We start from the raw sequence: 131,851 nt of genomic DNA, 5'->3' as shown, positions 1-131,851 counted from the left end.
AATTCGAAACCCACAGGTACACATCCCTTTTGACAAGACAGAAGTTGAGTGAGGTGTCATTCCTTGGTTATTCGAAAAAGAAACGACTTTACCATTAATGAGATTTGTGACACCGTTTTTACTTATTTATTTATTATTTTTAATTTTATGATAAGGAACCTGCCTAGGAATCCACCTTATGCCCCCCCCCCCCCTACATTAAAGGACATCCAATGGGCAAGCTACTGGTATGATCCCAAGGGGAAATCGATCTTGGGCAAGATGGGGTTCCACCATCTTTCCAAGACTGCCCTAACCACATAGGCAACCTGGGGTGGGTTCTAAACTTTTTTTTTATGACGAGAAACCCTTGCCGAAGCTAGAAAAACTCTGGGTGGGGCCGCAAGACCACCCTGCCCTACTTGGCTCACCTCGGGCGTGCTCGAGACTTGTGACACCCGCAAACAAAGTCTTGACCAAATAATTACGCATAGTAACTAAATACATGCAAGCATGAATCTTTGCGATATATATGGCACTTGAATGAATTTGTATGGGAGTAGAGCGAAGGTGCTTGAACATTAGGTGCCTGCGATACATGCTTGATGGGTTTTTCAGGTGTTTTTCATTTTACTTTTAAATTCTGACCATATAGATGCGATCTATATACTTGATTTTATAGGGATCAGCTCTTGATGTGTTCCATTCCAACAAGGGCAGGTTTTTATAGGATTAAAAAATTCAATGGTCCAATATCTTTGTAAAATTTTGAGGCTCCAAATATCATTTTTTTCATCAAAAACGGATGATCCAGGTGTGGATTCCTCATAAATCGACCACGCCCAACACATTTATGGGGTCAAAAAAACTCATCAAGCACGTATCACAAAAACCTAATGTTCAAACACCTGCGCTCTACTCCTTGTATGGTATGCTAATTATCATAAATAAATTATCTTATACATTTGTTTTTCCAAATAACTTGCGTGTAGCATGAGCATGTGCAATGCTCATGACTACACACGCCTGCACATGATATGCTTGTATGCTTTTTCTTTTTGAAAAATAGTGAAATTGATGAGCTTGTATATTACTGATAAGTCTTGATATAAACTGACTTTTTTGCATTGGATGTATATAAAGCAAGGCTTGATGATGATGAAGAGGATAGAGTGCAATGTGCTGACACTGTATGTTATTAATTAATGTTCAAGATATAAATTGGCATTTGTAATACAATTCATAGAAAGCACATGCATGCCGCATGAGCATGCAGAAAAATTCATGCATGCATGCACCAAAACTTAATACCCAACCGGCGAACCCAAAGCATTTAAATTCATGGCACAGTTGGATAGGGTATGCATTTTCTAAGGACAGAATCAGCCAGATGCTTTCCAGAAATTTGGTTGGTACTGTATACCCGATCCAGAGTCGATCACATCCAAGTCCAAATCTAACAATTTGGGGCTGTCAATGGGTCGTAACTGACCCAATTGACCTGGATCGGATCTGACAGGATTGTTTGGGTGTAGTGATTATAGGCAGGACTAGCTAATCACGTTAACCTGTACGATTCGAATGCTATATTGACTTTGGTTTAAAAATTCTCATGTCAGACGGGTCCAACCTAAGTTCCAATTACGATCCGCTATTTTTCAATGTAGAAATAATAAAAATTAAGATTTTTAACTGGGTATAGTTTGTCCCTATATCACAGGGACACGTCACTTTGGGTGTGTGTCCCAACTGGTGGCAAGCAGACACGCTGACATGGACACCAACACATATGATCATTATTTCAATAATTTTTAAAAATGATTTTAATACTTTTAGTTTTTTAATAAAATATGTATTTTTAGTACTAAAATATCAAAATTAGTTTTTTATTGATTAGCAAATTAAAAAACACACTATCCTCGTGTCTTATTTTCTAAAAAAGTTTGAACCTACAAGTCGAACTTGTGTCATGTCACTACAAAAAATTCGAGTTTTTACTGACACAACAACTCCAGCATCAATGTAAAGCACTTTTTGCTGGCACAAAAATTGGCAGCGTCAAAGAAAAAAGTTTTATTGGCGCAAAATTTGCGGAGTAAGTAAAAAGTACTTTTGTTGGTGCAATCTAACTCTTCTAGACGGTCATGTTTTCACCTTTTTGTTTATGATGTATATATCTCTTTGGCACTCTCTAGTACCTGTATATATAACCTTTTGGCTAAATAACCTTGTGTATTGGGCCCCTCTTTCTTCCTCTTTATGCACTTTACTTACAAGTTGCTATTAAGAAGTTTTATACATATCCTTGCCTCCTTGGTCTCTTTGTGCTTGTACATGCACTTACTCTTGCATCCTCTCCTTTGCGTGTGTTGTGAGTTTGCCTGTGCACTTAAAAAGCCTGCGTTTGATGTTTGTAACTACCCGAAGCAATGTCATGGGGGCCTTCGCTTCTAAGGCCATGACAAGTTCATACCAGAGCCTTGTCAACGTTAGGATTGACAATGATGCCGAAGAAACATATCATGACTCTTTGACGTAGTATGGTTCCTTCTAAAGAAGAGTTTATGATTGATGATCATGTGCCAACTATTGCTCGTGATGTCACCGAGCTGATGGGGACAGTGACCAACATTGAAAAGTTGGTTAATGAAACTTATGTTGCTTTTTAATAATTTTAACTTAGAGGCACAAAGACCTAGATGCGTTAGCTCAGCCTACCTATTAGGATGGTTCAATATCATGGCTGTAGAAATAGATATTGTCCGACAAAAGAATGATCAGTTAGAGCGACAATTGAGGACTGTCCCAACTAGTGGAGCTACGATACATGTGGATAGGCCGCGTATCAAGCTACCTGATTCTGTAAAATATAGGAGGAATCAAAACCTAAGAGACCTCAATAACTTTATTTACTAGATGAAGCAGTAACTTGATGCTGCTTGGGTGGAGGAAGACGCAGATAGGCTGCGCACCACAATAATGTACTTTGCAGATAAAGCGACTCTTTGGTGGAGATGTCGTTTAGGTAATGTTAGGCATGAGTTTATCGTGGTAGACTCATGAGAGGACCTTAAGAAAGCACGATGCGACTTCTTTTTGCCCAAAAATGAAGAAAGATTGGTCCATAATAGGTTGATGACATTAAAATAGATAAAGTTAGTTTATGACTATGTTAAGGCATTCACCTCAATGATGTTGGACATCGAGGACATGAGCGATGCATATTAGTTGTTCTACTTCAGCCATGAATTGCAAGGATGGGAAGCTACGAAACTCATTCAACATGATCCTTCAACTCTCGTTACGACGCTTGCTGTTGTAGAGAAGCTTGCCGAACTCGATAGACACAACTCGACATTTCAAGGTAGACAACATGAAAATGATCGTAACAATAATAATCGAAGGAATGCCAATGAACAAAATGCTGGTTGTGGGAACCAACAGAATTAGGGCGAACAAGATGACCATAATAATAATAACAACAATAAGAACATGAATAACTTTTAGAGGGTCAACAATTATTGTCGTGATTATTGTGTCTATCATGACGATCACTAGGCTGATACATGTCTTAACAAGAATTGTGGTCAAGGGAATGGAGATAACCGTGCACCCTGAGCTACGAATATCATTCAGGGTGAGAAAGTTCACCAACCTGCATAGGCATCAATTGTTGGGGCAATGTAGATAATGAATACAATGAGGGTGACAACAATCGTGGAACCACCTGTATGCAAAGAATTGATGTACTTAAAATTTCTGCTCAACAAATGACTCATCAAGGCATTGATAGACATGTGATACACATAACTTCATCTCTCATGAAGAAGCAAAATGTTTGGGATTACAGTGGAAAAAGAATGAGAGCAGCATGAAAGCGGTTAACTCCGAAGCAAGGGCCATATACAATGTTGTCCATAATGCGTTAGTGCAAATCCAAAATTGGTCAGAAAGGATCGTACTTTCAGTTGCACCAATGGATGATTTCAAAGTTATCTTTGGAATAAAATTTTTGAGAAGTAACAAGGCAGTGCCAATGCCTCACCTTAACACTGTCATTTGAGGGTGAGAATCAACCTTGCATGGTTATTGTGCTACTTGCAGAGAAGCCTCACGAGCGCTTGGTGTCCGCACTCCAACTAAAGAGAGGCATGAAAAGTGATGATGCGACTTTTCTCATCATGATCTGAGCAACAGATGAAGCAGGAGAAGCCACTAATGTTCCAGGAGCCCTATGATCGTATTGAAAGAGTTTGTCAATGTTATGCTTGCCGAACTGCTGAAGAAGCTACCTCTGAGGCATGAGGTAAATCATCTAATTAAGTTAGTATCGGGTGCACAACTACCTGCCATGGCCTCATATCGTATGACAATTCCTGAATTGCAACAACTACGTAACCAATTAGATGACATGATCGAAGCAGGGATCATCCAACTATCCAAAGCTCCATTTAGAGCACCCATGCTATTTCAGGCAAAGCATGATGGTTCAAAGCATTTATACGTTGACTACAAGGCATTAAATAAATTGACAGTGAAGAAGTATCCACTGCTTTTGATTGCAGACTTATTTGATTAACTTAAAAAGGCCAAGGTCTTCTTTAAGTTGGACCTCAGATTAGGTCATTGGCAAGTAAGAGTTGCTGAAAGAGACAAAAAGAAGACCACTTGTGTAACACGTTATGGGGCATTCCAATTTCTTGTCATGTCATTTGGCTTGACGAACGCGCCTGTAACCTTCTCAACCATGATGAATAAGATTTTCTATTCGTACCTTGATAAGTTTGTCATCATTTATTTGGATGACATAATGGTGTACAACAACTCTATGGAGCAATATATTCAATACCTTCAGATTATGTTTCAAACTCTTAAGGATTACGAGTTATACGTTAAGCAAGAAAAATACCTATTTGGTCAGGGAGAAGTTCACTTCCTTGGCCATATTATGGGAGGAGACAGATTTAAAATGGGCCACAAGAAGGTTGATGTAACACCCTAAATATTTAACTTGAAAATTTTGGAATAATTTTTTTTTCTAAACAACAGCGGAAAAACTTTATTAAATCCTTAGTCAAATTATTTGGGCGGGTTACAAGTAATAGCATAGATTCAAGGCATTTAAGAAAAATAAATGCTTGCATTGAAATACTATAAGTTATCATTTACAACTTGAAGATTTATTACAAGTAAGAAATCCTTAGGACAACCGAAGAAGATATGGTCACATGGCACTATTCGCAGCGACGACCGCAATTGCTCATCATACTGATTTCCTGAAAATATTAATTCAGAAGGAGTCAGACTACCACGTCTGAGTAAGAAGCATAATATTCATATGAATGTGCACTGTGTCATGTGTACAAATATATGTATAACATGTTTAGATAGAACTAATAACCATTTAACAATTGATAAATGTACAGGTCACTAAAGTCAAGTATTTCATGATATATTCCATCAACATCAAAGCACGATCCATAAACCATATTTATATAAGTAATAACAACTTTGGAACTTATGTGGATGTACACCTGACTTAATTAAAACATTCCACGTAAAGTTCGCATAAAACATAGACCAATGTGCAACACATCATTTTTAAGTTATCGCCTCTTTCTTGAAAACGAAAACTGATCTGAGGCATGCACCATAGGAATCACAACTTACTCAATAATTGCAACATCAAGCCATATGCAACTACTTGAAGATTTTTCTTAATGCACTAACTTTATGTTTCATCTTGTTAATTACCCTGTAGGTACGCACATTCATTCGACATCGTAGCGGACCGAGACTACACAGGGGTTTATTATTTTATAACCCATATGACTAGCCGTATAGATATCCAAAGGGGACGGTTCATGACCGAGAGAGTACTCCCCAAAGGCTAGAACTAGAATTAGGATGCACCCTGTACTTTTGTAGAAGACTTGGATCTACCACCTAGGATGAATTGGTAGTCCTGCCCCCTAACTCTGAGGACTGGGGACCGAGTGAGACGCTTAGCTCTCACGTAAACAAGAATGTCCATGAAGCTTGTACCACCTACCCTCTCCAAGGTAGACTATAGGTCCAGTAACATACACCGTCTTTCAGGTGTACCAAGAGCCCTGAGAAACCAGTAACATATACCATTGTCAGGTATACCTAGTATCCCGGGGAACCGGTAACATATACTGTCTTTCATGTATACCCAGTATCCCACATTTAGGTTATATGTGCATATTTTTCATTTTTGTTTGTTTGGGTTCAGTAACATACACCGTCTTTCAGATGTACCCATAATCCCGATAAAAACTGGTAACATATACCGTCTTTCAGGTATACCCAGGATCTAGATTTTTCATTTATGTGAACATACCTTAATTTAGCTTTTATCTTTGTTACTAGGGTATATGTATCGTACCCCACTGGTTATGCTGCAACATGGCATATCCCAACTTTAACCATTTGTAAGTGCTCGTATGGCACTATCAGCTTTCTGCGAAGCTGCAAGCTCGATTTTAAGTTTTCACATAATCATGGCATGAAGATGTCCCTTTAAAATTTTGTAAAACAAACATAGATCACCTCACACAAAACATGTCATAACACTTACGTACAAAATCATAAATCAATTCATATGCAAATTGATTAGCATCATGAATGCCCATACGACACCACAAGAGTTGTGCATGCTTAGTTTCAACCTTGGACCATCATCCCTTATATATTTATTTTTATAACAAAATCACATATTTAACCATAGGTGAATCCTGTATTTAACCTGGGTTCCAACATTCCTATGTCAACCACACCCCAAAACAATGTGCATCAAGCTTACGTCATTAACCTCCCATTCATTTGGCTCATTTACCAATATGTAACATTTTCTTTATAAACAGATAATAAAGCAATTCATCATACTATTTAATCATGAACACTATGGTGACTTTGCCATGACTAATGTAGGTGGACCATGAAGGGTTTTCGACCAAGCAGTGTTATGTATACTATAGTGAATTGCCAGTGCAATACATGTGTATGGACAAGGCGAATTTCCTTTTTTTTTTTACGTTCATTTATGAATCTCATGAATTACAAGGCATACACCAAGACATTGTGGCGGTTTTAAGTGCTAAATTATAACCATTGCCATGAGTATTTTCTCATAGATGAGTCTTGATGCCTAACCCACAATTTAATTTATGGCTATGTATTAGCCACAAGGCGGCGCTCACTTGCCATTCCACTGCAGGGAGATATGCCTTGTCGGACCCAGAGTGTTCGGTACATACCCATTATGGTCTGCATCCCAGATGCTGTGGAGTGGTATACTTGGGGTGGTCCTAACATTTTTGCCTTTTTACACAGGGTAGCAGCTCTCAGAACTCTGCCATAAGACCAAGCAACGACCTCCTTTAGGTCTCATAAAGTGTTCCAACTTAAATGGGCTTTTGGTCTCAGACAATCTAGTTAATCACTTGGATAAAACATTCAAGTGTTTGGTAGTTACCACTGGTTGGATTACACTAACTTTTCTCGTTTTGCCAAAGAGATCATATTTTACTGGTATAATCATTTTGACTCTAGAGGCCAAAAATTTCAGCTGACTTCATACTTCAAACTTTCTAAACATATGATCTATATACCTGTCAATTGATCATATAAGATATACATAAAATATCTTATTGACACTAAACCATTAGTAAAGTTAATATCTATTAGATAAGAAGAGTTGTAGACAACATATTCCTAATGTCATGTTAGTAAACATGTGATCATTGGTAAAATGAAGCATTGTACCGTTGGTGTTGATGCAGTGTTAATAAATATGGGGAAAAACCTAGAGTTGCCTAGCTTGATTTCTCTCCGGCATGCCGTATGAAACGTAGAAACAAGAAAATTAGAGAAATAAAACACTCTATTCCCAAAGGATAATAGGGTCCATGTGAAATGAACCGAAACCTATAAAAAAATAATGACATTTTTAATTATGTGATAGTTCACAAGATGGACTCAGTTCAAAGATAAAGAAAGAGAACAAGAGCTCCCCAACCAATAAGTCCATCTACAAATCAATTAGTCATCTGGCAAAACAAGAATATATCAAATACAACCTGTTAGACTATAGTATCGTAGCATTATTAATATGTTTTCTCATTTTGACAGCAAACTTTTGGTGAAACCTATTATCAACAATAAGCACAAGTAGAAGAATGCCTAACATAAAATGTGAGCAGAATTAAGAAGATTTTCATTGATAATATTACCAAAACACTTAAAATTTCCACTTTGGCTGGGAATAAAAGAAGTCTTTAATATGAGGCAAGACTAAATGCTCCATAATGGCTAGCAAAGAAAATAAAATTCGAACATAAAGAAGATAGTTGTCAATATGAACCACGGAACTTTATTGAACTCTAAATCCTTTCAGAAAACATGAGACCTAAGTGCATCCTTGAGCATTGCATATGCATGCAAAAGATGATATTGCAAAGTACAAACAATAAAACATTTATGACAAGAGCAACATGAAGATCACATTCCAGAAGGCCCAAAGTAGGATGTCGATCTCAGATTGACAACCCTAGTCTTTCTACATGATTAATTTCTCATTGTGAAAGAGAGGAAAAACTAAACCTGAACAATTTTGATATTATCTAGCATCATGTTACACATGATTTCTTTCATAGATCTGTACAATACGGGAACATAATCTGTAAAATTTACCAGAAACGAAGATCTGAGCTGCCTCTTTCAGTGAGCCCAAACCTGTAATATCTTTAGCTCGTTGAAGTCGAGAAACATTATGTTAATTAGAGAGGAAGAGGATCATATATGTTTTAGTAACGCTCCTATTCATGGAATCATTTATTTAGCTTAAAAAGCTTATTTTCAAAACCCTGCTATATATGATACAATTCAGAATGAGTGGATAGCAATGAGGATGTCAACTGTTGGGGTACGAGTTGGATATGACTGAATTTGAATCCATTTCGTCAGGGTTGGCAGAGCCAGGAGCATCTGAATCTGATTAAAAAGTGGACTCAGACTCAGTATGGGGTTTTAAATTGAACATGTGCCCAGTCCGAACAAATCCAAATCTGATTATGTAAAAGTATATACAGTTATCTGTTTTAAGCAAGTCTCATCCAGATTTGATATAATACTTTTTCCATCCGAACCCAATCAGGTCAGATTCAGTAAAGTTGACATCTGAACCGAATACGACCCATTTAAACCCTAGATGGAAATCATTTAGTGATCAGATATCACGCCCTATGTAACAGGAAAAACCATCTGATAGGTAAGCTGTAAGCAAATATATATATATATATATATATATATATATATATATATATATATATATATATATATACTGTAAAGAGGTTATCTCTTTGACCTGCATATACATGCAGAAAAGCTAATAAGATCCTCATGAAAATGCAAGTTTTATCAATACATTTTCAGAAGTATGCTAAATTAGTTTCTCATAGCTACTTACATATAAAATAATAATATAGGACTGATTTATTAGATATGCAATTTTGCTATATTGACTATATGCAGATGTAACAAAATAATCCATTATATACTTTAGTTCAACAAAATAATGAAAACACCATTATATGTAATGGAAATAGAAGCAAGAAGGGTTTTAGGTATTGATAGATATTTGAGTAATCGAACACCTATAGGTACTCCATGGCTCTGTGCACATCCGTGGAGAAAATATGCCCTTACCTCGTGAGAGCATGAACCTGACGGTAAGATCTTCTCCCTGGTGGACGTCCAATCCTTCCGCACTAATACCTCACCGAAAGCAATGGTGGAAAGCTCGACCCAAGTGTCTCATACGGATGGCTTGAGAGGGTAGGCAAGAGAGAGGAAAAATGGTGGAAGCAAACAGGTAGGTCTCATGGCTGGGCTGAGAGAGGGTGGGCGTGAGAGAGAGAAGGGGCAAATTTCAAGGGTTCCACTTTGTAAAAACCCCTCCCAAGACTTCCATTTTTTTTTTCTTTGTTTTCATTACAGCCTGCCCAAAACGGCAAACCATCTTCCCTTCTTGATGCCGCCTCTTCACCTTCCTCATTAAGAGATTTTCCAAACGTTCTTTCCCTCTCCCAAGTTCAATATTAATTAATTTTTTATTATTATTATTATATTTGGTTGGGGCTTTCCCCTTTGGAAAAAACACCCAGTCCACTCTGTGTGCCACCCCATTCCACATTTAAAACCGTCTTAAATGGGAATGGGTAACGTACTCTCTAAATTCAAATTCCAAAAATATAAAAATATATTTTATTTTTATAAAAATAACCCTCTTTGTTGGCGCACAGGGGGAGTCAAACTCAAGTCTCCACCATAAGGGGAAACGTTTCCCACCAGTGCACCATGATGTGTTTCGTTGCAATACCTTGCAACATTAATGTATTTAATCTCGTTGTGGCTGAACGATATTACCAACCAAAAATGTTTTCTATATAAAAAGCGTTATGTTACCTAGGGGATTTGAACGTATGACCTCCACTTTATAAGTCCATGCACCAACTCCTCTTTAGTTACTCTTTCTTGAAACTTAATTTCTCTTATCCACTTATGACGCTCAGTCTAAATCATAAACGTTTTTCTTAGGTTTTTATCGCGGACAGGGGTCTCGAACCTAAGACGTCCCTTCATGTCTTGCCTCTTGACTCATTAACCTTTAAGTATGGTTGTTTTTTTTTCATGGTCCTTTCATTCGATTACGACATCGTTCTCCTGGGAGTTCCAAATTCGTACTTACTGTATTTTTGGAACTAATTGCGATTTAACCATTTTTGGATCTTGATTGCAATTTGACCAAATTTGAATCTATTAAGATTCAATTGGATTCTAATTGGGTTTTGGATCTATCCAGGATCTGAATCCATACGTTGTATCCAAATCCAAATATTGGGTCCATTTGATCTAGTTTGGATTTCAAGATCCATTTGGATCGACTCTATATCATTTTATCGTATTTATTTCAAAGGATTTTATCCTTTACTTAGTTTGATAATTATAGAAATTTTACGGGTTTTACAGTTGAAGCTATTCAAGTATGGGAACCGCCTGCTAAGGTTCCTGAATTACTTTCTTTCTTGGCACTTGCCAATTACTATCAACGATTTATCAAAGGGTACTCTCAGATCGTCGCCCCACTCACTGATCAGCTAAAGAAAGGCAGACTATGACTATGGTCTGATGCATATCAAAAAGCTTTTGAGAAGTTAAAGGGTGCCCTGACAGAAGAACTTGTGTTAAGGTTGTTAGATTTCCAACAACAATTTGAAGTACATATTGACGTGTTTGACTTCGTGATTAGAGGGGTGTTGCTCTAGGAAGGACATCCCATTGCATTTGAGAGCCGCAAGCTGAATGACACTAAGTGCTGATACACTGTGCATGAGCATGAAATGTTAGTAGTTGTGCATTGTCTCTGCACATGAAAACACTCACTACAAGAAATCTGTGGATTAGCGATGACTTAAATTCGTCACTAATCCGGTGCCAATCCGGCGCTACACAGTTTAGCGACAGATTCGCATCGGCTTAGCGATGAATAGCTCCCATCACAAAATTATAGTCGCTAATTCATGACAGAAACTATCTGTCGCCAGTTCCTTCGCTAATTTGCGACGAAATAGCGAATGCCAAGATTCGTCGCAAGGCCGTCGTTACTATACAAAGATTTTAGTTTTGTGACGGATTAATATCCGTCACTAATGTCGTCGGTACTGTAGCGATGAACTCAGCGATGAATTAAGATCCATCGAAAAGACATTGACCAATTCACATTTGTGATGAATTAAAATCCGTCCCTAATCCGTCGCTAATCCATCACAAAAAAGGAAAACAAATAAAAAAATTTATTTAAAACATAAAAATCAAGAAAAAATTTCTCGTGATACAATTTATATTTTCTGTGAATAAAAAGCAAAGTACACATAAAAAATACATATAAAAGGAAACTAAAACAATTTATCAATCCACTATAATTTTTTCAAGTTCTAATTATTTACAACTGAATATTTATATTTTTGAAACAATAAGAAGGTACAATAAATTCAACACATTAATCTAATCATTGCCAAGATTCTGTGCATCCTCTTCTTCATTGTCTCGATCTGCCCCTTCAGCTATACTACGCTGATTATCGCCAGCAACCTACACGAGAAAAGAAAGGTTAATATTGATAAACAAAATATACTAAAATAAATTATATGCAATGCACCTAAGTTAAGGCAATAAAAGTAACATGAAATCTAACGACATGCAATACATCATATGAAACTTTCATACCTGAGAGGCACCTGCAGACGAACTTCTCTTGTTCTGAAAAAAATTGCTCAACTCATTATAGACAACGTCGAAAATTGCTTTATGTAAGTAGTCACGCATTGTGTCCTTAACGAGCTGGCGTACACCATCCCAAGAATTAAGCGGGTCAGTCGGATGCTTGAAGCTGATGTGGACGGGAGAAGTCTGAGAGTCGTGACTAGAGGAGGCAACGACTGGTGAGATGTTCATATTACTCCCAAACCCGAAGACACGACGCTTTTTGGGTTCACCTGTTACAGTCACCCATGCTACATGATCAAAAGGTGAATGCTGAGTGGAGTCATCGCCATATTGTTCTATCATCTGTTGCTCATATGACTCCTATAAAGTAATGATTACAGTATGACTTAATAATTAAGAATTATAATGTTTATGATAACTTGTACATTATAATGTTTAATACTACAATAAATACATACCGTTGTCATTCTCGCCTTCTCTAATATGAACTCTTCCGTGGTCTTACGTTTATGTGTTTCAACAAATACATCCTTGTATGGCACAATGCTTCCTTTTTCTGCTTCCTGCGAAGTTAAATGATAAAAGAATTATTTAACAGGTTTGCAACAATACTTATAAAATTGACAATATATAGATTGATGAGTTACCATTTTTTTCAAGTGGCTCCCAAAAGTCTTAGATCCACCTGTGTGTAGATGGGCATCAGGCATTTTTGCTCACTTTTGTGCAGTCTTCGCTGAGCAGTTTCGAAATTCATGCCCCGCCCACTTGTTGCACATTGCATCCTAAACATCTGACCTGATAGTAGGAGGTCCATGGCCCTTCCACTGCAGTAGATCATCTATCCCGCCAGATGCTTTTTTTGCTGCAGTTTTCATATTGTGCAGCATGTTTGCAAATCGATTGACAGTCACCTTCTGCCACACCTTCCTCACATCCTGCTCCTCCATCGTAGTCACGAAGCGATTTGAAGCCTACAAATAGTTTCAGAAAGTTATTAGAGATGATTATAACAAAAAATTAAATATAAAACACATTAACTATAAGAAAGGATTGTGTACCATGAACGAGGCCCACAATCTGTCCAACACCTTCTTCAGATACTCTTTCCATTGAGCGATCGGTCTTGGTAGATATTAAACTAGTGAATTCTTAATCTCTTGTATTACTTCTTGTGGCTCGAACTTCGCATTGCATATGAATTGGTACCTATTAACTATCAATATACAATATTTATAAGATATGTATAGGACAAGTGAAAATGAAATACTTACAGTCGATTATCGATATACACTATTTGAATGAGTCTTCTTGTGTTAGACTGAGAAGACCATGCATCCAGCGTTGTCTCGTGACTTGTATGAATAGCTGGTGTTGGCGAAACATCATCTATAAAAAAAAGAGTTAGAAATTCACACAATGTGCATTTAAACTAATCAAGTATACAATTAGTTAAATGATATACCTATCGAAGCAGCCCGTGAAGATGAAAGTTGAGACTGGTTACCACTGGGTGCTCGACCACTATAACCTCCATGAACCATATTCTAACAAATAAAAAACGTCATGCAATACATTTCAAAACATTCAAATAATTCAAATCATTCAAATCAAATATTACAATACATTCAAATCATTCAAACACGTTACAATTCATTCAAATCATTCAAACACGTTACAATATATTCAAATCATAACTCTATATGTATCGAAGATATATTCTAACAAATAAAAAATGTCATGCTATACATTCAAACATTGAACACCTTCAATTTATTTAAATCATTGCAATACATTTTAAAACATTCAAATAATTCAAATCAGTCACATCAAATATTACAATACATTCAAATCATTCAAACACGTTATAATATATTCAAATCATAACTCTATACGTATCAAAGATACATTCTAACAAATAAAAAATGTCATGTTATACATTCAAACATCGTAATTCCTTTAATTCATTCAAATCATTGCAATACGGTCCAAAACATTCAAATAATTTAAATCATTCACATCAAATATTACAACATCATTCAAACATGTTACAATACATTCAAATCATAACTCTATACGTATTGAAGATACATTCTAACAAATAAAAAATGTCATACCATATATTCAAACATTACAATTCCTTCAATTCATTCAAATTATTGCAATACAGTTTAAAACATTCAAATAATTCACATCAAATATTATAATACATTCAAATCATTCAAACACGTTATAATACATTCAAATCATAACTCTATACGTATCAAAGATACATTCTAACAAATAAAAAATGTCATGTTATATATTCAAACATTGCAATGCCTTCAATTCATTCAAATCATTGCAATACATTTTAAAACATTAAAATAATTCAAATCATTCACATCAAATATTACAATACATTCAAATCATAACTCTATACGTATCGAAGATACATTCTAACAAATAAAAAATGTCATGCTATACATTCAAACATTACAATACCTTCAATTCATTCAAATCATTGCAATATGGTTCAAAACATTCAAACCATTCACATCAAATATTGCAATACATTCTAATCATTCAAACATGTTATAATATATTCAAATCATAACTCTATACGTATCAAAGATACATTCTAACAAATAAAAAATGTCATGTTATACATTTAAACATTACAATACCTTCAAATCATTGTAATACATTTAAAAACATTCAAATAATTCAAATCATTCACATCAAATAGAGGTTTGTATTACAAGATTTATTTTACTAGCTCAAGAATTCTTCCTCATCACTTGTTTGACTTTTATATTCTTCTTTTTCCTCCTCGTCTTCTTCTTCTTTTTCCTCATTGTCCACCCATCCTCTTGGTATATCATTTGGATCACATTCTTTCATGAATATTTCATCGACCAATGGAGATATGAAATGCATACCATGCGTGAAATCGTGACCATAAAAGAAGTCATACATATCATCTGATTAATAGTAATCACTCTCTTCAGTTAACTTGTCTTCCTGTAACTGATCATACTCAGAGTATAGTTTGGACTTCACCTTGCAAACTACCCACCATTCATTTCTATCTAATTTCTTTGTACTCGGATATGAACTATAGTAAACTTTTGAGCTTGCGAGGCTAATATGAATGGTTCATATGTTTCAAACCTTGATTTATGATTCACCTCCACAATGCCTGAGGCTTTGTCGACTCTTGTTACAGTGGGATCAAACCAATGACACTTGAATAAAATTACTCTATTATTTATGCCTAAGTAGGTCAACTCCATTATTTCTTCTATAACACCATAGTAATCATGTTCATTTTCACTGTAGCTGCTACCCTTGACACACATGCCACTATTCATCATTGATTTGTTTACACCGTAGTCTTTTATATGAAATCAATAACCATTTACGATGTACCCGTTGTAACATTGCACAACTTTGGTCAGACCATTTTATAAATCACATATTCTTTGATCTTTAATATCACCATGGCGGACCTACAAATATAAACAATGATTGTGATCACAACCAATTAAGTAACTTATTGTTGTTTACACAGAGATAATTTATGTCATTGTCCTTACCAACCCTTTCATCCATGCCACAAACTTAGTTTCATGTTTTTTTTATACTTCTGCATCAGTGAGATATGACAATTCTCTTCGCAACTCCAGATCAAATCGTTTGTACTTATGAAATACTTATATTACCAAACCATGTATGCACGCCATGAAAAGATATAGATTTGTGTTGCGTCTATATATACTTACTCGATGTATGGGTTAATCGCTGAACAATTAAAAATGATATAGATTTGTGTTGCATCTTGCTCTCGATCTTCCAAGAGGCTTGACCGGCAACTGCCAAAGGCATGCCCAAGTGGTTGAAATATCGACAGTTTGTCAGTTACAGTAAAATGTTCTCCATCATCGTTACGAGGTGAACATGTGTAGCGTGTTGGAATGTGAGGTTCAAAGTACATAGATGAGAAATTTGAAATCTCTTCTAAAGTGTACGCCTCACAAATAGAGCCCTCTACTCTTGCTTTATTCTCAACTTTTTTTTTGAGGTCAAACATGCATCTGTCAAAAATTTACATCTCGGATTACAATAAATTTCTCAATAGTAATGAAGAGAAAAATATAAGAAAACATATACCTTTCAAATGGGTACATCCACAGATACTGCACAAGACCACCAACCTTTAGTTCATATGACAAATGTATGATCAAATGTTCCATAACATCGAAAAATGTTAGCGAAAATATCTTCTCTAGCTGACAAATAGTAGCGACGACAGAATCCTCAAGATTCTTTACCTCAGAAACAACGACTTTCGATGCACACAATGTTCTAAAAAGTCTATTCAAATCAGAAAATACCCCCCATATAGGCTTGTCTAACATATCATGGAATGCTAGGGGTATCAACCGTTGCATAAAGACATGACAATCATGGCTCTTCAACCCATATAATTGTCCCTCGTTTATCCTCACAGCCCGAGCAATGTTAAAGACATATCCATATGGAAATCTCAACTGTCTCAACCATTGACATACCTGCTTTATTTGATCTGGTTCAAACACGCACCTTGCATTTGATTTCAGTATTTTGCCATTATACTCTTTGAGTTCCAATTCTGGTCTTTTACATATTACTTTTAAATCTATATGAGCCTTCAGATTATCCTTCGTTTTTCCTTTAACATTCATTACTGTATTGAACACATTATCGAACACATTTTTCTCCACATGCATTATATCCAAATTATGTCGTATCAATAAGGTCGGCCAATATGGTAGTTCCCAAAATATATATTTCTTTGTCCAATTGTGATCCTTCCCAAATCCAAGGAAAGGCGTCGGGCTACGAGCATCTGTCAATCCATGTGGAAAGTATCACAATCTTCTTAAAATCTCTATGCCAGACAATCTTGTGGGCGAACCTTTCATTTCATTTATGCCTGCTTAAAACACATTTCTTTGTCTATGGAACGGATGATCGCTTGGTAGAAATCGACAGTGACACTCAAACCAGCACGACTTCCTTCCATGCGTCAATCTAAATGATTTTGTATCCTCTATGCAGTACGAATATGCCAACCTCCCATGTGTGCTCCAACTAGATAACATACCATATGCAGGGAAGTCACTAATTGTCCACAGAACAATAACCTTCTTATTGAAATTTTGTTTTTTATGGGCATCGTACATGAGAACACCGTCATCCCATAGTACTTTCAGTTCATCAATCAATGACCTTAAATATACATCAAGATGTTGGTTCAGAGAGGTCGAACCAGGGATCAATAGAGACAATAAAAGATTTTGATGCTTCATACACAAGCTTGAAGAAAGGTTGTATGGAGTTACAAATACTGGCCAACACGAGTATGAAGTTGATCTACCTCTAAATGGATTAAATCCATATGTACATAAATCGAGCCCAACATTTTTCACTTCCATTGCAAAGGTTTGATGAATATGATCAAAGTGCTTCCAAGCTTCTGCGTCAACAAAATGAGTGTTCTTGTCTTCATCATGTCAAACTTTATTTGCATGACATCTCATGTGTTTAGCTGTCCTTGAAGACATATACAATCATTACAATCTAGGGGTGATAGGGAAGTAGCAGAGCGACTTGTATGACACTTCTTTTAACCTTGTGCTACAATTGCCTTTTGTCTTTGGCTTGAACCGAGGATGCTCACGTGATGGGCATGATCTGCTATTTTCCTGATCTTTGAAATACAACATGCAATGATTTAGACAAACATAAATCACAAACAGTCAAAAAATGATTGACTAAAGTTAAACTTGGACTTCAAATTCAGTAGTTGAAGAATTGCAGACAAGATAGTGTGACTCTCACAACCATTTCAAAGTGGCTCATCAGCATCTCTAAGTAAATCATAAAATCTGCTAGCTGCATTGTTTGGTGCTTCTTCCTCTACCCCAGTTGTTACATCACTAGGACCCATAGCAGAACTCAGTTTTGGTTCTGCGACATCAAATATCAAATCTATATATGGATTATCGTGCATCATATCTACCCGTGCCTTAAAATTGTTCTTAAATTCTTCACCATGAAACATCCAATTATGTTAATCACTCACAAAACCCTTCCTATATAGGTGATGTCTAACGTCATGAGGTTCTACAAATCGATTGTTCTTACATATCTTGCATGAACACCTAATCCGACCTGTGTGATCCACTGTACTGACACTTGCCGTTGCAAATTCAATAAAATTTTTGATACCATCCATATATTCAAGTGATACCTCATTGTCAACTATCCTTCGGTACATCCATTCACGGTTTGCAGTTATTTTGTCGTATGATGGTAAGACTATTATCCTAACCAGTTAAAAGAGAATCATTAGAATGTTATGATGAAGAAAATATCAAATTTTCATTAGAATGTATGAAAATATGAATTGATATATATCACACACACACACACACATATATATATATATATATATATATATATATATATTATGTCAAACAATCACAAGAACTATTATGCATGCATTGATAACTTAATACCTTTCATGTGCAAACTATTCATAACACAATATATTCATTTGAAACATATTTTCATGATACAATTTCACATGGAAGTCATAAACAAATTGAAAGTAACTTTATGCAATTATGGATACAATCACATCAAACATTGCAATACATTCAAATCATTCATATCAAAACAATGTCAAACATGTACCTGCAACAAACACACTCCAATATCCTGCTAACTACTACCATGCCTAGCATGAAATCCGTACTCCAAAAATAAGAACATTTCTATTTTCATACATTAAAATCATGCTCAGCATGATCTCTAAACTCCATCAAAGCAGTCCTAGATATCCACAACTAAGTGAGTGTATAAATTAAATAACATGTAATGCGCTTGCATCACTTACTCACCACGAGTATTTACCCAATTTCCAGTTTTCAAAGTTCTCGAGCAGTTTTCTCCTACCTTGTGAGGTTGCGATGCGCTCAAGTGTCTACGAGTGTAAATGATACGAGGCTCGGGCTGTGGAGTCAAAAGGCGGATGCTGCATAAAACTGCAAAAGTGTGAAGAGTTAGAAGGTTGTAGCCATACCAAAGAACAGAAAGTGACACAGGTACAACCACTGTCTGCCGACCTCCTGACAACGACAAAGAGAGAGGAGGCAGGGGACCACCGGCCTGGATTTGCTAGGAGGGAGGGTGCCGAGCACACCACCCCTCCCCCCCACACTCTGCGCTTTTTCCCCTATCGACCTGGTGCAGCAACTGAAGTGGGTCGAGCCCTTCGACAACCAGAGAGAGAGAGGGAGACGGAAGATGCGTCAGGGGGCCACCGACCTCCTGCCGACCTCTCGGCAACCACAGAGAGGGAGAGAGGGGAGGGCACGATAGGGGTTGTCGGCCCTCCGACAACCAGAAAGAGGGTGAGGGGGGCTTCGACAACCATAGAGAGAGGGGGGGGGGGGGGGGTGAGGTGCGACAGGGGGTCACTGGCCTCCTGACAACCACAGAGAGAGGGAAGGGCACGACAGGGGTTGTTGGCCCTCCAGCAACCCAAAAGAGAGAGGGGGGTCGGGCCCTCCAGCAACCACATAGAGAGAGGGGGGAGGGAGGTGCGGCAGGGGGCCATCGGCCTCGTGCCGGCCTACCAACAACCACAAAGAGAGAGAGGGGAGGTCATGACAGGGGTTGTCGGCCCTCCGACAACTCAAAAGAGAGAGTGGGGGCAGGCCCTCCAGCAACCACACAGAGAGAGAGGGGGGTGGGAGGTGCGACAGGGGGCCACCGGCCTCCTGCCGGCCTACCGGCAACCACAAAGAGAGAGGGGAGGGCACGATAGGGGTTGCCGACCCTCCGACAACCCAAGAGAGGGAAAGGGGGCAAGCCCTCCGGCAACCATAGAGAGAGAGGGCGGATGGACGAGAGGTCGACAACGGTGGGTGAGCAGACAATGAGAACTTGATGGGCGACGACGGTGGTCGGGTGGACGACGGGAGCTCGACGGTCGGCAAACGAGCGATAGAAGAAAAAGAAAGGGAAAAGGGGCACACATTAGGGATTTACGAGAATTTAGCAACGGATTAGCGATGGCCATATTTTGTCGCATACTCTATCACAACTGTGCGATAGAGTAGCGATTGCAAATTTCTGTTGCTGAGCCGTCGCTCATTTGTGACAGAATTTGAGATAGCATTTGGCCGTCGCTAATCCGTCGCTACCTCGCAACGGAATCACGATGATATATTTTTCGTCGCTAATTCTACAAATAATTCAAATGTTAGCGACAAATATTTTTTGCTCGCTAATCCGTCACAGGGGGGCGACATAAAAAATATGTCGCAAATATTCGTTGCTAATTAGAGTTTTTCTTGTAGTGACTATCTTTTAAGGTTGCAATTCATTATGCACACTAACAACATTGCAATGAGCTACTTTCAAACTCAGAAAAAGCTGAGTCTAAGATAAGCCCGCTGGCAAGATTTTTTGATGAAATTTGATATGGTTCTTGAGTATAAGCCTGACAAAATCAATGTTGTTGCTAACGCCTTGAATCATAAGGCAAAAATTGCAGCTCTGCTTACTTGTGATGGTAATAATAGCCAACCAATGAGTGATCTTCTCGAGCATGTTCGAGAAGTTTTGAGAAATGATCCAGCAGCCCAATAGCTTATCGCGCTGGTAAAAAAAGAAAAGATGCAAAAATTTTGGTTAGAGGATGATTTGCTTTGTTCCACGAGAGATCGTCTATACATTCCATGACAGGAGACTCTATGAAGGTGCTTTATGCATAATTGCCATGATATAATCGTGACACATCACTCAGGGCAGTAGAGGACTTTAGCATTATTGGAACATGCATTCTATTGACCACAGATACGTGATAATGTGGACACTTATGTGCGGACTTGCTTGATTTACTAGCAAGACAAGCCCATAAACATGGAGGATTATTGGTGCCTCTAACAGTGCCAAACCATCCATGGGAGTGCATCACCATGGACTTTATTATGAGCTTGTCAAAAGCTCAAGGTTGCAGTTCAATCTACGTGGTTATGGATAAATTTTTGAAGTATGATATCATTGTGCTTGCCCTTACCACTTGCTCAACTGTTGATATCACAAAATTGTTTATGCGGAGTGTGATTAAGTATTGGAGAATTCTCGGGCGCATCGTCAACAATTGTGATGCCTGCTTCACTGACAAATTTTGGTAAGAAGTATTTTGCTTGATGGAACCAAACTTGCATTTCAATACAAGTTTTCACCCCCAAACCGATGGGCAAACGGAGAGGTTCAACAACATGCTTGAGGAATATCTATGATATTTTGTTAGTGCTAATTAAAGAGATTGACTTGATTTACTTGATGCTGCTCAATTCTACTACAATTTTCAAAAGAGTGAGTCATTCAACCATAGTCCATTTGAAGTTACAATAGGACAACAACCGTAGACTCTGCACTCTATTGCTGCGCAGGGACGTAACAAAGGACCTTATGTATACCAGTTCATTAGAAACTGATAGGATCAGACAAAGTTGGAAAAGGCATATCTGAACAAGGCGACCAAGCATATAAAGAAATGGGCAAACAAGAAGCGTCGACCAATAGAATTTCATATTAGAGATAAGGTGTTAGCAAAGCTTTCGGGGCCACCACCGAGGTCTCATTCGCAAGTATGACAACCCCTTCACCATCACTAAGCGCGTTGAAAACTTGACATACAGGTTGGACTTGCCATCAAATTTTCAAGTATATCCGGTCTTCCATGTGTGCAACCTGAAGCCGTTGCATGAAGATGAAGGAGACTCTTAATGGAGCATACCTCAACATACTCCCATTATGCAACACACGTCATCAACCATTAACATTTTATGTAGAGAACTAAAAGTCATCCTCAACTACTCCAATAACTACCTCGGTGAAGTCAAGAAATACCTGGTGTAGTGGAAAGGTCTATCAGAATGTGAAGCCACCTGAGATAAAGCTACCCACATGTTTTAGCATCGTCAACTTATAGAGGACTACCATAAATAATTGGTGTCAAGGACGACGTCAACTTAAGCGGGGGAGAGTGTTCCAGACCACCATGTTTTTAACTTTTTGTTTATGATGTATATACTTTTTTGGCACTCTCCAGTGCTTGTATATGATCTTTTGGCTTAAGAATCTCGTGTATCGGGCCTCTCTCTCTCTCTCTCTTTATGTACTTTGCTTACAAGTTGCTATTAAGAAGTCTTTATACATGCTTGCCTCCTTGCTCGCTTTGTGCTTGTGCATGTGTATACTCTTGGTTTCGCTCCTTCACGTGTGTTGTGAGTTTGCCTCCTTCTTTCGGTATTTGTGACTACCCAAAGATACACTCATTGACCTTCACTTCTAAGCCCGTGACACTGACACTATTTTTTTTGTGTCGCAAAAACCGACTGCACCAATAAAAATAAGGGATAGGTGGCACAGTTGATTCCTGTACCAACAAAAAAAAATAAGAAGGGAGCGAAAATAGGTTTCCTCCCTCCCTTTTTTTGTGAGGGTTTTCCTATGCTAGGTCTCACTCTCTCCCCCTTATCTCTTCTAGGGTTTTAGAATCTCTCTCTTTGTCAGCATTGAGGGTGGTGAAACCCTCTCATTCTCAACGTCGAGGACACCATCTTTTTTTTGTTGTTGAAGGCATTGTCATTGTTTTCTATTGTGGAGGTGGAGACGATCAACGTGCCAGAAGCTCTCTCGTTGTCCCCGTGGAGCCTATTGATGCGGAATTCCTTTCGCTCCACCCTTCTTTTGAGGATGCCATAAGCCCCCTTGCTGCCCCTGTCTCCACGCCCAGCTGCTGTGGAGGTATTTCTTGTTCTTTTTTTTTTGGGCTTATTGTTTTACGTTTTGTTTTTATTTTTTTGAAAGAATTTATTTTTAATTTCATAATGGACTTTGCTACCCAATAAGGAAAATGTAATAAAATAAATGTAAGGCACTTCATTGCAAGTATCTTGCTTGCGTACCACTAGCAAGGGCTTCAACCTTACTCCAGCGCGAGAGGTTATGGACTTATGGCAGCAAAAAATAATGGAGTCAAATAAAATGAAATGCACCTTTGTCCTTTTGTTAGACTAGAACCAAGGAGTTTAATATGATATAGTTCTTGGCAGGGATTGTATAAACCTAGCTCTGAATTGTGTGCATGATGGAATTTGATATTCTGCATTTGGAATTTATTTCAGGTGGTAGTTCCATGTTCAATGTTGTTTGACATGTTTTAAGACAGTTTTGAAAGCAAAGTTACATGAAAAATTGCTGACGTGCTTCTAATTGCCAATTCTATCTTAAAGTTGATTCTTTTATTACTATGCAGGTATTTTATATTGCTGATTGTTGCATGCCTCACATTTGTTTTCGTTGGTGGTATCCGATTCTACAAGTATGGTATCTACTATATTTACCCCAAACTGACATTCATCAAACAAAAATAAGTACAAATCTTATATTCATCTTTTGCTTCTCCAATAGTGTCATAAGTTGCATGCGTGGTAATTGAAATAATGGTAGCAGTCTTTGGTGGTTCTTAGTATCCACAGTGTAATCCCTCATATTTTATAGAAAATGCATAGCATACATTTTGCATAGGTCTAATTTACCTGACTCTCATCTTTAAGTATAGCCTCATGTTCATCTTGATATTTCAGCAGACTATCTACCACCCCACCAAGCTTTCGAAAGATTGAAGGTAGGAATTTATGTTTTGGTATAACAATGAGATTTTCCTATAGCGAAAAGATGCATGTCTTTCATGTTCTGCTGCATCTTAGACAATACCTTAACATGCAGAAAATGTTTGATTATGGTCAGCAGTTAGGCCTCTTTGTGAAAATGGAGTGGGTATTGGTTGGTGAGAAACATAAATTGTCTTCCATGTTTGGAGACTGTCAAATCCATGAAGCCTACTTTTCTGTTCGTATAGTTTAGTGAATGATTACATGATATTTTTTTATCTAAGTTTTGAAGATTAAGGTTATAAGTATTTCAGGGTGGCTTGATCATAAAAAACTATCTTATCTGGTAAGTATTGTACTTGAAATAGCAATGTGAAGCATATGAATTCTCTTGTTTCAGAAGATGGATGTCCATATGAAATTTGCTTGTCTTCCTTGGCACCACCTAAGAATAAAACATTCTTTTCCTGGTATGTAGGAACAAAATGACTAGTGTGGAGGCTAATTTTCTCTTTTTCTTGACTTCTTTAATTGGGAAAAGAGGAAAATATAAATGAGTATATTCTTAACATACCTGCAGAACAAGCTCTGCACTGTGTTAAACCAACAGTTATATATGTAATATATATATATATATATATATATATATATATAAAATTTCTGCATATCAATATATTATATTTCTGTATGTTAAGTTTTTTTTTAACTTTTATATTGAATGTTCTTTCTATAATTGCAAGCTAGTGATCGAAAGAAGGAAACAACTAGTCACCATAAATGATATAAGTTGGATTTAAAATTATAGGTATTTATGCCAACAAATAAGATTCTATTGTTTTGTAATAAAAAAATATAATACATGTTCATTCATGCAAATAATTTAGACTATGTTTTGCATTTGATAGGAGTGGTGCTGACTATTTGAATGAAGTTATTAGCTTTGCTCAATGAACAATGCAGTTAATGAAGAAAAGCTAAGGTGTTTGTGTGTGAGATGCAACAATTGCTTATTGCAAATAGTTGGAACTGTTGTTGATCACATGGTATGCTTCAGTTTTATTCAAAGCTACACACGATGGCATTTTCATGGTTAATCAATGATCCCACTTGCAAGAGAGCATATTGACACATGCAAAGATAACATGGATGCTATGGATGAATTGATACATGATGTATTTGAAATACATGATACTCATGGTGATGGAATAGATGAGCCTATTGAAAGTTAGAGCTCAAAAGCTAATGCATACTTCAAATTGCAGAGTGATGTTGAACAAGAACTATATCCCTAATGTGCTAGATTTACAAAGTTGTCATTCATTGTTCGTCTATTTCATATAAAACATATGAATAGTTGGAGTAATAAATTGTTTGATATGTTGCTCGACTTATTGAAAGAAGCATTCTCTGAAGGTGTACAATTGTCAAAATTATATCATGATACGAAGACAACAATTGAAAATTTATGTCTCAGTTATAAAAAAATTGATGTATGTCATCATAATTGCATGTTATTTAAAAAAGAGGTATGTGATGTTTATAAGGCATCAAGATGGAATGAAGTTAAAAGTCAATCAAATTGTATGCCATCTTCCTCTTATGAGAAACTAACAAAAAAAATTATGCAAAACTTTGCATCATTTTTTCCTTGATACCAAGATTGAAGAGGTTGTTTATGTCAACTGTTGCTAAAATGAGATGACACCATGAAGGTCACACCAAAGATGGTGTTCTGAGACATCCTGCAGATTCATTAGCTTGGAAATCTTTTAATACATTGCATCCATCTTTTGCGACAGATTGCCTCAATGTAAGACTCGGGTTAGCCAGTGATGCTGGAGCTATGTGGCTTAATGGATTTGAAACTTTTTGGATGAATGTATTTTGTACACATGAAACTTATTTTTTTTATGAATATATTTTGGACATATAGAGGATAAGCTTAATAGTTTGTAAAATTTTTACTTGCTAGAAGCTTGTATTTTGTAACTTTTTCAGAGTTAGCATATTTTGATGAATGTATTTTGAACATATAGAGGATAAACTTCATAGTTTTCAAGCATTGGTAAGTGCAGTATTATTCCTATAATATATTGTGCAAGGGGATGAATTGAAAAAAATTGGATTACTGAACTGGTTCACGGATAATCAGATAGATCTCATGACAGGTGTGGTAAGTCAGTAAATGTTTTACATGCTATATTTTTTTAAATCCAAAACATAAATGTTCAATTTTAGATGATGTCATTTGCTTCATGAAGGTTGGTGTGGTATTGTTGGAGGTGCTGCCAAAAGAGAGAGACAGGAGAAGGTGCTGGAATTTCTGAGTCGGGTTCTTTGCTAATCAGGTTGTTGAGGAATTAGTGAAAGAAACAGCTACTGACAGTCAGCATCTGAGACACCTGATAGGCATTTGTGAAGGTAATTTTATCCTGATGTTATCTTCTTCTTTTTTCCTTCCTCCACCGAAACTTGTGTTGGGCATGACTTTTGTTTGCACCTCAACAACAGTATACGTGATTTGCAGTCTTGTCTGTATACCCTGAAATGAGTCCTATTTTATAAACGGGTCTGCACTCAATATAAGTCTATTAGATCAGCCAAGTTAACCAACAGCTTGGTCATGTCCTGGTGACTTGAACAAGTCTACATGATAATGGTCCAACCGAGTGATAATGGCGTATTTTTTTTTTTTGGAGCGTCTGCGTTGGTGAATTCCTGTATCTCTAAATCGTGCAGATAAATTTTGGCCTTGGTTGATTGTTTTTTCTTGTAATAATGTTGCCAATTTACTTTAAATCTTAAAAATTTTCAGCTCAAAGGCACGTGGGTGAAAATGCTCTAAATAAGGCAAGCTCTAGATCTCATCAAATAATCAGGCTGGTCGGTTGCCATCAGTTGTGTGTTAAGATTAAAATGTCTTTGCTTATCTCCAGACTCAGTGAACTTTCTTTCAAGTGGTCTGCAGACTATTGAGAGTAGCCTCCGTGCAAACTCAGGCTGTGTGAAATCTTTTTTTGCAAATCTTGTAAGATCATCACCTTAATTTGTAAATTTTATGTATATGACAACTATGACACCCTGTAACTAACCTGTGTGTACAGAATTTTGTGGACCTAGTATGCAGTGAAGGAGCTTCACAGACACATGCTGATGGTATAAGGCTCAAGGAAGGCTCCCACAATAACCGCAACTTGCTAACCCTTACTTCTGTCATCAGAAAGCTCAGGTTACATTTGATTGAACATTACTATTTTTTGCTATTTCTAGCATTTAGACATTCATACAAATGATTATCTGTTTTATAACTCAGTAACTGCCCGGAACTTGTATAGATCCATTGACCTTTGGTTCAAGATTCTCTTGGGCTTGACTTATATTCAAGCTGACTGTTTCAGTCAACTTTTCATTGCATGTACAACTGATTCTCTCATGAACTCATGGACTCCATTGAGCAGTTGAAGTTGGTCCTGGCCATTATGTCTTCCAGGAATAAACTGAGCCAGAGGTAAATAAGGGACACGTCCATCCAGAGACTTGTTTAGCAGAAAAGCTTATCAATGGGCACACGGGTTGCACATCCCATGGCTGTACTGAATAAAACTTACAAGTTGGTGCTGGCCATTATGTTTTCCAGAAACAAATGGAGCCAGTGGTAAATAAGGGACACGTTGAATATCCAGAGATTTATTTAGAAGAAAAATCTTCTCAATAGGCACATGGGTTGCACATCCCATGGTTGTAATGAATAAAACTTACAGAAGATCACATTTGGTTTCTATAATTTCAAGAAAGATTAATTTAATCAAGTTAATAAATTATTCATGTTTTGGCTCTTTCATAGTTGTGTTTACTACAATACAAAGGAACCTAAGGCAAAGTAGGGACAAAGAAAGCGGTATCTATCCCTAGATTCTCTGATGGTTCGACATTGAGTTCTGCTTTTTATGAATGGTTTCTGGTCTGTTAAATTTGTATCATGCAATTCTGTTGCAGGGCTTTGTTATTTCAGACTGGCAGGGCATTGACAAGATCACATACCTAGGCTGAAAGACGATAGAGTGGAAGGTGATGGAGTTGGAACAGATCCATATGCAGCAGAATGCAGACTGAGATGTCTAAGATCACTAAGAATAAAATAGGAAGCCATGGCAATGCATGACTAGTGTATTCATGATATTTGTAAAATTTGTTTTCTTACCTTTCTTCATAATTTATATGAAAAGTACATTTTTGTTCAATGCTTCTTATGTAGTGGAAGCTATGTACATTTTTGTTAATGCTTATGTATTGAATATATGTACATTTTTGTTTAATGTATAGCCATGTACATTTTTTTTAATGCTTATGTATTGGATATATATACATTTTTTTCAAGTATAAAATAATTAGAAAAACTTTAAAATGTTTCACTGGCCCACTTTTTTAGGCCAGTGATAACTTTTTAACTGAACTTTCACTGGCGCAATATTTGCGCCAGTGATAAACTTTCTCTGGTGCAGCTATTGCACCAGTAAAGACTATATTATTACTGGCGCAGATTTTGCACCAGTGATAAACTTTCACTGGCGCAGGTTTTGCACCTGTGATAAACTTTTACAGCCAGTAAAATTCCAATTTCCTGTACTGCTAACAGGAACTTCGCTGGCACAAATATTGCGTGAGTGAAAAATAAATTTGCTGGCGAAGGTAAATTGCATCAGTAAAGCCTTTATGGGAGAGGCTTTTACTGACGTATCTACTGTCGCAGCTATTTCACCAATCTTTAATGGCGTAAACGCTGTTCCAGTAAAACTCCAATTTCTTGTAGTGTGTGTCCACGTATCTTGGTGAGAAAGGTTTATCCCCAGCTATAAATTTTCCTGGGTCTTAGTCCATGTCCAGTAGGACTCAGATATGGACCTGATGCTATCACCTTGAAGTCAGACATGGTTCTGGACCCAACTGGGAGTGGTACAGGTTCGACATTGACTGTCCTATTTTACACCTGGATTGGTTCCAAATATGGGCCCAAGAAGGATGGAGTTGTCTCATTAGCCCATAGAAACATGTAGTACTTAAAATTTACTTGGATTTTTCATACATGTGAATGAGATCCGGACATGTTGATATTGGATTAGGATCTAATATATCTTGGGCCTTGGTAATGTGCATGCGAAGCATTAAATTAATCTCAACTTGAATTCAAGGCCTCCAAAATATAGTTTCAATAACTGGATAATCATGATCCAATTAGAAAATTGGTTCTATTTATTAGATCAGATCCAAATCCGGGCTGAATTGTCCCCTTCTAAACCATGGGTAGGTGGATCCCCTTTTCCTTTCAAAAGTCCATCGTGGCTTTTATTTGACATGATTAACGAATACTAAAGCTAGGTCCCGGTTCCAGTGAGTTCAACATAGTGAGCCTAACCTGATAAGCTTATAAATGGGTCAGACTTGGGTTGGATATTGACAGATCTAAGTGAATCGGATTCAGACTTGGATGAAGAACACTTCTACAAAATCTGAGTCTGATTAGGCTTAATCAGATTGGATTTTTGTCAGATTTAAGTCAGACGTGGATTCAGGTTCAGATTCGGATGTGGAAGCTCTTTAACTGAATCCAAGTCCGTTTAATAATCAGATACATGTTTCATTAATAAATCCGACCAAGTGGTCTCAGATCTGGTCGGATATGCGACTCAAACCTAAACTGTTGACATCCTAATAGGGATGTCAATGAATCAGATTTTATCTGATATCGAACCAAATTCGATTATGTTTAGTTGCTTTTGATAAGCCAAAACCATAGCTGATTATAATAGGAAGCATTTATGGTTTTGATTTTTTTTTACTAAATCCAACAAATTTCCGAATCCATTTACATGTAAAATCCGGACACTATAAGAAAACAGGTCATTGCTGACCATTTTTATGGTGGGCAATATATGATTTATGATAGCCAATAACATAAATGATGATAAATATTATCGTGTTGGCTTTTATGATCGTTTATATTACTATTTTTGATGATATTTATATATCATTAGTTTTATAAAAATAAATTCGACGATTTGATATAGTCTGTATAAAATGACTGGCTCTAGAATATCATCAATAATAGTAATTAAAGGCGACAATAATTATCGTAAGCTATACTAGTTAAATTTGATGATAAAAGATTATCGCCTATATTATTTAAAGCCGATGATAAATATTGTCAACTATATTAGTTAAAGTCGACGATAAATGCCGTCACCTATATTATTTAAAGCCGACGATAAATATTGTCGGTTATATATTACAAGTTGACGATAATTATTGTCATAGAGTTATTGAAAAATCATATATGTTCAAACAGCCGATGATAAATATCATAGGTTATAATAATTAAATTTGATGATAAATATTGCCAACTATATTTAATATCAACGATGATATTTATCATCGGTTCTTTATTAAAGGAGTTGATAATTATCATCATATTTATATTAAAAAGTTATATAAGTCCAAATAGACGATGACAAATATCGCCGGCTAAGTTAGTTCAAACTGACAGATAAATATCATCGCCTATATTATTTTCAGCCAACCATAAATATCGTCGGTTATATATTAAAGTTGACGATAATTATCATCATAGATATATTGAAAAATCATATATGTTCAAATAGCTAATGATAAATATCATCAACTATATTTAATATTAACGATGATATTTATCATGGATTATATATTAAAAATGGCCGATATATATCATCGCCATTTACTTTGAAATAGCTGACGAAAATATCATCGGCAAAAGTCCCTTTTTTTTTTTTAAAATGTATTTTTACAAGCACAGTTTTGCACCAGTAAAAACATTATTTTTTTTACAATCAAAAGGTTTCCATGAGAAACAAAAATTTTAAAATAACCATCAGTAGCAAACTCTCTCTCTCTCTCATCTATATATATATATATATTGCTAGTATTTCAGGAAAAACGCTACAGGTAACTGAAGTTCATCTCAAACATGTGACGGCAACCTAATAACCCTCATATGGATGACTAGTTTTTCTCACCTCCTCCAGTGAAACTCCTGCATCTTCTAAACTCAAAGATGCTGCCTTTAGCTTTTAGGCATATACAAGATTTACAGAGTCAATAAATGTTGAGATTGATGTATTCTTCCATTTCTATTTTATAAAATGTTGTTTCTTTGATGCCTTTCACATCTATGCGAATTATAATGCTTATTTGCTGAACCCCATGAAGTGAACAAGCATGACTGATATATTTCATTGCTTGAATTGTGAATATCTTTTCTCTATTCGGTGTTGATTTGTTTATATAACTTATTTATGAATGCTAAAGTGATCACTGGTTGTGTAAGCATTCAATACTTTATGAGATTGTAGAAAATGAAGGCTTGGATGCTGAGAGCTTAGTTTATTTTTTCAGATTCTGCATTGAGATATGGTTATGCAAAATGATTCATGAATTTGAAGTGCTTTTGAACTAAAATATGATTTTACAAAACGATTCATGATTTTGAAGGCTTTTAAGAGTTGAAAATCCAACATTTGATCTATATAATTTGTTTAATTACCACTATGTGTTTAGAGATGAAACTCTTGAAACTAGGCTATTATCTACAACTATGCAACATGGGTGCTCTTTTAGGGGTGTTGATGTTGATGCTGGTATTGGTTTTAGTTTTTCATGGGTACATGTCAACCTAGTTTTGAATATGACCTGATCCATTACCTATATATCATAATGGTTGTTTTCTATGTTTCAACCCAGGTAGAATATGCCGGTTTTCCACATCTCAAAAAGTAATGTTTTTATGTCAAAAATACACAATCTAAAGGTTGTTCAGGTTGGCTCAACTCATGACCAGACTCACCTCGAGTTGGGTTCAGATTGGCCCAACTCATGACCCGACCCGACCCACCTTGAGTTGGGTTCAGGTTAAGCTGGGTGGATTTAACCTATACCCTACACGTCTTCCAAGGTGAGAGGACTCCTCTTGGAAGTTTCCTTTCGAGCGAACTCTCTTGGATAGGCCTTATCTTTATCCAGGATAGACCTAGATCCATTTGGGGTTGGATCTAGACCCCAAAATCTAGTAATCCATATTTTGTTCTGAACTCTATAATAGAAGGCTCATCCCTATAGCATGATCATATGAAAATTAGATACTCAAGTGCTGATTCTGCAAGATCAAGTCTACTCAAGCCCTGTCCGCACTCTGTCCCCACGCCATTGAAGAACACATGTACCTACGTGGAGGTTGTAAAACCCATAAATTTTTTATATTTTATGAGAGATAAATCCAAATCTTAAAATATTATTTGAAATTAAGATGATATTTAAATTATAATTCAAGCTTTAATTTGAATTTATAATAAATTTCAAATTGAGAATTTATTTTGAATCAATTATTATTTTTAATTGAATTTAATTTGGATTTAACTTGAATTAATTTAAATATAATTTTGGAGTTATTTCAAATTGAATTTGAGTTTTATTAAATTTTGATTTCAATTCAAGAATTTAAATTTAGATCAGATTTGGATTTAATTTAGATTTAGTAAATATGTCTCAAATATTATAATTAGATTTGAGTTTGATTCAAATCTAAATTAAGACTTAATTGAATGTCAATTCAAGTTTAAATTATATAATAATTCAAATCTTTGTCAAAATTGAACATGGAATTTAAATTGAATTTGGATATAATACCAGCGATCCTTCAAGGTATTTTTAATGAATAAAATAATATTAATGATGATTTTTTATGAGAAAGGAGTGTACAAATGCAAGCTATCCTAAGATGAATGATAAGAAATATCTAATGAAAAATTAAAGTTGATTTTAGTGAAACTTGCATTCAAAATTGAATTTATGAAAAAGATAAAATTTAATAAAATATTTGGTAAATCTCATCGAAATAAAGTCGAATATGATTTTAGATGAATTTAGGATAATTTGATATTTATGTAATATAATTTTAATAAATTTGATTTTAGTTTTATGAATTTAAAATCTAAATTATAAAAAATATGTTAATTAATAAATTAAATTTTATGGAATGAAAATTTATATTTAATCAAAGGTAGGGCATCCCCTATGAGGCCCATCCTATGTGGCATTTCACCCTTGGTAAAATTTTGGAAAAGTGGAAAAAATTAAATACCTAATTGGAATTTATGAATTAAGTTATATCTCTAAGTTGCCTAAAATAGACCTTGGCTAAAAAGAAAAGAAATAAAAGAAAAGTGCGATTATTTTTAAATAACAAAATCTAAAATTTTTGTAAGTTTTGTTAAGTAGGAGACTTCCTAGGGTGGGACGTCCCATCCTAGTGGACCCCTCCTTGATGGCTGAAATTTCTCTACCAGGATTGTACTATAATTAAGAGTCAAGATATTTAATTAATTTTTTAAATTAATTAATAGACAAAGTAGTACAGAAAAAATAATAAACAAGAACATCTTAAATAAAAGCTACACAAGAAACCTACCTAAAGGAGAGAAAAAAATAAGGAAAGCTATAAACCCTCCCTCTCACACATATATATGGAGTTTCCATATAAAAAAAAGGTAAGTATGAATTGCTACCTTACCTCACACACATTTTTTTTTTAGAATTCTCATTTAAATAAGGATACTAAAGTATAGGGGAGGTTTTATATTCCTAAAAGTTGAAAATTCAAACCCATTATAAAAACAAGAATCACCCCACACATCCCCTATTCCTCTCTTCTTTCCTTTTCTTATTCTCTATCTCTCTTCTTTGTCCTTATGTTTTAGGAGGAGGCTCCAAAGGAGCTTAAAAAAAACAAAGGTATAACTGATCTTGGCAATGTTGTAAAAAGGGAGGACCAGCTGAAGGACCCTACCAGCCACGTGTCTAGGTTTTTGGTCTCTTTGGCACTTACAAGGTAGGGGGTTCTAACCCGATACCCATAGACTTGACATGTATGCATGCACATACTTCAAATGCATATAGGTTTGAACTCATATATTGATCCTAATCTATGATGGAATCAATATTGGTTTGGATTCATTAAAAAAACTAAACCTCAATCAGTCCTTGGTGGTGCCAGGACTGATCAATGACTATTTTCTTTAAAAAAGAAAGAAAGGGGCTTTATATGATGCGTGAATCCCTGAGTCTGATCTGTTTATGGCTCAAACATGCACTGAACTTTTGAAAGGGGTTAGACTAGTCCCCATTGGGATAGGGTCTAATCAGTTTCAACAAACCTTGTTTATGTATGATGTAAAAAAATACACTCATTTCGATAACAAAAAAAATGAGATTTCTCAAAAACAATTTTGGGGAAATCTAATATACTGGTATAACTTGTCTCTAACATTTGTTTTTGTAATCTTAGACATTGGCCACTAACATGAGAGTGATTTTAACCTAAATTAAGTTTATTATTTATGCTCTTGGTATTAAGCTATCCTTTTACATACTTGTGATTGAGTTTATTGTTTATTATCTTGGTATCATACATATGATTGAGTTTATTGTTTATTCTCTTGTTATTGAGCAGTTCGTTCACATACATGTAGTGCCCTTAAGTTGTTAGCTTGGTGTTATCATTGGAGCCAGATCATTCCCACTAGTACCTTTAAGTTGTTAGCTTGGGTATATCGCTTTTAGAAAAAGACCTCACAGATCTGTGGATACATCTTTTGAAGAGAACTAGGATACTCATTACTTTTGAAAATCTCTCATTACTTATTTGTGCCTGCGTGAACCAATTGTTTGTGATATAATGAATGTCTGATCAAAATCTTGAAAACATCAAATCCAATCCATCTCGGATGGACCACCTCTAAAGAATCCTACCTACAGGATGCTTCCTCATATGATGCAAAACATCATATTCGATGAGGATCCTAAAGAAAAGACTCATACTAACGTTCTTTATGAGCCTATGGATGACAAAAAAAGGCAAAATGCCCAAACATTTCATGAGTCTAGCTCACGTCGGTCCCCTCATCATTCTCGTAATGTCTCTAAGATGGGTTACAATACGGGTAGTTCTAGCACAGATGAGTCTATCAAAAGATGAATCCCTAGGACCTCACATTTCAAAGCTTGATTCGAAGAACAACACCCACACCAGTCTCGTAAAGTCTTCAAGGCGATTATGAGATTGACAATTATAGCATTGGTGAGTCCACCAGAAGACAAATCCCCAGGACCTCGCATTTCAAGGTCTGGTCCAAAAAAATGGATGTGCGAGCACAACCTAGATGGAACATAGAAAAGATGGAGAAGAAAATGAGAGAGATTCAAGAGAGGCTTGAACAAGAATATGAATGAGTTGAAAGAAGAGTCAGAAGAGCCCAAGAATCTAAATATAAAAGGGCATGAGCTAATAAAGAAGCCAAAAGAAGGACCAGATGGACTTCAAAACCACAAGAGGACAAAGAGTACATTTAGTGGGGAAATCCCAAGTGTCGGACTGGAAAAGAAAAGTTCAAAAAGCCAAGCCAACCTATCTAGTATGAACCATATCGTTCAAGTTGGATAGAAAGATCAAATCATTAGAAGATATAGCAGGATTCTTTTAACATGCATCAAGTGGTCAGAATTTGGTTCATGCATAAATTGGCATGCCTTGATCACCACAAAGCCTATATCTGGTCTAGTAAATATTACATATTGTAGAGCACCAATAATACTTTTTTATTAGGTAGGATCTTCCAGTAACCTCCCACTATGTTTGGACAATCTGACATTTGCAGTAGACGAAGGCACAACTGATTTACACTCTATCATTCATGTCCATATTAGCATATCTAGAATATACTTTCTCTGGCACAACATGATTTTTGAGGACCCATAAACTACCTCTATTCCAAGGAAGTAGTGAAGGGGCTCCAAATCTTTAATAGAAAACTCAGAGTCAAAAGCCTAGATAATATACTTAATATTGTCACACGAATTTCCAGTTACAATGATGTTATCAACATATACCAAGACAAACATATGTAAACCACTATGATGATGAATAAACAATGACGGGCCAACCTTTGATTTAGTAAAACACAAATTCTCCAAGTAAACCTGAAGTCGTTCAAACCATGTGTGTGGGGCTTATTTTAACTTGTACAGGGCATGGTTAAGCTTGCATACATACTCAGGATGGTTCTTACTTTCATAACCCGGTTGCTAACATATAAGCTTAATTTTTCAAAACCCCATATACGAAAGCTCGAGAATGAGATACATGGACATAGACCAAAGAAAATACTCTATTGTCAACTTTTTGCTAGAGGGACACAATGACGAGACCCCTCCAAAATTTATAAAGTTTATAAAAAATGGGGACCCAAGGACTCACTTATCTTTATTCATGGGAAATATAGCCAAATATTGAAACAATGATAGAAGGCTAATTAATTAGTTCCCCAGGAGTATGAAAAGAGAGGCATTGCAATAGTTTTGCCACCCTGAACCTCCAAAATATCAAAGAATTTAAGCAATACATCAACCTATTTATGGAGAGGTTCAGATTTAATGTTGAGGCCCTCCCTACCATAAGCCAACTTTATGACTTAAAACAAAAGAAGGATGAAAGCACCCATGAATTCATCAACTGTGGTGGTCCATGGCCAGTAGGATGAAGGAGCCGATCTCAAACTCTCATGCACTAGTATGAACAACTTCTCTCAACCTTTCTTAACCTCTACAAAGCCTCATTAGCATGATTCATGTTGAAACCTATGTCAAACTCATCAAGAAGGCTACCACCTATGTCAAACTCATTAGTATATGATAGATTCCTAAAAAACAACAAAGACAACAACATATACAAGAAGTCAGACCCATCTGAAGGCCAGGTTATCATAGTGCGGGCCACGAGATAGAAGATCAAGAAGAATGGTAGTGAGAGACAGAAAGCAGACAACCAGAAGGACTCCCCAAAAAAGCTGAAAGAGAACGAATATGAGGGCAATCCCAAGTAGATCAGAGACCGAACATTCACCAAATTCGAGCAACATTAGTCACAAATCCTGGATCTACTATTACAGGATGACCTAGTCAAACTACCTGAGGTGTTAGATCCACCACAGATGAATGGTAAAGACCCGTATAAATACTGCAGATACTACAAAGATGTAGGTCACGACACCAAGGACTACTTTATCCTAAATCACATAATCCAAGACTACATAAACAATAGAGAATTGCTCGTAAATGAAAAACAACCAGAGCTGAGTAACAATAACCACATCACAAAAGAAGTGGTTTGGGCTTGTGAAACAAGAGAGAATTGGTTCACGGGGAAAGGTATGGAGCAAGGACCATCATGCAATATAATGGTTTGTGTTCCACAAACCCTCATATGTAGCAACTGTTCTTGCTCAATGCCTCTAGTATCCCAGGTCTGTTATAAAGGAGGGCAAAGGGTCTCAGAAAGAGAAATTTCATGGGAGAACTAGGAAGGCAGTCAGATAAACGCGATTAATATGGGCTCACCAGACAACAATCATATCAAGGTTCCTCTCCCAACGCCTTAGCACCAAAATTTCATTACAAAAGAGGATGTCTTCCCTATACAGTTCATATTGTCCAAACCTGAGAGGCAAACATACATTCCAATTTCTTGGTCAAAAGAAAAAAATTACCCAATCATCTAGCCCAGTTGTGAAGGTGACATCATCTAGTTCAGGCCAAGTGTTAGTCAGAAACCTCTTCCAAAAATCGAAGGTCATAAGAGAACCTCTTCTAGCCTCACCTAGAATAAGAACCCAGGGTCTTGGGTACAATGGGTCTCCAATGAAGAGCTGGCGAAAAGAGCTCACATGTGTCATGAAGGATCATTTGATGCAAATGACCACTATTATAAGCTTAGTGAAAAGACCAGGCATGACAGATAGCACGAAACTGACTCTCCCCTATAAAGATTCATCCTAGGGTAGAAAAACTATAAGGTAGCCTGAACTCCTTTGTCGCTCTTTCAGCAAAAGGAAGACACCGTCCTCAGCACATGGCGACAACAAATCAGTGCAAAATCACAATGATATGGAGGAAAAAGAACATCCTTAATTAGTCATCATCCCACGACCCCAAGTAAGCCATCAAAACCTATATTTTGTAAAATAGTATTTTAAAAAAACAAACCATAAATAAAAAAAATGAAAAAGTTTTGAAAATCCAAAAAAATTGAAAAACCAAAAAACAAAATGAGAAAAGCCAAGAAAATCCAAAAATATTTTCTTCTCTCGGGGTCCAAGCTATCCTCTTTGTTGCAGGAGCATGTTATTCCTGTTGACAAGATTAAGGAAGCCTTTGGTAAGATTCCTTTCTTTATTTTCTTTGGTTATTTTCAAAGATGTCCTTTTATCAAAACATGTAGGGGCATGACAAAGGAGACTGAACATATCTAGAACCCAAGGATAGGGCATCATAAAACTATCCAAAGTCTAAATCTCTTAGGCTAGAAGGAACCTCTAGCAGCCAAGCGTATAAATTCTAAATCGACTAGACCTTGTTCGATGAGACCCAAGTGTTCTTAAAATCCCGGTTTACCTCTTGACACTGGCCCGATCTCGTTTGGCAAGACCACAAAATGGTCTTCACATCATAGTTGTCTTTGAATTGGTCTGACCTCATTTGACAAGACCCAGAACGGTCTTAACAATTTAGTTTACCTTGTCTCCAATAGTTAGAGAGAGAGGATAGAGTTTCATCATGATGCTAGACATATCATTGAAAGATCATTAAAGGTTAGATATCCTCTCCCAAAATAGATCCAATTCTATTCAAAATGATCATTTCCTTAAGGAGGTTCCTACACCAGAGAGTATTAAATAAGATATCCAAGTCTTAAGGAAAGATAAGAAAGTGACACAATGATGCTAATATACTTTAATCTAATGATTCTAGCCCATGAGAATATAAAGATGAATTATAAGGGCATGAGACCATCATCAATGGGTAAGTGTAAAGCCTGTAAAAACCCATTTAGGGAACCAACTCTTTAGAAAAAAAGGTTGGGTAATGAATACCTTTGATGCAAATTTGCGTCATAGGTTGGCCCCTTAAGGAGTCTTTTTCTTTTATCTCGATAAGAAAAAATATTGAAAAGCATGAAAAAAAGAAAAGTTTAAAAAGAGAAAAAATGTCAAAAATAAAAAATAAAGCATAAAAAAGAGCAATGTATTTAGGCTAACACCTACTCCAAGTCCTTGACGAGGTGACAGGCTTCAGTCATGAGGCTACCTTAGGGGTATATGTTAGAATAGAAAAGTGTGTGATAGGAGAAAGCTAATACTTACCTCTAAATTTATGGCAAGGTGACAGGTTCCAGCCGTATGGCCTTTGGAGACAGAGGTTTGATAGCTAGGGGCATTCCTCCTATATTGAAAAACCAATAGACCCTTGGGTGCTAGGCCTTAGGTCAAAGAATGACAAAAGTGAGGAATAAGTCTCTCTCAGCTAATGACAAAGACTCTAAAAAATTTACCTAGGGGCAAGAGGTGTACTTGAATATCTTTTCATCAAACCCTAGTCCTTCAGAGTTTAAGCCTTAGTGGAGACTACTAAACCTAATATGAATGCCTTGAGACTTAATCTTATGACCCTATAATTAGTCGCTTAAAACTAAGGCAGAATTAAAAAAAAACTTTCAATAAAGTGAAGTGTTGCTATCTTAGAACAACCTGAGAGAAGGAAAGTCTAAAGTCTAGGAATCTCAAGTGCAAAAATCAACTTGTTAAGAAGGTTTTAATTTTTGAAGAAAGAGCAAAAATTTATGACCTTATATGATCAATCATTCATGGATACTACAAATGCGTAAGCCTCACTGCATATTATAAAAGTTCATTATATGCATCAAAGAGTCTAGCTATAGAGATCATGAGTCTAAGAAATACACAAAAAGATCTACCCTCTCTTTAGAGCTACCTGACCAAAGTATGCCTGACTCCCCTCACTAGGGCAGGAAGTTTTATGTCTAAATTGATCATCTTAGGAAGGATAGAGAATCTCTATCCTAAGGCCTTACTGAGACAACTCTACCTATTCACGAACCTACAAGAGGTGTAGGACTCTTGGTGTTTGCCTCTATGAGCATTTTCTGAAATTAAAAAAAAATCATAAAAAATCAAAATAGACTTACAAGACATAAAAAGAAGTTACATTCCTCTTATGCTATCCATGCCTGAAGCCCAACATTTTCTCTCTCTACTATAATTAAAGTGGTTCCTGAACTGGTTCGACCTCGTTCGATGACACTCATAACAGTCTTCACATCACAGTTCTTCCCTTTTCTTGACATTGACACTGACCTCACTTGGCAAGACCACCAAATGGTATTGGCAATCCGGTCATCAAAAAATTGACCCGACCTCACTCAATGAGACCACATACGGTCTCAAAAACCCAGTTCACCCCTCGACACTAGCACCAACCTCGCTCGACCAGACCACCAAATGGTCTTGGCAATCCAGTTGTCCTTAGACTAATCTGATTGAGACCCATAATGGTCTCGACAGTCCAACTCCTCTGTAACACTCCAACAATTTGAACGAAAAGTTTTGGAATATTTTTTTTTAAACAACAAAAATACTCAGTTCAAGAGCTGAGCGGGTTACAGGGTAACACAGAGAGTATTCAAAATCATTCAATAACATCAATAAAGATTATGTCTAATGTTATTACAAACCCCATTAATGAAATAACTAATGAATTCTCAGAATTTATACAAGATCATAAAAATGGAAATCTCAGGGCTTCATCTGCAACGACATCTGCAATCACTCCAGACTTAATCGCTACTTGAAAAATAGTAATTCAGAAGGGGTCAGACTACACCCTGTCTGAGTAAGAAACATTATATTCATATGAATGTGCTCAGTGTCATGTGTACAAATATATGTGCAACATTCTTTATAAAGATATTGAAGAGTTAAAAATTCATCTACTACAACTAGCTCATGGTGGAATTAGAAATGAAATTACACTTCTACACATGCTTCACAATTATAAAGTAACAATTGACATATATATAAAGAAAAGCCTTGAAGAAGCTATACATCATGCAAATGACTCATGTGTATAAAGTCTAATCTTGGAACCACAAGCAATAAGTGTACTTAGAAATATTTAAAATGAATTGACTTTATGTTTTTCTTGTTAATTACCCCATGGGTACACACAAATATTGAACATCGTATCAGAACGAGATCATCTGGGGGTTTGTTATGCTTTTCAATTTAATACCCCGATGACTAGCCGTATGGATATCCAAAGGAGATGGTTTACGACCGAGTGAGTACTCCCCAATGGCAAACTAAAAATTTGGATGTACCTTGAAACTTCTGCAAAAGACTTGGATCTACCGCTTAAGACGCATTGGTAGTCCTGACCCCTAACTCTGAGAGATGGGGACCGGGTGAGACACTTAACTCTCACAAAAACACAACTGTCTCACAGAACTTATACCATCTACCCTCTCTAAGGTAGAACATGGGTCTGGTAACATACATCGTCTTTCAGGTGTACCCAGAATCCTGAGAAAACTGGTAACATATACCACCTTTTAGGTATACCCATTGTCCCACAGTTAGGTTATAAGCACATATATTAAGTTTAGTTTTTAATTCTCTGTGCAATCGTTGCACCACCGGGGATTTCCAAAAATCCTGACCCACACTCGAGGTGATCAAGTGTATGCACGTTACTAACCTAGTGCCCAATAGCACCGACAAAATTCTCAAAATTTTGGCTCGCATTCGAGCCAAGTACTTGAACCACTTCACACATTGATTTCTTGATTAGGGTGTATGCATCGTACCCCACCGGTCATGCAGCCACACGACCCATCTCAAGTACCTCACTTCAGGAGTGTTCATGTGACATTATCAGGATTCTTTGGAACAACAAGTTTAATTTTTATTTCACATAATTCATGAACATGAAATCATCAACATAATGTAATTGACACACACATTCTATAACTTGCGCGTAGTTACGCGAATCATAAATTTTTTGCTGTTTGTAATAAGCATATTTTCCATGCAACATATTCCATTTAATCCAATAAAATACCAAAACTAAAGTTCTGGATGCATAGCTCCGGATAGCATCATTGTTCTTAATTATCCAGTTTATTTTCTAAGAATTATAGACCTCTTTTTTTTAACTAGTCTAGTTAGAAGTAAACCATACCATCCTGCAATAGGACACAAACTAGTCCCCAGTTTTGAGGGACATATCTCTTAGAATACTGATCCAAATAAGTTAAATGAATATGTCATTTTCAAATACAGAAAGTGTAGATTGAGATCAAGCCCTTATTTATTTTTTATGGACTTATATTCTAAAAGATATCGACCATTTTCTAAAACATGTTAGAAAGAATATATCACTGCAGTCCTGTAACTGAATAGAGACTGGTCCCCCATTGTGAGGGACATATTTCTCAGAACACAAACCCCAAAAATATAAACAAATATATCAAATTGAAAATCAGAAAATATAGATGATGATGGACTACTTATTTATTTTTTTATGATCTGTATTCTAGAAGATATCAGCCATTTTCCAAAACAGGTCGGAAAGAAAACATCAACACAATCCTATAACTTGACAAAGACTGCCCCCCCTTTTGTGAGGGACATATCTTCCAAAATATGAACAAAAAAAAATCAGATATATCAAATTGAAGATAAAAAAATGTAGATAATGATGGACTACTTATTTATTTTTTTCAAAACTGTATTCTAAAAGATATCGAGCATTTTCCAAAATAGATCAAAAAGAAAACATCAACACAGTCTTGTAACTGGACAGAGACTGGTCCCCTTTTGTGAGGGACATATCTTACAGAATACGAACCCCCAAAAAATAATCAGATATATCAAATTGAAGATCAGAAAACATAGATGATGATGGACTACTTATTTATTGTTTTATGATTTGTATTCTAGAAGATATCGGCCATTTTCTGAAATAGGTTAGAAAGAAAACATCAATGCAGATTCATATTTCTATTCTTATGATTTACATGCATCTTAGCATGATCTGACCATGTGCAGCATAACATATACCAATCTCATCATTTCAATGGAATGATATACATATTGGCACATTCAGAAGGGTACTGCAACATACTTGTGCTACAGGGCACCAAACACATGCATACCGATACAATACCCCTTACCTCAATTTGATGAACTGTGCTCTGACAGGGACTGGTGTTGTTCGTCTCGATGCTCCCTTCACTTTCGGCTGGAGCTTCTCCTAATGTGAGAGATTAATAGAGGTTTTGGAGGGTTTATTGAGAAGAGAGAGAGAGAGAGAGAGAGAGCAAAATCGTGTACCATTTTTTTTGCTAATGAGAGGTCTCTTTTACCTCTTTTTGGTTAGGTGTTTCAAAGAGTTTGAAATCTAGAAACCGTCCATCCTAAATTTATGTTTTTTTTTTCATCTTGAAAACTCAATCGAAAGTACTATGTTGCCCTCCCTTTTTCATGCCATTTGATTCTTTTTAATTCGTTTTCTTCTTTTTGTTTTTGCCCTCTACACTTGTGCACACAAATTTCTCCTAAAATCATGGAGAAGGAGAGGTATTTTAGCTAACACATTTTTTTCTTTTTTCTTTTTTTGGTTCTCTCAAGCCCTGTACGTGGTCATCCCTCAATTCATTGAAAGATGGGAGACAAATTAGCTATCTTAATCCTTAGAGAAAGCATGTGGTAACTTCTCATGTTACCATTTATTTCTGGAGTCAACAAAAAGTATGTGTTTGGGTTTTAACATGTTTTTTGTAAAAAGATATCATAATACAAAGATGTAAAAACCCATGTGCAATGGGGGGTTTTGAACCAAGATCCGTCCCCAAAGAGGTAACAAACCTCTCTATTGCACTATGTTCTTTTTCATTGCAAATGATATCTCTTTTAATTCCTTTATAAGTGTGTAAGTACTAGGCATTTTTGTCAAAAACAAAAACACATTTTTCTCAAAAACATGCACGTGAGCATGGTGAGATTTGAACCTGCATCAACCCCCAAGAGGTAATGAGCCTCTTCACCATGCCACACTCTATTTCGTTGCACATTTTGTCTGGTTTAATTTAGATAAACTCCTGCTCGAGTTCTTCCCTTAACGGGCTTCACATTTCCAATTTTGTTTCTCCCGACTTTTCTTAAACACCTATAAAAATTTGTTATTTGCTTCCCGGATCTTGATTAGGGACTATAAGATATTTGGATCCATCGGAATCCAATTGCAATCTGGTTGAGTTTTAGGTCCCCCTAGAATCTGAATCTAATTGCCAAATCCAAATCTAATAACTGGATCTATGTGATCCAATTCGGATCCAGTTCAATTCATCAGTTCATTCCAAAGACATGATATTATCACATTTCTTTTGTAAAAAAGTTCACCTTTATTTATATAGAATTCTCAAAAATTTTGGATTTTACATCCTCCTTTCGAATGCTGGCACCAACCTCATTCGAAGAGACCAATCATAGTCTTGGCAACCTAGTTTTTTCCCAAAAATACTTGCCCAATTTCATTTAGCGGGACCCAAACGGTCCCAAAATCCAGTTATTTTTTAACTAGCCCAGTCTCATTCAACGAGATCAATCACAGTTTTGGCAACCCAATTTTTCTTCAGAAGCACTGGCCTGACATCGTTTGGTAGGATTCAACATTGTCCTGATAACCCAGTCGTGTTTTAAAATTTTGGCATGTCTATTTCTTTCATATAAATCAAATAACATCGATTAATGATAAAGAGTGACATTTGTAGACACCAAAATGCTATGATGTCCAATTGATAATATCTTTTGGAGACAAGCGTTTGCAGGAACCCAACGAGAATTGGACACCCCTCACACTCAGACGACAAAATGGATCGTCATCTATTACTAGATGGTAGAACAAAATGTTGTATGTTACGGGACGATAGAACAAAATGTCATCCACTGTGGGACAATAAAAAAACTTCATTGTCCACTATACCAAATGCGTGGATAAGCCAAATGACTCATCCCTATCTCTTTTCAATGCCCTGCACGTCTTCTGGGGTGGGAGGACTCCTCTTGGAAGAGCTTCCTTCCAAGTGGACTCTCTTGGATATGCCTTATCCTCATTCAGGATAAATCTAGATCTATTTGGGGTTGGATTCAGACCCAAAAAAATTTAATAATTCATATCCTATTTAAAACTCTATAAATAGGGGCTCATTCCTATAGCCTGATCATCTTAAATTAGATACCTAAGTGCTGACCCTATAAGAATAAGCCTACTCAAGCCTTGCCGACACTTTGTCCATACACTATTGAAGAACACTTGTACCTACGTGGAGCTGCTAAACAAAAAGAGCATAAAATCTAAATGGACCCCGGCCCAAGTACAAAAAAGGTATTTTCTAGATTTCTAGTCTGCTTATTTCAATTTTTTTATAATCTTTTGATTGCGTGGTTATATACATTTTTATCTTTTATTGCATATTTGAATCTGCGGTGGTGCGATTCAAAATATGAAGATAGAAAAACCTATTTTGACTTTTCCTTCGGGCAAATGACAGTCAGAGCTTGCAAACGATGTCCTCACAATTTAAAAAAAAGATTTTGCGAGACCGGGTAAGTTCTATCTTTCCCACATTCAAATATTTTTATCAGCATCAACCCACCTACAGTTGGGTTCAGGTTTGCCCGACCCATGACTAGATCGGACCTACCTCCAGTTGGGTTCAGGTTGGGCTGGGTGGGTTTAACCTATACCTGACCCATTTTAGAAGGATGAGGGTAAGTTGGTCATTTACTACAAAAACAATGCTTTAGAAGGCCTTCTTAACTAATGCGCCAAACACACCATCCATGAGCTCTGATTGGGTCAACACAACCCGCACATTGATTTCCAGCTCATTCAGATGGTCAGGTCGACATTAACAAATGTTAACCCTTGATATATATATATATATATATATATATATATATATATATATATATATATATATATATATATATATATATATATATATATATATATGAGGAAAATATAAAGTGGTTATGTACCATGATAACTTACGATAGTACACACTTTTGTTTGCATGGATCTAGCAACCAAATGGTAGATCCAACAGCACATATGTGTTTAACATGGTATATATATATATATATATATATATATATATATATATATATATAGAGAGAGAGAGAGAGAGAGAGAGAGAGAGAGAGAGATGGGTACTTGCTAAATGAAATGTTAAATGGGTTTTTCTCCTCTTGTGTTTTTTTCGCAGTTTGGACCAATCTACAACTGGATCATGTGTTTTTGATAAAAAAATATGATGTTTGGAGCCTAAAAAATTTACAAATATTTTGAACCGTTGTTTTTTCCAACGTTGTAAAAACCCACCCATGTGTTAGAATCAAACACTTCAAATACATAGATGACATCTGTACGGTAAAACAAAAACAAAAAAGAAAACTGAAAACTCATTTAGCATGTACCCATTACTCTCCCTCTCTCTCTCTCTCTCTCTCTATATATATATATATATATATATATATATATATATATATATATATATATATATATATATATATATATATATATATATTAGATCCCATTTTTCTGCCCCATAACTTTGAATAGTTTTATGGTAGATCCGAACCATTAGATGTGTTTAACATGCTCGATTTAGTGGGAATAGACCCTTGGATCATGTTTTTTTTAAGAAAAAAAGATTTTATGAGCCAGGAAAAACTAGTACCTTCATGGCCATTGGTTTTAGATTACCAATAAAACCTGTATACAGGTCAGATTCAGGTGATCTAAAAGCCGGTTCCCACTAAACAAAACCTATAAATCACATCTATGGTGTTAGATGTGAGAAAAAAACCCAAAACCGACATTTTTTGAGGAGGTAAAACGAGGTGGGAAGAAGGAGCGCATTAATCACTCTCTTTATATATATATATATATCAGGAGTTCATTTTTTCTGTTTTTTTGGTAGGGGTTCAAGAGGTTAGTTCATCCCAATGAAATGAAGCGCAACACTATGTTTTTTCTCTGAGGCCATTATTTGATGCTATTATCTTAGTAGATTTTTGTTATGTTATTGATAGCCCCCTTGTTTAAATGATTTTCTTTTCATATGACTTGAGTCCGAATGCGACGTGATAAGACTGAAGGCTGTAATAGTCCACTCGGGAGACAACATACTCCTACAATGACAATGAAAACGCTATAATAGGATCATAATAACCCACTTGGCAGACCACACACAGGTTTATTTTGGTACAGTCATGGCCATAAATTTGAGTCGCTTTCATAGGGAAGTCCTAAGCTGCCAAATTACATGACCTGAACTTCCCCCTGGTACAGTAAGTATGTTGTCAATCTTTATAATGGAAAAGCAGGTCCAAATATTATATATAGTACTGTTGTAATGTCATTGGTCATCAATTGGTAACATGATAACATCCCTAAAAGCTATTATCGTCGACATAAAAAACGCATGGCAGGCATAGTTGCATTATGATCTGATTGTGTGAAACAAAGTTGATGGAATTCTATATGGTGCCTTACAGGTTGGTGTACATAGTGCATAGAATGTGCAAGAGAATCTTACACATTGTGTGCTCTATAGTATACCAAATTATAAATATGCATTACCTGCATTTGGCGGAAAACTTAAACTACGTTAGGATTTTTTCATGGTCAGATGTACTTTAAGAGATAAGGAATCACAATGAAAATGAACAGCTTATGTTGAACTAAAACTTTATAACAAAATGTTCAAAATTTTCATTAGTTCGATCCAAATCATGATAAACACATTTACATCTCAGTTAAGCAAAAAATGCTTGCAACTATGTTTTAAAGCGATTAGATCATTAAGAGGATAAATTGGTTAGGACTCTCTCTCTCTCTATATATATGTATATCTATATATCTATCTATCTATATATATATATATATATATATATATATATATATATATATTGTCAAACGTGATAAGTTCATGAACCCCAATGTTAGGTCTAGGGAACCCTTTTATTTGAGATTTTCTGCATTTATAAGGGCATCATACAGGATTTTCTGCAAACACTTCTAAAAGTAAATGCAAGCTGGTGCTGGTGGTCTTTTAGATTTTGGAAGGAACAACTGGTTTTCGTATTCACATAACAACTTGCCGTAAACTTTTGTTCACGTATAACTTCACATATGATTATTTGAAATTAGAAAATCGAAAAATAAACAGCCGTACACTGTCTGAACCTGAAAATCCGATGGATTAGTAGGAGAAGATTTTTTTTTAAATAGTAAAAGAAGAGATTCTTTGGCACAAAACGTAAAGAGAGACAGCTACATGGATACCAAACTCCATGATAGGCTTGAATTATTAAAGAGATGCATGATAGGAACGTTGAAGAATGTCTCTTCTTCTTGTTTTTTAGTACAAGGGATTCTATGCTCTCTCCCCCTTCACATGTAGCAACTGAAAAGACCTTATCCTTCATTTCTGCCTGTATTTTTCTGTTTGGGTTTTTCAATTTATACATAAAACAAATTACAAGACAAGACAATTGGCAGTTACGTACAAGCATCAGTTTTGTCTGAGAGAGAGAGAGAGAGAGAGAGAGAGAGAGAGAGAGAGAGAGAGAGAGAGAGAGAGAGAGAGAGAGAGAGAGAGTACACAATACATTTTCTATTCTGGAAAATCAATTGTCAATGGTTATATAGGCCACTTGTTATGCATTTTACCTCCAGTAGTGGCTCTAGTGTTTTGTAACCCTCTGTGAACAACTGCGGGAATATTTAGTTTACATGGTAGTCTTGTGGGGTTATGCCAACCAATAGGTTGTCCCTTATACAGGGTTCCCTTTCGGCTGCAAAGCTATTTGGTGTACTTGGTAGACTTGGTAGACTTGTGAGGTTGTGTCAAGAACTAGGTTGTCCCTTGTACAGAACTTATATAGGTCATATAGGGTAGGAAATATGTGGCAGTTTGTGAATGGCACAGCCTATCTTGAACGGGATACCTGGTGAATGATATGGCCTGCAGGTGTGAGGGGGAGGTCTGCAATCAATTGCACATGCTGTAAGAAGAAATGGACAATAGAAAGACCGAATCTCTCTCTCTCTCTCGCAGCAAAAGGAATCCTACTTTCTAGATTTCAAAGAGACCTCATAAAGTGGGAAACGTCCCTGTAACCAAATGACCCTCCAAGGAGCATTTTCCTAATTTCGTATAGGAAAAAAAACTTTATCATAAGTAATTTAGTGGCTTCCATTTGGGGCAACCATTTTCCATACAATTTTTGCTCTACATGCTAGGACTTCATTAGCATAGGAGAGCTCAAACAACAAAACTCAATGATAAAAAGTAGAAGCCCCATGGGGTTTGGTGAGGGGATCCAGGGAGCGGCTATGTGCCATAGCCAATTACATGACAGCATTTCATGTGGGGTCTGCACTCTGTAACTGTGAGACCCATGCAATGCTGTCATGTGATTTCTATGGCACTTAACTGAAACTTTGATCTCAGCTCAGGGTTTGGTGCAGTGGAAGGGGCCTTGGCCACTAGATGAGTGGTCAGGGTTCCCTTCCCATGAGCATCAGCCCCTTGCAATAATGAGGGCAAGGGATAAGCCCTTGCTCAACCGAAACTTGGTGACTCTGTCGGGCGAGAGGTGAGCCACAGGTTTACATCACCCGGACAGCAACCATAAGTATGGGAGGCTTAGCTTCTTTTAAAAAAAAAGTATGTGAGGCTTAGCCAGCGCGACTAGGTTTCTGATTCCAAAGGTGGTTTATATTAGTAACATACTATAAAATGTACATAGTATATACATAGATTTACATATTTTATATAAAATATAAAGTTAACATGACCTGACCTAGTCATCGGGTTGACTTGGCTGAGTCATGAGTCAATCAAGAACAAGCCAAGTGATGGGTCACTGTTTTAAAACTATGATTTAACATAGTTTATTTATGATGTTAAAAGGTTTATCATGTCTAATACATCATGAGATCCTATTTTTAAGACAGTGAAAATCAATGGCTCACAATTCATGAAAAATAAGGGTGGTCTAGAAATAGTATAAAACATCATATTTCAGTCACCTAGAGCATGTTAAACATGATTTGTGGGTTAGATTTTGCATTTGAAGCTTAGATCTATTTAAATCAAGTGCGTACTACCGTGTGTGTGTGTCTATATATATATATATATATATATATATATATATATATATATATATATATATATATATATATATATATATATAGAGAGAGAGAGAGAGAGAGAGAGAGAGAGAGAGAGAGAGAGAGAGAGGCTTTATGAGGGTCGTGATAGTAGAATATGCGGCCACTTGGAAAAGGGGGAATCTATCGGAATGCAAATTAAAGATGGCCAAAGAAGAATGAAGTTGAAAAAGCTAGTTCTTTTATGAAAGACATGAATCAGCAAAGTTGAAAGAGATGTCTTACACATCTCACCAATTATATCTATTATTACCACCACTACCATCACCATCTTCTCATCCGTGCCCATCCCACTTTCCAAGCCTCCATAATGCATCTCTACTATCATATTCACTGAGACAAGTTGTTTGCACCTTCCAAAGGCTCCTGTGGATCCCCTACACATGCATGTCTCAGGTCAATATATTGGTCACATTAAGCCCACATGATTGATTGTGCGTAAGGATCAGCTGCAATCACATTGTACATAAGAAGTGTGCTCTGTACCTTGCTGCCCTCCATCTCACTGTCGGGCCCCACAGCTGATAGGCTGTATTTTTTTTTTTGTTTGAAAGAAGACAGGCTGTACTCAGTGATGGAGGACCGTAAGGTGCAGCGGTAAACTTCTGGTGTGCGGATTCCTTCATTGTCCTAGTATGCAGTTCACCAGGTGCCAGTCTTCTTTTCTCATGATTTCCTAGCATATACTTAATAATAGCTTGGGCTTCGTAGGGAAAGGATCTTATCCTACCACTCGATCCTAGTCATTCAACCAATGCATTTGGCCAGCTAGAAATAGTCCATATTCTTGGCTAGTGTTGAACTAATCGTAGCTGTCGTTGGTTGGCAAGCATCAACATATGATGGATCCCTATGTGTATGCCATGCGATGGGATATCCCTTCTCGGCTTGGTATGCCAAAATATCGAAGTATTGAAAACTTAGGGTTGAATGGGATAGCTGCAGGCCACACTAATTGAGTCTTTCATTCGAATCTCAAGGGGTTATTCCATTGCATTTCTATCAAAGAAAAAAAAAGTGATATTCTCCATGAACACACAGATTCCTTGGTATTATTGTCATAGAAAATTCCATCTTTGTTGCATACGATCAAATATATATATATATATATATATATATATATATATATATATATATATATATATATATATATATATATATATATATATATATATATATATATATATATATAAAGAGAGAACTGTACGACAAAAATGATGCATTTCTCAAAATGTCTTACAATTTTTGAAATTCACCTGATGTCCAAATTTTCAAATTTTTATTAAAAAAAAAACTTTTTTATCCTTCACACAAGAGAATTTTCTCCAGATATGCAAACTTCATCCCAAATATTTAAATATGTGAATTTCTTCTCAAATATGAGAATATATAAATTTTCTTGGTATTCACCTAGCTTTAATTGAAATGAATAGATGTGTTGTCATATGTTATCTAAACATGAAACAAAACCATAAACACAACATCCAAATACTTCAAGACCACCTTTGATAGATGTGCTCTTAATATATCATAAAGACACTTCAAGAAAACATGTCATTACCGACCATAAAAATGACAACGATAAATTATCATCGTCAATAATACATTAATCCCTACGATAACAAACTATCATAGTAAAAATAGCTATAGTTGACGACATAGTGTCATCGGTATTATGAATAAGAACACATGAAAGATGGTCAAGACTAGACATTGATGATGATATTATCGTTGCCTTTCAAATACAATGATAATTAATCATCACCTATTATACTTTATATTTTTATAGTACAAACGACTATAATTATCATCATATATATTCTTATTTTTGACGTAAATATATACAATAATATCATCAAATTTAGATATATATGTGATGATATTTATCGTTCTTACAGATTAATCTCGATGCATACACCAATATATTGGCCACTATAATTATCATTGTCAATAGAATATAAATAATCAACATATTGACGACGAAAATTATCGTTGTCAATATTTTCATGATGATAATTATCGTCATTAATAGATAACAAATCATCAAGATATTGGTGACGATAATTATCGTCAATAATATGCTATTATTTGGAATCTTTTAACGATGATAATTATTATTATCAATGTACTGTCAATAAATTATAAATAATTAATATAACGATGATGATAATTATCGTTGTCAATATATCGATTATTTTTAATCTATTGTCGACGATAATTATCTTTGTCAATATGATATTATTTATAATCTATTAACAATGATAATTATCATCATCAATATATTGTTAATAGATTATAAATGATTAGTATAATGGTCACTATAATTGTCATCATCAATATATTGATTATTTATAATCTATTGATGGCGATAATTATTGTCGTCAATATGTTGTCAATAGATGACAAATCTTCAAGATATTGGCGACAATACGTATCTTAGTCAATGTGCTATTATTTGTAATCCATTGACCATGATAATTATCGTTATCAATAAGTTGTCAATAAATTATAAATGATTAGTATAATGATGACATCAATATGTTGTCTATAGATAATAAATTATCAAGATATTAATGATGATAGCTATCATTGTCAATATGCTATTATTTGTAATCTATTGATGATGATAACTATCATCGTCAATATGTTGTCAATAGATTATAAATCATCAAGATATTGGTGATGATAATTATCATCGTCAATATGTTGTCAATAGATTATAGTTCATCAAGATATTGGCGACGATAATTATCATCGTCAATATTTTATTATTTGTAATCTATTGATGACGACAATTATCATCGCCAATAGATTATAAATGATTAGTATAATGATGATGATCATTATCATATTATATTGTCAATAGATAAAAAATCATCAAGATAATGGCGACAATAATTATCATCGTCAATATGCTATTATTTGTAATCTATTGATGACAGTAATTATCATCGTTAATAAGCTGCTAATAAATTATAAATGATTAGTATAATGATGATGATAATTATCGTCGTTAATATGTTGTCAATAGATAACAAATTATCAAGATATTGGTGATGATAATTATCACCGTCAATATGCTTTTTTTTTTTATAATCCATTGATGATGATAATTATCATTGTCAATATGTTGTTAATATATTATAGATCATCAAGATATTGGCGATGATAATTATCATTGTCAATATGTTGTTAATATATTATAGATCATCAAGACATTGATGACAATAATTATTGTCGTCAATATTCTATTATTTGTAATTTATTGATGACAATAATTATTGTTGTCAATATATTTTCAATATAATATAAATAATTAGTATAATAATGATGATAATTATCATCGTCAATATGTTGTCAATAGATAACAAATCATCAAGATATTGGCGATGATAAATATCATTGTCAATATGCTATTATTTGTAATTTAGTAATGATGATAATTATCATCGTCAATATGTTGTCAACAGATTATAAATGATTAGTATAATGATGACGATAATTATCATTGCCAATGTGTCGATTATTTGTAATCTATTGATGACAATAATTATCATCGTCAATATGTTGTCAATAGATTACTCGTGTCGATAATTATCATCGTCAATATGCTATTATTTGTAATCTACTGATGACGATAATTATTGTCATCAATATCCTGTTAATAGACTATAAATGATTATTATAATGATGATGATAATTATCATCGTCATTCTTCATTCTCCATAACTGCATGTTTCAGAACTGGATAATGGAAAGCTTGAAGCATTATCAGAACATCTTGGATTTTTACTTTTTAATTTCTTCAAAATGCCTATCTTTCTTTTTGGATTATCTTAATTCTTAAAAGATATGCAACAAAAAGAGGAGAAAACATTATCGCATAGTACCTGGGTGGTGCCATTACGTGTGATGCACATCACATTACAGATCCTTGTTCTCATGGACTTCCTGTTTTATCTTGTATAATAAGGAGTTTCGAAGATGCAGGAGTTTCACTAGAAGAGGTGAGAAATATTAGTCATCCATATGAGGCTTATTAGGTTGCAGTCACATGTTTGAGATGAACTTCAGTTACCTATACCATTTTTTCTAGAATACAAGCAATATATATACACTAATACATATACGTACCTACATAGATGCATATATACATACATATATATATATATATATATATATATATATATATATATATATATATATATATATATATATATATATATATATATATATATATATATATATATATAGATGAGAGAGAGCACTTTATCTATCATTTGCTACTTATGGTTATTTTTACATTTTTGTTTCACATGAAAATCTTTTGATTGTAAAAAAAAAATGTTTTTACTAGTGTAAAAACCGTGCTTGTAAAATATATATTTTTTTAAAAGGGAACTTTAGGCGATGATATTTATTGTCAACTATTTCAAAGTAAATGACCATGATATATATCATCAGTTTTTAATATATAACTGATGATAAATATCATCATTGATATTAAATATAGTCGACGATATTTATCATCGGCTATTTAAACATATATGATTTTTCAATATATCTATGACGATAATTATCATTAACTTTAATATATAACATACGATAGTTATTGTCGGCTGAAAATAATATAAGCGATGATATTTATCATTGGTTTTAACTAACTTAGGCAACAATATTTCTCGTCGGCTATTTGGACATATATGATTTTTCAATATAAATATGATGATAATTATCGTCGTCTTTAATAAAGAACCAACGGTAAATATAACCATTGATATTAAATATAGTCAAATTTAATTAATACAATCGACAATATTTATCATTGACTAGTTGAACATATATGATTTTCATTAACTCTACGATGATAATTATCGTTGACTTTTAATATATAATTGACGATATTTATTGTCAGCTTAAAATAATATAGGTGATGATATTTATCATTGGTTTTAACTAGTATAGTCAACAATATTTATCATCGACTTTAAATAATATATGCGATGCTATTTATCATTGATTTTAACTAGTATAGCCGATGATAATTATCGTCACCTTTAATTATTGTTACTGACGATATTCTAGAGTCGATCATTTTATACCGACTATATCAGATCATCGGATTTATTTTTATAAAAATGTTGATATATAAATATCGTAGAAAATAGTGATATAAACGACCGTAAAAAGCTAATGCCTATGGCGACAATATTTCTCGTCATTTATGTTATTATCTTCTATAAATCATATATTGTCGACGATAAATATCATCGACAATGACCTATTTTCTTGTAGTGAGATATTATATCACTTTCAGAAATAAGACACAAAAGAGAAGGACCGTTTGAAGGATCGACAATCCAAAAATTTTAATTCGAATCTGAATTCAAAGTTGGATTTTGTCTTTGAATTCCACTTGAAATTTCATGCTATCTCGAAGTTAATTCAATTTTGAATTTAAATTCAAAATTTTGACTCAAATAACATCCCAACTTTAGGATTCAAATTCATTTTTAAACTCACACTTAATATTGAAAGTCAGGTTTGATATTAACTAAAACTTAAAATTTTAAATCAAATTAGAATTTAAATTCAATTTCAAAGTTGAAATCAAATTAAAAATTTTGAATCAAAACTAAATTTAAAACTTAAATCTAAAGTTGAATTCAATATGCAATTTCTAATAAAATTCAAATTTAATTTCAAAGTAAAATTTAAAGTTAAAATCAATGATGAATAATGAATTAGAAATTAAATTCAAAGTTGGATTTCATTTTTGAATTTCAGTTGAAGTTCAAATTCAAACCTCATCCAATTTCAATTCAATCTCAAATATATATATATATATATATATATATATATATATATATATATATATATATATATATATATATATATATATATATATATATATATATATATATACTCGCTAGCGAGTGGTAATCAAATAACACTCACTTGGCAAATGCCAATGGACTCGCTAGCGCTAGAAGGCAAATGGCTTTTAGTGACACTTTTGAAGTATCACTAAAGGTTTTAGTTGTACTTTTGCAAATACCAGATAGGAGGCCTTTTGTGCTTTTGAAGTGTCGCTAAAGGCTTTAGTGACACTTTTGCAAATACAAAAAAGCATGGAAACTGAGTAAATTAAGACTGACTAGCAAAAGGGGCAGCCCATCTGGCCACATTCAGCTTTAATCAGGAATATCAGTGACATTTTGACATTATGACACTTTTATCACAGTATACTCTTTTGAAGGAATTTTTTTATATTTATTTATTTTTATTTTTTTAAGAAAATTCTATCCTTTAAAAAAAGGAAAATTTTTCGTAGCATACTCTTCCCTGTATTTTTTTTTTGCTCTAATTGCCCATATTGCTCTAATTCGAAGGAATGTTACTCAAGAAAAATGTGCTAAAAGAAAGAAAAATCCATGGATCATATGTGGTCCTCCAGCATCTATGCATCATTTTTTTTTAAGGCAAGTTGGGGTTAGACGGATCCCCACCAGTTATTATTCAACATATCACATTGGGTTTTGAACCTGCAACATTCAACCACAAAGAGACCTGCACTGACAGCTCTTACCAACCAGGCGGAGCCCTCTATGGTAACATCTATGCATCATATGGGCATCTCCACGACCTTCCTTTTGAGGACCATCTACCTTTGTGCAACTAAGATCCAATAGACCAACGGGTGCTCCACTTGTCTGGTAGGAGCAGCTAGTGCACGTCACCTTGTGTTGCGACTTTGCAGATTCAAAACCCAATGGTATAGTTGTATAACTGGTAGGGGTCCGGCTAACCCCAGCTTAGCTTTCTAAAGTTGTGGGCATGCGTCTTCCACGCTCCAACGCTAAGTTGGTGTTCAATCTCAGGTAGTATCCTTTTGTTTTTCCCTTTTCATTTCCCATTTTTTAGCATTAACTTTTTGACTCACAAGTCCAGAATCCAGATCAGAAAAGGTCCAAGCAATATGTTCAAATTCCACCTTACGAGTGCGTTTGAGGGGACCGACCTTTTAACCACAGTGGACTTTTTATCCTCGTTTTTGGGGATCTTTTTTCCTCAGAAAACATAAAAAAACGTGTAGTATTTGCACCGTGTTTGAATGGAACGTGTGGGGCCCCACTCACGATGGTACAAAACGCCTACAGTAAATTTTTTTAACCTCATTTCAGATGCACCTTTACTGTCATAATATAATGGGATTGGATGCATGCACATCCTTTAAAACGTAGCCACTAATATATAATGAAAGTATAACAATTTTATCACACTACTTTTCGAAGATAATATTATATCGAATAAACCATGATATTTTTCAAATATCACCTAATTTGGAAATATTGTCTTTTTTTTTATATTTGCAAGTTGAGGTTAGGCCTAGTGGGATGGGACCTAGGCCACTAGTGATCCGGTGGTCTAGGTTCAAATCTCATGGGCATCACCCCTTGTGCAAGCCCAAGCGTAATAACTCTCTGGGGGGTAAGGGGTAAGCCCACAGAGTTTTACGCTGCCAGGACAGCGATCGTAAGTATAGCAGGCAAAGTCAATGCGGCTAGGTCTCTGATCCTGAGAGTGTTTTTTCCTTGTAAATATAAAAAAAAGTTGGGGTTAGGCAGACCCCTACCAGTTACATTAGATATTAACATGATAAAACATATTTTTGTATGTTTTTTTATATATTGGTACTTTCATTTTTATTTTTATATTATATGCATACATTAGTACCAATATTTTCCCAGGAAAATATTGCTGATTTTCCTAAAAATGAGATTTGCAACTATGCCTTTAAATTTTGAGCCATAGATCATTAGTTTTTTTTCCTCGACAATTCCAAAACCTACATAATTGTGTAATCATCCTACAAATGGCATCTTAGCCAAGGATGTCAATTATGGTGATCTTGTCCAAGATCAATTAGAATCCTCAGGCTCTGAAACTCTAAAAGGACATCCAGACTAATTATTCTCAAAATTTTCTTTATGAAATGATGAAATTCTTTGACATTCAAAAGTGGCAGGGACCCAGTATACAAATAGGTTGCCTTCTAAGATCAAACATAAATAATTGTTCAAAAATTCACATGCAGAGATTCCACACTTAGGCAAATAGTTCTCCACACTTCCTATTGTCTAAGAAATGGTGGGACCATTGAGAGATATATCATCAATCTACAAATCAAATTCAAGTCAGTCAGCATATAATTAATGTGTGGCATATATAATGTTACATGAGGAGATGATTTAGGTCAATGGCTAAAAGCACGTGAGACATGACTTGCATTCCGACGGGAATCACTTAATAATAAAAGTAGGACAGTGGAGTGAATGAATCATTTTGTTTCATTGTTTAGAATCATGACTACAAATGACTAAATGCACTAAATATGACAAATAGAAGCATATTAAATGTTTTATGTGACCTGAATATGGATAGATCCGTTTTCAGATCCAAATACCAATTACTACTAACCCAAACATTTAAGCTGTATCTAGCAGGTCAGATGTGCAAAAAACACTAAATGAGAGAGAGAGGGGGGATTGGGGGTGCCTTGTTTGTGGCATCATTATTCTATTTCTTGTGATTGGTCTTAGTATCAATATTGGCTGAATAAAAAATCTGCTTTGTAAAAAACTGGACGCTTGTAGGGGTGTCAACGGCTCTGGTTTGATTCTGACTCAGGTGGAACCAGACTTGGATCAAATTTTTGGGTATGGAATCAGGTTTGGACCTGGGTCTAATCGAGTCTACTATAAGAGAAACTGTACCCGGACCCGATAAGAACTACATGAACTATATAGAAAGAGACCATACCCGATAAAATAATTTTTTATTATTTTTATATTAAAAAATTATGGGTCTTAATCAAAACTTGGGTCGGGTCCGGGTCTGGTATAAACTTTCAAAAACTATACCCGGATCCATGTATTAATTGGACCTTTGGGTCCGAACCCGGGTCTTAATCGGGTCTTATTATTTGTCACCATACCAGGACCCTATAGGGTTTGGTCTGGGTCGGGTTGGGTCCGCATTGACACCCTTAGCATGTGGCCTATGCGTGCATTTTTGGAATGGAATGAATTTTTGTCATGAAAATAGCTAGGTTTGGTAGATCCCCAAGGCGTCATCCTTTTTGCTACATGATTTTTCTTTTTTCACTTCCTTTTTTCGTTTCTACTCAAATTCACGCAACTGTTTATTAAAAAGTTGAAACTCATGAAAAAGTAAATTTCCCCATGATAGAAAATACGTTTTGGTCAAATAAACTTTTCACTCATATGGCTAATTAAATTATAATGAAGAAGCAAATAAAAAACATTATGTTATTATTATGGGTGTCTTGAATTTAGGACCCGCTTTGATCCATGATCTGATTAGAAAATATTTTGAAGATTGCACAATGAGAAACTTGAATGAGGTCCGAACCTGTCCTATATATTTTTATATTTTTTTCATATGTTAGTTTAGGACTTCTTTCTTTTATGAAGAGCCGATTCTTTTCTTTGAGAGAAAGATTTAAAGTGTATCGAGGAATAGGGGTTTGAGAGTTCTATATTCTACCCAATGTTATAAGAATCGTCTTGGATCATGAATCAACTTTCAAATTGATTCAGGGCATAATTGTTTTGAATATACCAACCTTTAACTGCAGAAAAGACACATGTCAAAAAATATTTAAAAATATTAAAAAACTATTTTAAGCATTTTTGACGTTTATTTGAAAATTAACCGGTTTAGGGCAGCTTTGTATCGATTTTCTACCTATATGATATGAATCAAATGATCTAGGCCGATTCACAATGATACTGACAACATTGATTCTGCTATTGTATCACACATATTTGCTACTGATTTTTTGTTCCTTTGTCCGTGGATGTAGGCTTGTGTGCAGAACCATGTAAATCCTATATCTTCTCTCGTTTTCTTCTTTTTATTTTGTGTTTTGCTTCAGCTCTTGGCTTCTATAGCACTTAATATGCCAATTCACTTTCAAATTAATTTAAGTTTTCACCATCGATCAATCAGTTTTCAGATATATATATATATATATATATATATATATATATATATATATATATATATATATATATATAAGATTAATTCCTTGCATTTTGCCGTTAAATTGTGATAGATAAAAATTAAAGCCATATACCTACTTATTATCTATAACAACTCAAGGCTATCCAAAGGTTTATCAGTTTTAGAGAAACGATGTGTTGCTTATAGGCCCATTATGGCTAGTGATCCAATAGGCTGACCACATGGGATCTGGCACGTGGATAAGAAACCATCTTTTTATGCCAAGCTGGCAGAGGCAGAGCAACGTTACCTGGAGGGTGGGCACGCACTCACCATGACCCGCAGAAATCCTTCAATGGGATATGGGTCAGAGTGAGCAATGCCCACCCTGACCCATGTAAAACATGAGCCGCGCCTAATGTATTTTGGCTCAAAACTATCCCTAAGTTTTCTTATATTTTTCTAATTTTTTTAAAGTTTATGAGTGTTGTGTTCCAGATAAAAGTTTAGTCTCACATTGAAGGTTTTTGGGAAACATCTTGTCTATATATAGAGGAATAGTGTTTTAAATGGTAAACCCTGGTTTTTTACTTTGGATTCGGATTCAGCTTGGCCTGGTTTGACTTTGACTTTTATTTTAGTACTTGTGACATATTTAATCCTCAAGTCTAAAATTGACATTGACCAACCCATTAATCATGTTTTGATCTTTCTGAATATTACCCAGATCTGTTTGAACCTTGTCCAATGATTTTGCATGGAGTATTACTGCTCTGTTGACTCCATCAAGGTCAAACTTGACCCTTTTCAGGATTATTTCTATCTTATTTTGGTGCCCTTCTTGGGCTAGCCATTTGGCCAGCCATAACCCATAATGGCTAATCGTTTTGGGACTCTTAAAGGCCATTTAAGGCCTTTACCCTTGTGGGGCCAATATAAACCCCAGCCCCTTCCCATTTCTCTCATCCCCCAACTCATTTGCCATTGGAACATTGGTCCTCTCATCTAAATTTTCTCCTCAACTCTCTCTCTCCCTCATGAGTGCTCTCTCTCTCTCCTCTTTTGGTTTTTTAAGGTTGTTACTCAGATCTATTTTACGATCCAAATCTAGATCTAGTTACCATTTGGATCTAGACCTAGATACTATTTGATCTAGATCTAGTTGATATCCAGATACAATTGTTGTTTGGATCTATTACTAAGATTCAGATCTAGTTGTCGATTCAGATCCATGCCCACTTGCAGATTGGATCCATAACCAATTCTAGCCTAGATCATCTCATCCTAGTTAAGAGGTTATTCAAGGTGGTTTGTGTTGAGGTTATCGATTTCACCTAGTGTAGGGAATTGACCGATTTTTTATGAGTAGGCAAAAGCTCGGTTGTATCCTAAGAGTATAGTTGCATGAGTACCTATTACACCAACAACTTTATCCTAAGTTAAGCAAAGATAGTGCGTCTATACGCTTGCCTCTGAGCATACCTGGTTCAAGCTCATTTGCCTGACTCACTAAGTTAAGCAAAATTTTCAATAATTTTCAACCAATGATCTGCAAATGGCGATTGTGAAGGTTGAAAACTAAGAACTTCTAAAATTGTCTCAGTTCAATGGCAACACAAGGTGCTCATCTTCCTCACGATTGCGAATATTGTGTGTGTGCTCATTGAGGATTGTCCTAAACAATGTGAGGACAAAACTATTACTGAAAATTAAAAGAGGCAAAAGTAGATGCAGGATAACTTTGTATGTCGCAGAGAGATACTGAATGATCTCTTAGACACTTTGTTCGACCTCTACTCTGAAGTTAGCACTATAAAAAAGTTGTGAAAAGACTTTGAAAGCAAGTATAAAATGAAGGATGCAGGAAATTTTAAGTTTTTGATTAACAAGCATATGAATTTCAAATTCTTCAATGATAAGCCATTGATACCTCAAGTCTATGAGATGCAGATCTTGGCTAAATAGATAAAGTCTGAGGGTATGAACCTTGATGAATAAGTTTATGTGGCTGCAATCATTGGTAGATTGCCCCTGTTTTGGAAAGATTATCGAAATGAATTAAAACTTAAGAATGAAGAGTACCTTAAAACAACTTCTTTAACATCTTAGAATTGAGGAGGAAGCTCATTCTCGAGATAACAAAGCTGAAGTAAAAGAATTTCGTGCTAAGATAAATATGGTTGAACATAAACTAAAGTTCAAAATTGGACTTAGAAACAAGAATAAGAAATTCAAGTTCAATGCTAAAAAGAAAAAAAATTACTTTCTGCTATACTTGTGAGAAACATGGTTATTATCCCAGAGAATGTCGACACTTGAAGAATTTTAAGGCAATAAAGCTAGTAAACCCGATGATGACTTGGTGGTTGTAGTTAATGAGATATTTATGATTAATTTGGATAAAGGGTGGTATATAGATTATGGATGAACGAGTCATTCATGCAATGATAGAAGTATATTCAAAACATATGAAATCATGTGGAAAGACCATATGATTTATATAAGAGATAAATATAAAGCTAAGGTTTATAAAAAACGGAATGTGAAACTTTATTTCACCTCCAAAAAATGTTTAGCCCTCCAAAATGTGTATCATGCACCTACCGTCACGAAAAATCGTGTATCTACCTATATGCTTACAACTTATGGTTTTAAAGTTGTAATAAAATTTGACAGTAATATACTGGTTAAGAATCACAAGCTTGTAGGCAAAAGCTACGCCACCAATAGGTTGTTCAAACTTAATTTAAGTAATAAAGTTGGTTCTACATCTATTTATATGCTTGACTCATATGATTTATGGCATGCTAGATTAAGACATGTTAATTATAAATCTTTGAAAAGCATGTGTAACTTAGTACTTATGCATAAATGCAAAATTGATTATCTTAGAAAATATGATTTTTGTATTCAAGCATGGGTAAATTAGGATTTATTCATAAAGTGTTGAAATGACTTTTAAATTATTAGATATTAAACAATGATGTATGCGATTTAAAAAATACTCCAACTCGTAGGGTAACAATTATTTTATAACCTTTATTTATGATTTCTCAAAATATGCTTATGTTTATATCATGAAAACAAAAAATGAATCATTTAAAAAATTTAAGATTTTTAAAGCTAAGGTTGAAAACTTTTATAATTATAAAATAAAATCCTTAAGATCTGATAGATGTGGTGAATATCTTTCAAATGAGTTTGTTCAATTTTGTGAGTTTCATAGAATATATAGACAAAATATTGGTCCATATACTCCTCAACATAATGGTGTAGTTGAACATAAGAAGTAGGACTCTGTTTGACAAGATTAATTCAATGCCTATTTATTTTGGTATAAATTATAATCTATGGGGTGATGCATTGCTTAATTTATGTCATATTATAAATAGAGTTTCATATTCTAAGTCAAACACTACACCATATGAACTTTGGAAAGGTAGAAAATCAAATTTAAATTATGTATAAGTTTGGGGTTGTGTTGCTTATGTAAAGCTTATTAAACCAAAATTAACCAAACTTTGTCCAAAAACTAAAACATGTGTCTTCATTGAATATTCTCAAAATAGTAAGACATATTTATGGATATTGAAATCAAAGTGATTTTAGAATCTATTCAAGTCGAATTTAGAGAATAATTAACTTTAAAATTACTTGAAGCTCCAAAAGTGATTAAAAATAATCCAAAGAAAAAAATCTGTGAGCCTGAAAATCCTGAAATTCGAAAAAGTAAAATATCAAGAAAACCAAAAGATTTTGGTCCTGATTTTCATCTGTACATAATAGATAGAAACCATGTTTCTTTTTCAAAAGCTATGCCTGATGTTTTTTCTTAGAAAGAAGCTATAGAGAGTGAATAGATTTTATTATATAAAATAAAACTTGGAATTTGGTTGATTTACCTTATTGTTTCAAACCCTTAGGATGCAAATGAAGTTTCAAAACAAAACTTTGAACTAATGACTCTATTGAAATTTTTAAAGCTAGACTTGTAGCTAAAGGTTTTAAACAAAAACCTAAACTTGATTATTTTGATATTTATACTCATGTAAGTAGGATTGCATCTATTAAAACTATGGTTGCTTTGACATCAATTTATAATTTTGAAATTCATTAAGTGGATGTCAAAACTGCTTTTCTGAATGGTGTCTTAAAAGAAAAAATTTATATGAAACAACCTGAAGGTTATATCACAAAAAGTCAAGAAAAAAAAGTTTGTAAATTATTAAGGTCATTGTATGGTTTGAAACAATCACTTAAACAATGACATGAGAAATTAGATCACATAATCGTTTCATATACTTTTAAAATTCATGATTTTGATAAATGCATATATAGCAAAGTTAAAGATAGTAATGGTATAATTATTTATCTCTATGTGGATGATATGTTAATCATGAGTAATAATTTAGGATGCATAAAGAATAACAAAAGTTTTGTTTCATCTAAATTTGACATGAAAGACATGGGTTTAGCTGATTTTATACTTGATATTAAATTAATTAAACATGAGAATGGTTATGCATTAACTCAATCTCAATGCATTGATTTTTTTTTAAGAAAATATAATCATTATGATTGTAAGTCTATTGCTACTCCGATTGGTCTTAGTGTTAAGCTATCGACTAACACTGAAAAAGTATATCTCAATTAAAGTATGCAAGTATTATTGGAACTTTCATGTATGTTATGAATTAAACTAGACCAGACATAGCTTTTAGCATGAGCAAGTTGAGCTGATATATACTAGTAATCTAGGACAAGAGCATTGAGATATTATATATTGAATTCTAAAGCACTTAAGATGAACTCTATAATATAAAATATTTTGTGAGAGAGAACCCATTGTACTTGAAGGGTATAATAATGCAAACTGGAATTCTGATTCCAATGAATCATTATCTATAAGTGGTTGAATATTTACCCTTGGATCTGAAGCAATTGCTTAGAGATCTAAGAAGCAAATTGTGATAACCTATTCAACAATGAAAGTAGAATTAATAGCACTAGCATCAGCTAGTATGAAAGTTGAGTGACAAAAGAATATCTTAATGGAGATACTGTTAGGAGATAAGCCAATACCCTTGATAATTATACATTGCGATAGTCAAACAACTATATACAAAGTGAGAAATAATATTTATGGTGAAAAATCTTAGATATATCAGTCCAACACACAATTATATGAATAATTTACTAAAAAAAGAGTAATCACAATTGAATATGTGAAATCTTGTCAAAACTTAGTGGATCTGTTAACAACGAGACTTTCTCGAGATATCATTTTTAAGACATCGAAGAAAATGAGGTTAAAGTCTATAAAAGCAATCATCATTGATGGAAATCCAACCACATGATAAGGGTCATACCATGTCTAGCGGTTCAATAAAAAAAATAAGTCTTTGAGTGATTGGATAAAGCACTTAATATTTTTTCTATTTCTGATATCAAGTGCTTGAAACATGTGTAAGGAGATTAAGTTTAAATTAAACTCTTAATAAGATCCATAAGCCTTATGGTTGAGGTGTTTCAAATAGGTTTACATTATTGATAGACTTATCTATGTGAGTGTGGAGGTGGGGGTCACCTTCTATGAGACTTGAACTTTGTCTCTAGAGCAACATATGACCCTTAATGTGTGGCTTCTATATATTGGTAGACACACTATTATCACCTGATGTGAAAGTGTGTTACAATGTCTAAAATATCAATTAGGTTTTTCAATTCAAAGCTAATTCTATTTAGGTTTTAGACTGACTAAGACTAAGTAATGCGGGGGTTCAAACCCAAAATGTACCTTAACTTATGCACTAAATCTTTGCGAGCAATCTTTGTAGTTTATTTCTATAGTTTTGATCCACGTGAAATATTATTGGATTTTGGCTCAAAACTATCCCTGGTTTTCCTATATTTTTTCATTCTTCCATAAGTTTGTGGGTGTTGTGTTCTCTACAAAAGTTTAGTTTCATATTAAAGGTCTTTTGAAACCTTTTGTCCTTATATAGAGGGGTGGTGCCTTAAAGGCCAAGGCCCTCAAAGGCATTAGATCTTGAGCTTGTTCATCTTTTTATTTTTGGACCTTAAATCATGGATCTTGAATCTTGACCTTTGACTTTTGGTCCAACTTAGCTTTGACTTTATTTTTAGTACTTGGAACAGATTTAATCCTCAAGTCTAAAACAGACATTGACCGACCCATTTATTGACTTTGATTCTGCATTAATCTTGTTCGGATCTTTCTGAATATTATCTAAATCCATTTGAACCTTGCCCAACTATTTTTCATGGGGCATTAATGGTCTAAATAGTCTATATCTACTCTTTATCCTTAGCTTAGTTTGACTATTAACCAGTTGACTCGATCAAGGCCAAACTTTACCCTTTTTAGTATTATTTCTGTCTTGTTTTAGAGCCATTTTTAAGTTAGCCATTTGGTCAGTCATAGCCCATAATGGCTAACTATTTTGGGCCTCTTAAAGGCCTTTTAAGGCCTTTATGAGAGTCTAGGGCCTATATAAACCTCAACCCGTTACCATTTATCTCATCTCCCAACTCATTCTCTCCTCTCTCTCTCCATGAGCTCTCTCTCTCTCTCCTCTTTTGGGCTTTTTGAGGTTGTTCATATCTATTTTGAGATTTAGATCTTATTGTTATTTGGATCCATATCTAGTTACTATTCAGATCCAGACTTAGTTACTATTTAGATGTAGACCCAAATACTATTCGATTTAGATCCAGTTGCTATCTAGATCTGATTGTTGTTTGGATCTATTTCTAAAATCTACTTGTTGATTCAGATCCATGCCCATTTACCGATTGGATCCATACCAATTGGATCCTAGATCATTTCATCCTAGTCAAGAGGTTGTTCAAGGTCGTTTGTGTTGAGGTTATCAGTTTCACCCAGTGCAGGGTATAGACTGACTTTTTGAGATTAGGCAAAAGCTCAATTTTATCCTGGGAGCATAATTGCATAAGTAACCGCTGCACCGAGGACTTGATCTTAAGTAGGGCAACTATCACTTGAAAGATAGCATGTGTATGTGTGCCTTTGAGCATACCTGTTCAAGCTCGGTTGCCTGAGCTACCAAGTTAAGCAATTTTTTCAAGAGTGTCCACCTTGATTGGGTCAGAATGGGCATTGGTAACTGACCCAAAGGGGTCAATGACCCTCTTTCGTTCCCCAATTTCCACTCCCTCTGATTATGTCTCTCTCTCTCTCTCTCTCTCTCTCTCTCTCTATATATATATATATATATATATATATATATATGTGTGTGTGTGTGTGTGTGTGTGTGTGTGTGTGTGTGTGTGTGTGTGTGTGTGTGTGAGAGAGAGAGAGAGAGAGAGAGAGAGAGGTTGTGACCCCATTGGCCTACTTCACAGCTCCTTCCTGCGATGATGTGACTCCACCTATCAACTATGGTCCCCTCCTCGGCTCCGCCCTGCTTGCGAGCTGCGACGGTGCGACCCCAACTGTGATCTCCTTTGCAGCTTCATCCCTGCATGCGACTCCACATCCCCACCTGTGGCTGGTGTCCCCTCCAACCCCACGTCCCCACCTGTGGACGGTGCAGACCTTCTTTCTTCTCTAGATTTTGTCCAACATTTTCAGTGCATTTGTATTTGGCTAGGGCATTTTCAATGGCTCTGCTTTATGATTGTTTTTCATGTTCATTATTGTGAAAGTGTACAGTGTGAAATAGTTTAGTTTGATTGCGTGGACTTTTATTGTCAAGTTGAGGTTCAAATCTGCTCCACATTCTTGGAGGGGCAGTGGAAACAATGTGATGTAACAAGTTGTTTGTAACTCTTGATGTTTTTGTACGTCTTTATTTTGTAGGAGTTTAATTCAGTGCCTTACTGTTTTTAAGTAGTTTAGCATGTTAAAAAATTGGGTCCGGTGTTTGATTGTCTTACATAACCTATTTCTCAAAGCTTTGCAAACATGACCCAAGAAGTATTCACATTTGTAGGCAGCATATCAACTAACTGAGACAATGTTATTAAGCTATCTCATTCTGAATAATGGCTTTTGATATATTGCTCATGTCCTTTAATTTGGTTTATTCTCCATGACCGTAACAAGGGTTACTATTCAGCTAGTAAGTTATTAATGTTTTGAATCGCCCAAGTGCTTTACCATTGTCATCGCCATTAGAAAAAGAACAATAATCTCTCGACACCCCACTTTCTGCTTGGCATTTTTTTCTCTCCTTGTTAATAATGGTCAACCATATCTGCATCTCATCCTCATCTCCTTTCTTTAGGACCTTTTTTGCCTTATGTGGCACAAATGGTTTCATAGTCCTTAACTCATCAATTGATAATTTATCAATTATGGACTTGGCATTATTTTGTCTTTGAAGAGTTAACTTCACTGGCTTTTCCACTAATACTTTTGGAATGTTCTACTTTGTTCCATTTTTTTTTGCTTGCATTGTGGTTAGAGTTTTTTGTTAATTGTATGAAAGACCCCAATTTCAGGTGGATTTTAAATTATTTTTCATATGTTTTTTACCATTGCATTAGTGAAGCTATTCTTAGTACGTTTTTCGGTCTTTATATCAAATAAAGTTAAATTTTGGATTATACATGCATGTTATTATGACACTCTCCGGTTATTAAATAAAGTTCTTAATTATCAAATAAAGCTAAATATTTGAATTATACATGCATGTTTAGTTTCAACCCAGGTTCTTAATTATGAATAGGACACTTTGTAGTTCCTTAATAACTTTTTTTGCACTTGATAGTATAGTTTATTGTCATAAAAATTATTTATTTTTACTGTGTATTTGTGCCCACCCTAGCTTAAATTTCTGGCTCCGCCCCGAAATGTGGATGCCAATGGCGAAGAAGGAACTTCCCTTGGGTTTGAGGGGTGGGGCGCATAGATAACAACCATAGGCATGTCCGGCAAAGACTAAGGCAGCCACGTTTCTAAACCCTAATTTCTCAGTGTAATAAATGAAAAAAATCCATTAGAGCTAGTCCTCGTCATATAAAAGCAAAATCTCTAATTTACTATTGTAGAAAAAGTAAAAGTATTAGCTTTTGAAGACCCTTTTTAATGGCAGCCTGAGTAATTAATGCGTGCAAACTATAGTGGGTTCAGGCTTTTTCCACTAAATTTTCTCCTCATAATCAGATCCTCTTTTGATATACAAGATCAGTCAAAAGAAGACGCTTCTTCTTATTTCTTTGCAAATCCACCAACTTCCACTACTAAATTATTTATCAACTCCTCCAAGAACAATGGGAAGATTGGCCAGTCTTGCCTTTCAATCAGGACATATAACTAAAATTATGAAAAGTCCAATAATCGGCAATCATCAAGGATAAACTATAATTGATTTCTACCTTTTAAGCTGTTAATTTCCCCAATTATTGGTGCTTGAACTTAAGTGGGTTGCTTGGCAATTGAATGGTTGATTGACCACTGTCCTAGACGGAGCAATGTGATTGCCAGTCTCTTGCTTAAACATATTATTCACGTGCAAGTGTAATATCTGATCTCTCTTTCTCTCTCTAGATCTAGAGAGAGTATAAACTATCTATGCTGCATAAAAATTTGGGCATCTTTAACACCATTTTTTGCAAATTTGACCTTGCGTATGTGCTGGGCATGGTTAATTTGCTAATAGTAGATGATTTCGTCATGTTTTCAGACAAAAAATACAATCTTTTGAAGCTTGATTTTTATGAAAATTTTAAGTCGATACTTAAACCCTATATGCTACCAGAGAGAGAGAGAGAGAGAGAGAGAGCATTCATCATTCAACATTACCGAAATACATCCAACAGAATATTGGATGAGAGAGAAAGACAGCCACCATCTAGATGGTGACTGCACAGTTCAGAGTACAAGTAGATCCAACCCCCCGCCTCTACTGTTTAATTTAAGAGGAGAGAGAGATCTACTGTGTAATTTAAGAGGAGAGAGAGAGAGAGAGAGAGAGAGAGAGAGAGAGAGAGAGATTGGCTGGCTTTGACAGGAGTTTTGTGCGGATAGCCAAGCCCTTGTATTTGGTGAGGAGTGCGCATGCACCACTAGCTGCACCTTCCCCTCCCGTGCCCCATTGGTTGACCCTGTCCACCGCCCACAGAAAAGTGGAACACCGTCTTTACTTTACTCCTTGCTCTTATCCCATTGTCCATCCCATTTTTCAATAAGACCCCACCATATTTTCCTTTGGGTCCGTAGGGAGAATTGGGTCAGAAAAGCTACATCCACCAGCCATTGCATGATTGGTGTTTTAATTGAAAAACACTCAAAGTTCACAGCCTCACTCCAACCACTGTTGTATAATTGGCAGTCTACAGTTTCTTTCAATAAGAAATCAATAGATATCATAAAATAGCCAAGAAAAGCTATGTGAAAGAGGTTAGCATATGTTGGAACCGGTCAAGCCATTAGGTGAGATCTAGTTTTGGTTTGAAACTGATGGTGGAGAAGTGCAGTAAGAGCCGAGTTTAGGAGGGTCCGTTCGGATCTATTTTAGATTTTAGATTTTTTGAGTCTTTTGTATTTGGATATTTGACTTTTTTTTAGATATAAGATCGTTATACTTGATATCCATATCTTTAGGATAGGTTTGATCTATTTAGAAAGTTATCATGATTGGTAGTTAATTTGTTTCTTGAGGATTAAGAAACAAATGTCTATAAGTAAATAGGGGATTTAGTAGTTTATTTGGAGTTGAAATTGAAATTGAAATTGAAATTGAAATCGAAATCGAAATCGAAATCCAGATTGATTATTTTTTCAGTTTATTTTCATTATTTTCAGCTTTCTGTTAATTTCTTTCAAATTTTCATTATTTTCTAGCATTTTTTTTGAATTTCTTGCTTTCTCCTAGATAATCTCGTATTTGTTCGATTTTCTCAGATTTACAACTATATATATTTAAAAAAAAAGGAAGGAATTGTCTTGTTTACCAAGTTGATTAGTGTAAAAACCCCAAATCCTTTTTTGCTCAATAAGAGTATACCACAGTCTTATCGAAGCGAATAAGCTAAAAATCAATTTGCTTCAGGTCAAATCCAGCCCTCATAAAAAAATTTGCTGATCCAAACCCAATTCAGGATGAATTGGCCCCCTTGTTTTTTTTTCATTCTTTTTTTTAGATTAAAAATTAACTGATTTACCCCGATTTGGTTGGAGCTTGAATTGTTTTGAAAATTGATTCAGGTTTGAAACCAATTCTAACAACATTGACACATCCAGCTTCAGCCTTGTTGAAAAGGATGCTCACCCATATAGGTTTCACATTCGACGTCTGATCAAGTTGGTGACATTCGCTATTTGCCCCTACTAGATAAGCAAGAGCCTTTGGATCTGTTGCAATCACATGGCACAAAATTTGTGCATTAAGCACCTGATTGCCCTCCATCAGGCCCTGCCCCCAAGATGGAGACTTAATGCACAAATATTTGTGCAATCATATTGCACCTGATCTTTTAACGAGCCCCTTTGTGGGCAAAACCCAACTACTGTTAATTTTTATTAATGTTGGTCATAAGTCTTTGACTTTGAGCAGCTCTTAAAATTGTATTGTGAGTGAGGTCTAGTTACACCAAATGATTTAAAAAATATCCATTAGGCAACTAAAAGTGATTTTGTTTGAATACTTGAATACAAACACCAAATAAGCATGACCTTCTGTCGAAACTTCTGGATTATAAAACATGATTTAGAAGATGCCCTAATTAAGGTCATTTTTATCATACATGAAACTTAGGGATGGCAGCGGAAGGGGGGGGGGGGTGTTGGAGGGAGAAACAGGGCTGCTCCCCGCCTCGTCCGGTTTGGACCAGGGATGGAGGACATGAAACGGGGATGGAGGCAGGGATGAAAGTTAAAATCAAAACCCATGCTAAGATGGCGGCGGGGATGGACTTATGCTTTCTCCCGTCCGTCCCCGTCTCGATCCCTGCCTTGCCCCGCCCTATCCCCAGTCTTTCTTTAGGGATGACAATGGACCGAGGGGAAACGGGCCCGCCCCGCTTGAACTGGGGATGGAGGACATGAAACGAGGATGGAGGGCAGAATTTTGAGGCAGAGTAGGGGTGGAGACCGGCCTCCGTCCACTGCCATCCCCAATGAAGCTCAAACAGCTCCTTAATTAATCAGGACTGGGGGTTTCTGTTGTCCATCCTCTTGGACATTATTTTAGCCGTTGGCATAAAAAAGCAAGAAAAAAAAAGAACGGCGGCCCAATTCATAGGTTTAAATATTATTTTATTTATATTATTGATTACCTTTATGCACGACATAGGCTTTTATACATGTCATCCTATTACATCATACTAGGGGTCATATGGGTCAAACTTCTCAAAGTGAACTGCCTATATTTGACCCCATTCATATCAGAGTTTGACTTGTTTAACTTTTTTATTTATTATAATAGTATACCATAGTGCACTTTTTGATGAAGGCATTGCTTTCTTCCCCCACTATAGACCAAATGGATCAATGAGAATGACCCATGGCTTTCTGCTAGCCACTGTCTAATATGGCTGTAAAGCATCCAAGAAAAAGAAAAGAAAAAAGAACATCCGAATAATGGATAAAACATCACTGTAGATATTCTTAATCCTTAAAGTCTAGTTTTTTGATATAGATCAAGAAGTTGCATTTGGGAAAATGACATACCAAACAAGGTTTATTATTAAGCTACAAATGAATTAATTTTTTTTTTATGTCAAGGCAAACAAAACTCATTTCATATGATAAGGAAAACAAAAAAAATAGGCCACTTAGATGGATTTATCTATCACCATAAGGGAAATCTCTGTTCCTTGATGCAACCCAAGAATTTTGGATGTATCGCAACTTGCAGCACCTATGGGGCCGTCGTCTTGTTTACTTTTAATGTTTAAAGTTGATCTAGATCTTTTTCTACTTACTTTTGCCTACGAACATAATTTGTATTAATTTCAATAAGGGTCCTTACCATAGGAAGTTTAAGTCGATAATGCTCAATGAAGATAGTGCAATCGCAGAATAATAGTACATAAAAAAGCAAAGGTGCGGTGAAGCAATCATGAGTCACTAGAATATGAGAACTAGAAATATGAAAACTAATGTGTGAACCACGATTTTGATAGACTTTTTTTATTATTTTCTTTTGAATCTAACCGTACGGTTGTGATCTACATGTTTGGTTTTATAAGAACCGACTCTTGAATATCATCGGATTTTGATGCATAACCAAGATTTTTTAAGGCTTTAAAATCAATGGCTCATAATCTTCATAAATATTCAAGCATTCAAAAATAATATTTTTTATCGAAAATACACAATCCAATGGTTGATTCCTAGAAAATTCACCATGCCAAGCACATCCACATGGTTGGATTTTCAAACAAAAGTGTTGAAAACGCCCATATTTCTAGTTATCATGTTAATTCTAGTGACTCATGCAATCATAACAGCAGTTATAAAAGTAGTTTGAGTCATATGCTATAACTTAGTGTTTATGAACATTGACATATTGCTCACGAGGGCTCCATTCATTTCATCTGGTAGGGGCGATTCATAAATACGACCAAGATCAAGGGATGTCATGAGTTCAAAAACCATGGAGGCCGTTCTTTGCCACAAGGTCAAACTTAGGTGTACTCCATAGTAGCAACTGGGACTTCAAGGGTTTTACCATGTGGAGGCCTACCAATGTGCAGTTGTTGATGGGGTTCACTTTGCTAAACTGGAAAAAAAAGCATTGTCATATTATAAAATATTGGTGAGACCAACATGCCACTTCATGCATGAATTCAACTGTTTCCCTCTTGGAAAAAATAAAATTAGTACTTCATGCAACTACTTTTATTTTCTAGGGCAAAGATAAAGTAGCACAATTAGACTTTTTTAACATAATCTTACTCCATAGGGCAGGTAAACTTTTCACTAACCTGAACTGAAAAAACATTCGTATTTTCTCCATTGCACTGCCCAACTTTGAATTGGGCAAGCGACTCCGTTAATTAGCACACAATGCCAATAATTTATTTGGTCAAACATGTTTGGTGGTTCATCTGCTATACGAGTCTGGAACGTATTTTTTTGGGTTGATTTAGAAAGCAGTTAACTTGAATAGTTATTCTTGGAGTAGATGCAAAATCTCTCTCTCTCTCTCTCTCTCTCTCTCTCTCTCACACACACACACACACACACACACACACACACACACACACACACACACACACACACACACACACACACACACACACACACAAAATTTGGTTGAAACTATTGTTGGCCAAACTTGCTGAAATAAAAAATGAGGTTTTTCTTTAAATTGGTTCCATCCAAAGTATGTTTTTAGTGAATAAGCAATAATGAACGCATGTACAAGTTAAGATCAAGTAATAGCACATGCAACTATGTTTTTTTTTTTGAAAGGCAAGCTGGGTTAGGCAAACCCCTATCAATTATTCAACCACTCGTATACCAATGGGTTTTGAACTTGCAACGTCCTTCCACACATAGTGACGTGCATGAGCCTCTCTTACCACACAGTTTAGGATAAATTGTTTAGGATCTACTCATGCAGAGAGAGAGAGAGAGAGAGAGAGAGAGAGAGTCTATTATGGGTTGAAACTAATATTGGACCAAATCTGAAAAAGAATGGTCATTTACCTGGGCCCAACAACTTAGCCAAGACGCCAAGATTTTGATACACAGCTAGCCAACATAATTGAGATTAGATTATTATATCACGTCAACAATTGCTTGCTGATGTAACTCACCGGACTCTCCTAAACGACTAAGCAATGCATGTCTTGATTTGTGGCGTATAAGAATAAAATGGCAGATTAACATCTAGAGGACAAGAGAGTTGCAATGATATTATAAACAATTTATCCTTTTTATGATATTAATATAGGAAAAATTATGTAAATGTGCTGATTTCTATAAAGTATATCAGCCTTGCAAAATACTACAATGAAATTACCATATTTATTTTTCAATTATCGATGATAAATGTGGCTTAGGTCATGACCTAAACCCTACCTAAACTAGCCCACAAGGTCACCCCTTATCTAGTAGGTGAGACTTGTGAATGTCACCAAGTTGACGGGACATTACAAATTGGAAGCTCACGTTTGCATGTGGGGGTACTCTCTAGTGACATATGGTGCCTTTGACTACCATCTATAGATTAACGTCATGCACAAGGCCACTGACCAATCTGTCTTTCCTTGCCACGTGGATATAACAGGCTGAGATGGCAATCCTCAGTACACGTGTGACTGTCAGCATGTTTTCCAAGCAGCCACACGAGTGAGGCATCACGTGTTGCCATCAAAGTGGGCGGCATCAAAATCGAGGATTATTTATTCTGTAGTAGAGCTGGTAAACGAGCCGAAGCTTGTCTCATTATTGTGACGAGCTAAGCCGAGTTAGAGTTCATAATGAGCCAAGTTTCAACTGACTTGTTTATAAAAGAAATACATTGTTTTACAGTGGGAGAAATGGGATTACAAAAATACATGTAAAATATGTGTAAAATATATCTAAAATATATTACTTACTCTCTAACAAGTTCCTATGAGCCGATTAACACATTATAATGACCAGGGTACAATGAGATAGCTAGATGATTAGGTTGCACTATCAAAACCAATGTTGTCAAAATCACTGATTCAAATAGAATCGGCCCAAAGAAAAATCAAGTTCGATTCAAATTCATTTTTTAAATAATTTTAAAACAGTTTTTATGAACTATTAATAACCATATTTGGGGTTCGTGGGGATAGAAAGAAGTCCTTTAGGGATGGAGTTTTATTAGAGATTCAGTCAATTGGAGGTTGGGCAGTGGTAATTTGGTCCGAATCTGGATATATAGAACCATGGGGTTCCACTAGATTGGTTTCAACGATCAGGGGTATTGATTATGGAGTCACTGAAGCGTACTGTGGCTCAAGGCTTACAACAATTTGAAGTAGACACTGAGATACATAATTTGTTGCTTTTGTAGGTTAGCTCCTTTCTCTGAAGTCTTAATGAATTCAAGGATACCATTTGCTGGAATGGTGATTTGTTTAGTCGAGTGACCAGAAAAATCATTTGGGATGCAATCAAGCGTCATGCTGAGGAGGAGAGCTGGAGAAGATTTATTTGGGCATCTAATTGTTTGTCTAGAGCCAAATGGATGGTTTTCCTTGCCTCTAAAAATAGAAGTCCAGCTTTCAAACTGATGCTTCTTGTGTAACTGGGAGCAAGAGCATGGGGTACATCTATTTTTTGAGTGTTCTGTTGCTGCCAATGTCTGGACCTCTATTGTGAGACATTTTGGAGTTGGGAGAGTTACTAGGTCAGGGGATGGTAGGGAGTTACAATGGTGGTTTGATAAATCTTTTCGGATAGGATAGATTTCCAAGTGTTGGCACTAGACTTTTCATATTGTCATATAGAAACTATGGTTCATCTGTAACAAGATGGGTCATGAGGAAGTTAGTCTTTCTCTGAGAAAAATTCAATACATGGTGTGGATGTCTTGTGTGTTAAACTATCTTAAACTGAGTTGGAACTCAGAGAAACGTCTTCTTTTCCATTGTTGGATTAATTAAGCCTTTTGTTATTTCTAACAGATGGGATCTTAAGGATCCCATAATGTTGTGTTTTCGAGTAGTCTCTTGTGAGATTGATTTTGATAGGAGATCGTTTTTTCTCTTAGAAAATGTGATGGGTTTTTTCTGTCAGATGAGGTATTGCAGAACATTGACACTATTAATGTCTGAGACTCCCATCTTGGATATGGCTTTAAGGCAAAAACTTACAGCAACAATGAGTAATAGAAGGAGGCACTAGATACCCGATTCTTGGGGATTCATAATTTTTTGGAATATATCTTGGTGGATAAGTACTCTTCGCCTTCGATGGAGACCTGAGCCTTGTTATTGAGATCTATGGGTCGTGGTGAGGTCAATAAATGGGTTGATAGACCCAGAGATTGTGACTTTGTTCAAGAGTGTGGCATTTGTCTGTAAGTTTGTTTCTTGTGATCTGTACATAGTTGCGTATATTCTGGGTTGTACATATTTCCTTCACTAATGAAAGGGAGTCTCTCTCTGCTATCATTCTGCAAAAAAAAAAAAAGAGGAGACGGCACTGGCCCACCTTCGGTGACCTGAGCCTTCGTAGGATGATGCTCGATCATACTTTTATTTAAAGAACCCTTGGATTTGTTAGTAAAACTCAATGATTAACAATATAGACAAACCTTTGGGAGATAGCTCCAAGCATTACTCAAAATTTAGAAAAAGAAAGTAAGATAAATCGTCTTAAATGCAACATGTTTCTTGTAAACTTTATTGACTTGATGATTGCAAATAGACATGCTTGGCAGCCTACTTCACCTACAAATTTCAATGGTGTATTGCCCTACCACTGTCAAATCATTAGTTGCTTGATGAAACATCTCACAGCTTAATTTCCACTAGCTTCCTCTCATAGTTTGCAAGATTCCGTTACACTTCCTTTCCAATAAAGCTTTGAAAATGAAAAAAACAACTGAAACGTCTTTTTCAAAACAACGGCAAAAAAATGTGTTTTATTGAGAGAAATGTTTAGAACACCAACATTTATAATTAAAGAAAACAAGTACTTTTCAGAAAAAATTCAATTATGAATATTATTGGATTGGATATTGGGTTTGGATCACAATGATTTGTGAATTTGAATCTCATAGTTCCTATACCTTAACTTGTTTTCCATTGAGACTTGTGAATGCCACCAAGTTGGGGAGATGTCAATGAGAGGAGGGGGCATTTCACGTGGAAGAGGCATCCCTTCTGCCGTGAGAAAAACTCAGAAGAATTTGAGAGAAACCTAAACCTCAAGAAGTTTCTGCTTTTTTTTCTGCATACAAAATAGTAAATGGGATTTTTTTTTTATTTCAAGCAGTATATAATTTTTCAAGAAAGTTAATTGTAGTTATGAGCGGGGCATAGCGTCAATACAATGGCGACCATTGGTTGCACCTCTGCTTTAGTTTTCTTATTTTTATAACCTGCATCATTTGAAAGGATCCAATACAAAAGTATCTCAATGAAAATTAGGACTTGGCTACCACCACTATCTAGCTTTTCTAGTTTTGCCTACTAATATTGGGAATTCTGAAACTTTGTGTGAAATGTTAGGTCATGATTGTTGGAGCCAAGTTAGGTTGCAAATGCCTGACTGTTGTGTGGTTGATATTTTTTTTTTTATATTTACACCAAGAAACCACCACTAATAAACTTGGTTTGCTTATGAATGTGTGAGAATGGATTGGATATTGGCTGGACCTAGAGGGCCAGGGTTTTGCTCATCCTTGATCCTTATCAGGTCCTTGATTGGAAGCCAAATTATACCATTGAAACGTGACCATATTGGATAGACTGTTTTACCTTTTTGTGCATGATATGGTTTGAGTTTACAAAATATTAATTGAACTGTTTAATCATATTTAATAATGGTAATATTTGGCATTGCATTATGAAATATGAATCCCATATAAAAGGTTAAAATACTATCAAAATTCAAGAATGATTTGATCTGACTAGGAGATTTTGCATTTAGTTTTGTATAATATTAAAAATAAGAAACTGATCGTTTTTAGATATATAATTGTCCAAATTAGTGATCAAACCCTGGCGACCTACCTATAGGACCCCACCAACAGCTCCATGAGACTTCTTGAGACAAGAATGTATCAGACCCGAACCATTAGAATTCTCCGCAAACCAGTCAGATATCCAGACCATCTCAGCCCGAGTAAGGCCGGGACCTGAATCACCAAACCAACCAGCCGATCTGACCCATTTCGCCCAGTTCTTCGAGTTCGTGTGAGCAAACAACCAGACCCGATACATTTCCACCAGATCTGGACCATCCCAACAATCAATCGGTGATCTTCTGAGAATCCTTCTCAACCGCCACGTTTAATCTCAGGATCCACACACTTGAGCACCCAATCAGATTCAGCAACGTGGTGTCATCTTACTGGCTCACGTGCCACGCATTCAGAAATGCCTAAAAGAGGTCCACCACTCTCCGGTGGAAACCGGGCCCCACTTTCCGGTCCGGAAGTCGTCGGAAGTACCCGCCTAACGAGAGTGCCACACGCGTGTGGAGGAGTGGGACCCACTCCTCCAAGGGACCCACACAGCACCAAAGCCCAAGCTGCTTCGCAGTCCCTTCTCTCCTTCTCCCTATAAAGCTCCCGCTCCTCACCTCCCCCCACCACCAGCACCATCCTTTCTACCAGAATTTTCCCGCTGAAGAAATTCTCCGGCGAGATGGGCAATGCGGGCCACGTGGAGTGCGTGCACCGGGTGTTGGTACCACCGCCGGAGCCGTTCTTGCCGGCGCTGGGGGAGTCGCTGAAGGAGACGTTCTTCCCCGACGACCCGCTCCGGCGGTTCAAGGGGCAGCCGGTCAGCCGGAAGGTGGTTTTGGGGCTCCAGTACGTGTTCCCCATACTGGAGTGGGGCCCACGGTACACGCTGGGGTTCCTGAAGTCGGACATGATTGCGGGCATCACCATCGCCAGCCTCGCCATTCCCCAGGGCATCAGCTACGCCAAACTCGCCAACCTTCCCCCAATCCTCGGCCTATGTGGGTCCCCTTCTCCATCATCATCATCATTATTATTATCATCGTTATAACTTATACCACCATCATCATCATGTTGTATGATCTTATGAGGAGCAAACGCTTTTTTATTTCAAATCTTTCCTTATGCTTTTGGAGTCCTATTTGGTTGGTTAATCTGTGTTATTCTCGATCTAAACGATTTAATAATAATAATAATAACACCACCACCACCACTATGACAGTTTTCAGGAAAGAATTAGGTGGTGGTTATTTTTTTCTCATGAGGAACTCAGCAACCACCACCCGACCTAGTTGCGTTGGCTATGCCTGCGAACCGACGGTCACCTTCCCATCGGGGCGCACCCCTTGCCTCCCGGGAGTCGCCTCGATCGCTTCGGCACTAGCAAGGGACATAATGCCCCTTCTTACGTGCAAAGGGCTGATTTCTATGAGAATGGAACTCTGACCACCCATAGTGGCCAAAGCTACCTCACACTACACCAAATCCCTTGGGGATGGTTGCGATTTTTTTGTGTAATTTTTTGGTTTTTCGTGAGCGTAGATTCGAGCTTCGTCCCACCGTTGATCTATGCGATGATGGGGAGCTCGAGGGATCTGGCGGTGGGAACGGTGGCAGTAGCATCGCTACTAATGGCGTCGATGCTGGGGAGAGAGGTCTCTGCGGCGGCGCAGCCGGGTCTCTACATGCACTTAGCCTTCACGGCCACCTTCTTCGCCGGAGTCTTCCAGGCCGCTCTCGGCTTCCTCAGGTGAGAGAGAAGCTTATTTTTTTATTTCTGGTAAAGTATTTGAGGTTCGCAAGAGAGAGAAAGAGTGTTTTTCTAGTTCTAACACAATGGTATTTGAGGTTGGTATGAGAGAGAGGGAGAGGTGCTTGAGGTTGGTAATTTCTTTTCGTGTTTTAGTAACGTACTTGACGTCATACATGGGAGATGAGTTAAGAGATGTAGTGGATCCCAGCACGTCAAGTAATTTCTGCCAAGTGTTCCCTTTCTTCAGGTTACCTACTCACTCTTGGTTGTTTTTCAATGTGCTGCTTCATGTATGTATGTTTCAGGCTAGGGTTTATCGTGGATTTCCTGTCGCATGCAACCATCGTGGGGTTCATGGCTGGGGCCGCCACCGTCGTGTGCCTGCAGCAGCTCAAAGGCATCCTGGGCCTTCAGCACTTCACCAGCGAAACCGACCTCGTCGACGTCATGCGCTCCGTCTTCACCCAGACTCGCCAGGTAAAGAAAACTCTCTCTCTCTCTCTCTCTCTCTCTATATATATATATATATATATATATATATACATACCACTGCTGGGGTTGCACACAGGCCAGTGGGTGGTGAGATATAGGTGCTGGATCAAACTAGGCTGGCTCACAGGTGTATTCGTAGCTTTCAGAGGTCGTAGGCCATGTAAATCAGCATGGTCGTGAGGCCCCACCCAAGGTTTTTCTCGCTTTCGACGAGGGGTTCCTCAACATCAAATATACATATCTTAAATAGTTTTATCTGGTAAATGTTTAAAAATATATATATAGTTGCAAGTGTTTTTTACTCAATTTAAACCCATAAAATGTGTTTATCACTGTTTTGTTTACTAAAAGTCGTGCTTTATATAGAGTCAGGTTAACCAAAAAGACTCAAAATTGAATTTAAAATTGTAATGTGATATAAGCCATTGGTTTTCAATCGCTTTAAAAACACTTTTAAACATGAAATGTGCATTATCTAACGTATGTCTTCTACTAATAAAATTACGTATAATATATTGGTAAACTCAAATGAAACAAACACTTATTTATGTGCTCTTTTATATCATTTAGGATGGATTAGAAGATAAGAATGTTCATAACCTCTCTCTCTCTTTCTCTCTCTCTCTCTCTCTCTCTCTATATATATATATATATATATATGTGTGTGTGTGTGTGTGAGTTTTATTTTGTTGACTCACGGGCTGTAAGGTGTCTCATCATTGATGAGAAGTAATTGTGGCTGTTGTTGTTTCCTTTGCAGTGGAGATGGGAAAGTGCCGTGCTGGGTTTTTGCTTTCTCTTCTTTCTCCTCCTCACTCGTTACTTTGTAAGTATTTTATCCAAAAACAATATAATGGGACAAAATAAATAGCGAAAATTGGACACGGAAAAGATATCACATTCCCTGTCTATTTCATAATGAATGATCAACACGTCCCATCCGTCCTTAACGCTCTGGCTGCGGGGTGGACAATCAAGTGACCTTCTCATTCATTTTTTTGGATGTTTAAGAATATTGCTTGCAACTAGCAGTGGATTGTACTTGTAGTAGACCAGCTTAGTTGGGACTCGGCAGAGGTGGCCAATAGCCATCTTCTATCGTTTTTTTTTTCTTTTTCTTTTTTTGCAATGAGCATTATGACAGTGTTTGTACCAAGTACCAACTTTAGAGATGGTTTTTTTTTCTTTTCTTTTTTTCTTTCTTTCTGTTAAAAAACTGAAAAAATAAAGATTATTCCGATTAAAGCTAACCATGTTTGTTTGGTTTAATTGGTTTTGTGTTTGGTGGTATAGAGCAAGAGGCAGCCGAGGTTCTTTTGGATATCAGCAGCGGCGCCGCTGACGTCGGTGATACTTGGCAGTGTGCTCGTGTACCTTACCCACGCTGAGAAACACGGCGTCCAAGTGGTGGGTATATATATATATATATATATATATATATATATATATATATATATATATATATAGAGAGAGAGAGAGAGAGAGAGAGAGATTCTACAACCCTATCTCTTCAAAAAGCTTCAATCAGGGAGGGAAGAGAGAGGGACAGAGAGATTCTCCAACTTTCATAATGACAATCCTGCCTCTTGAAAAGTTTCACACAGAGAGAGAGAGAGAGAGAGATTCATACTAACTCCTCTTCCGGCTGTTTGAGAGTGAAACTGATAAGATGCGGCGCGTAATATGTAAAATGAAATGAAGCCGGCTGAGTGCTGAAGTCCAGACTCTAGGGTTATCTTATCATATCCCATAATTTCCAGAAAAGAAAAAGTCGCACTAGAAGTCTAGAATCACAGAAATAGCCATAAATCATCAGGGGATAAAATGGTTAATTTTCAAGAAGGCTAGGACGAAACGTTTCAAACAACGAGAATGACGAAACTCTACCACACCATGCTAATTGGAAAACTCCATTTGGCTTGGAGCCAATTTTTGTACTTTATCCCAAGGAAGGGCCTCAACTCTCTGAATTTTTTTGATATGGTCTCTGTTTTTCTGAAAACTGCCAATAGAGACCTCAAGTTAACATCCAGTGTCTTGGAAAACGAGATCCTTTGAGTTCTATTTATTATTTATTGAATTTGAAAAATGCTTTTTTATCCTCAAAGAAAAGCGAAGGTTCGGGTATTTTAGTCATTTGAAAGTATTATTTAACCTGACTAAACTGTTAATGAAGAGAGCTGGTCTGTGCTTGACATTTTTCAAAATAAAAAATAAAAAATTGAGGCTGATACCATAGAAACTTAGATCCTTTTTTGAGATTAGGGGGGCAAAAGATTAGCCCCTAAATGAAATTTTCCCTTTAATAATTGACGCTCCATCGTTGTCCAGCCCAATGTTGTCAGTATCGGTACCGCCTCGTTTGGCCAACGATTCAGGTGAATCGGCTGTTACGGATTCACAAGTGAATCGGCTAAAAATAAATAAAATCTATTTTGTGTCAATCAAAACATGACACGTGTTAAACCCATTAAAATATTATTAAAATTTAATTTTAAGAGTTTTTTATATTTATTAAAAATTAATAACCAATTCATGTTAGTATGACCTCCACACACACACACACCAATGCATCCCTACTTGTGAGCGTAGTCTCAAAATGATCAAATTACAGGGGTATTTTGGTCATTATCTACGTATTTATCTTTTGATTGTCTTAATGTTGCAGATTGGGCAGCTGAAGAGGGGAGTCAACCCGCCTTCTCTAACGGAGTTAACGTTCTCGTCTCAATACTTGATGGTCGCCGTTAAGACAGGCATCGTCACCGGCGTCATCGCCCTCGCCGTAAGCCTTCCTTCCGTCCCAGCTTCCATTAATTACTGACGATTTTAGCCATCGATCAAGCTGCTGCTTTTAGCACTCAATTGGGATAAGCTCGGATACTTACAATAGAATATCCTAACTTATCCCTTCTTATCTGGATAAGTAGGTTCGTCCGAATGCCTCCTTAGGGGTGCAAACATTTTGGATTGGGTTCAGACGTGGGTGAATACCGAGTCTGGGACTTGGAACTGGGTTTGGATTTGCCCAGATGTGCCATTACCAGATCAGGATCCAGTTTTTATTTTTACCCTCATGCATTTGGATCTTACGTGTGACTGGATTCCGTTTTCGACTAGGTTTGGTTTGGATCCACATATGAAAGTCCAAAAGCAGACCGGAGATTTCAGTTTGATCCGTATCTAAAATTGCAAGAGACAAAATAGCCGGTATTTTTTAATATATAGTTATATTATTGGGGTATTAATTATGTATTAGTGTTTTTTATATTTTTTTTCAAAATTTTCACTTTTTTGCTTTTAAATCTTTTTTAGCTTTAACCATGACAAGATTTCCTGATATTTGCAAAAGAAAAATCTTTTAATTTGTCACATCACTTTCCCTTTCTCGAAAAAAGCCAAGAACACGGTTTGTGACTATGCTTATAGACGATCAAATCCAATTTCATTGGATCCTTCATATGAGATCCAGATCGTGGATAGAAGTTAATTGGAAGCACCCATTGTTGGCCCAAATTTCATTTGGATCCCTGACCTTATCCCATCTAAATTGACATGCAAAACAACCCATCTCAGACTCATATGTTCCTGGTTTTTATCTTATTAATTTGGATATCAGAACCCCAAAATGGATCCATCAATTTCTGTAATGGCTGTTGAAAGGGACTTCACCACTATGACTAAAATGGATCGAGTTTGGTTTGATGTCCAGCATAAACCAACATCAAATGACATCCCAAAAGTCTAGAATCATGCATCATAATTGCCTTGAGTGGATGGTTTCAGTAACCTAGCCAAGGTTACGGGTCTGGATCTCGTAGGATTTGATCCGATGCAGGTTATGTGTGCTAAGACCACACATGCTTGTGACGTTGTCCTAAAGCCACTACCAACTTACTTTCCTCAAAAGAAAAAGTTACTACCAACTTACCAGATACCAACTACCCCAGATATCCTTTTTGGAAGAAAAAAACACTTTGTGATTGGGCTTTCATTACTCTCACTGCTACTTTAGGAATGACAGGTGATTTATCTTGGTTCATTATGAAATTGACTCCTTCCATATTCTGGAAATTTGCAGGAAGGAATTGCAGTTGGCAGAAGCTTTGCCATGTTTAAGAACTACCACATTGATGGTAATAAAGAAATGATAGCTTTTGGAATGATGAACATTGTGGGGTCTTGCACCTCATGCTATTTAACCACAGGTAATCATCTCTCTCTCTCTCTCTCTCTCTCTCTCTATGTATATATATATATATATATATATATATATATATATATATATATATATATATATATATATATATATATATATATATATATATATATATATATATCACAAACTTATGCAAGCTATCAAACTTTGGCCTCCTTGACTAGGCTTTGTTGGAATGCCTATTATAATTTACTTCGGTACGCAGAGATCATGTTCTGCAGGCCCGATCTGCTTCTTCAGTAACTCTTGGACAATCTACATGATTGCACAAAGCATGATAGACAACACTATGAAACTTATGATGGCACATCAGGTGCAGCCTCGAGGTGTGACTCTCGTAGGCAGGCAATACCATGGTTGTAGTTTAGTAACAAGGAAAGAAGACAAAAACCGCTGTGATTGGGGTTTTTGACGAGCATAAAGCCAATGCCCATAGTGCGAGCTCTTTTATTGTGGAGTACTCGTATACACGTCATGTCATATTTCAACGGTGGCTCCATACTAGGAGAACGGGATTATAAATGGCTTTTCGCATGGCTTGACACTTCCAACTTAAAGAAAGAGAAAAAAAAGCAAAAAAGAGAAAGAACGCCATACTCAAAGTGTCCAATGTGATTGCACCTGATCCTCCCTCAAAACTTTTGTGTAGCTTTCTTCTATGTGGGAGCCCACGGTAGTAGTAGTCGTAGTTATGGCCGGTAAACAAGCCCAACGAACCAAGTAGAAGGTATCCAAACTTAATTCATTCTTGTGATGAGCCAAGCTGGGCTCGAGCTCGTGGAGAGACTGAGTTAAATGAGCTCAGCTCCTGATAGATGGTTAACACAAAAAACACTTTTTAAGAACTTGGTCAGGTTGTAGGTGATTCCAAACACGACCTCATGTGGAATTATTTTTGCCAACAGAAGACTGTAGGTTGTAGTGGTGACTCTTTTCCCCATTCAAAGGGGAAGCAGATCAGGTGCCAACATCGTGGCCGTCCGTTTTGTATTTTGAAAAGTTAAAAAGTCAATAGAACTTATATGCTACGTGGCATTCATCCAAAATGCAAACAGACGGCCACGATGTTGGCATGAGCAAAAAAGCTCATGTTCAGCATGACCTGATCTGCTTCCATGCAAAGGTGGGCCGAGCCTCAAAACAGCTCTTTAGATCCCCACCCAAATAATTGAGAAAAAGGAATCCCTCTTGCCTCTTGGAAGCAAAGTTGCAGTGACCATTTACAGGTAGGACAGAAACAGGAAATGCTGGTGGCAGTACCTCCACCACCACCAGTTTACCTCTCCTATCCCTTTTTCTCATGTTCATATCATGAGTCTCTTTTATTTGCTCAGTCAATTGCAACGATTGATAATTGGAGAAATAATTCTTTTTTAAAAAAAATTGAGGAAATAATTGTTACCCAGTGTGTACGCGACTTATTGTTAGTCGCTTGAGAGCTGTCCATGCCAAGCATATGATCTATCACACATCTGCTCTTCCCATTCTCTCTTCTCTTTGCTCCAAAAAAAAACAAAAAACATGTCAACTGGAAGGGGAGGCAGAGATATATGTACGTGTTAAATGGGCATGGTGCTAAACGAAACATTTCTTTCCTATTGGATTTTTGGGATTTTCTCAAACTTTTGACCGTACAAATGTGATTTATATGCTGTTTTTATAGGAATCAGTTGTGGGAGCATTTGATTCCGATGCATAGATAGGTCTTTATAAGATTTCAAAAATCAACGCTTTACATATTCATAAAATTTTGAAGCTCAACACATCTGTACGGTCAGAATTTCAAAAAAATACCAAAAATTTAATAAATTGATTTATCTAGCACTGTGGCGTATTTAGCACGGATGTATTACCATATATATTATAAAAATTTGTAGACACTGGACATGTGATGCTGGTTTGACTTGCAAGTTCGAATTTCTTTTTTTTGAAAAGAGGACAGAAGGACATGGAATTTTTTAATCAATAAAATTATTTGTGGTATTTTAATCATAATAAATATTTTTTGTTGAAATAATATTTAAAATGATTAAGATATCATTAAAATATTAAAATAATGGCCATATATGTCAGTATCTGTGTTGGCTTGTCTGAGTGTGTCAGCTCGTGTCACTAAAGAGACATACCTATATATATATATATATATATATATATATATATATATATATATATATATATATATATATATATATATATATATATATATATATATATATATATATATATATATATATATATATATATATATATATATATATATATATATATATAAGTGTACCAGGGGACACTAGCACTTTTGAAAAAATGTTAGTTTCTCTGTGTAAAGGTGCGCCCCTTTTATAAGTGTTCTTATAAAAGCAAAAGCATAAGCTCAATTTCAAAAATAATAAGATGCAGTTTAGCAATTTGAAATCGAATAGTGAAAGTGACATTTTTAGTTGAAGACTATTTAATATTTAAAATGACGTTGCTTTTAAGGATGTTTTGATCATTAATTTTATTCAATTGACTGCTAATAATACAACTAGTTTAAACTTTAGGCAAACCCCCCAAACACGCACAGAGGTAAATTGGCTTTCCTTTAGAGTTCACTATCCTTGACTAGGAATAAAAACACAGGTGAATTTGTTGTGTTCTTTCCCCACAATATCCTATAGGAAACAAAATTGCTCCCAATCTTTATTTTCGTTATGTTAATTTTAGCATTTCTTGTCTCAATCTTATAGGTGTGTGTCAAAGAAACTGGATAACATATTAGTAAATTATTTTTCAGGGCCTTTTTCGCGCTCGGCGGTCAACTTCAATGCCGGTTGTAAGACTGCAATGTCTAATGTTGTGATGGCCACTGCTGTTATGATAACTCTGCTGTTCTTAACTCCATTGTTCCACTACACCCCCCTTGTTGTGCTTGCCTCCATTATCATTGCTGCCATGCTTGGCCTCATTGACTATGAAGCTGCAATCCATCTCTGGAAGGTTGATAAAGTTGATTTCTGTGTATGCATGGGTGCATACCTCGGTGTCGTCTTTGGCAGCGTAGAGATCGGTCTGATTATCGCCGTAAGTTGCCTAATTATCTTTCTAGATCTTCATGGTACTTGTATCTGCTATGTGCATCCATGCAACAACTTAGTATTTGTATTTTAAATAAGCATTATTGATGATGGTCTCTAAAAAAAGCATTATTGATGATGGTGTTTATGCTTTTGTAGGTTGCCATTTCTGTGCTTAGAGTTATACTCTTCATTGCTAGGCCTGGAACTTCTGTTCTTGGCAATATCCCAAACTCTAGTGTCTTCAGGAGCATCAGCCAATACCCAACTGCCACGTGTGTTCCTGGGATCCTTGTACTCCAAATCAACTCACCAATCTACTTTGCAAATTCTGGCTACCTCAGAGAGAGGTTAGTCTTCTTTCTTTCTCTGCAGTCTTAATTATGTGCTAATAATATTGCTCACATGCAAATTCCTAAGTTATCTATTCATGCATTCTGGTTATTTATTTAGAATCTCAAGGTGGATAGATGAGGAAGAAGATAAGCTTAAAGCCTCTGGGGAGAGCAGCCTTCAATATGTTATCTTGGACATGACTGGTAAGGTTCTCACTTTGTTCACTTAAATGACTTTGAGGCATACAAACGGGAAGCTTCTTAAAACTTCAGACGCATGCTTTCCCAGACGCTTGTTTTGGAAGCGTAAAATTTCATGCTTCTGCAACCTATAAGCAACTAGTTTTCAGAAAATGGAAAGTTTACTTCTCCCAATATGAAAGTGAACTTCGTTGATATTGTAAATATCTTTCTCATGTTAAAGAATTTTCTTTTATAGACTCGTGTTTTCATTATCATGTGACATAAGAACACAAACATTAACTATATTTCTCATCATTCTGCAATTGTTCTTGTGATTGTTTCTTACTCACTTTCCTTTGTACAATTCCTAAACACATAATGCTTCATGCGTCCAAGCATTTTTCAACTATTCTCTTCTCGCTACGTGCCTCGCGTTACTTCTTGCACCCGTGTTTTACTCTGGTAACTATGTTCTAAACATATGTGCTTTACTGATTGCGCAAACGTTACATTTCAGCTGTAGGATGCATCGACACGAGCGGGATAAGCTTCCTAGAGGAGACCAAGAAGAACATTGAAAGGAGGGGTTTGAAGGTATCCAAGCATATACACTTTAGCTTTCTCTTTTGCTTACATCACCTGCTTATTTCAAATAGCATGCACCAACTTGGACAAATGATCCAGAAGTATAACTTAACAATGCATTAACTTATCATCTCTTAAACAATTTCTGATTCTTGGTAATTGCAAAGAAAGACCACATATTTTGTGATCAAAACGTTCGACAAAGTGTAAACAATTGGATTCACATTAGATAATATTGTGCATGCATTAGTAATTTTGATTCTCTCTTTATCTATGCAGCTTGCATTAGCCAACCCTGGAACAGATGTAATGGTGAAACTGATGAAGACAAAGTTCATAGAGGCTATTGGCCAAGAATGGATATTTGTAACTGTTGAAGAAGCTGTTGGTGCCTGCAACTTCATGCTTCACACCTGCAAACCAGCAGAAATTGTTCAAGCAACCATCATCGACGTCGATAACGCTCATGCCGATGCCTAATGCTTGAAGACATGCGTGCAAGCTATTGCTTTTTTCCTGTAGTTTTGGAATGTGAAGCAAGCATGTTACTAAACTGCAACAAAGCTAACAGTAGATCACTAATTGAGTTCGGCCAGCATAGCCCACCTCTAACAACTGTAGGGCCACCGTGCACTGATTTTTCTGGATAATTCAACGCCTATCACTTGCTTATCTTACACGTGTGGGACCGGTTTTGTTTATCCAGTGCAACTGTAATGTATGGTTGGTAGTGTAAACTAATGAGGTTTGGGGAACACTTTTGAAATCTCTCTTACCGCGTGGGAGATTTCAATGCCTTGTTATCTAGTGAAGATGCAAATAAATGTGCATTTTTTTTACAGCCGGTACTTGAGACTCAATAACTTTTTTTTTTTTGGTAAATTGAGATCTAAATGATCGTTTGCTTCACTGGACGAATGACTCCTGGACATGCCAGGTGGCATTTGTCCAGGACGAGTGAGTCGCACCCTCAGTTCCATTCCAACCGTTTTAAATACACAGGGGCAGGAAGCAACAGGTCCCTTCCGGATACGCGGGATGTCATCGGGACAGGGACTGGTCAGTCCCCGCTCGATTGTCATTTAGTGTGATAACTATGGTGGTTAAGAGAGGGCAATCTGATACAATTGATGAGATTGTGGTGGAATATGCCTCAGCAGGGCACTTGGCCTGCGCAAAGAATCCTTCGTAGCGCAAAGGTTCCTTCGTATAAGATTGATTTTGTGAGGAAAACGTTTCTTGAATGGTGCAAGGAAAACGGTGAGGCAAAATTCAATTAGTTAAATAAATGGGAGACTGGATTGAAGACATTCCAAATTCAGATGGGAGAAACAGAAGATTGATCAGCAATATTGAGACGTTTGAGAGAGGCAAGATAAGTTTTAGATGGATATTGAAGAATGGAGAGTGAGGGAGGAAATTCAATGGAAACAGCTTGCGAGAATTTAATGGCTTTAAGCAGGAGACCTATCTATATCCCCTTGGGAAAGACTCTGGGTGTAGACAGATTCCTAGTATAGTTTTCCAGAAGCATTTGGGAAGCATGGAAACCCGATTTGGTACAGGTGGTAAAGGAATTTTATGCAAACAACAAGGTGCCTAGAGGGCTTTGTACATCGATTACTGTCCTCATTCCGAAGATGGTTCGAGAAACTCGACGGACAATTTTAGGCTAATGTCACTTCTGGGAATGGTATTTATAAAACAAAGGCTTTGGCTTCATGATTCAAGTGATAGATGGCTTGCTTCACCTACCCAATTTGACTTCATTCTTGGTAGGCGTCTTCATAAAGGCTTCATTCTAGCTCATGGGGTAGTCCACACCATTCACATTGACAAAAAGAGCAGTCATCTTGAAATTGGACCTTAAAAAAGCATTTAGTAATGTAATATGGGATTTTCTAACAGCGTGCATAGAAAAAATTGATCTTGGGAGTAATTGGTACGAGCGGATCAAATCACTTTTCCAAACAAGTAAACATGAGACTTTCAAAACAAATGGGTACCTTAACTCTCCTCGAAAATTGCTTCACGAAATTGTGAGTTCTCTTCAAGATTTATGGATCACTCTTCTCTTCCGAATCCACCACTGATATACCCAAACTAAACACTTAAATGTATTGATGTATGAATTATCGAGCTTCAAGGTACCGTCACTGATATACCCAAACTAACAACTTAACAGTACTGATTGGTAGGGATGCACAATGAGCTAAGCTAGCTCGGGCTTGACTTGTTTAAGCTCTGCTCGAATTTAGCTTAGACCATAAATGAGTCGAGCTTGTATTAGCTCTGAGGCTCCAGCCAAGCAAATGAGCTGAGCTTGATCGACCTACCGAGCTCGATAAGGATCGGTTCATTTTACGGATACTCCGTACTCGTCCCTCCCCATCTTGCCCTGACCTGACCTGCACCCTCTCAAGCCCCGCCCTGCCTCGAGCCTTGTTCCTCTTTACCCCATCTCAAGGACTCTCTCTCTCAGTTTGAGCAAAAGAAAGGAAGACGCTATGGCGGTGAGCAACAGTGGTGGTAGGTTGGCAGCGTCCCTCATGCACACGAGCCATAGTATTCTAACGGGGACACCCTGTTGTAGCCCATTACGTTCGACGAGCATACTCTCTCTCCTTATCTATCATCGTTGTCACCTCCCGAACAATCACCAGAGCACCTCCCCATCTTCTCTGTCATGTTGTTGGCTCCCTCACTGTCTAGGCACACTACTCGAGTAGGTCTCAAAAACCTCATTCTCGCTTCTTCTTCTCTTTGCCTTCCCAACTCTCTCTTTTAGGATTTTCTTTCTGTTTTCCTCTTCTTCGGAGATGCTCTTTTTTGGTGATATGAGACCTGAATCATCTTCTCATGTTGTTTTTTGGAGCATCTAAAGTTGTTTCTCATTGCATAGCCATTTGAGGTACTGTTCTTTCTCTCCTTAACTGGTTCAGTCCCTCTCTTAGCATTGATTTCCCGCGAGAAAAAAATTTCCTCAAAAAATTGTAGCTTTTTTATTGTTTTGGTTTAGGGAACTTCGTAGGTGTCATCCGGGAGATCCCTAGGCCTGGAACTTTGGCTTTTCTTGAATGATCATCTGAGGTGGTTTCTTCATTGGACCATTTTTCCGATGGATGTGAGGCATTCTTCACTATGATTTAGTGTGATTTTGGTGGAGATGTTGCTTATTCTTTGGGTGTTTGTGAATCTTTTGAGTTTGTGGTGAAAGGATACATTTTGCTGAGATTTTGCTCATTTGGGGGCTTAGTTATTGGGATTCTTTAGCGGTTTTGTGCTCTTTTGGATTTTTTTTATTATGGATCTCTCTCTCTCTCTTGAGCCCGAACCAAGCCTAGCTCAACCTCGTTTGTTGTGCTTAGAACGAGCTTAACAAACCGAGCCTCTGGTCATGGATGGTTTCTAACAAAACCCTTACCCGGGCTTGGCTAGGGCTCAGCCTGATTAAGCTTGGTCAGTTACACTCATATCATAATGAGCTTGGCATGAGCGGAGCCTGAACACCAGTGGTTCAAGCTCTTGCCAAGCTTGAGCCAAGCATGTACAAATAGGTATTTGGGCAAGCCAAGCTTGTACATGTCAAGCATGGCTCATGTGCATCCCTACTGATTGGGTGATTCGAAGGTCCAAATGATAGGATGAGAGATTTCAAAACCTAAATAAAAGAAGGGCTTTAATCCTAAAAGAAGAATGAATACAAATATGAATAGCAGACAATGAATCAGACAAGTTCTCAATCAAAACCCTAGCTTACTCAAGGTGATATTTTCTTAATTTCTAAGTGATATAAATTTTCTCAGGCAACCATTTTTAAAAATGTGATAAACTCTAAACCTAATATTTATGCATGCATCAAATGCAAAAATCCTATAATAAAAAATTTTAAAAGAAGTAATAAGACAAACACTAAGAACCAAGCATTAAGAAGATAATATTATCCTTAAAAAGAAACAAAAATCATGATACTTGGATTCTGAAGTGTAAAGACATTTAGAATGCCAAACAACCAATGAGATTTTCTACCCCAAAATGACATAACAGAATTTTACAAGGTTTTTTAAACAAGAAAAACATCTTTTTAGATTTTCTCTCAAAATATCAGAAAAAGCTTAGGATGACAACTTTCAAAAGAGATTGATTTTGTCAACTTCTAATATCCGAGCTGAGAGAAATACGACCCAGAACAGAAACTGTCCTGCAACTTTACCTACTACTGAACAGAAAATGGAAAGTTTTTGAGTAATTTCGACAGAGAAATTTTTGTTTTCTAGAAAAGCTCACAAAAGATAAAATTCATTAAAATGAATTATATTTTAGAATAAACAAGAATCATGCAACTTTGACACTAGAGCATAGAGATCCCCTTCCTGAAATGCTAAGTGTCCAGAAATTTCTATTCTAAAATAGCAATAGAAACTTTCTGAGCACTTTAAAGGTAGAAATATGCAGTTTTATGGAAAACACCCAAAAGATTACATAAAGTTGATAATCTAATTTTTCCAACACATCAAAAATCGCCTGATATCGATAGCAGAAAGTTGAGATACAGCCTTCAAAAGACAAGTTCAACAAATAGGTCATAGCGACCAAACAACAAAGGATGTTGTCATTTCAGTCCCTACGACAAAGAGACTTTGCCATCTGGATCCCTGAAGGCAAACATTTTGTTGTTTCAGCATCTTATGGTAGGTTTTTTTATCGTTTTAGTCCCTAACAACAGACTTTGTTCATTGTTTGGTCTGAAATGTCTTGAATCCCGAAACAAAATTATTCTATCTACGATTTTGGGCCCCACAAAACCCCAAATCTTCGAAGTTGCGAATTTTTTTAACTATGTAAGATGAAAAACACGACATCCCACCATGATCATAAAAGATTGTCAATAAAAATTTTGCGATCAAAGAATAATACTTACCTGAATTCGCAAAATTCTTTCCAAATTCATTTAAAAAAATAAGGGATGATCATTGCAAGCCTCAATCGTCCTTCTCTACAAGAAAGTAAACTAGAAGCAAGTTTTCGATCCTCCGCGGTTCGAAGTTCACAGTTGACATGAAACGAGATATGCAATAGAGATCAAACGTGTATAAGCATTCATAAAACAAATATAAAAATCAAAATAAAAAGAATAGACAAACGAAATGATATAAAAATTAGCTTTTTCAAACTTTTGGGTTTTTTTAAGCTTTTAGGCTCCTTTTCGGTCTAGCAACACCTTAGCGTGGGTATGATAGTTGTTGCAATGGCTTCGCCAGTACCTCTGCATGGACATGGCAGTTTTAAGATCAGACTGTGAAAGAGTTTGAGTGAGGGCAAGGCTAGGGTAGGCATTATCTATACGGGCAACACTTAGACAAGGGATTTCTCGATGATCAAGCTATAGCGGTCAGCCCCTATTTATAAGAATCTAGGATGGGATATGGGTAAGAGAATTCTCATATTTGAACCTAACCCAAGTGGATTCATGTCTACCTCAAGGGGGGATAGAGCCCATCCAAGAAGAGTCCTTAAAAAAAATATACAAGACGCCGTTGGCATTGGATAGGGATAAGCCATAAGGCTTATCCTCACATTCGGTGTATTGGACAACAAAGTGGTTTGACATCCCAAGAACGGACGACAAAGTTGTTGTGTCATCCCAGCATTAGATAACAAAGCTATTTATCATCTCGATGTTGTAAATGGGGAAAACGAATAGGACTGCAAAGACACTTTGTCGTCCTACCATTGGTCTGCAAAGACACTTTGTCATCCTACCATTGGACGACAAAGATGCTTTGTCATCCCACCTTTGGACAATAATGATGCTTTTCCATTCCACCATTGAACGACAAAGATACTTTGTCATCCCACCATTGGATGACAAACCTACCAGATGACAAACCTATTGAACAACAAACCCTAAAAATTGGGGATTTTACTCTATTTTGAGTGTTTTTGACATTTTGGTTAGATTTTTTTAAAATTCTAAGGATTATACCTAACTTTTGGGGGTTTTCCTTAACTAGAATAGAGAATGATTAGGTTTTGGGATTTTCGTCTTAGAACCTAAGAAAGTGTTTTTCAAAGATAACACATTTGAGTATCCTAAAAAAAATGGGTGTCTACAGTTACAAAATAGTTTTTATTTAGGCAAGCTCGCTCAAGCTTGGGTCCATATGAGCTAATCTCAGCTTGGTTGGGACAATCCATTTGACTTGAGCCTAAACACTATAGTGTTGTAAACACGTTGAGCTCGAGCAGTCCCTGTTCGGTTTGTTCAGCTTGTTTTCCAGTAGCCCTACATTTGCAACTCTAGTGGATTTGTATGTGTTACACTAGTAAAATATATTTTTTTCTACGAGGACCAAAGAAAACCACCCCATGAGTATGAGTCTGGTCAACCTTGCCAACCAACAACCACTTTTTTGGTAATGTACAACCAAGGTACATCCCTTGTTCCCAGGGAGTTGCCTTGCTTCTGCAGTATGCAAGGGGAATGACACCGATGAGAGTGGAACCTTGACCACGAATCTAGTGGCCCACGCCTCACTCAACTGTGCCAAACCCCTTAGGGATATAAGTAAAATACATTGTTCACAATGAAATACATGTTGACTAGTGAACATGGCAATTCAGAAAATGAGAAAATTGAAAAAACACTTTTTTGGATAAGCATGTAACAAAAGAACCCAACAATGTAAATAAATTCATGTATTTGAATATATATATATATATATATATATATATATATATATATATGCATAGCCTATCAAAACAATGAATATCAGCACATGAGTTAATTTTTTCATGAGAAAGATTTTTCCTATTTTCTTTGTTTTCCTTTCTTGTTTCTTTGAAAGAAATATATATTCCACTAAGTGTATAATAGAATAGCAATTGGCACATTGAGGAACCAGTGGGAGTGATGAGATATCATCCACCACCGATCACCTTACAACAACCAGTAAACAAAATGGATAAAAAACAATAACAATGAATATTACAATCAAGAAAAACAAACAACCACCCTGCGAGCAGCAGTGGTATCCTCTAAAAAAACACCCTATTTGAGCCTAGGTTTCGAATGTTTATGTCTGGCGATTTCCTGTGCAACCACTGCTCACCTCTCATTTAAGATAAAGGATGACATGATCTGGACCGTGCTGCATCTCCTGAAAATACGATCATTTCGCTCCAGCCAAATGAATTGCCATACCAAGAGCCACCAAACCTTCATTCCTTAGCATGTTGATGAAGGTGATCTGCGATCAACGGTCTTGGAAAGGTAATCTCCTCCAAAAGTAAGTTTAGATCATTCCACGCATGGTGTCTCAACCTTTTAATAAAAGAACAATCCCAAAATAAATGTTGGGTGGTTTCCTCCTCGCATAAACAAAGAGAACACCTACTCGCTAAATGAACTATCCTTCTTTGCAACCAAAATTCAGTTTGAATTTTACCTTAAAAGATTAACCACCCTAACAAGGGGGTGCATTGAGGCAGCCCGCTCCCCCATAGAGAACCTTTAGGCATCCAAATGACTGAAGACCTAGACATAACCAAATAGAATGAAGCTAAGGAGTAACTCCCATCCTTAGTAAGGTTTCATACAATGTTGTCCGGTTGTTGTGACAAAGATACCAAATTAAGCTCTAACATGAGGTAATTCATTGTTTAAAGATCCCTTCTGAAGACCAATCGACCATTCATGTGAGTTCGTTATATATGCATCCTTGACCTTACAATATTTTTTCCACCACCGAAGTACAACTCGAGAAACCGGTCCTTAAGCAAACAAGTCCTTCCACACATCATGCCAAAAAGGGTGAATTCACCATCACCAATCCCCACCTTAAGAAAATGGTAAAAAGTGTCTATCGTTGTTGCCCATCCTTTCCAAATACCCGATCCACCATGCTACTTATGGTCTGCCACCCAATTCCATGGCCATTGAAAAATACCATATTTTTTTGTAAATATTGTTGATATTTTCCCTTCTATTTTGCATATCACTCAAATCCACTTAGCGAGGAGGGCTAAGTTAAATTTGTGAATGTCATGAATACCCAATCCCCCAAACTCCCTAGTCTTTGTGATGACATTCCAGCAAACCAAAGCCTTTGCATTCTCCTCCAAATTACCATTCTAAATAAATTTTTTGAAAATATTGATAAACCTCTTTTTCACTTTCTTTGGCATTCCTAAAATTTGGATGAAGCCTGAATTCATCGATGATATGTTATGCATTACTAATTTAATGCGACCCGCTCTAGAAAAGAGATGTGTCACACATGATTGGTCTTTTCCCTTACCCGATCCTCTACCCCCACCCCCACCCCAATGAGTTTCGTGAGATATCCCCAAGTGAAATGGAAGGCCCAAATACAATAAAGGAAGAGAACCCATTGCACAATAAAAATTATGAGTAGTCATATGTTGAAAAGAACTCAAATTATCATCATTTAAGACTAATACTTGATTCTTCCCCCATTCGTTTTCAATCCTGAAATCTCTCCAAAACATCTTAAAACCATCCATAATACCCATATATTTTGTTCAGAGGCCTCACCAAATACCAATAAGTCATCTACAAAAAGAAGATGGGTAATATTGGAGATAGTATTGGAGACATTACAACCATGAAATATACCTGCCAGTTTCGCCGAATTTATCATTATCGGCAATGCTTCCATTGCCAAGATAAACAATAATGAAGAGAGAGGGTCTCCTTATCTGACACCCCTCAAGGGCTTGAAAAGCCCCGCTTTCTCGCCATTAATAGAGATCACCATAGAGAGGTACAGTGAAGGAGTCCTCTTGCCCAAGAAATCCATTTGTTCCCAAAGTTCATAACACTTAAACGATTTAGCAAAAATTCTCAATCAGGAGAATCAAATGCTTTACTAAGATCAATCTTTAGAAGAAGCGAGGGCTTACTTGAGTGTTTGATTGAGTGGGTGGATTCATGAGCCATGATGCATGCTTCATGCAACCTTCTTTTCGAGATGAAGGCGCTTTACGAGGAAGAAATAAGAGCATCCAAATGAATCTTCACTCTTGATGCCAAAGTCTTAGAAATAATCTTAAAGCATGTGCCCACCAAAGAAGTAGTTCAGAATCTCTCAATATCTTCTGCATTCACTTCTTTCGGGATGAGAACAAGCGTAGACCTACCCAATATGGCCGATAACTTAGCATTAGCATGAAAATCATGCATCAAAAGAAGAAGATCCCCTTTAACGCAATCCCAAATTTTCGTAAAAAAAATCTATGGAGAATCCATCTAACTCAAGGGATTTACCATTAAGAAGTGACCATATCACTTTCTTAACCTCTTCTACGCTGAAAATATCTTCCAAACCGACTTGGTCAGTTTCACCAATTTGACTAAAACCCATGCTTGAGATGTCATAAGTTTCCAAAATCGTGTGGGAGAAGCGGTTTTTGAAGTATTCGGATGCTTTCACGAGCATGTTTCTTCCTTCCCAATGCTAGTCGTTAATTTTCAAAGCCAAGATATTATTTTTCCTCCTCCTTGTGGATGCACACGTATGAAAGTATTTGGTATTCATCTCTTTTGCATGTAACCAATGAGCTTTGGCTCATTATTTTCATCTTCTCTTGCTCACCATTCACACACTTTTTTAACCAAATCCTCTTTAGACAACTTCAATTCCCCCTCTTTGGGTAAGTCCTCCATGTCTTCCTCTTTCGATTGTATGACCCTCAATTGATCTTCCCATTCTTTTAATTCCTTAAATTTGGCTGCATTTTTTTCTCTATTTCATACGATTAATTTTTCCCTAACAAATGCAAGTTTAACATTGATACGTTGTGCAGCCCATCTAGCCGAAGTAGGCACTTCATTCCACCACCCTTCAATCAACTTGTGTAAGCCAGGAACCTTCAACCACCACAATGTCATTCAGAATCCCCTTAACTTCATTTGAGATGGCTCCACCCAAGATACGCATAACGTTGCATAATCGGAAATAGAAATCGGATCTATGGAGGCCTTCATATCATGAAAAACTTGTAACATTGGTGAGAAAACAAGAAATCTCACCAATAATGGGTTCTGGCTTGTCTGGTTGGATGGGATCGAAATAGATTGGACCCAGATCCAACCAAAGGTCCGTGATCTGGATGGGCAATGGACGCTCTGTATGATCCAGAACTTGAACACGGTCCACAGTAACAGGTTGAACTGGATTAAGATCCATAAGCATGTCTGACCCATCCGGGCCCAAATCCAAATCTGGTGCGAGAGGATCCTGGTCAGTGTTCACTTCTGGCTCACCCACTTCAAAATCCAAAAACTCCAGGCAAGACGTTGAAAGATGAAGTGGTTGATGTTTTGAATTTACTTACCTCGAATTGTGGAGAAATTGTGGGGCATCTGAACCGTTGACAAAGAGAGTTGATGCATCAAGGCTGCGCCACGTGTCAGTCATTCGGTGGTTCGACTTTCTCCCATAGAGATGGATGAGAAGGATGTCGTTTGGCCTTTCTTCCATCATTGTTTTCCCTTCACCAAAGTCTTTGTGTTTTGTTAAAGATCGCCCACCGGTAAAAGATCTGGTTCTTCCTTCCCCAGTGGCAAGTGTGACCCGATTAATGTTGAGATTTCCCGCGAGAACTGACTTTCCACAGCTTTCTTTGAGTTTCCTCGATCACATGTACAGTATGCCTTGTGTGATGGACTCACACGGGATCAAATATGCACTAAAAGGTGTGTGTGGACTTGGAAAGTGTGTGCACAACTAATAGTTTCTCAGAAAAATTAAGGAAAATAACTAGGAAAGCAAATAAAAGGAAAGAGAGAAAGGGTGAACTTACTCGGGCTTCTAAAAAAGCCCTAGCCCCTTCCTCCTGAGGGTCTAGAAGAAGGCTTATGTCTCGAGCTTTTGTTGGTTGAAATCCTAGTGGGAAAAGGGTCTTTTCCTCATAGGAGAATGGTTTCTTGGAAAAGAAATCCAAGAAAATCTTGATTTTAGTGAAGTTTAGTGTTTATACCTGCTGGAGCCTCTCCCCGATGCGAAGGAGCTTATTTTGCCTCATGATTTTAGCTTAAATGAGCCCCCGAGATGATAGTTTTGATCCCAAGGTTGGTTTGCTGAGAGAATATATATATATATATATATATATATATATATATATATATATATATATATATATATATATATAGAGAGAGAGAGAGAGAGAGAGAGAGAGAGAGAGGATCAACATTATCACTCATGAAGATCAACAAAATGTTAACCCATGAACCGAACAAAAAAGAAAAACAAAACTAAAAAAATAGAATAACAAAAGCAAAAGAAAAAGAAAAAGGAACTACAACCAGCTAGCAACAAACAACAAAGCCAAGCTCAACCAGGATCCTCTGGATAAGAAGGAACCACCGATGAGTGAATGTTGTTCAGACAGAAGGAGAGGTCTCTAAGATGCATACGTAGAATCGCGTATACATCAACCAAGATTTTATGGACAAGATTATTAAGGATGACCGGAATTTGGCGGAAAGTAGCATCATTGCGCGCCATCCAAACAAACCACCAAGTAGTAAGCAACCATGTCTTCCAGATCAGTCTCCACTGCTTGCAACGTCTAATTTCAATAGGGCCTAGGAGCAGGTCAAGCGCAAAAGACTCCTCTTTGACAATTACGTTCGGAGATCTCCACGTGCTATTAAATAGGGCCACGAAGATAGGACAGGACCAGAATAAATGAAAAGTAGTTTCTTCAACAGCTTGACACAGCACACACCAACTTGGAAACTGGAAGCCCAACTTCTTTAAATAACTGAGTCTGAACCCTATCATGCAAAATTAACCAAGCCAAGACCCGAGATCTTGGGGTAGAGCCCTTACCCCATAACGCACACTCAGAGAACCAATCTGCCCCTGGGGGAGCAACGATCTATACACTTTGTGGGTGTGGAACACACCATTTGGTGCAATAACCCAATGCAACCACAGATCATAATTACCTGCATCCCCAATTTGATCTCTGAAGGACGATAAGGCTCTCAGCCACATGCTTCGCAAGTGCGAGATCGCCAGCCCCCGAGTACCATGACGAAAATTAGATAAATCAGGAGCACCATATTTAGCATGAAGCAAACGAGCACAAGGAGAACCTGGTTGATGGGCCATCCAACATTGCTTGGCCACAAGAGCAATACTCCTCTGTCTTGGAGCAAAAACACCTAAGTCAACCATACGCTTAGGTAACACCACCGTTCGCCAACCAACCAAATGACGCTTACTCTTAAGCTGACACCCAGACCAAAGAAAATTTGTCATTAAACGACAAATCTACTTCTCCACGCCCACAGGCATCACGAACATTGACATGAAGAATTCAGGGATAGAAGAAAGAACATGTTTGATTAAAGTCAGACGGCCAACAATGGAGAGACAAGAGAGAGAGAGAGAGTTTTTCTTTTCTATAGACACCCAAGAGAGAACGAAGGACCGAAGATGGATCAAATTGGGGGAGGGGGCAATTTATAGTTAGGGGTGTCAATGGGTCGGGTTTTACCCAAACTCAGACCTGCACCAAACCCTATAAGGTAAGGATTTTTGTGATAAACAAAGAGGTCCGATTAGAATTCAGGCCAGATTCAAATGGGGATCAATTTATAGCTAGGGGTGTCAATGGGTCGGGTTTTACCCAAACTCAGACCTGCACCAAACCCTATAAGGTAAGGATTTGGTGATAAACAAAGAGGTCCGATTAGAATTCAGGCCAGATTCAAATGGGGGTCAATTTATAGCTAGGGGTGTCAATGGGTCGGGTTTTACCCAAACTCAGACCTGCACCAAACTCTATAAGGTAAGGATTTGGTGATAAACAAAGAGGTCCGATTAGAATTCAGGCCAGATTCAAATGGGGATCAATTTATAGCTAGGGGTGTCAATGGGTCGGGTTTTACCCAAACATGACCTGCACCAAACCCTGTAAGGTAAGGATTTGGTGATAAACAAAGAGGTCCGATTAGAATTCGGACCAGATTCAAAGGATCCAATTAATATATGGAGCCAGATATGGTTTGTGAAATCTCATACCAGACCTGGAACCGACCGGAATTCTGAAGAAGATCTGTAACTTTTCAATCTAAAAAAGATAAAAAGTATTATTTTTACCAGGTATGGTCCGAGTATGGTTCATGTAATCCTTATAGGGTATGGGCATGGTTTCTCTTATAATAGATTCGATTGAACATGAGTATGAACCCCGTACTAACATCTTAAATCAAATCTAGATTTGGTCTCACCTGAGTCCCAACCAAACCTGACCTGTTGACAACCCTATTTATGGCCCCAGACCCTCCTCACTACACGTTGAACCAATAGAGACTGGCAACAAACCACAAAGCTAGCCTCCCTTTCTAGGCTGGTGACAAGCTGTGATTTGTTGCCGACCTCCTCCACTAGGCCAGTGTCAAACGGAGCTTTTTCACCAGTCTCCTCTAATTGGAGGTTGGTTGAAATTCCGAATTGGGTTTTTCTATGCTGGTTTTCCTAAGAACAAACCTGTAAACCCAAAAATTTGCAAAAGAAATATTCTGAGTGGGGTTTTCATAAAATTCTTTTGAAAAATCTTGTTTTATGTTTTTAAATTTCCTTTTTAGGGTTTCAAAAGGTTGGGATTCTTTAAAAAGCTTGTTCTTTTTGTGAAAACTATATTAGAAAGGCTCTCTCTCTCAGTTCGAAAATCGTTTTTTTAAGTCTGGACATGCTTAGAATTGCTCAGATCTCCTTCGAAATCGACTTCTTCATGAAATACTTCACACTGTTGGTGAGTTGATGAAGTATTTAGAATTCACATTCGATTTTATCTCCAAATGTGAAGAAGCATCGCATTTTCGACAAATCACTCTTCGTGATTTTTGGTGTAGAGGCCAACAACAGTTGGTTATAGGAAACCAATAAAAACTAAACTTTGAGTGTCTACAAATGTCTCTCTTTGTTATTGCTCATGCTAAGCTAGTTTGATAACAAAGCAGTAAGCACACCAGAATTTGATTCAAACTAAGATGGAGATTTTCTCCTAAACAAAGAAGCATGTGCTGCTATTTATATATAGCCCCAAACCCCTCGCATCACTAGACTAAAACAAAGGACCTAACAAGTTTGTCGCCAGCCTCCCTCGTTCATTTTCCTAAGAAAATATTTGTTGTGCATGAATTTTCTTACTCTACACACATCTTTTATTGTTTATTTGAGCATGGTGGGTCCACCACTCAAGGCTTACCGCATAGGTGAGTGAGGGAACTCAAAGAAAGCTGTGGAAAGTCATTTCTTGGGGAAATCTAAATTTTGATCAGGTTACACCTTTTCACATGAGAAGGAATGGCCGGTATCGTAGCAGGTCATCCTAAAAAATCTTTCAAAGAAGTTAAATAAAAATCTTATTTATAGGATTTTTTTGTATCTATAGTGTTGTGTAAAACTAAAGGGCAAAAACTCCTCTTTCTAGTAATCTATACTGCTTATAAAGGAGCGATGAGAGGCATGAAGGGGCTAAAATGTAGTTATATTGTCACATTTTAAAAATGACAAAATGAGATAGTTTGGGTTGAATATAATTTACTATTGTTTCTTCTTTTGTTTTTATAAGAGTAGCAATATTTTTGTTAAATGTGTTGTAATTTTTGTTGTCTTTTAATAAGTTGGTTGTGAAATATATAAATGTAGAACTTACAGGGAATTCCATACTAGAGAGAGAGTATGTTTCACTTGGTTGGTGAGTTTTGGTATCACATGATTAACTTGTTTTCACAGCATATAGTCTTAGAAAATCAGCACATTGTGTGGCAGTGTCTGGTGATTCAAAAGCCTGTGAGAAGAATGAGAGCAGGTAATGGTTAAGAGTCCAACATATCACAGAAAAAACATACATTTAGGCATACCAAATTTTTCATTAGAAACAATAATATACCATTCTCCCGACTAGGAGTGGTTAACCGGCCTAGCAAGCTGGATGGGTCAAGCCGACTCGGTCCATCATGGGCTGGGTTTGGGTCATGATTTTAGGCCCGGTCCTGTTACATACCGGACCAAAACCCGGACCATTATTTACGTGGGCTGGGCTCGGGCCACCCTGCAGGCTACCGGGTCGATGGACCTGAGTTATTTATTATTTTTTTGATAATATAAAACTTTTAAAATTTAACTATTACCTAATAACTTGAATAACTATTATTATTTACCTAATTAGTGGTATGGGAACTTGCTATTTACTATTTAACTAATTAGTTGTACGTACTAAGTAAGAATTAGTTGCATGAGAATTTGCTATTCACTCATTAACTCATAATTTCAGTGAAGCATTTATGCATTTTAAAATTGGACTAGACCAGGCCGGGCCGGACCTGGCCTGCTTCACATTGGCCTATTGCCCCAATGGGACGGGTCATGGGCGTATCTTCAAACCTGAGCCAACCGAGCCAAAATCTGGCTCGTTAGTAAATGGGTTAGGCTGTTGACCAAGCCGGCCCGGTCAATGGCCTGATCGGCCTGGTCCATTAACGGACCGGGCTGGCCCGATGCCCACCCCTATGCTATGCCCGACGAGTAGAATAATTTTGATTGTTGTCATAAAAAGTTAGGTCTACATCGGAAATTTCAGAAAAGATGGTAAGTGAGATGGAATTTCAGGTAAAAGGTGAGTCTATGCCAGAAAATTACCTAATTATTTACGGGTTGGCAATCGATTGGACACAACCGGATCCCAAGGCACCACCATGGGTACCGGTAGGGATGGCAGTGCACCGGAGGATACCGGCCCCTGAACGGGGATGGAGGCGAGGATGAAGGTTAAAATCTATCCTCTTGCGGGGATGGAGGCGGGGATGGACTTACGCTTTCCCCTGCCCCCGCCTCAATCCCCGTCCCGCCCCACCCCACCCCGTCCCCAATCCTTTAAGGAATGATTATAGACCGAGGGGAAACGGGGCTCCGCCCCACCTCACCCTCCTTTGGACCGGGGATGGAGGACATGAAACGGGGATGAAGGCGGGGGTGGAGGCGGGGATGAAGGTTCAGATTTTGAAACGGGGCGGGGGTGGAGACCTTGTCCCCCGCCCCGGTCCACTGCCATCCCTAGGTACCGGGTAGCATAGAGAGCATGCGTTCAGAAATGTAGCGACCAAGAATAACACCTAAAAGTCAAGTCCAGCTTGTTTATACTGCTGCTTTTGCAAGACAAAAAAAGTTTCGTAAGATGTAATTAGTATGAAATCTAGATGAATTTTAGACGTGGCAGCAGACAGTAATTTGGACTTATTTTTTTAAACCCACTACTCTACCGATTGATCATTTTATAAAAAGAGTAGTGAGAATTGCCGATCAACACAAGGGGTTTTCTATTAGATAGCTTGATGGTTAGGTCACACTATCATAACCACAGGAGGAGGGGCGGACTTGGGGCCGGGCAGACTCAATTAGCGCCCGATAGGCCTAACGTGTATTAAGGCTCGAGCTCAGTCTACCCAGTTGCAATTGGGTTCGGGTCAAGACGCGCCCTTTAAGCCTGACTTTATTCAGGCTTAGCTTGCAAAGTGCAGCCCGAGCCTGATCCAATTCTGGTATGGGACCCAAAGCCTGACGAGCAGCCCGACCCAAGGGTCAATTTATTTTTTTCAACAGAGAAAGCTGGGATTATACAACCATACCATCGGGATTCAAACTTGCAACATCCCAACACAAGGTGACGTGCACTAACTGCTCTGCCAGACAAGCCGAGCCCTCATTGGTATATGGCAACTTGTTTATCACAAAAAAAAAGCGCACAATCTAGAGACAGTTCTCAGGATTTTTTTTTCAAAAACTCGTGAGAAGTTGAAATCTTTTGTTTTTGAAGATTTATATAATTCCATTATTGTCCCCTTTCAGTGTCTTCAAGGTGACGTTCCCATAAACATTCCTCAATCATAGGAAACGTCTCACCATGCATCCACCATTGACCATCAAAATCTCACTGATTATGGCAATCATGTCAAAAAACAATGTAATGAACAAATCAGACATGTGACAGCTTATGTTGCTGCACCCGTGGATCCAAATTCGGTCCACAATCCACTACAAGCGCGCAGAGCCTTTTCATATGCATGGTTGTCCAGTGTATCCACCGCACAGATGGTTAAGTGAGTAATAGCCATAGCATGGAGACTCGTACCAAACTTAAAATTGGTATGCCTAATCCTAAATACTTTCTGGCCAAACTTGATATCCCTATTGAGCCTAAGAGCGTTAAAGCGACGTTAGTTCACCCTAGTTGGTTACAAGCCATGAAAGAAGAAATGATTGCCCTATCTCAAACTAATACTTGGGAGCTTGTCCCTAAACAACCCAATATGAACAATCATACCGCACAAATGGGTTTTTTAAACCAAGTTAAAAGCTGATGGTACTCTAGACTGGCTTAAGGCCCGCTTGGGGGCAAAATGTTTCACCCAATTACCTGACGTTGATTTTATTGAAACCTTCTTCCCATTCATAAATCCCACTACCATCCGGATAATTTTATCAATTGCCCTTGCTTCAAAATAGTTTATACGTCAACTTGATATTAAAACTGCCTTCCTTCATAGATCCCTGGATAAACCCTTTTGTATAGACCAATCGCCTAGTTTTCGGGACCCATAAGCTTTAACGTTCCCTGGATGGCATGAGACAGTCTTCCTAAACATGGTTTGATCAGTTCAGTACCTTCCTGCTTGCTATGGGTTTTTACTACAGCATAGCTGATTCCTCTCTTTTCATTTGTCGTAATAGGCAGTTGCATTTTCTTTTTTCTTTTTTCTTTATGTGGATGATATTATTATCATCGGTATCGGCTCTAAATTTGTATCTGATGTACATCAGCGAAGTAATGAGTTCGCCATGAAAGACCTTGGTGATTTGCATCATTTTTTGGGCATTCAAGCAAAAAATTTGATGGTGTTGATGGTGGCCCTATTCTTAGACCAAATCATATGCGCCTTTGACATTTTGGAAAAAGCTTAGATGAAATATTGTCGTCCCATTTCTACACCTATGATCGGCCATACCCACCCATCAATAGATTCCCCACCTTTTGCAAATGTTAGATATTATCAGTCTTATTGGCAGCCTATAATATCTCACATTTACTCGACTTAATTTATCCTACAATGTTAATTTCATCGGTCAACATATGCATGCTCCATTAATTTTTTATTTTCAACTTGTCAAGCGGATATTGCATTATATCAAAGGTACCATTTACTATGACAATCAGATTCTTGCTCATAATCCTCTCATTCTCTATGGATTTTTCGTTGCTGATTGCGATGAGTGTCCCAACACAAGCCGGCCCATTTTTGGCTATTGCATTTATCTTGGGTGTAATTGTGTTTTTTGGAGCAAAAAAAAAAAAACCTATTATGGTCCGATTGAGCACCGAAGCACAATACAAATCCTTGGCCTCTACCACCGCTGAAATCACATAGACCGTGTTTATACTTTGTGATTTCGGTATGTTTATTTCTTAGGTTTTGACCATCTTCTGCAACAATCTCTTTGCACTGCACATGACTGTTAACCCTGTGTTCCACAATTGATCGAAGCATGCATGTTGAAATTGATTATCACTTTGTTCGTGAAAATTTGGCTCAGCTCCAATTGGTTACCATTTTTGTTCCTTCTCATCTCTAGGGTGCAGATATTTTCACAAAGTCGTTAACCAAGTCACCTTTGCAGTCTTTGCGGCACAAACTTGGCTTATGGATTTCTCCACTGCCTAGTTTGACGGGGTTATTAATTGTCACATCCAGATCCAACCCATCGGACTCCATTCGCGATAAGCCTAATGGGCATGATAAGATCTACAATGACTTGCCTATTCACGATAAGCCTAATGTGCCTGATAAGATCAACAACGGCTTGCCCAAGCTAATGTCGTGTTATCCTGATCGTGAACAGCTCTGCAATGATCAAAGGATAAGAGTTAGAAGCACTAAAGATTAGATAAACTCTCCATAATAGAAGGAAACCATTAATAGTTTTTTATTTAATTGTAACCTCCAAATGAGACATAAAATGTAATGGCCTTGGCCAAAACAAGTAATAACGACCTACAACCTTCTTTATGGATGTAGGCACATTTTTGCGTAACCACGTTAACCCTGGGTGCATGGGTGTTCTCTTTCTTTCCCTCATGTTTTCTCTCTCCTTCGTTTCACCTCTCACCAACGAGTTGCAAACTCGTTTAGTTCCTTGTTCTCAAACACTAGACCATGTTTAAAACAATGCCAGGTTTAGGAGCTCTAATTATCTCTATTAGTATAATCTGGGAGACGGTGAACTTGGTTGGTGAAAATATTGTAGTTTTCAGCTGCTTGGTTGTGGTCCGCATTGTTGCCCAAGATATGCTTAAATAATTCGCATTTATCGAAGGTCCTATGCTTATGCTTGGATCAAATATCTCATGCCTAGGGTGTTGGAAATGAGCGAACTGTGAGATGCTCATAACCTTCTTCTTTCTTTTGTGCACGCTCACGAAACAGGGGAGTTTTCGCAGAAACACACTAAAAACGAAGTGTTTCTGCGTGTCCCACCATGGCTACTCAAACACTGCCCTCTCTTTTCTCTCAGAAATACAGACCTATTTTCAACGTGATCTCCCCCCTCTCCCTCTTCTGCAAAAAGCTTTCCCGTTGGGTGGGGGTGTCCGATTCTGTTTCAGCAAAAGAAGGCTTTGCATAAACCCCTTGAGCAGAGTCTTCTTCCGCTGCACACAAATGCCCGCTAGCTAAGCTAAGAGATTAACCCCACCATGGTAATGCAAACACTGCCCTCTCTTTTACCACAGAAAGATATGGTCGTTTTTCAACCAGAGGATCAGTTCAATGTCCACCGCCCATCGTGGTAGATCAAAGGTCCGATGCCAAATCCCCCATTCGAAATAGTTTTGAGGGATTTGGCATCCAGTGGAGAACACTGGAAATTTTCAATATTATTGGATCCAAAATGGGTTTCAACGCTATCCTCTCCTTTCTGCGGAAAAGTGTGGGGTCTGATTCATTTTCAGCACACGAACGCCCTTCAAAGTTATGCTATATTCATGCCCAACTTCTTTCCCTATGAATCATGACCAAGTGATAAGCAGAGGCGATGCAGCTCGCCTGGTTCGTTGAGTTCGTGATGAACAACCAAGCAAGATCCATTCCGTTTCAACACGACCCGATCCATTTCGACCACCCAACAATCCAAATTGCAGATCAGGTGAAATCACATTGTGCACACTTTAGTGTGCCGCTGAACTTGATCTGCCTCCATCTTCTGTTGGGCCTCTCACAACTGACAGAGATGGAGGTCAGACAGGTGCAGTGGCACACTCAAAGTGTACAATGTGATTTCACCTGATCTCCCCTCAACAATTCATCAGCCATCTTGTCAGAATCCTTGACCATCTTACCGTTTGACACGAGTCATGCTTATGATCGCACAACCCCTAAACCAATGAGAACTTGCAACGTGTGGTGTCGTCCTACCGTTGAAAGTGGTAGCTATATGGACAAAATTTAGAATAATTCAAGTCTCCGTACGGAAGTCGGGTCCCACTTCCCCGTGTCTCGAAGCGGGCATGTCAAAACGACGCGGACGTAGAAAGAGCGTGGGTCCCACTCCTCCATGGACCACCGTAAAGGCTCGCTTCCCTTCTCCCTATGAATAGTCCATCATCACCCCCTCCCCGCCACCGCCACCGCCACCACCACCACCGTGTCTATCGGAATTCCCCTGGACAGGAACTTCTACGACGAGCTTTCCAACGAGATGGGCAATGCAGGACGCTTGGAGTGCCTGCACCGGGTGTCGAAGCTGCCTATGGAGTTGTTTCTTCCAGTGCTGGCGGAGTCGCTGAAGGAGTCTATCTTCCCCGGCGACCAGATCCGGCAGTTCAGGGGGCAGCCGATCCGCCGTAAGGTGGTGCTGAGGCTACAGTACGTGTTTCCCATGCTGAAGTCCGACATCATCGTCGGCATAACCATCGCCAACTTCGCTATTCCCCAGAGCATTAGCGACGCAAAGCTCTCCGACCTCCCTCCCAACCTCAGCCTATGTGGGTCCCCTTCACCACCACCATCATCGTTATGAACTCATATCACCTTCGATTATTATCAGTCGTCATCATTATCTTGGTGTATGGGACTATAGGGAGTAAAGGCTTTTGTTTTTTAAATCTTTCCGTAAGCTTTTGGTGTGCTGTTGATCAGTTGGTTGATCTGTGCCACTCTAGGCTTAAATGGCTTAATAATAATAATAATAATAATAATAATAATAATAATAATAATAATAATAAGCACCATGAATGAATTAAGAGTTAGGTGGTGGTTTTCTTTTTTTCTTTGTTTGGTGAGTTTTGAAGTTCGTTTTTGGTTGATCATGTATATGCATAGATTCAAGATTCGTTCCACCGATGAGCTCGAGGGATGTGGCAGAGGGGACATTGTCCATACCGTCGCGGTTGATGGCGTCGATGCCGGGGAGGGAGGTCTCTCCGGCAAAGCAGCACGGACTCTACATGCACTTGGCCTTCACGGTCACCCTCTTCGCCGGAATCTTCCAGGCCGCTCTAGGCTTCTTCAGGTGTGTGAGAGAGACCGTGTTTGTCCTTCTAGATGAGAGAGACAGCTGTATTTGTTTTTTTTTTTTGTTTTTTTCGTTTTTTAGCTAATAACATAGTTGAGGTCACACATGGTAGATGAGTTCTGCCAACGTATTCCCTCTCTTCAGGTCACCTACTGACTCTCCTCTTGGTTGGTCTCAATGTTGTACTGCTGCATATATTTCTGGCTAGGGTTTATCGTGGATTTCCTATCGCATGCAACAATCAGGTGTTTCATGGCTGGGGCTGCCACCATCATGTGTCTTCATCAGTTCAAGGGCATCGTCGGCCTTCACCACTTCGCCAGCGAAACCGACGTTGTCGAAGGAATGCGCTTCGTCGTAACCCACATTCACCAGGTAATAGGAAAAAATATACCTATATATATATATATATATATATATATATATATATATATATATATATATATATATATATATATATATATATATATATATATATATATATATATATATATATGTTGTCTGATTTGAAATCGGATCAGATCCAACCAAAATATAACCCATATTGACATGAGCACTTCAAAGAATATACATGAAAAAGGTTTTGGGATTTAGCAGTTGAGTGTCCCATTAGTGTGTGATTTCTCTCTTGGTTTAAGGGTTTTGACCACCTCTCGACATTCTGGCCTTGGCTCATTGAGGGCATCAATTGATTAAGTTATTGGATTACAAAACCAAAAGTTTGGTTTCCATGGGAACCTACCCCATCTAGCAGCCACCATCGCCAACGGCCGCCTTTGGTAGCTGATCTCGGATGTCGCTGCTAGGGGCAGCCATCCATCAACCCCCAGGGCCAACTGTCAGTGGCTACTGCGGTGGAGGTTGTGAAACATGGGGATCCGGGTGGACCAGTTTAAGTCTAACTCGATCGAACCCGATTGAGGACCCGAATTCATTGGGGGTTCCAGGTGAACCGGTTTGAGTTTGATTGGATCCATGACCCGGACCCATTTGGGTGTCATGTGGATCGGGTATGAGTCTGACCCGATCTGGGACCCGAATCCGTTGGGGTTCCAGGTTGATTGGTCTGGTCCTGACCCAATCTGAGACTCAAACCCGTTGGGGTTCTGGGCGGATCGGGTCTGGTCTTGACCGGTTCCAAGACTCATTATTGTTCCTAGGTGGATCGGGTCAGTAACCATGGATCAAATCAGGTCAATTATCATATCATTTAACTTATTAAGGACAAAACCAGTTCAAGAACCAATATGATCCTTTTGGGACCAATTTAAGGGTTTCTAAGACTAATTTTGGAGTTTTTAGAATCGGTTCAGACATTCTAAAACCGATTTAGTCATCCTAAAAATTGGTTCAATGGTTTTTAGGACTGGTTTATGCATTTTGGGACTGGTTTTAACTTTTTAGGGACTGGTTTGATCTTTTTGGGATAGGTTCAATGGTTTATAAGACCAGTTCGGGCCTCCTGTGACCAGTTTGAGAGTTTTCCTGACTGATTTAGTGGTTTTATATACTTGTTCAAGGCTTTTATAACCGATTTAGAGTCTTTAAGGACCTATTTAAGCCATTTTAAGACCTCAATCTTCAATATGACTCGTAAATGCATGTTTTTGTCATAGTTTTTTTTGTAACTTTAACATAATATAAGGTGTATTTCATATTATTTTTTTGAGTTATCCATTATTATTTAAGCATGATATTATGCATGTATGCACTTTATTTGTGTTATGACATGTTGTACATGAACTTACGGTAAAAGATTTTGATCAACTCACTCTGGTTATCACCAAAGTAATTTGAGTTTTGTTGATTGAGGGTTTCTTGGACCGTGTTAAGATTGAAATTCGGTATTGAGATTGTGTATGACTTTATGAAACAATAATTCTATTCAAAATAGGTCATTGTGCTTTGAATTCACACTGTGTACATCAGCTCATGAAGCGTATTTGTACCAAAATATACAGTGCTGAATTGTCTCTAGTTACATAATCTAATAATTTCACCAATAGAAGTCAATTTATTGAGAATTGAGGAGGTGAAGCAGCTCAGAGTATTATTGTTTTCACCGAAGTCATATGATAATGATTCTATTATGCTTGTCTTAGAAAAGGTGAATAATAAAGGGTCTCGCATTTACTCTCATATAGAGCGATTAATCTCCTACTCATACAAAAAATAGAATAGTTGTTCTAAAAACTGTCTATGAGAAGTGAGAGTAGTTAGAAAGATGTCTATAAGAAGTGAGGTGCTCAAATAATCATAGTTTGTTACTTTTGCAATTGCGAGTGGCTAAAAATATTTGAGGTGTTATATCTCAATATAAGATAGTGAAGAAATTTATGCAAGTCATTGAGGCTAAAATTATTTATTTAAATAAGATTTCATCTAAGGCCATATGAATTAGAAGCTTTATTATGGGTCTTGGCATAGTGGACTCTATTGGGATGCCACTAAAGATCTTATGTAATAATGAAGTTATCATGTCTTTATCAAATAACAACAAGAGCTCCACCTCATGTTGACACATGAAGTTAAAATACTTTATTATTAAAGAAATGATCGAGAATTATTTAGTGTGTATTAATATAATCGATACGAAAAAAATGACTCTGGATCTCCTTACTAAAGGTCTAGTACCAGGATTATATTCTTAACATGTAATGAGGATGAGTATGCTTGATTTCTTCTAATGCATGACAATATATTATTGTTATATGTGATCATATTTATGAAACTAAATTGATTCTTCATGGTTTTGTGCATTGTTGATTCGGTATAAAGTATCTTTTGTTTGGATGAAGAGAATAGCAAAATAACAATATTGAAAATAACCAATAGAAGGGGGTAGAGACCAACTCATTCATAAAAGTAATCTTAACATGATAAAACACTGAAAATAAATAATATTATAATGCATGAAAATATGACATCTCGTATAGAGGTGTTCATCTCCATGACTCATATAATTCATTATTGTGATACAGAATAACATGTGAACCCATATAAAAATTAAATTGAGATAATGGTAAAGAATATCAATTATGTATTTTTCTATGTCAATGGGACAAGTTGGAGAATGTTGAATTTTGGATCAGATCGGATTGAACTTGAATGTGACTCATATTGACATGGGCACATCAAAGGACATACATGATAGAGACTTTTGGGTTTTGAGAGGTTACAGTTCAAGCCCATTAGGGCCCCCCCAGTAGTGCCCATTATGAACACATTATAGACCTATTATGGACTTTCCCTAGATCTCCCTATAAATAAGAAAGATCCATGGTAGCTTGATGAGGATTATTATGAGGGCATATGTGGTAGTCGGCTGCTGCTTCCTTTTTTTTTTTTTACTCCCCTTCACCCCCACCCCCACTCGTTACTTTTGTTTCTTTGTCCAAAACAACTCTATAATAACAATAAAAAAATGGCCAAAAAATAATTGACAGGAGAAAATGTCATAATAAACCCCCCTGCCAAGATTCAGAATATGTGGCAAATAAGTCTCAACCATCCTTCACGCTCTTGTCGAAAGTGGTCAATGAAGTCGACTATTTTTTTTTTCTTTTGGGATTTCTTAGTGCTTTATTCTTATGAGCCACGTCTGTGTTGTAGCCTTTTTTAATTTTTTCCTTCCTTTTTTTTCCCGTCTTTTTCGTGCTGCTTTTATTCCTCCAGTACCTTTGCAAAGAACAACGTGAGAGGGCTCTCAAATATTTTTTTTAATATCTTCCTCTGTTTTTCTGTTTAATTGGTTTTGTGTTTTGGTGATATAGAGCAAGTGGCAGCCGAGGTTCTTCTGGAAATCAGATGCGGCCCTGCTGACGTCGGTGATACTTTGGAGTTTGCTCGTCTACCTTTCTCACGCTGACAAACAGATCATCCAAGTGGTGGGTACACACCTGTGTTTACATAGATTTAGTCACCAAATGGTAAATCTTGCCATACAGATGTGTTAGTATATTATCATGTTTAATATGGCATATTAAAAGATTTTATCATGTTTAATATGGCATAAGACTCATCTTTAAGATGGTAAAAATCAACGGCTTATATTTCATGAATAGAGAGACAGAGAAAGAGAGAAAAGGGAGCATGCATATGCTTTAGGTGCCTACGTGGGCCCATGCGTGTGAACTGAGATTTTTTATGATTTTTTTTCTTTAATTTCATGGATGTGATCTGCATTGAATCATTTGATTACGATTCATAAACAAGATTTTTTTTTAGGCTTGAAAATCAATTGTTTAGAATTTTTATAAATATTCAAGCATCTAAAATCATGTTTTTACATTCAAAAGACAATTCAATAGTTGATTCTTAACAAATGAACCATGTTGAACACATCTTCATGGTCTCATTTGCAAATAAATGTGTCGTGACACTCTAGTTTACATATTTTCAGTAAACATATTCCAACAGCTCTTTATATATATATATATATATATATATATATATATATATAGAGAGAGAGAGAGAGAGAGAGAGAGGTCAATTTTTATAAAATAACAACCAACCCAACCTCTTGAACAGCTCCAATGAAGCAAGGTGTTTTCTTTTATGAAAAACGAAAAAAGTATCACAAACTCAGAAACTTGGTTACGCTGGCTGTCTATCATTGGTTGCCGGTATAAACCATAGTTACCTGAAGCTTTTCTTTGGATGCATGAAATTCCTCACTTCCTTGAAATGAGAGAAAGCTTTAGGATACTGCTTGATTCATTTTAAGTGGGAAGCTCGCTTTCTCTTCATTTCGAAAAATAGGTTTTCTTTTGCTTCTTTAATGTTTTCCTCTCGCTTGTCACTTTTTCACTCACTTTGTATAACAAGTTTGCATGTTGATTTTATGTGGTTTTATACTTGTGTTTAATTATATTGTTTTTAATTTGTTTTAATTTGATATCGCTCGTGCTTCATATTGTTTTCTGCGTGTTTTCTTTTTTTTTTCATGCATCTACGTAATCATTTCACAACCGATTATTGCTTTCCGCTTCATACTACTTTTTAAAACTCACTTTTTTCGCTTCCAAAATCGCTTCTCCAATTCTTTTTGTTTCTTGGTAACTATGGCTTAAACTCATAAAGCACCCTCACTCTCAACAAATGACCTTGCTTTGGCCATATGCAAGAGTGTCATGCTTCTTGAGAATGGAACGGGACCATCCCTTGATGGCAAACACCTTTGGGCTGATGAGAGTAGTTGATTGACTTCCGTGCACAGTTCTTTTTTGAAAATGACCATTCCGCTAATGAGGCAAAACTGAAAAGAAGTCAGCTGAAATGACCCAAAATTAAGAAAATACCTGTAAAATCATCACCCAATTAATTAACAAAGTCCATCGGGTGCAATATGATTGCACAAAAATTTGTGCATTAATCACCCTCTCTAAGTCATTTGTCCCACGGCCCAGTTCCCAAAATAGACGGTGATCAGGTGCTTAATGCACAAATATTTGTGCACCAGATCTTTTCACCAATTAGCAAGGGACATAATGGTCAATTCTCATAAAGTTTAGGATGAAAGGCACAGGACATTGTCATGCTTGTCCACCAACCAATAAAAGAATTTCAAAACAATGACGAACTTTCTTGTGGACCATGACCCTTTTGGGTCATTTTGAATGCCAAGATCTAAACCTCCGTACCCTCTTGAAATTGATAGAACTGCATTCGGCCGGAGCTTCGGTTTTTGCAAATGACTGAATAACCCTGGCATGACTCAGGCAGTATCTCTTACCATACTCAATTAAAAGGGGTAATGTCGTCTTTATGCATATACTAATATTTTAGAAAGTTGTGTCGGTGGGATTTGCAAGGACATGGAGTTTACTCCCCCCCATTTTGGAAGCGTAAATAACTCTTTAAACATCAACGGGGCTCCACTTGTCTGATTAGAACAATTACTGTAAGTCACCTTGTGTTAGGAGGTTGCAGGTTCAAAACCCAATGGTATAGTTGTATTACTGGTACCCGGCTTGCCTATGGAAAAAAAACTCTTTAAAAGATTCAGGCTTTCAATTACTCCTGATTTCTCACCATGTTTGGAATATATAGTTTGTATTTGAGTAACAATATCAGATTTAAATGCAAAACATAGCACATTCCCTTGAGAAAGGTATCAGTTTTTTTTTTCTAATTTCTAATTCTACTTGCATCTTATTGGATTTTATGGGGTTTTTGGGCCTGAGATGTAGTCTTGAGCTGATAGTATTGATGCAGATTCAACATTGACAGAACACGTTCTTCTATTACGGGTAAATGGCTGTGCGCGAACAAAATGGATTCCACTGAACAATGGGCAGATCAACATTAATATGTAAAGCCTATGTTGCATCAAATTTTCTGCTTTGATCTTCAAGAGAAGTCACAATATGTGTTAGTTACCTAAAAATGATATAGAATTGTTCTAAACACAATTGAGGGTTGAACTTTTTACTGTGATTCATTCAAACAAGAAAATCATTTAGGCTTTAGACTTTTTCATTTTAAAGACACCTAAACTGACCAAAACTTTATGCACCATGAAGACCATTTCATTTGAACCTTTATTATTATTATTATTATTATTATTATTATTGCTATTTCCCCAAGATTGAAGGGAAAAGTCTCATGGCAATGTGCAGAAAAATCTGTGATATGAACACACAAATAAACATTAAAAAAAACAAAATTTTAGGAGAAAAAGAAAACAAGAATAACCTATTGTTTTACCTCTTTCCCTTTTTAAATTAAGTAGAGAAAAGTAACGTCCGAGTAATTTTCAGTAAGCCGCATGGATAATATGTTAAGTTCTCATATATATATATATATATATATATATATATATATATATATATATATATATATATATATATATATATATATATATATATATATAGAGAGAGAGAGAGAGAGAACATTCAACATTACCAAAATACATCCAACAGAATATTGGATGAGAGAATAACATAAGAGTAAGACAGCCACAATCTAGATGGTGAATGTGCACAGTTCAGAGTACAAGCTGATCAAACCCCCGTCTCTACTATATAATTGAAGAGTCAGATACACATCAGACATAACCCGCTGGCAAAGCCTTCCAAAACCGAATTTGATGCCCCTGAAGAAGATGTCGTTTCTTTCAGTCAAGATCACCCACCATGCTGAAAACAACCATACCCACCACAATAATCTCTCTTTATTTTTATGTCGTAAAATCATGGAACCAAGCAAGAGGTCCCGAATAATGAAACTCAGATGAATTTGAACAGACGATGCACCCCAAGTTTGAAAAAATAGGTCTAGAACGACCGTGCAAAACCAAAATAGGTGAGTCGTATCCTCTTTTGCCTTCTCGCAAAAAACACACATGCTGGAAAATTGAATCCTTTGTTTCTTGACATTAGTCTGGGTTTGAACACGATCCAGAACCACTAACCACGCCAAAGCTTCGGCCTTTGGAGCAGGCCCCTTACCCGACATACAATCAGTGGAAAACCAGTCCATCCTGGAAGGCAACAAGGAATGGTAAACTTGCTTAATGGAGAACCTATCTCTGCTCGCAATGGCCTACTGAAGCCACGGGCGGATATGGACAGGCCTAAGATCCCTGTCACTGAACGAGCGAACTGTCTTCTGCCACTCCAGCCAAAGGGATGAATGGCACACTGAACTGGGCGTCAAAAAAAAAGGGAGTCAGATAGACTACCATATTTTTGCCTAACAAACGTAGCCCAAGAAGATGGAGATGTGGAAGAGACCTAGACCTACTTCAAGACTAAAACGATACTCCTCTTTTTCAGAGCCAAAATCTTCAGGCCACCTCGCTTCCTCGGGAGAACGATATGTTGCCAATAAACAAGCAGGGCCTTTTTGTGAGATGCATTCCCAGACCAAAGAAAGTGAGAGAGCAAACGGTTAATCATTTGTTCTACTGTTGTTGATATAATGGACATGCTCATATAAAAATTTGGTAATCGGGCCAAAAAATGGCATATTAGCGTCAATCGGCCCCCAAAAGATAAATATCTAGCCTTCCAAGACTGCAATCTTCCTTACACCCGCTCTATAGTAGACATCTAAGATGAAATTCCCGACGACTGCAGTGAGTGAAATGATAGACCTAAGAAATTGACTGGAAGGTCAGATATCGGCCAGTTGAAGATCCTTGCAGCAGCCGATTGGAGAAGAGGGTCAGCATTGAGTAAGACCAGAGCACACTTACTCTCGTTTAGGCGAAGGCCTGAAATTCTATTGAAGACTTTAATAATAAAGCATAACCTGGATATTTGATTAACATTCGCATGACCAAATATTATGGTATCGTCTGCATATTGAATGGTGTGACCAAGAATACCCAAGGAATACTGTTGCATGTAGCAGTCCAACTCTTATGTCGGCAAACAAAGTGGAATATTGCTTGTTGTCGAATCTTAATAAGATCAACAGCCAACATCAGATGTATTTAAAGAAAACTAAAAAGGTTTTTTTTTGCCCTACCCTCTTTTCCTCTCCCTCTTCCCCCCCCCCCCCTCTCCCTCTCCCAATCCAGATCAAACTTGTAAAACCCAAAATTTTTAAGGAATTTTTAGAGAAATAAAAATGTAAAATATTATAAAATAATATGACTTTGTCAAATTCAATGCAATTCCACTGAATCTGGAATTGTTCACACGAATCCAATAAAGAATACTCGAAATTGGACTCGGATTCGGACTTCAGTGAGATCTGAAGATCCAACCTGGTTCATGAGGTCAATTCAAAGAACCCGAATACTTCAAGACTCTGGTGTGAAATCCGAAGTATATTAAATGGAAGTTAATGTGAAGACAAGAAGAATCAAGAAAGCTCACGTGAAAACAAGAAAATTCGTCGAATAGTGAAATGTACAACTAAAGTTTATATAAATTAATCCCGCACTCTTTGCAACAAAATTTAACATGGCATAGTGGTGGGATTTGTTGCCCCTTTGGTAGATGTCCACGATTCAAAACCCTTGTGTGTGGAATCATTTTGGATAAACTATCTATGATTTTTTTCCTCATTAAAAAAAGTTTAAACATGGACTCCAAGAATCCTTACGTTCTAGCCCATCTCCCATGAAAATCGTGTGGGAGTTGGTTACTTTTCCCTCTCATCTAAAATCTTAGGGAAATCCCACCACAAGTGATGGAGGGGTACCACAACAATGAAAAAGGAAAGTTGTTGGAGAGAAATTTTTCATTGAGGGATGGGCATTAATGGAAATAACCGAAGCCCATAAATCGTGGGAATTGATGGGCGGTTCATGAAGATTTCAAAGTTTTGAAGTTGCTACTTAAGGGATATAAAATAGGAGAAGGCCTAGTGGAAATCGTTAATTCACGATTTGGGATCTCTCTCTCTCTCTTTTAACCTCCATTGTTGGAACGTGGCTTTCTTCCTTGTGCTGACGTGTTACTCCAACGAAAGAAGAAGTGTCTGCATCATCGGCTTAAAGCTTCGAATAGGTAAGAGCATTTTATTTGTATGTGTGTGTCTAGTGACATGGAGTACACGCATCTAGCATATTGTTTGAAAGTATATTTGAAAATATATATATACTTTCTCAGTTCTGGTACTTAACCACGACAGATAAAATATCAAACCGATCCCAGCTATAATGTGTATGTGCATTGATAACTACATACGATGTACAACCTAGCCTACGTAGTATGTTGGTGGGTTAATCATTCAACATACTATGTGTTCAGCTTGAGCTGATAAAGCTTGCACCTATGAATCTCTGACAGATAATATGGTACTAGTTATAGTAGTAGAGGTTTTCCCATTTTTAAACTAAGGTATATGTTGTAACCTATGAATAAGGATGAACGTAGTTAACACTCTTGTTAATGACAAAGCTTATTATAAATATCTAACCATCGTTGCCTTCTTATCTCTCCTATCAGGTTACATACACATAAAATATATTGACCCATCTGCTTGTTGCCATGTGAAACATAATGAAATTCTTTTATAGATATAAACTAGCGTTTTGTAAAATTTCAAAAAAAAAATCATACATGTTTCCACCGTTATGTAGTATACATGTAGTGGGAAGCTCTTGATGCACGTTTCAGATGCATACACATGCTCTCAGCAGTAGGTAATCACCAGGGTTAATTGGGATGAAAATCTGATGGAAGGTTTCAAAAAAAAATTTATTTGTTTATGCTAGTATCCTTACAATGAATTTTCATAGTGATATACCTAAATAATGAATTTACATATGCTAGTATTCTTAAAGTTTTATTACAGCATGTTGTTTCACGTTAGTGTGAATTATGGGATGATCTTTCTTTTGAATGTACAGGTCCGGTCACACTACTTGCACACACATATAATCTGTCAAAAAAAATTGGGTCCTAGCATGTACATTCTGCCATATGTAGTGTCATTGTCTGAAAAAAAAATCTAGTTGGTTGCATAGCCATGATCACCTGCAATATATTGCCAATATGTATATATATATATATATTATGGAACTTCACGTTCCAGGCCATAGTCCTAGTCTTATGTAGGTATGACACCCATAGGAGCAGCTAGTGCACGTTTTCCTTGTGTTCAGAGGTTGCAAGTTCAAATCCCATTATATTGTTGTAAAATTGATAGAGGTTTGCCTAACCTCAGCTAGACTTTGAAAAAAAAATGGGCATACACACGATTGTATGGAGGAAAAGCAAAGACACATCAGGGTATGCCTATGTCAAGATTAATACTCATACGAGTGTGCTTATAAACTCGTAAATGTCATGCAGGTGCGTATGCACATCTACTATGAAAATTGGTACTTTAAAAATCTCTATTCGTCGATCCAAACTTGGTATGCTGAACTACGTCAGCATAGCTGGGGGGTTTCGCCAACCCCGAACTGGGCACGGTAGGTACCCTAGTTGTTGCAGCATGCGCAGTAGTACCCTACTGGGCACTGCTGCCACTCATGGCAGCAGGCCATCGCCAGTTCGGTAAGTGGGCACACAACATCAACGTGTGGGTTGAGCACGCTAGGTCTGTACCATGCATTGCTTCAAAAAAAAAAAAACATACACATACCGTCTGATCCATGAAGCACATTTTTTTTTTGGCGGACTGATTTTTAACAAAATGAAAATATAGTATATGGATTTGGTATTTTTAAATGTGAACCGGTAGGAGTCTAACCCTAGTTCATCTATTAGTTATCACCTTATAAGCACCATGCATACACGTCACCTTGGGACATCATAACAGGTTGGGGTATGTCTCACCCTAGTCTATTCGATAACAATCTTCCTAGACAATATGTTTAATTGCTTTTGTTCATAACCGGTACAACGTGATCCTATTAGTCCACATGCCTAGTTGAGGTTTCACCGACTATCGGCTTGTCCATGACTCAGGGCAGCCCAATTACAGTCTAAAGATAATATATATATATGATACAATATTTTGCGAGATAAAAAGGTTCAGTGCGATCTTATAAATGATAAAATGCGTGAATTCAGAAAACGTAAATTGTATACATACTCTTGTTCTATTTGACAATCTAAAGAAAAATAAAAATTTGGATGGTTTTTGGCCATCATAGCGTACACATACACACTTTTACAAAAGTTTCATTTTTGCACTATTTGTTCCTGAATGAAGGTTTATCTTATTCTCAAACTGTGAAATTCCAATTATACTTGTTATTCTCCCTACATATGGAATGTATGCTACATTGAGATTCACTAATATGCACATGCTTAGAGTAGGCCCGAAACGCACCGAGGCGCACATACATTGGTTAGGGCAAAAGCTCACTTTAGTGCACATGTTTTAAATAGCATGATGATTTTAGTATACGCTTATGAAAGTAATGTATCAGTGAATGTGGCAATGAATGAGATATCCATGACATATTCATGTTAAACATGGTTTATATATGTAATTGACATATGAAGGTTACGACTAAAGTTTCGATGCATGAATTGCCTATTGTTAAATGCATATTTTTGTTATAACTACACAAATGAGAAAAACTACAAGGGCACGATAGTACAAGATTGAAACTGAGCATGCCAAATTCTTGTGGTAATTGTACAGGCACTATGATGTTAATGTGCTCACACATAAATTGAATGGTGATTGCATGCGAATGTTATGACATGTTTTTTTGCTAGTTGATCTATGCTTGTTCTGCCAAATTCGCATAATAAAGAACATTTTTTATACCATGATCTTGTGAAGGCTCAAAATTGAGTTTGCAGTCTTATGAGACCATTCTAGTGCCATACAAACACTTATGAAAAGTTGCACTTGAGACATGTCTTATGAGTGCATGGTCAGTGGGGTACAAAACGTACACCCGAGCTCAGAAATAAAACCTTAAAATATTATAAGTATAAGTACTCGACTCAGAGTTGAGCCAAAATTCTGAGAAATTATGGTTGGTGCCTATGGGGAATTCGATGGGTAATATGCATACATTGAGATCACCTCGAGTGTGGGTTGGGATTTTAGAAATTCCTTGTGGTACAATGACTTACACAAAAAAAAACAAATAAGAATGAAAAATATGCAGACATAACAAAAATATGGGATTTTGGGTATACCTGAAAGATGATATATGTTACCAATTTCTCAGGATACTAGGTATACCTGAAAACGGTATATGTTACTGGTTTTTCAGGGCTCTGGGTACACCTGAAAGACGATGTATGTTACTGGACCCATGGTCTACCTTGGAGATGGTAAGTGGTACAAGCTTCGTAGGACATTTGAGTTTTTCGTAAGAGCTAGGCATCTCACCCGATCCCCAGTCCATGGAGTTAGGAGGTCGGGACTACCAATGCATCCTAGGTGGTAGATCCAAGTCTTCTACAGAAGTTTCTAAGGTGCATCCTAATTCTAGTTCTAGCCATTGGAGAGTATTCTCTCAATCATGGACCATCCCCTTTGGATCTCTGTACGGCTAGTCACACAGGGTATTAATTTAAAAAGGCATAATAAACCCTTGTGTGGTCTTGGTCTGCTACGATGTTTATGTTTGTGCGTACCCACAATGTAATTAACAAGAGATATATAAAGTCAGTACACTTTTTAAAGTCTTCAAGTATACATATAATGCTCGATGTTGCATGTGTTATAATCGGTGTGTGATTCACTCATATGATGCATAACTTAGCAATGCTTTCCTTTACGTTCAAATGTGATAATTTAAATTAGATTCATTCATATGATATGTTATTCATGGATGTCATTCCTTTATGTAGTAAATCATGAAATACTTGAATTTAGTGAATTGTACATTCAGAACTTGTTTAAATGTTTGTCATTTCTTATATCCATGTGTTGCACGTATACTTGTACACATGACACTGAGCACATTCATATAGATATTGTGCTTTTCTAACCTTAATCTTTTATTCATGTATCAAAGAAAATCTATAACATCTTGGTAAATTATTTTTAGCTAGGGGCCTTTTCGCTCTTGAATATCAACTTCATTGCTGGTTGGAGGACTGCAATGTCTAATATTGTGATGGCCATTGCTGTTATGATAACTCTACTCTTCCTGACTCGATTGTTCCACTACGTACCCGCCCTTGTTCTTCTTGCCTCCATCATTTCTGTCATGCTTGGCCTGGACTAACCTCGTCAACTTTGGCAGCATATAGATTGGACTCATTGTGACTGTAAGTTGTTTAATTATCTGCCTAGATCTTCATGGTACTTCGTATCTATTATGTGAATTCATGCAACAACTTAGTATTTGTATTTTAAATAAGCATTATTGATGATGATGTTGATGCTTTTGTAGGTTGTCATTTCTGTGCATAGAGTTATACTCTTCATTGCTAAGCCTAGAACTTTAGTTCTCAGCAATATCCCAAACTCTAGCGTCTTCAGGGGCATCAGCCAATACCCAACTGCCACCTCTGTTCCTCGGATCCTTATCCTCCAAATTAATTCACCAATTTATTTTGCAAATTCTAGCTATCTCATAGAGAGGTTAGTCTTTCTTTCTCGAGTCTTTTGTGCTAATATCATACTTACCAGGAAATAGATATGAGAAGCTAGCAATGAGTGAAGTGGAAGCGAGTGTTAAATATTATAAAGCGGGAAGGGGGATACGGTTGTGAAGCGACTATGCAAGTGCATAAACAATGAAAAGGAAGCATCAAATAAAGCAATATGAATTGCAAGTGGAAACAAATAAGAAAATGGCATGAATACAAATATAAGATAATATAAAAACAATACTCAAACTTGTTAAAAAAATATTGGAAGTGAGAGAAGGCGAGTGAGAAGTAACAAGAAGCAAAAGAGAAACATAATCGATTTGAAAATCGAGGATGTTGTGGGTTTGACACTAAAGGGAATCAAGTTTTCTATAATCTGGAAGCTAATTTTCCAAAGCTTTCCCTCTCAAGAAAAAACAAGTTTTTCATAAAGAGAATGTAATACCCGTGAATTTTATCATATAAATAAACTTAAAATTTATGTCCTTAAGCTGGTACAAGGATATTTTTGTTATTTTATTTGTTTATTCATATTTGGATCTCGGATATTGTGTTTCAATCTTCAATATCGAATCCATAATATCTTGTTTGAATCTTTGATATTTCATTTGTATCTTAGATATCGGATCACGAACATTAAATTTGATATTTAATAAATAGATTTCAGTCAAATGGATCGAATCTCTGGTAATAGATCCTCAATATCATGATCAAATTTGATATTGGATCAAGGACCAATAGAGTGGATCCACGAAGTTTAAACCAGATTTTTAATGAGAAAAATTCTATATCAGACCTATAGCACTTTATTGGGATCCGTAATAGCCTATGCGATGTTTGAATCCACATTACTTCTTTTAGATCCTGAACATCGAATATATAAGTATGGTAAGGGTCCAATTAAAATTTTAATTGGATCTGAGATACGTTGCTTGGAATCCAAAATCTTTGGCTTGGATCCATGAATATTAAATTGGATTCATGTTTCTAAATTAGAGTATGATGAAAATTTGGATCCTTAGATCTGGATCTCTTATATGGATTCATTATAGTTACGTGAAATTCAAGATAACGTAATTGGATCCATAGTAATTCAAGTTGGATTCTTCTTTGGAATTGTAAATATTAGTATTTAAAAAATGAAAAGAGAAGTTGGTGCGTTAAAATGAAATCATGATAAAAAATAAAAAAAAATGTTCACATTAAAAAATGATAGTGTTAAGGTTAAGAGGTGAAGTATGTTAAAAAAAAAATCATGAAATAAAAGGGGGGGGGGGTCATTAGTGAACCCGAAACCCTAAATAGGGTGAATGGGCACAAAAAGGATAACGAGAGGAGTGGGGAGGGAAAAAATGACTCCTCTCTCCCACCCACGATCTCTATAACCTCCTCTCTCGTTCTCTCTCTATTTAACCGACCCCCTCTCCCTTCCTCCCTCGCTCGTTACTTTCCTCTCTCTGCTCCCTCTCCCTTTCATTGTCCCTCTTACACAAGTTCTGGAGATGGTACACTCGGCTACGCCAACATTCTGCGGAGGGGAAAACTTCAAAAGAGGTAGGTGTCACGATGGTTTCTGCAGTGTATAGGTCTCAAGCATGCTAGTAGAACTGTTCAGCCCATTTACATGGGCTTAACCTGTGTAAATGGGGTTTTGCATGCATATATACAAAAATTTTGGTTTGGCATGTAGTGAATTTGGGAAATCGGCATGAAACCCCCCAATTTACCTAATTTTAGGTTATAGAGTTCATTTGATGTGCAGTTGAGTCCAACGACTTACGATTAAGGAGTTTGTATTTTAATAAATTATGTTTATTTTTTTTCTCTTCCTTTTTCCACCTAATTTTTGTGGTTATTTAAGGGTTTGAGTAATATCAAGATGTATGCTAATTTCCTTGTTTAGACCATTTATTTATTTATTTTTCTTCTTTCTCGGTTATGCATCATCTCTGTGTGATTGATCAACCGTAGGTAGTGCGAGCATGCACTAGCATACATCATTGGACCTAGTTATTGCTATTTTTTCTTCTGTGTATGGTGATTTTTAAATTGTTATCATATCCTGACCCATTTGGAGATTTTATTAAAATTCTGTTATAAGTAAAGTCTGTGGGAAACAATCTGAATAGTTAAATTTCAAAATATGTGGACCTATGATATGTGTTGGTACTGTGATAAGAATGGTGTAACTGCACACTCTGCCCACAAGAATTGTTTTAAACTGTAGCATAAAAGTGAATCTCTTTCCTCTTCTTTTAATTGTATTTTAACTAAAGAAATATGATAATGAAGTCTGACCACATGCATTTCGGCCAGCCTGCTCTTATTATGTATGACTAGAGTGGGAGTTTTGATTTGGTCACTAGCAACTGCAACCATAATGTGCGTAGAATATATTGGATTAAGCAGAACATACTGAGTTAAGGTTGTTAATAAAGCAAGAAATTGTTTTAGCATATGCATATTTAGTTGCATATTAAGTTGATGCTCTATTTCATATTCAGCTGCATATTCAATTGATATGTAAATGCGTAATTAACTGCATATTCAATTTAATATTTAGCTGCATATTTAGCTGCATGTTAAGACGATAGTCAAATGCATATAAGGCTGCATATTTCCTGAAATGCTCAAATGCACATTAAGTTGTATACCATCTGAAATGTTTAAATGCGAAGGTGATTCAAGAAAGGTATATAAAAGTACTACAAAATCTCTGAGATTACACAACATGATTTCTACATGAAACAAACATGTCTCTGCTGGTTTGGCAAAAGCTGCCAGCACACGTCACCATGTGTGGGACGTTGCAAGTGTAAAACCTAATGGTATGTTGTGACAATTTGCCATTGAGAAAAGAAAATGATAATTGTTTAATCGAGCCTGCAAGTCGGTGTATTGTAGCGTACAAGTGTCAAGCCAGGGTGTTGAGGGTCACACACTAGCCCTCAAAATTAAAAAAAGAAAGAATACACATGTAAATTCACATATATATATGAATATTTACACCTGATTGGTTTTAAGGTACCAGAGCATTCATGCTTGACAGTTTAATGGTACCGAAGCACTCTGGGTGGGTCTACGCAATTTAATGGATAAAGGTGGGTTAACATATCTATTTAAAGTATGAACGGTTGTGGATCTACTACTACTGTAGTATGATTCAAAATTTTGGGAAACTTCAGTGTCTTTAAGCTATTGGATTCAGACCAAGAAAAACCCTGATAACTTGAGAAATACAAATTAATAAGATAGCAACCCACTCAGATTTAAGCTTACTTTGGAGAGTATAGGTGGTACACAATTTCGAGGACATGTCCTTCTTGCTTCGAGCGGCAATAGCTCATTGGTCTCCAGTTCTTGAAGTTAGGGGACCTAGACTATCAAATTTTTTCTAGGTGGTAGCTCCATGTTCTTTTGTAGAAGTTAGGAATGCATCCTATTGTTGTGGGCCTTTGGGAGGTTCTCTCAGTTACTCAACTGCTCCTTTAGGATTTCAGTTAGACATTCAGGTTAATAAAATATCAATGTATAATAAACATCTGAATGTTCTCTTCTATTACGGTTGCCTTGGCCTGCGAGTAGCCGCGTGATAATTCAAGAGAAACATTAAATTTAATTTATTATCACTTAGACAAAGGATTGTGAGCTTTATACATGAACATGTTAACTTGGGATTAGTTAATTGAGCATGTGATTAATTATTTAAACCTGTGATTATTCGTTTGATTAGGTGGCGATTCATGATATGTTTTTTTGTGAGTTAGAATTTTGATATGCAATAAATTAGTTTTCGATTACTTATTTCTCCATGTCATGCTTTATTGTCCTTAGTTATTCAATCACAGTGCATACTTGTTACATAATACATTTGCAAAATCATAGTATTCTCTTACGTAGATTGGTTGTGGTCTAACACAAATTATTTTATTATTTTTTAGGAGAAGAATAAAAGATAAAGAGTGATTGTGGGATGGTATGCAGATCAGGATATATGATCTATTGTGTTCTCGGGATGTTAAAATTTAATTTAGTTATGGTTAATTATATCATTCAGTTATTCTGAACTTTGATCCTATGTTTTAAACTTTTATTAGAAATAAAATGAATGGTAGTTGCTTTGATGATTCCTGTGATGTACCTGAAATGTTTGACCCGGTTAATTTGAATGATTTCGCTATTATAAAAAAATCCTAAAAATTTGAGTTAAATTTCGGGGCGTTACAGCTTTCTCATATAGCAAGATTCTTTTTGGTAAATATGGTCAATCTTGATCCCATGCAAATTCCCAAACTATCTTCTCATGGATAGAGATAAAGATAGGGATCCTTCTTGATAGATAACTATCTAGTTAGTTATCTAACTAACTAACAATATAACTAACACATTTTATATATAACTAACTAACTAAGACCTTTTTTGAGGTTATTTATTATTTAGATGTTTCTATCAGGATGGGGGTATAGAAATATTTGTCCCGTGCATTGGACGACAAATCCAGTGCATGAGGTAAGGGATATTGTATTTGACAATACAGGGTGAGAGAAAATTGGACTTTCCATTGTTCTATGCCATACCCTACTATACTAGATTAGAATGCTCACCTTAATAAGTTACGTGGGATTGATAATAACGGTTTTTCATTTGTATAGTTAGTAGTTTTTATAATCTAAAGCCAAGTCAAGATTTAAAATTTATTATTAGATTGACTATGCTTCTCCTTCCTTTGTCGGGTAGCAACGAAGGGAGGCAGATAAAGAGATAGAAATTATATTGACACTAGCTAAGCGACTGAGAGACCTAGATGAATTAGTTGCCCCAAGAGCGGCCAGCTCACTAGCTGATCGAGATGCCACAGCTGCTGCTTCAGGAAAAACTGCAAAGGCGAAGATCGGCCAGACATTGAGGGCTAAGAGGCAGAGAGAAGAGCGTACTGCTATGGGTGGACCTATATGTTGATTTATTTAGAATCTCTAGGTGGATAGATGAGGAAGAAGATAAGCTTAGAACTTCTGGGAAGGGTAGCCTTAAACATGTGATCCTTGACATGACTGGTACGATTTCCACATTACTCAATTGACGTGTTCGATCCATACCTACTCAAAGCTTCTTAAAACTTGGGAAGCAAAGCATAAAATTCCATGTTTTTTTTCACACTTCTACAATTTTACAAGAAACTCATTTTTAATAAAATGAACCTACTATGAAAATGAACTTTCTTGATCTTTTCAAATGTCTTTGTCATGTTCAAAGAATTCTACTTTTTTTTAATTTATGTTCTTATCATAATCGAAGAAATGCATTAACTATGTTTTTTATGCCATTTTCTACTTGTTTCTATGGTTGTTTCCTAATCACTTTCCCTTACGCTTTCTACACACACAATGCTTCCTGCACCCAAGCATTCTTTAAATACTTGCTTCTCACTTCACACATCATGCATTACTTCTTGTTTATGTCACAGGGGCACACCATTTTGGTGGCACATCCTTAGTGGCGCAAGTTGGCTGACATACTCACACAACCCTTTATCTTAATATTTTAAATATTTATAAATGGTCATTGAAAACTACATCTTATATATTAAAATATCAGAAAGTTGTTTCTTTATTACAAAAATTAAAAAATTAAAAAATCCATGCATGTCGATTGAACTTGAGATAGGTTATACCCATATGTTTGTGGCACAGCTTCTTGCACTCGCATTTTAGTTTTGGTAATTATGGTCTAATTACTGATTGGCCACACGACCCATTTCAGATGTAGGATGCATTGACACGAGTGGGATAAGGTTTCTAGAAGAGACCGACAAGAACATTGAAAGGAGGGGCATGAAGGTATCCAAACACATATTTAGGTTTCTCTTTTGCTCACTTTACCTGCGTATTTCAAGTTTAGCATGCACCAACATGGACAAATGGTCTAGAAGGTTAGCAATGCATTAAGTTTTCATGCCATAAGCATCTTCTTGCTCTTTTTTTTTCTGTGCTTAAAGCATTTGAGAAAGTCCAAAAAGTTGGATGTACATTAGATAATATTGTGCATGATTAGTAATTTTGATTCTCTCGTGTCTATGCAGCATGCATTAGCCAACCCTGGAACAGACGTAATGGTCAAATTGATGAAGACAAAGTTCATAGATGCTATCCGCCAAGAATGGATATTTCTAACTGATGAAAAAGCTGTTGGTGCCTGCAACTTCATGCTTCACACCTGCAAACCAGCAGACATAGTGCAAGCGACAATCATAGACATCGATAATGCTCATGCCAGTCGAAAATGACAGAAGCCATGCAAGCTATTGCCCTTTTTCTGTAGTTTTGGAATGTGAAGCAAGCATGTTACCAGACTGCAACAAAGTTAACTGTAGATCACTAATTGAGTGGGGGCAGCACAGCCAATCTCTAACAAATGCAGGGCCACTATGCACTAGTTTATCTGGATAAATTTAATGTCTACCACATGTTTATCCTGTCTTCCACTTGCTTATTGGTGCAATGATGTCTTTAGCCTGACAGTGTTGAGTGTTGGAGGGAAAGTTGGTTGTTGTTGATCCAAGGACTTCTCAAGTTCACTCTAACTTTGTAAGAATTTTTTATAGAAGTTCAATTTAATTTGAAGATCTCTGATTTGATCCTCATTGTCTTATGTGGGTTTTATAAAGAAAACCTTTGTATTTAAGTTGGATCAAGTATGCATATTTGTGAGGTGTGTAAGAAAAGATCGCATGCATTGTAAATAGCCCATACAAGAATCCA

General features: G+C 36.7%; 1 protein-coding gene and 1 pseudogene across 3 annotated transcripts; both read left to right on the top strand.

Moving 5' to 3' along the window:
• Positions 1 to 79,519: 79,519 nt before the first annotated feature.
• LOC149827713 (sulfate transporter 3.1-like) lies at positions 79,520 to 90,181 on the top strand. Of its 2 annotated transcripts, XM_090019566.1 has the most exons (12): positions 79,520 to 79,887; positions 80,429 to 80,636; positions 80,945 to 81,116; positions 81,892 to 81,957; positions 82,425 to 82,538; positions 83,800 to 83,916; positions 85,213 to 85,339; positions 88,124 to 88,410; positions 88,563 to 88,753; positions 88,857 to 88,942; positions 89,439 to 89,515; positions 89,786 to 90,181. In XM_090019566.1, exons 1-12 carry the CDS (start codon positions 79,569 to 79,571, stop codon positions 89,984 to 89,986), a joined length of 1,965 nt encoding a protein of 654 aa, XP_089875692.1. In that variant the 5' UTR covers positions 79,520 to 79,568; the 3' UTR covers positions 89,987 to 90,181. The 2 variants fall into 2 exon arrangements, with proteins under 2 accessions (XP_089875692.1, XP_089875693.1); XM_090019567.1 differs by lacking the exon at positions 82,425 to 82,538 and having other exon boundaries at positions 79,529 to 79,887.
• Positions 90,182 to 110,234: 20,053 nt separating this feature from the next.
• On the top strand, positions 110,235 to 131,376 carry LOC149827712 (sulfate transporter 3.1-like; annotated as a pseudogene). The gene is made up of 9 exons (XR_016434691.1): positions 110,235 to 110,584; positions 110,922 to 111,110; positions 111,317 to 111,489; positions 114,888 to 115,064; positions 124,544 to 124,766; positions 124,892 to 125,082; positions 130,062 to 130,147; positions 130,854 to 130,930; positions 131,173 to 131,376. The product of XR_016434691.1 is annotated as a sulfate transporter 3.1-like (transcript).
• The last annotated feature ends 475 nt before the right edge of the window (positions 131,377 to 131,851 follow it).

This window comes from Nuphar pumila, chromosome 10 (genome assembly GCF_984573655.1).
Source record: "Nuphar pumila chromosome 10, dmNupPumi1.hap1.1, whole genome shotgun sequence".
NCBI classification, from domain to species: domain Eukaryota; kingdom Viridiplantae; phylum Streptophyta; class Magnoliopsida; order Nymphaeales; family Nymphaeaceae; genus Nuphar; species Nuphar pumila.
Note: the sequence above shows the minus strand (reverse complement) of the source record. Positions and strands in the feature narration are given on the sequence as shown.

Coding starts and splice junctions, on each gene's coding strand:
- LOC149827713 (XM_090019566.1), top strand. CDS start 79,569: ATGGGCAATGCGGGCCACGTGGAGTGCGTGCACCGGGTGTTGGTACCA. Junction 81,958..82,424: donor TCCTCCTCACTCGTTACTTT/GTAAGTATTTTA, acceptor TTGGTGGTATAG/AGCAAGAGGCAGCCGAGGTT. Junction 82,539..83,799: donor AGAAACACGGCGTCCAAGTG/GTGGGTATATAT, acceptor TTAATGTTGCAG/ATTGGGCAGCTGAAGAGGGG.